We start from the raw sequence: 144,179 nt of genomic DNA, 5'->3' as shown, positions 1-144,179 counted from the left end.
GCACTGATCACCATTTTTGTGTTGAAGTATAACAGGTGCTCTTTGGGATCAGTTTTCCCGTTGTATGTCTCAAGGACAATATTCTTCATGTTATCTGGTATGGAAACCTCCCTTACTGCCGCTGAGAACGGCTCAAATTCAGCCACGGCCTCCGCCTCGCGTTCCCCTTCATCCTGCTGCTCGGAACGATAATACTCGAGTTGTTCTTGCAAGTAATTGTTCCGCTGTCGTATATCATCAACACTACGGATCAAGCGTCTCCAGTCTTGGCAAGAGATCGGTACCTGAGGTGCCTGATTCTCCTCTCCCGAAGCTCCGGGTGAGTGCATTGGTGATCTCTGTTGCTCCGGTGAAGTCGGCGGTGAAGGTAACGGAGGTGTTGGAGAAAGAGGTGGAGGTGGTGGTGGTATCGGAGGAGTTAATTGATCGGCTTCTTCACGGCAAACTTGCTCGCGTCGCGGCTTGCTCCTGATCTTTGTCGCGTCGTCGACGACGTGTTTCCATCGATCTTGATTGGTGAATCGAAGAACTTCAATCGAAAACTGAAAACTGAGGAAAATTCCAGCGGAGAATCGAATTTCTCCAAACCAAATTTCAATCCACGTAGTCTAGGAATCAAAATCTACCGATCCCCACAGACGGCGCCAAATGTTCCATTATGAACATCGAGATGAGGTATAATACCTAAGATGCAAGGAACGTGGTGTGAGATTCCTAGAGAGGAGTTAGAGTGTAACCGCTTAGAGTGAGAAAGTAATTGAATTTCAAGCTTGTTTTTACACAAATGAGCTAAGAGTCCCTTACAATTGGTATCCTTCCCCTATTTATAGCTGGGGAAGTTGGGCCTAGCTAGCGCCTCTAAATCATCCTAATGGGCCAGTTGGGCCTCCGAGACAAAGGCCCAAGTCCCTGATGTGATCCTCGCCTTAGGCCAGCGCCCTTGGGCGAGGGGCCCTGGGGTCTCGCCCAGTCCACCTTCAACCTTCAACTTCTTCTGGTTCTCCTAGCAACCCGCATCAGAACTTGGTTTTCCCTCTTTTCCCAGCAATCGGAGCCTCAAAACCCATAACCCCAACCCATCGCAACCCACACCCCAAAACCCATAACTTGTCGCACAGAACTTGTTGGAGTTGACATGGAAGAGCGCGAGATCTGAGAGCAAGCCAAGCTCGTTGGCAATGTCATCGTGGTTGAGGTCGTTTTAAGCAACTATGCAGATCTTGGGGTGGTCGACGAAGAGAAGAGGGTGATGGTGATGGGTTTTGAGAAAATGGGTTTGTGGGTGGAGAAGAGAAGAAGCAGATCTGTTGGTGGAGAAGAGAAAATGAGTTTTAACGGATTGATTCCTGGGATAACTACTGCTCCCACTTCCAGGTCGTCCTCCACGGCGTCGTTAAAATGCAGCTTCCGAATTAGTGGCTTTGGGATATGGTGGATGAGTTCGTTTACCAGTTTCAGAGCTTCTGTGAGTACTGTGCCAAGATGAAGAAGGAGGAAAGGTTTTTTCTTAGTTTTTTATGATGTTTTTTTGGGTTTTTGTAAATCATTAACACACTTGGCATAAAATAAAATAAAAAAATCCACGTGGAAATTGTGATTGTGTAAAAAATGAGCCACATAAGCATGAAACATGGGTAGGGACTTATTTCGATTAAAAAAAATTTTCACGGATCCGGAATCGGAATTTTTTTTTCAGGGACTTATTTTCGTACGCCACACAATTTCAGGGACCTCCAGAGTATTTAAGCCTTCTTTTTATTGCTTTTCATTGATCATTTTGTCTTTCTTTTATTTGCCTTGCTAGCAATGTGTTCCAAGAAGCTTTAAGCCAAGGTGGTGTAGGCATTTATAAGGAGATTTAAAAACATGAAGGCATTTAACATTACGATAGTGAAAACCAACACAGTATGAATCCTATTGCACAAACTCATTGTTTTTCGACATTTAACAACTGGTCTTTATTAGTTTTTAACTGAGGTTGTATGGTTGGTTGCTGCTAAGGGTGGTAGTATAGTATGATCCTGAATCTTCAAAGCAATACCTTAATGTTTGTCTGAGAACATTTCATCAGTGAGTCTTTGTAGTTAAGATTCTTAGTTCAGAATTGGTGTCTAGAAAACATCAATAGACTAAATACAATTAGCTATTTCTTTTAAATGGTAACTTTGAACTAACACTCTTAACCGCAAAGGTTACTGTTTTGGTTTGGGTTGTGACTTCGTGACACCTTCCTATGCTAGATGCAGTGAACTAATGCTTTGGTGTGGGAGTAAAGGAAAGCATCAAGTTTTCTTAAGTTTGTGAGGATGGTGAAAGGTACTGCATATACTTGTATGAGTTGCTTTTCCCCTGCCATTTCTATCTCATGTCTCTAGATTATCGTTCTTTTTGCTTTCCATGATTCAGTTCACCGCATAAAAATATTGGTGAAGCCTATAATTATAAAGGAATTGCCTATACTTATATTATATGAGTTGCTTTTCCCCTGCCAATTTGTCTTTCAATATTCTGATAACATAATGTTCTGCCTCAGACTATTATTACCATTCTCACTGGCTGGAAAAGCATCGGATTGACTTAGCTCCCTACCATCAGACAACATTACATAGAAGGAATATGCCAAACAATCCATTGTAAGTAATAGAGATCAATTGTTCATTAGTTTGTTTTGGAAGGAATTATTCCGAATATAATGGACTAATTTGAAGATCAGTTTTCATCATATCCTCCGGAGATTGATTGTTAGACCAAAGTCGTTATCGGGTACTTGGAGGCGTATTTGCGGAGTTTTGCTTCTAAGAAACCTAAGAATTTATCTTATTGGGTGTCTTGGGCTGAACTATTGGTACAACACTACACCACTTTTCATGGGTCTACTGGTACCATACCCTTTGAAGTGGTTTATGGGACGAAGTCACCTTCACCTTTTTTAATTTAGTCAGATTTTCTCAAGAAGAGACAAGAGTAGAAGCCATAGCATTTGATTTGGTGGATAAGGATCAGGCCTTGAAACAGTTGAATCATCACCTGCTTCGAGCTCAATAACAAATGAAAAATTATGCAGACAATAAAGGCAAGGACTTAGCATTATTCGAGGTGGGAGAATGGTGTTCATTAAACTGAGACCTCACAAACAGCAAACAGTGGCAAGGCCAATTAATCAAAGTTGGCTCCTAGAATAGAGAAAATAAAAGCTTTTTCCATATTCCCTTCAAACCCCCTTTCGTAAATAAACAATAAGGAACTCTATCCTGGTATGCCTCCCAATAATAAAGCATTACTTGAACTTATATTAAGTAGAGATTACTCTTGAGAACAGCTTATAAAGTAGGTCAGTTATTGAAAAATAGCTTCTTCATATTCATTCTTTAACATGGGGAAGAAAATAACATCATGGTCCACAATTCCCACAAGGTCCCCCAAACTCTATAACATGTTGTAGGTTGTCATCAACATATTTTTCCCATGTCACATTGTAGCATTGGGGGCTGTCAGCATCAAGAGCTAGCATACCTGTAAGGGGTACAACATCTTGTCTCTCTAGATTTCTAAATGCCATTCGTGAAATATATGCTGAATGACGATAATTGCCATCTGGTAAGTGCCCAGAACCCATTGGAGGACTCGGAAGGTCGCCACTAATTGTTTTACCAGTCCAACCACCTTGATCCGCATAAAGAAAGTAACCAGAAAACAATTCTGCGGGAAAGTATCCGATATATGTGTTCTCAGCCCTTAGCCACCAGTTTCTAGTAACTTGATCCTGAAATACAAAAGCATATAATTTTTGTTAGAAGCGTTTATCCTTTACCAGAGACACTCTGTTTGAGCTAGGACTCTCAACGAATATTTTTTTCTATAAACCAGAGTTGAAATTACAATATTCTTAAGAAGAATGAAACATAGAAGGGTTGATCCAATCACATATTAAATGTGTGCCTTCTGACTATGCTTGATATGGACTTTGTCAACTAATAACTAATTTTGGTACGTGATTGATTTAAGTTGTTCCAATTAAAAGCATAGTCTATGGTAAAAAATAAGTACTATGAATAAATTAATAGGGTTGTCAAGGGCCGCTTGTAAAGATAGCATTTGTAACCATGTGAAATAAGATTTGTAGATAGAAAAAATGATAGTAAAATTGTGACAGTAAATTAGCTGCCAAATAACTGTCAATTTGCTACAAATGTAGCTTATTTACAGCTGTTTAGTAGGAGTTAGGAATGACATCCGCGCAGGGCAAGAGCGGGGAGTATCTTTCCGCTCCTCATCCTCACATATTTTCACTACATCCTCATTCCCTATCTTCTCACGAGATCCCAATATGTCATTAAAATTCAAATTGAATATATAAAATACATAAGTTAATTCAATAAATTAAAAAACGACAAGTGATAATGCAGCATATCAAATTCAATATACATGTCAAATAATATTAATTGAAATTCATTAAACAATATGTGAAGTCTACAAAATAAATAATTTGAAATGCAAAGTAGAACATTTAACTCATCCAAAATTTGAAGTCTAACACTTAAAATATTCTCGTGAGCATTCAACTCATCTAAAAGGTGAAGTCTTCTTCGTAAGCAATTTAATATTTAGAAGCGCGTTATTTTATTTTTACTTATATATATAAGGTAGAGACTACACAAGTAGGGAGAGTGATCCTCATCTCCGTCTCCAAATCATTATTAGAGGATTTTTATCCTCATTTCCAACTCCACGGAGAAAATTTCCTCAATGTCGGGGTCCCAAATCGAGCAGGCCTCACAGGGATATATCTCCATCTTCTGGTAAAAAAATCCATACCTAATAGGAGTGTACTAATTGTTCCAGCCAATAACATAGAAAGAAGGTATAGTACCTAGAGTGAGATGATTGCTATGAGAGAATCTAGAGAGAGAGAGCGTGTAACAGCTTAGAGAGAGAGTGTAACTTGATCTCAAGTTTTTTATTCATGAAATGAGCTAAGAGTCACTTACAATGGGTTACCGCCCCTTATTTATATGCGAGGTGTTGGGCCTGACGTATCTAACTGTCCTTAGTGGGCCGGTTGGGCCTCTCGGAGGAGGCTCAGACCTTTGGCTTATGCATCACCTTTGGGCGAGCACCACTGGGCGAGGGCCTCTAGAGTCTCGCCCAGTCCACAAGTACACAAGACACCGAACTCAAAGCATGAAGGCTAAGAGTGTCTTTTAAAACAAAGGCGACAATCATAAGAAAAACTAACTAATGTCAAGGCTAGTGAACAAGATAGATCGCCAATATGGCGTGAAAAATAAAGCTAAAGATAAATTTTGACTCTCTTGACAGACTCCTTCGAGTCCCCAAGTCCACGAGTGGGCTTGTGGCGACACCAATTGACTTGCTCACCCAGCCGTTACCGCGATCACTGTGAATCACGGTGGCTTGGACGCGCGTAGGCCACGTGTAATATGCTGATGAAATGTCAGGTCAGCGAATCCGCAGAATCCCAACCGCTGCCCTCAAAACATCCCCTCAAATCTCAAGAAAGGCTGCCCACCTACATTTGAACCAATCAGCCGTTGTGACTTCCCATTGAATGCGCCGCTCCCACTTCCCCAAAATCCACGTTTGTTTTCCCAAAGTAATCATTTCACCTTGTCATCATGAGGCACGATCTCTCACTATCCTTACACGCGGACACGATCTCGACCACTACTTCCTTATAAGACCCCCTTCTCCCATCATTCGTCACTTTCAGAACCTTTGAGCCCTGATTCCTTATACTTTGCCTCTCCAACTCTTTCAAAGAGTTGATACCTTAACACCACTTCCTTCATCCATGTGCTTGCGCCCCCTTCTGTTTTACCTTTGGTAGAATGACTTCCCAATGTCGTCTCCAGAAATCTTCCCGTTCCCAAAACGCTGTCCCTGCATCTTCACCCCTGGTTGACCCTCTTCCTTCAGGAGGGCTTCCCCTCGGCGGGGAGGCCATCGAGGCCTTTTGGCGTCGGGTGTTCGCCACCCTTCCTGAACCCACAGACAAAAATCCCACTCAAGAGGCTTCTGCCAGCCCTCCGAGCAAGCCTTTGATGAATCCGTCGCCGAAACTACCCGCCAGGTCGGCGGGCTCTGTTACGAAAAGTCCCTCGAGGACATTCTTGTTACTGGGAAGTGCTTAAATAGATACCGCCCTTGGATGCGGCGCACGGTTGATCACGGCGCAAAGAAACCCCATTACTTTTACGTCTATGAGTACTTGTTCCTCGATCTAGGGATCAAACTACCCTTCTCCCCATTCGTCCGCCAAGTAATGAGGGAGATCAACATCACTCCCAGCCAACTGCATCAAAACGCCTAGGCCTTCGCCAGGTGCTTTGAAATACTGTTCGACGCCGTCGGCCTCGAGCCGAGGGTTGCGCACTTCTTTTATTTCTACGCCGTAGAGCCGAAGTCACTGAAGGCCCAAGGATGGCTTTCACTAAAATCCCGCACAGGTCGGCAGCGCCTCCGTCCATACAAAAGCAATGTCAAGATGGGCCCCGGACGCCGATACTTTCGGGTGGTTGTGCATCACACATACCTTGAATTTTTCACCCTATGGGATGGGACTGCTTAGTTTTCCTTTTACTGGACTAAAGCCCCCCGCGTCGTTCCCCCGCCCTCGGACGCGTCGCTGAGCGATGAAGATAAAATCATCCTCAGCTTCTTTGCCAAGCTCCCTATTCTCGAGTGCTCGCAACTGCTGGCGGCCGCTCGCAAAAACACCCATGGTCCACTCCTAGGTTGAATTCCCGCCTACCCCATCTTTGCATCGCACCATCCTGTTTTTTCTACTGTATCTATTGCTAACACTTGTTGCGCATATCTCCTTTTGTTCTCAGGGGAAATGAAGTTCACCAAGGCTGAACTGGAGAGTGCCCTTGCCGCCAAGGCGATTGAATTTCCCCCCATTTTCAACACCGGTAAGAGAAAACGCGCCCCCGGTTCGAGTGTCGACGACGGGACTGCCCCTCTGCGAAAAAGAACACCAAGGAATCCACAAAGACATTTTCTGGTGGGCCAGCGCCGGGTACTGCCGGCGAGACCGGCCCTCCCGAATCTGGCAAGCCAACTCCGAGCGCCGCCGGCGAGACTGTTGGTGAGAGTGTTCTCCCTCCACCGAAGAAAAAACACCGAAAATCCAAAGAAGTTGAATCTGGCTTACCATCATTAGATAGAAAAGATAATATTGTCGCCTCCTTGGTGAAAAAGAGACACAAAAAATCCAAAAAGCCTAAAGTTGGCGAGACCGTCGTTTCTCGCCAAGATCCGGCTGCTGGGGGCGAATCGAATCCAGAAGGCGGGGCGAATGCACCGTCCGCCACTGAGGAGACCATCGTTAGCCAACCTGCGCCCGAGCCAACCTGCGCCCGAGGGCACCACTACCATCACCCTTTAACCAGTCCCTTTATCTGATCATTCAACTTAACAAGTTGAGGTGAGCTCACCTCGGGCCTCCCACGCTCGTTCAATGGGTTGTAATGATGAGGATCAGGTTCCTATCATTATGTCGTCGTCTCCGCCTTGGCCTTGTCACTCTTTCCCGGCCCCCGAACAATTGGACGCCGAGGAAAAAGAAGGTCCCACAGTGGACCGCCAACTTACCCCTGTCGACTTTATGTTGACTGATCCCTTCTTTGGGAATTTGAAGAAGGTAGAAGATCCTGATCTTGATAGCGTGGCTCAAGAAGCCGTCTTGAGCCTTCTCTGCACTGACAGACTGTTTGCTAAGTTCTCCAAAGATTCGACCACCGTCACTGACGTTGAAGAGCTTCGTCAGAAGGCGGAGGGGTACCGCACTGCCACGCTTGAAGCGTATGGCGAGCGTGATAGGCTAGTAGCCCAGCTGGCGGACAAGGTGACCAGGTTGAACAATTTGGGCATCGAAATGTGTGGACGCGAGTTTGACTTGTCCGACTGCGAGGCAAGAATTGAAGAATTGGAAGATGAGCTTGTCGACATGCAGAAGGAATTGGACGCTTGGGCCCAGGCGATCGCTGCAGGTAGGGAAACTTGCATCGCCAAGGATAAAGAGTTTGCGTTCCTGCACGGCGAACTATCTTCGACGAGCGAGGCCCTTGCCACAACGAGAACCTAGATAGAGGCTAAAGACAAAGCTATCGCGGAGGCGGAGACCCAGGCATCCTCTGATGTCAAGGCCTTTGAGACAATGTTGAAGATTGAAGCTTTTGTCGAAGCCATGGAAGAGCATGGTCGTGGCTTCTTCCTTGCGAAGGCCCAAGTCTTGCACCTCTACAAAGAGCTGGATCTTAGCGAGATGGGGTTCTTCAAGAGAGTCACTCCCGAGGGTTTGGTTGGCCCAAATGACCCCCCAGGTTTTAACGCGGAGTACTTCCTGGCTTCTGAAAATGAAAGGGAGAAAGAAGATATCAATTCAGTTTGACTATTTGTATTTATTTTCCTTACCTCTTATTGTAATTATGACCGCCCGGGGCTGCTAATGAAAGTTTGACTCTTTTTGTCTTCTTTTTCTCTTCGTCTCGCCATGTTCAATTTTGTGTTTGTTTTCGATCTAAGTCTGAATTACGTTTAACGACTTGGAGGGTGTGTCGGGTTTAACTATGACTTTTGCTTAGTTTTGAACTGAGGCTTTGTTCACATGCTTTTCCGTAAGATCAGGTGTGGCCTCGCTAGTTTTGCTTGGCGAGGGCTTATGGTGGCTTGGGTCCCAATGGCCATGTGGTTTGCCCAAGGCTTAGCCTAGATAGAAATGCTCGCCCATATTTCAGGGAGTCTTTTGCTCGCCCATATTTCGGGGAGGCTTTTGGGATAAGAAGCTTATCCGCACACATCGCCAAGGGGTAGCAACGGTTGCGTCGGACTTTCCGGAGCGATCCCCTGACATCAAGGTCGTGTTGGGATCGCCACCTTCTGGGAATTTTTCCCACCGAGCAATCATTACAATTCAGTTGTGAGTTAGGAGTATTGCTGAGAATATCCTTTTCTATTTGATTGTAAAAAGATGTTTTTACATTTATTGAGGGATGCCTCATTAAAAAACTCTCGCAATGGAAAAAAAGAATATATCTTTATTTTTTGTCCTAATTTTTGCTCCTTCCCGCCATGCCATTGCTCCTGCCCTCCCAGTAACCATCCCCTCTGATTAGAGTACCACGACGTGCTCGCCACCCATTCCTCACTCCTGTAAGGTCGGTCGCCCACTCGGCCACCCTGTGGTGGAATGGGCTCTTGCCTGGCTTGTTCCCTTGCTTGACGTACCGGGCCGCCTTTGTATGTCTCAAATTCGCGGCCCCCACTGGTTTCCCACACCCCACCTTCCTTTTCCCTTTGTTCCTGCGGCAACGCGCTTGGCACCGTTCCTCCTCGGCCTTCGGCTCGCCCCGTGACTGGTCGACTTTTCCTCATTTGCTTTTCTCGATGCGGCTTCGCTGTAGCTTCAACTGGACCGCACCCTGTAGCACTGCCCCCCTCTCACCACTTTCTTCCTGACACATGCCCAAAAGGGTTGGCTTTTTGAACCTGGGCAACCCCAGAATGCCGCGTCCTTCTGACTCCAATTGAAGAGGTCAAAATTGTCTTCTACCAACTTCTCCAAGCGTCTTTCCTGATCAGTCGTGAGCCTAGGCTCAATCGCCAATAATCCCCTACTGAATTTATACATTTCTAGGTCCCCGATCATGTTTGCTCAGCGCCCCTCAGCATGAGCATCGGTAAATTGCCCATCTTTCCTTGTCCTACCGTCTGGCCTTTCCTGGTTTCGGTTCCTTCTTGGTACCCCGTACCTTTCACTGATCCACCGTCCTTGCCTTCTCGCGTCGTTCTGATCCCGGCCCTAGACGCTCCGCTTGTCCTGATCGCCTTCCAAAATCTCAATCTCGTGACATCTATGCCCGGCGCCAGCTCCCTTCATACCATACAAGCTCAGGCAGTTGTTGTAACATTCCATCGCCCGACGTTGGTCTACCGCGATCTTTCCTACCTTCCCGCAGGTCAACGGGTATTTCACCGCCAGGTGGCTGTCGATATTACCGCACATAGGCGGTTCAGCGTGTTCCGACCAATGTTGACATTATACGACGCGACTACCTGCAAAACCAAATACCTTACTCGCAAGAGCTTCGCGTTCTCATCAACGCCAAAAACTGTGTCCAAATCCAAGTAGCCACATACCTAAACCTGTTCCCCAAAAAAACCTACAAAAGTCCCAGAGTATGGCATCAGGTCTTGATCTGCTAACCCCAATTGATCAAATGCGTCGCCATAGATGATATCTGCAGAACTACCCTGATCTAGAAGCACTCTCCGCACATTGAATTGTTGATCCTCACCATTACCACCACGAGAATATCCTTATGTGTCTTAATTCCTTCAAAGTTTGCCGACGATATCACTATGTCCGGGTGCTGAAAACCAAATGGAATTGAAAACTCTTGTACTGAACTTATCGTCCTAACATGCCTTCGTCTCGCCGCTTGTGTGTGCCGCCTCCGCCGAAGCCCCCTGCAATTGTATTGATCGTCCCAACCGGCAGTTCGAGATCCTTGTTGAAGGTTTTTCTTCGACTCATTTCTTCCTTGTCGCCAATGTCTCTTTCTTGTCCGTTGTTGGTGTCCGACGGCGGTCATCCTGCTGGCGGTTTCCCTTGTAGCGATTTCCCTTGCCGCGATCATTCATTTGAGAGTGTCCTGCCCTGATCAACCTCTCAATCTCATTTTTCAACGTGAAACAATCACCGATGTCGTGGCCCGCCAAGAGATGGTACTCGCACTACTTGGTTTTGTGCATTCAGATTTTTGCCTGACCCCTCGCGCTGGCGAGAATCGGTTTGCCACGGGCGCCGTCGCTCAAAGTTTTCCTTCTTCGGATAAAGTTGTTCCTTGGCTAGCTTCTCCGATGGTTTGATTTTCTTATCCCTTCGCTTGCTACTTTCTCCCTTCTCCCGACCTCGCCTGCCTGCTGGCGATACGTCCCTCTGACCGCCATCTTTTTCCTTCTTGACACGCCTCCTTTTGAACGCGTCGTCTTCCTCATCCAGGATGTAAGTGTTCGCTCGAGCGCGGACTTCCGCCATCGAACGAGCAGGCTTCTGACTTAGCTTGTTGTTCAGCCTCCCCGGCAGCAGTCCATTCTTAAAGGCGCGCACACAGGCTTGCGCCTCCGACTCCTCGATCTTGACACATGCTGCACTCTACCGCTTCACATACTGCTTCAAAGTCTCTCGCTCTAACTGGCGAACATTATACAGATCATCAATCGTGACCTGCTTGATCTTGCTTGCGGAGAACTGAACAAGGTACTTCGACGAGAAATTGCGGAAGTTCGTGATAGATCCGCGAGGCAAAGTCGTGAACCAAGCCATCATCGTGCCTTTGAAAGTTGACGGGAACATTCTGCACTTCACCGCATCAGAAGCTGCACTTATCACCATCTTCGTGTTGAAGTAGAGCAGATAATCATTCGGATCCGTCCTTCCGTTGTACGTCTCCAGAACGAGATTCTTCATGTTATCAGGAATTGCTACCTCCCTTACCGCCACCGAGAAAGGCTCAAACTCCGCTACAACCTCCACCTCCTGTTCTCCCTCGTCCTGTTGCTCAAGGCGATAATAGTCTAACTGCTCTTGCAGGTAATCATTCCGTTGTCGTATGTTGTCAACGTTGCGGACCAAAAGTCTCCAATCTCTGTGAGTGATGGGAGCTTGAGGTAATGGCGATCCGCCTCCTGAGGCTTCCGGCGAGCGTGGCGGAGATCCTTGCTGCGAAGGTGAGGACGGTGGAGTAGGTAATGGAGGCGTCGGAGAACGAGGAGGAGGAGGCGAAGGAGGAGTCAGTAGCTCAGGTTGCTCGTGACGAACCTCCTCACGACGAGGCCTTCCCCTCACACGACACGGTGGTGAAGCGCGCTGCTGCTCCAACGTTTCGCTGCGTCGACAACGGCGAGTCTCCATCGAATTTCAACCGCGAACCAGAAATTCTACCGAAAAACACAAAAATCAGAGGAAATTGTACAAAATTCCGAACTTCTCTCAACCAAAAACAGCAATCCACGTAGTCTGGGAATCGAAATCTACCGATCCCCACAGACGGCGCCAGATGTTCCAGCCAAGAACATAGAAAAAGGTATAGTACCTAGAGTGAGAAGATTGCTATGAGAGAATCTAGAGAGAGAGAGAGCGTGTAACCGCTTAGAGAGAGAGTGTAACTGAATCTCAAGTTTTTTATTCATGAAATGAGCTAAGAGTCCCTCATAATTGGTAACCGCCCCTTATTTATAGGCGAAGGGTTGGGCCTGGCGTATCTAACTGTCCTTAGTGGGCCGGTTGGACCTCTCGGAGGAGACCCAGACCTTTGGCTTATGCATCGCCTTTGGGCGAGCACCACTGGGCGAGGGCCTCTGGGGTCTCGCCCAGTCCACTAATTCACCATCCCAACCGATTGTGTACCCGAGATAACCCCTAATTAGTATGTTTTTCAAATTATATACAATTGAGCTTCTACACCCTAATGAGAGATTTTAGAAACATAAGGGTTTACCTGAGTAAGAGAGACACTCATCTGAAATATTGGCCCACCATAGGTAGATGTACCACTAAATGGTGTACCTAGATAGATTCTTTGGCTAGTTTGCACAAAACCTGCACATAGCAGATTCGTGCATCCTGTTTTCTGCATACCATTTGACTGCATGTTTAAACGAAATAAACTTTCATTAATAAGATCACCATATCACGTAATGTTAAAATGAATATACAAAGTAACAATGCTCTATGAATCACATATCATTGGTAAAAACAATGCATGTTTCCATGACTGTAATTGTAATTTATGCCAAGACACGTGTATTGATATTTCCTTACCCAAGATGTGTAGAAATGAGCTTTGTCATCTCCAGATAATGTTGAATATACCTGACACCAATGTTCAGGACATTATTAAAATAAAAAAGTACTGTTATAATAACTCAAACAAATGTTATACTCCATCAATAGAGCATAAAAGGTACTTCAATTTTTTTAAAGTTTGAACATCACACAAATTTATTTTTCTTTAAGTGAATGATTCACATAAAAAATGAAAAGTGATGTATTAGTCATATTTATATGTAGGTTTCTGATGAATAAGATGAATATTGATGAAGATGATGATGGTGATATAAAAGTTTAATTCTTTTACATCTCCATGTAAGAATTATTTGTGAATAAAATTTTCGTCACTAGAAACTTACATATACCATGTCATATTATCAGTCAAATTGCTCGAGAACCAATACCACACACACCAACAAGCTAAAAGATATGAATGAAGGAGGTCTAACTCAACCCAAAAGCTAGCTCAAGAGTTAAGGATTGTACAACCATATATAAGCAATTGTTTGGCCACATCTCTAGCCAATGTGGGACTCTAACACACCCCCTCACGCTCAGTGTAGAACATCTGGAGCGTGGAATGAAACGGGTGGCCCAAATATGGGAGGTCTCCACAACAAATGGATCTAGGATAGGGGCCCAGGCCCATGGTCAAACAATCATTGGCTCTGATACCATGTCAAATAACCACTTATCCCAAAAGCTTAAGCTATTGGGTAAGGACTACTTTAATGGTTTTATATTATATTCTAACATGTCCCCTCACGCAAGAGCCCTTTGGGCTTGAAGCGTGGATAAATGCACAGGCCCACCTACCATGTGCTTAATTAAATTCCACTTTTTAATCAAAAAGTGAGGGGAGCAAGGATCGAACTCTAGACCTGTCGGTCATAGAGGCTCTGATACCATGTCAAATAACCACTTAATCCCAAAAGCTTAAGCTGTAACACCCCCTTTTTCCCATTGTTTTATTTAAAAACGTTTATCAGAGTTTAAAAACATATCAAGGGAGTATTACACTTCTTCACGAAAACTCATTAAAATTAACACTGATTGTGTTTGAAAATTTATAAGTTCATATGCTTTTCAAAGAATGAATTATTCCTGCCAATGAAATTTCTAAACCAGTCAGATAATCCTAAGATGCATAAAATCACTTATTTAAATAGGTTTATCTTCCATGATATTCCAATAAAATTCATCATACTCAGAACTGAATTTCATAAGCACTTCGGCCGTCAACAGTACGACATCGCCATCATTTAGAAAATTATTCAACAACTTCCATAAGAAGAGATTATAAAATCCTCTCAACATAAATGTAAAAGTAACGTAACATATCTAACCAGTGTTACATTACAGAGCAAGACACTTATTTTATAATAATAATAATAATAACGTAAGCTAAGACTCTCCGAAGCTACTCCTCATGAGCCACATCTCTACCTCCTGTACCTGAGCGATGTCGCATAGAACATCATTCCAACAGAAGGGTAAGAACTTACATTGTATAAAATATAACATAACAAAGAGCAAGTAAACAATTCAGATCCTGCTTTATAAACTCTTCACATTGTCTTTAAAATCTGAGTGATTATAATATTTGCTTTCAAGACAGTTTCATAATTCTTATTGTTGTTTCAGAAAATTATAAGTTTTAAGAAGAATAATAATTCGACTTTACCACAACAGCAAAATAATTCACCAACGATTCACCAAACACATAAAACCACTGAAAACGTGAAACTTAGTGTGTGAGACTCTAATGTATGCATGTGGTACCAATTGTTAACCTTAGCGGTATCACCGCGTCCACTCCAGACAGTTAACCACCAATGAAGTCCACTCCAGACTTCCAGAACCACGCCAGTTCTGGGACAAACCTCAGTTTTCCGATGAAAACCGACACGTTGCCTCTTGACTAAATGAAGTGTATTTCGTGCAAAAACTCATAAATTAAAACATGCAATTTGAGACCACTCCAGCCCCAAATATATAACATATTTTCTCACCAAATTCCATAACGGAAATCACACCAAAATTGCACAAAATAACACTTCAATACAATTATCAAATCATTCACTATTCCACTGACAAAATAGCAACACAAAATCATCAAATGTCTCATATCAATTACTAGAATCAGTTTCAGAATCAATCTCAGAAATAAGCAGAAACATAGCAAACTTGCATATAATCCTGGTACTAAATGAGCAGTCCAAAAATTATGAAAATTTTACCAAACATAGCCTTATACGTTAGCTTTCATATAAAATTGGTTTCACCCAATTTGGAATTCTGTAGAGAGAGTTATGGTCTCTACAGCACAGGCTGTTAGGGTTTCTGCGAGCAGAAACAGAGTGAACTTGCAGATAATTCTGGTATTGAACCAGCAATCTAAAAATTATGATAATATTACCCAATATAGCCCTATGAGTTAGCTTTCATACAAAATTGGTTTCACTCAATTCGGAATTCTGTAGAGAGAGTTATGCTCTCTATAACACAGGCTGCTAGGGTGTCTGCGGGCAGAAACAGAATAAACTTGCAAATGATTCTGGTATTGAACTAGCAATCGAAAAATTATGAAAATATTACCCAACATAGCCCTATGAGTTAGCTTTCATACAAAATTGGTTTCACTCAATTTGGAATTCTGTAGAGAGAGTTATGCTCTCTACAACACAGACTGTTAGGGTATCTGCGGGCAAAACATAACAGAACCAAATTTTCCCCGGAACCTCAATTTCGCTCAAAATCAATTTTTCTCACCACATGTTAACACTCAACACAGTCTCTCAGTTCTGAATTTTCAAAAAAGATGAGGGTTCCTTCATGTTAAACTCAACCTCTGTTATTCTACAATTATACAAGATAAATTCAAACCCTTACCTCTTGAAGATCAAATTCTAGGTTTTTTCTTCTCTTTTCTCCCCTTCTCTCTTTCACGCTTCTTTTCTTCTCCTCTGCTAACTTCTCCAATTCTCAAATTCTGATTTCTCTCTTTCTAATTCACTCATATCCCTTAAATAGTCATACTAATGGGCCCCACTCTCAATTACTCACACAAAAACCTAACAAACTTATTTATCTAAATCTTATTCTATATCACATGAGATTTAAATTATAATCACATAATTCATCAAATTACCATATAGCATAATAATAATTAAGATAAAATAATAAATAACCTAATAACGAAAAGTGGGGTGTTACATCTGCGGGCAGAAACAGAATAAACTTGCAAATGATTCTGGTATTGAACCAGCAATCGAAAAATTATGAAAATATTACCCAACATAGCCCTATGAGTTAGCTTTCATACAAAATTGGTTTCACTCAATTTGGAATTCTGTAGAGAGAGTTATGCTCTCTACAACACAGACTGTTAGGGTATCTGCGGGCAAAACATAACAGAACCAAATTTTCCCCGGAACCTCAATTTCGCTCAAAATCAATTTTTCTCACCACATGTTAACACTCAACACAGTCTCTCAGTTCTGAATTTTCAAAAAAGATGAGGGTTCCTTCATGTTAAACTCAACCTCTGTTATTCTACAATTATACAAGATAAATTCAAACCCTTACCTCTTGAAGATCAAATTCTAGGTTTTTTCTTCTCTTTTCTCCCCTTCTCTCTTTCACGCTTCTTTTCTTCTCCTCTGCTAACTTCTCCAATTCTCAAATTCTGATTTCTCTCTTTCTAATTCACTCATATCCCTTAAATAGTCATACTAATGGGCCCCACTCTCAATTACTCACACAAAAACCTAACAAACTTATTTATCTAAATCTTATTCTATATCACATGAGATTTAAATTATAATCACATAATTCATCAAATTACCATATAGCATAATAATAATTAAGATAAAATAATAAATAACCTAATAACGAAAAGTGGGGTGTTACAACTCTCCCCCACTTAAGAATTTTCGCCCTCGAAAATTACCTTAAATGAACAACTCGGGGTAGGACTTCTTCTATCCTACTGACCAAAACAATATCGATTGTGTCATAGACACATATCGAATACAAAAGGAATTAAACATGTTAATAAACATGCTGATAAACCTAGTCTACTAACCGACCATGCTCTGATACCACTAATGTAACACCCTCTAAACCCCGCATAATAATATATCATAAATCAGAGTAAAATGCATAACACAGAGGGTGTCACACTTATTCTCCAGAAACATAAATCAAAACACCTGTCATGCTCATAATAAATATATAAATTTTCCAACTTTAATGTCGCAACATCATATGCATAGCACAGCGGATTTATTTCAACTCCAAAATTTAACATAAAGAGAGTTCATAGGTAACTCTTAACATCAAGGTACAAAACTAAACGTTTCCCGGTGTTACATAACAGAGCATGACTCCCCTAACTAAACCGTAAATGAAAGACTAGCTCCTCCAACTAACCCTCGCGAGAAGCTCCACTATCTACGGTACCTGAGCGATGTCGCATAGAACATCATTCCAACAGAAGGGTGAGCACTCATATCATATGGATAAGCATAATAATAAATAATGTAAAAGCTTATCTATGCCCCACATAAATTACTCACATTCACTAACAAATAATAAATTATGTAATTTTAACATAATTAATCAAGTTCACAGCTATGGCAAATACTCCATAAATTATAGCTCAATTAGAACATATATAATAGTCTCTAATTACCACCACATCAAATCTCTCCAAAAATATCACCATAACACATATGACTCAAGTGAGACCCGTGCAAATGCCTTTGGTACCAAAGTTGTTATCCTTAGCGGTATCACCGCGTCCACTCCAGACAGATAACCACCAATAAAGCCCTCGCTCTAGGCTTCAAAACCACTCCAGTTTTGGGACAAGTCACTAGCCTCCACGAGAACTAGCAAACATTGCCTCTTGACAACTATGCAGTGTATTGTGCAAAACTCAACTAACATATGCATATTCAGACCATCTCCAAGTCCTAATTATTTTAGAATATTCATCACCAGTTGCACAAAACACATATTACATGTTATCAATTATACAACTTGCAATCACAACAACTTAGCATCTCAAACATAACATCAATTCAGAAACAACATCATATAATGATTATTAAAAATAGATGTAAATTAAATATAATTCATATATAACAGGTTCTGCAACTATTTCCTAAAGACTGGATTTCTCTCTAAATTTTCCCAAAAACTCGCGACATGCTCATGCTCGCCATCTCGCGACATCTCACTGCACAACTCGCCATGTCGCGACATCTCACGACATCTCCCTACGCAACTCGCCATGTCGCTGAATAACTCGCCATGTCGCGACATCTCACGACATCTCCCTACGCAACTCGCCATGTCGCGACATCTTGCGACATCTTCCTGCGCAACTCGCCATGTGCGCGCACCACACATCTTATGAACTATTAAACAGATGTAAATTATCAAATATACTCAGAAAAATCTAATATTTTTATCATGATTCCGTATACACGTTTTGTAAACCTCTATAAATTTTCAAGTCACAATTCAAAGTACAAAAATCAGGAAAAATCGTACACTAACCGCAGTTCGTAAGAAACTGGACAGCTTAACCTATACTCACTAAAATACACATAACTCGAGCTACAGACGTCGGAATGACGTGAAACCAGTGGCAAAAGTTTCGTAACAGAAAAACCTACAACTTTTATGAAGACTACTTCTTCAAATTCGGCCATTAACATAGCACGAAAAAGGGTACAAGAGAACGTAAATTTCTGCGCATCATGCAAGCCTATCATCTACCCCCAAAATCATCTAAAAACCAAACCGTAACTATTTCAATTTGGAAATTTTTGCAACCTAGGGTTCCTAAATCATGCTTTCTATCATTATCCACTATCATACCAATCCATAAAACATGATTTCAAACCCTTACCTCTTGTAGATCAGTTCTAAGTTTTCTCCTCTTTTCTCCTCTCCTTCTCTACCTTCACGTGTTTCTTGTTCTGCTTCTCTTCTAATCCTTATTTTTTTTCTTTTCTTTCTTTCTATTTCACTCCTAACCCTTAAATAGCCATACAATGGGCCCCACTCTCAATTACTCACACTAAACCCTAAAACCTTATTTATCTATATCACATAATCACTTAATTATCTAACAAAATCACTTAATTACCATATACCATAATACTAATTAAAATAAAATAATAAATAACCAAATAACAGAAAATGGGGTGTTACATAAGCTGTTGGGTAAGGGCCACTTTAATGGTTTTATATTATATTCTAACACGCCCCCTCACGCAAGAGCCATTTGGACTTGAAGCGTGGATAAATGCACAGGCTCACCTACCATGTGCTTAATTAAATTCCACTTTTTAATCAGAAAGTGAGGGGAGCAAGGATCGAACTCTAGACCTCTCGGTCATAGAGGCTCTGATACCATGAAGGAGGCCTAACTCAACCCAAAAGCTAGCTCAAGAGTTAAGGTTTGCACAACCATATATAAGCAATTGCTTGGCCACATCTCTAGCCAATGTGGGACTCTAACAATGAATTTTAGTGAAAATTTAATTAAAGGACGAATACCATAATTCGTTATCTCATAGATACAAATATATTTAACCCATATTTTTTATAAACAAGACATCTCTTTATATGTACAAATAAAAAATTAGAAATTTTAATTATCTTAAGTAAGTCAAAGATATTCAATGGGAGAACTTATTTTATATATATATATATATATATATATATATATTTAATGGGAACTAGAGGAATTGAGAAAAAGAAAAAACCTGCCATCCAGCTTGGATATTGTTTTCGTAGTTAGGATCTGTTCCATTTGAAACCCATATATAAGCAGAACTCATTTGGTCCTTCCCAATAGTTGGGGTATATACACTAATAGTTCCATTAATTCCGAAATACACCTTTTGAGTTAAATTTAAACGAGCTCCTGCAAACTGCAAACAAATCATTGTCACAAGTAGCAAACTTCAAATTATACACATTGTAAAATTTTGATTAAGAAAATAAGTTGTGCATTATCTATATGTTTAGTTGTACATTATCTATATGTTTCATTGAGAAATTAACTTAATGAATATAAAAAAAAAAAATCATTTGTTTCATACATACTACAAACAAGATCTAGCACGATGGTTGTTCACCATAAGCATCTAATTCAGATATAACATGCTCCAAATTTGGAGCATGTTATAGAAAAAAAACTTACATGAGTGTCTGGGGTATCCTGAGTTAGGGAACCAATATTATTTGAGAACAAGTTTTCACGTATGAGATCTTCTTTGGTTGCTCTACGAACTGGAACTGTTCCTCTAAGGCACAAATCCTTTCCAAGTGTAGACAATATTTTTTCATTTACCTCCAGTTCGGTTGCTGTTTCTTGAAAGCTAGGTTTTAGCTGAAATTAAAAAATATATATAATGATATTAACAAATAACAAACTTGAGGAAAAAAATGTAGATTTAGGATTTAGGAAATCAAATTCAAAGGTAAGGATAGTCAAAATATTACCTGGATCTTATGATTCCTTAATAAAGGATTGTCAAAGGCTAATTGTTTATTTATGTCAATACAATCAACAATGTGCCCAAACTCTGTCTGCAGAAACCGATCACATATAAAACATAAAGTAAATATTTAAGAAGAATCATCATAGATCATGAAAAGTTAAATATGAGTTTTTTGAAAGGATGAGAGTGTGGTAATACTTGAATATTCTTGATAGGAGGCTTGTTGATGATTTTCAAACGTTCCTCCAACTCCAAATCCGAATATCCATTTTCGGATAAATTTGGGATCCGCTCATCTACTTCGAAGTTTCGGAGAGTGAAACACAAGCAAAACAACAAGATAATGACTATTTCTGCCCTTGTCATGTGAAAATTATATGAACAAATATTGATCAGGTTGCACATGTATAATCTTGTTTATGTGTAAGGATGACTGAATGAGAGAAGAGTAATTCTAATAAATAATTCTTGCTCCTCTTCTTCACAACAGAAACGGTGTTTGTACCAAGTTCTCAGTCATAAACATCTCATTTGTTTGTCTTTCAAATTTGAGGAGATTCAATATTGCATCACATCCTCACTTAGAATTATCTTATATATCGGGTTGTTGAAATGACTCATATGAGTTAATAACCCACACCTTAATGGACCAATAGTATTATGCCATTTATTTTGTAGTTAATTAGTCATTGATTGTAATAATTAATTTGTTATTTAATTGACTTCAACAAAGTTGACTTCAACTAATATGAAAATTTATATTAAAGACAATAATGAAATATTGTAAATAAATAGAATAAAATATTATTTGTGTAAATTTGTCTTGAAAAATATTAAATGGTATATAAACTAACATATAAATATTGTAAAGAAATATCCTTTTTTATACATCGAAAAGATAAAATACACCTGTCAGGAATTGATCCATTGACCTTTAACTCTCCAATTCATATGTCACTCAACTCTTACCACTTGAGCTATCATACGAGGAAGTAAAAAAAATACTAAAATCATGTAAAACTCACTTTTGAGCTTTTTAATTAAATACATTAAATAATAAAATTCTCAGAAATTAGTATTAAATACATAACAAGTTTATTTTTTAAAAACTATGTTAAATAATAAAATAAAAAACTGAAAAAATTGTATTGTCAACTGTTACTCAACTACATATATAGATTAAATTATAAATTTTTGTTAGAAAGAAAAATTATATTGATATAATAATGAGAAAATTGAAAAGATTCACAACCCTCGTCAAAGGGATAAAAAAGGATTAAAAAAAATACTCCTGAAGCCTAAGAGAAACAACCCAAAGATCACTACCAAACCCCTAAAAGCCCACAAGGCAGAACCAGCACCGGCAGAACAACCCAATAATAAAATTTATTTATAGATATAAAAAATTATTTTTGTTTTGGATTTGTGATACATTTTTAAGAGTTAATGCTAATAAATAATAAATAATTTAGATATAATATTTTTTAAATAATAAAAATCGCTATAAGATATTACCTATAGAGTTTGTGTGTATTATCTATATGTTTGTAAAAATTAATAGAGAAAACATTATAGAGGAAAATAATTATGATCAAAATTGAATAAATTTAAATTTACTAAATAATATTTTACGCTATTAAAAGTATAAATTATTATAATCTTGAAAGTTAAAATTACTTTATTGTTCTTAGTTTTGACATGTGTAAACCTGTTGAAAAACTATGGTTTTGTCTTCCAACAAATGTACCGGTAAAAAATATAAAAAAGCTACTTCAAATTATTCAATAATATTAAAACCTTATTCTTTAATTTAAAATATTTCATATTAAATTATTTTTTTCCTATTATTAAATGAATAAGTTATTAAATTGTTAAAATTACTTCAATTCTAATTATTAAATTTGAGTTATATTCATAATATACACAAAGAGAATTGAAATTCAGTTTATTGAAATGTCTTAACACAATTATTCTTATTTTAATAATTAAACTATAATAAATATTACATATTGTAAAAAACATTGTAAATAAACTTGTTCAATGCACGTTATATCTAGTCAATCTATCTATATATATATATATATGTAAAGCACACTTGAGTTTTTGCATTAAATACAAAAGAAAAACTCAAGTGTTGCATTGTATTGAAAGCATCCAAACAAATAAAAAACTTTGTAATAAATATGTTAAACAATAATAAACTTAAAATTGAAAATATATATATTGTAAAAAACTATTCAACTACTTACATTAAATAAAAACATCCATAAACTTAAAATTTACTTGAGTTTTGTATTTCACAAATATTAAAAATTAAATTCAATAAGAAAATAATATTTATTAACAAATAATTTTGGGAAGAAAGAGACAAAAATATTTCAACATTAAACTTCCAGTAGCACACTTTTCATAAAGTTTAAACTGAAAGTACTACTTTTAAGGCTAAAAAATGAAAGAAAGATATAAATACCACTTTATAAAAGTCTCTTTTTTTATAAAATATTTTACACAAACAGAGACTAAATTATTCAACTCTAATTATATATTTTCATACTTTTGCTTATTATTGATAGTGCATTACTATTAAAACATATTATCACCAAATGAACTTAAAATAATTTCTATTAAAGCACAACATAAAACATGCGCTTTAATATACTAAAAAATTAGTGTACATTTCATTACATCTATCATATTCTTAATTATCTACTATTGAATAATTTTTTCTTATATAACATATATTATTGTTACAAATAATAGACACATAACTTAAAACAAACTCGTGCATTACCCGTGCAACGCACGGGTTTAATTTCTAGTATATATGTAAAAGAGACTTAAATTTTTACATTAATTACATACATTTAGTATTACAATTTTTTGTATTAAATGAATTAGATAATACAAATTAAAAGTAAAAAAAAACAACATCCACTTTATTATTCGTTGTATTTTTTTTTGGTACCTAGATACCAGTAGGATTTAAATCCAGGACTTGGAAAATTTTAATCCATCAAGTACCATTTAGTCTATCCATACCAGTATTATTCGTTGTATTAGTTACTAATTTTTTAGTTTTTTCAATTTCTCAGATTTAAAATTATATATTAATAATATTTGAATTTGATTATTAATTAAAAATTGAAGAGAATTAAAAAAATAACTATTAAAATTGACCACTTTATTATATTTATAACTAATTGTAAAACCTTACAATTTCTAATATATTAAAAAAAAAATTGATTTTCAGTAGCAAAACTAAATTCTAAATGGTAGTTCTCGAGTAGGCTACATTCTTCAATTTTCCCGCACTGTAAATATTGCAAATGACATGTAAATCGAATAATTATAGGTTGACACCTCAAAAATGAGGTGGAGAGAGGTGAAGTATGAGAGAGATAAGAAGAAAAAAAAAAGTAAGAGAGAGAAAGTATGAGATGTGATAGATGATAAGATGAGAGAGATAGAAACAAAAATAAGTAGAAATGAAGTGTTTAAAAAATGAGGTGTGTATATATCATTGCTGCATGTAAATCACAAGGGCAATTACAATTGAGGCATGAGGGGTTAATGGTATAAATTAGTAATACAATAAAAACATTACATCCTATTTTCAGTTAAGAGACTGGGGCGCCATTGATAACAAGATTCTAGCTGCAAACTTTTCTTATAGGATACCAATTTTTGTTGTTGCCATCCAAGATAGACACTAATGAATGGCTTGTTTTTGTTTCATCCAAGGTTAGCAACTGTTTCTGGCCCACACAACCGGTCCAAATCTTCCTTATTGTCTTCCTCTGGAGTGGTAATTTAAGAAAGGGCTCTAGACTATAGTCTATGTAGGTATGCATTTTGTCTAGTTGGAGCTACACAGTTCGTGGGATTTTGGGTAGGTTTTGTTAGCAAGGTTTGGGTCTTTATGCTATTGTTAGTGCTATTGGGGTATGCTGAGCTTTCATTGCTCTGGTTATTTGAACCTCTTCTTTATTATGTTTGGTAGAAAAAAGAGAAGTTAAGTAGAGAGAAATAGATGAGCAATAGAGTAGATTTGATAGGTTGTTTGATATGGTAGATAGAAAAGAGAGATAGAAACGGAAGAATGAGGTCGAAGAGAGAGAAAAAAATAACTTTTCTTTAAAAAATCATTTTTAAATGCAAAATGTATTGTAAGTGCATATAGTGGCAGCATTTCTTCTCAAATTGAGAAGAGGAGAAAAAGTGCAAAAAATGCACCCTCTATCTCTCTCTCACCAACAGTAGATGACAACCAAACAATGTGGATCATCAATCTCTCTTCTATCTCTCTCCCTTGCATCTCTCTCTATTCTATCTCTCCACAACCAAACAGTGTTAGTGTGATTTCCAATGCACTTAAGTGTTGTATATAAGTTGGAATACCCCTATACTCCTTTTAATTATTTTGGCTTATAAAAATATAACTCCATTTTTAGTGTAAGATACTAAGATGTGATCATTCTCACCATAATTTGTATGAGGTAGACAATATTATTTATAACAGAAAAAATATAAATATGCTGAGGAATACTCTAAGAAATATTACAGAATATGCTAAGAAATAATAAAGGGATCTTGTCGAATATTATGTCTATTTATCGCTAACACCCTTTGTCAAACAATGTACGAGGCAACGCCTTTGTACAAATATCAGCAAGCAGGAGAGAAATAGGAACATGACGAACAACTAACCGACCAGAGGCGACCAACTCAAGAACGAAGTGACAATCTAAATCAATGTGTTTAGCACGCTTATGAGCGAGATTATTATAAGCCATAAACAAATCACTCTGATTGCCACTGAGAAAAATTAGAGTCGTCGATAACCGAACACGAAGCTCATGAAGAAGATTAAGCAACCAAACTAGCTCAGAAACAATATTAGCTATAACCTTATACTTAGATTCACAATTGAAGCAAGCAACAATAGATCGTTTCTTAGAACTCCGAGATAAGAGATTATCGCTAATAAAAAAACATAGCCATAAGTAGAACAGTGAGTGTTCGTATAGCGAGCTCAATCAACATCACTATAGCCAAGAACAGCGGGGGAAGCAGTACGACGAAACGTAAAACCGAAATATTGTGTACCACATACTTAACGAAGAATATACTTAACAACCTGAAAATGATCAATAGTCGGAGCCTGAAGGAACTGACTCACCTTGTTAACAACATAGGATAATTCATGACGAGTAATAGTCAAATACTTTAATGCCCCAACTAAAGAGCGGTAGATAGTAGGATCTGAGTAAGCCTCACTAGTGTTGACCAGATGAGAATCGGTAGCCAAAGGCGTCGAAACATGATTAGCCTCAAGCATCATAGCACGGGAAAGAAAATCATGAGCATATTTAGCCTGTCCTAAGAACAAGTCATCAACAGTATAAATGATCTCAAAATGAAGATAGTAGTCAATCTTACCCAGATATTTAATGGCGAACTCAGCATTAAGACGAGCAATAATTGAGTTAGAAGAAAGGGATCACTACTAGTAAGAATGATGTCATCCACATACGCTAAAAGATAGAGAGTGATACACCCTTTGTAGAAGAAGAATAAGGATGGATTAGTCTGACTGTACACAAAATAATAGCTCATCTCAAGCGCTAAAACCAAACACGATGCGCCTGTTTGAGGCCGTAGAGGGTCTTGTTCAACCAACGGATATGAGTCGGGAACTCCACCCCACTCCACTAACAAAGTTAACTCACCATTAGACTTAATAAATTGAAGAAAGTAATTGGTTTAATTGATACTATTGCAGCATTTTGGTTTTGTAGAGATTTTAATGTGATAGGCTTAGTTTAGGGGTAATTTTGTGTTTTAGTGAGGGGCTTAATTTTGGGATTTTAATTTTTTGATAAGAAATGATGTATTAAATGATAGAAAAGGGGTGCTAGAACCCGAAAAAAAAAAGGAACATTAAAAGGGCAAAAATATATAAAAATTACAAAAACTTGCTCTGAACAAAGAAAGAACAGAAAACAGAGCAAGGAGAGTGGAAAAAGAACGCCACCCTAGCCGCTCTACACTTTGATACCCATCATAGCATAAAAGCCAAAACATAAGACCATCAAAACCCCCTATCCACCCCATGCTATGGATCATATTTGTGCCAAGAAAGACTGATGAAAGGGATTTTGATAAAAAGAAGGTCTCCTTCACTAACTATTATCAAATCTCTTTCAAGACTCAATGGTAGTATAGTATCGGGTTATGTCGTCTCCACATGGATTGTGTTGCTACATACTCATCTCACTAGCTAGGCATTAGATGAGAAATTCAAAGATGATAATTATTTAAATGAGAAAAAAACAATAAAGATAACATGAAAAGAATATGATATATGGGAAAAAAGAAAGCATACCTAGGAAGTGATTTCACTTGATCCACAACTTGTTCTCAACCATTATACTCATATAAGATAGATTTAACATTCAAGATGTCGATAAGAGCTATTCACCCACTAATTCCTTAGTTAGGTAAACCTACCCGTTGAAATTCTAGCTTTAATTACTTAAGTCCTAGTAATCACAAAAGGAGCGCTACAATCTAAACTTACTCGACGAGACATACCCAAAGCTTTGTTCCTATCCCAAGAAATTCATATTCAGATGGATGAAATCTAAGACCTTCACTCATAAGATCTCTTTAACTCCTAACTAGATAATCATATCTCAATGGTGTGTATCCCGAATGTCACTCGGTTCAGACCTTATTCCCAACTCGTGTTATTATTACCTAAGGGTTAATGTCTCCCATTGTTACCTAGAAAACCTCAACCCTACCCAAATACAAACATTTTCTCTCATTTACTAAACTCACACCAACTTTCCAATTGTCATGTAAGCCATGAAAGTCATCAAAGGGGCAATTGATACATGAAGCACAGCGAGAATTAACAAACCTAAGACATACGTCTCTCTCCCCTTTCTATGAACTAAGCATACAACAATCCGTATCAATCTTTCAATATGTTTATGAATCATTGAAGCTCTTATAACATCAATTGACCAAAAGAAGCATTAAGCATGGAAAGGAACTGCAAACAAAAAAAAATCATAATTATAATTGTATAAAAGTATATTGAACAAGAGTGAATCAAAATACATCACAGCCTACGCAGAAAGAAAGAGAGGAAAGATGAAGCTCAGGGTAGAATGGAGACATGACCTTCAGGAGGAGCTGTCACATTCTTCCATGGTGCTCAAGCACCCACCTCCAAGGGCTCAACCTTGCGGTCCACCAAGAAAGCCTTTCAGCTCTAGAGAACCTCTTGTTTAGGTGTAGAAATGGTTCTAACTTCCTCCCAAGATCTCATATAAGAAATGACAAAATTCCTATTTATAGAGTTTTCAACGACTATCCATACATGTGCGTGGGCTCCTCCACACACATGCGTGGGCAAACCGTCAAATTAAAGCCATCAGGTCAGGTTCACCACGCATGTACGTGGCCTAGTGGCGCACATGCGTGGGCTTCAGCTTTTTCTTTATAGTATTGCCACGTATGTACGCGGCATCCATAGCGCACATATGTGACTCAGCTGATTCTCTAATTTTGTAACTCCCTCTTCTCCTATCATCATAGTTCTTTACTTAGCCTTCAATTATCATCATTAGCCAACAAAAACACCTAAAACGTGCAAAGAATCTCAACAAACCATCATCCCCCAATGTAACTCATGAAAACACTCATTTAATCACAATAATTCTGCAGTCATCCATTCAATTCATCAAATAAAAATCCAAAAAGATAATCAACACTAATGATCTCTTCATATTTTAACTTAAAACTGACCCAAGGAATTATCTCTAACTAAAACTAATAAAAACTGTTAAAAAGATCAAATAAATAAACATAAAAAAAACACCTAAACTAATGCAGATGCAAAGATGCACTAAAATGGACTCAACTTCACTTAAAAATCAATAAAGGACTAAAAAATAAAAAGACAAGAAGGACTTGAAAAAAAATAGAATAAACCCCAGGTCATCAAAGATCGTGGATCAGTCACTCATTCAAACATTGAGCATCGGAAGTCATTCACAATTATAGAGATCCATATCTAAGACCTCCAATTGGCCTTGAGGAATCAGTTTCTTGAGGACTTTTGGAAGGTTGCAAAATTGAATGACTCCTTGCTCTTCCAAAAATCTAGGGAGAGATGGATCAAGGAAGGGGATGCTAACTCCAAATATTTCCATAATGTTGTTAATTGTCGAAGAAGGGTGAACTCTCTCAAGCGGGCTCCTTATCCAAGGAAGATGGGTGGATGATCCAGTGGTCGTGAGGGTTATAGCACCCCCTTAAGTGCTACTATTCTTTATTTCATTCTAGAATTAAAAAAAAATCCAAGACATACATTGAATGAGTTCTAAGGTATCTGCAGAAGTTGGGTCCTTGTTACAGAAAACTACCTTGTTTCAAAGGGTCCAAATTGTCCACGTGACCACGCATTGGATCGCCCATAAGCCTCGCTGCTGCTTCACATTCCAACTACCATGAGAGTGATGCATAAAGTGCATCTTACTGCCATTTGGCTGCACATAAATGAATCCCAACCATCTATAGCAAGAATACCACACAGAGTACTGATACGCAATCCACAAGTATAAGGTATGTCTGATGTAATATATAAGATTGTCGAGCCACATGGATTGGGGAAGTACCAATTCACAAGAGCAAGAGTTGTTCAGAACAAAAGAAAGTAAAAAAAAATAGTAATTTGATTGGTTGGTAGAGAACTTAAATTTCTGAATTGAAGAAGAACTTATGACTAAGAGCTAGCACTTGGGTTAGCTTCACCAAAACAAGTTATGATTTAAAAGAAATGAGAGTATATGCAATGCAAAATGGAATTCATTCTATTGTTGATCTAGCCTAATTCTCTTAGTGTTGATTCCTCAAGTCAAAAAATACTTTCAATTAGATTTCATTAGTCTGATTTCTCACCATCTATGAGTAAGCCAATTGAAGATGAAGTTATTAAGTTCAAGCCATCAACTACTAGATCTCACCCTTATTCCTGAGGTACAAGTGCTCTAATAAGTCCCATCCCAATCCTCTTATTCTAAACAAAACTTCCATTTGTGCAGAGAATAAGTAAAACAACTTGCATGCATACAAGATGAAAACCTTATTCCATATAAACTCAAAAGTTAAAACATAACAAGTTAGGGATCCATATCTCAAATGCTAAAACAAACTTAGCCAAGCATGGCTAAGGAAAACATAATTCCTAACCTGAGAAGAAGCCTTAGAGAAGCTCCAAAGCACCTTACACAAGTAATTTGTTCAAAAAAAAAAAAACTAAGATACAAAACTAAAATGACAAAGTTCTATTTATAGGGAAATACATACTATCAGGCACGCATGTGCGTGCCACAACTGCAGGCACATGTGTGCAGATAAACCAAGCCACTTCGCATCGCTTCCATCCAAACGATCCCCCTTTTGATAAGATTAGCTTTCGTTTGGATTCTATCCCAAAGTAATCTCCATATATACGCTTTAACATTAGAGGGCACCGCAACCTCCCAAAGCTTACTATAAATTGGGTCAAAAACATCATTCGCAAACCCCATAATCCCAGAGTATGCCGATTTAACTGAGTAGCTCTCACTTGTGTAGGGAGACCAGGCCTTTTTATCTTTCCTTCCATTCTTGAGAAAGTTAGAATTCATTTATCACAACAAATCCTCATCCCACTTCTTCTCCCTTTCTCAAAGGGGTCTACGCCAGTTAAGAGTCCACTTCCCGCTACCTTCTGTGCAACATCCCATATCTAGACAAATGGTGCAGCCTACAAAATATAGAAGCAAGAGGTTCATTGCCGAATCAGGAATCTGGCCAGAACTGCATTCTGTTACCCTCCCTCATCCTTCTAAATAACACCTCTCCAAATCAGTTTCCTTTAGGGGCCTCAAAGCAAGTTTTCATAACATCCTACCACCACAATCATATCTTTTTAGGGAGAGACCCTCTTTTCTTGCCATTCTTGATATTATACTTCGAACTAATTATTCGTTCCCAACTACTCTGTTCTTCTAAGGCCAGCCTCTATCTCCACTTACCAATCAACGCCTTATTGAACTCACCTCAATTCCTTATGTCAAGGCCTTCAAGATTCTTAAGCTTGCACACGTTGTCCCATTTAACCTACGCGATTTTCTGTTGATCACCCTCCAGACCCCCTCCCCCCCCAAGGAAATTTATCATTAGGCTATTGCAGGCCCTTAAAATTCCAACAGGCGTTCTATAGAACGATAAATAGAAAAGAGGAATTGAGGACAAAGTACTTTTGATCAAGTAAACTCTACCCCCAAAGGACGGATTTTGGGATTTTGACATGATGGTCTTAGTTTTGGGATCCTTGTTCTGTTTTGTTACTCTAAACTTGTTTTGTTAATTTATTTTCTTATTGATGAATGCTTTCATTTAAGCTTGAATATGCTTTTAAATTGTGGATTCATTTACTGAACTACTATTGCTTGGTTATTGTGCCCGTGTATTAGCAATGGATGTTCCTGAAAATATGAAAGTGAATGGATAATAGATTGGACTGTGATAGGTACATGACATAATAATTTGTTTGGGGAATTCATGAATTTGTCAAGCATGCTTGTGAACAAGATCAGTTTGTTGCCAATGTGGAAAAATTACGTGCCATTGTAACAAATGATAGTGCACAAGATTTGAAGAAACATGGTAAAAGCCCATCTATGTATGCAAGGCTTCATGATGAGTTATTACCATTGGATGAATCATGGAGAACTGATTCCCCAAATGGTTGCTGGTCACTCTTACTACGACAATAGTGGACAAAGAGAAATGTTTAATAGTTATGACCAATTGGTGATGGATGCTACTAGATCAGTAGTTGGCAACTATTTTGAGCAAGAGGACATGATGACTGAAGATCCTAACCCTTAAGTATCTCAATTATTTAATTTTTTGAACACCGCAAATTCTTTTCTATAGGATTATTGTGATAAATATTATATGTTGTCACCTTCTTTAAAAGCCTTAAGTTCAAAGATGGAGTATGGTTTATCAAAGGGGTGTTTTAATGAATGGGTGAAATTTATGGGTAATGCAATGCCTAATGGTAATTCTATGCCTAAATTTTATGCCATACAAAGAAAGAAGTTCCTAAACTTATGAAGATTGAATGTTGTCCAGGGGATTGTATGTTGTGTTATAAAGAAGATGAGATATTGCAAGGTTGTAAGTTTTGTAAGGAGAAGCAATATATAAAGAGGTTAGGGAACAAGGAGGTAAAGTTAGTGCCACTAAAAAATATGGAGAGATTTTCTCAAGGTTCACCTTCATCCACGGTCGATCCACCACTCCAGCCACCTACAGACCAACAGAACAAAGATGAGATGACCTTTCATGAACTTAGATGAATATTTATGTATTTAATGTTTTGTTCGGATTAATGTTTTTAATTGTTTGTGACATTTTAATGACTATGTATGTTGATGAACATGATCCTGAATATGAATGTGAAAAACTTTAACCAATATTAGATTTTCAACTAAATTAGGTAGGATTTGGAAAAAAAAAATAGAATAAAATGGTTATTGTACAGGAAAATAATCTGCTCACAAAAGGAAAAATGGTCAGTTACCTAATGACAAATTAGCGCGGAAAAATCCCTCTCTAGGGATGGTGATTTCAAATAAAAATAATGAAGTAATAATTCCTTCCCTAAATTTGCGCGGAAATTAGCAACGGAATGGTTCAACTTAATTGAATGCGAAAGCGTAACATTGGGTTCAACATTGAAAGTTTTTAAAATTTTTTTTTTCTGATTAAGTTATTGATTTGGAATTAAATTTTTTTATATTTTAAATAAAAAAATATAAAAATCACGTGTGGTCTGATTTAGGCGTACCAATTCATAAGACATTTGGGCTGATCATTTTGTATACTTAATGGGTCGGGCAACCCATGGTTCGTTCGGACCAAAACCCAAGTTATAAATAACAGGCACCACCCAAGCGGTGGGGACCTATCATTTTACGCATTTTTCATTTACTTGTTCATCTCTCGCTTGCTCTTAATTGGTTATACCGGAACATTGGCGCCCACCGTGGGGCCGAAGGATACGTTCTTAGGCTTCATTTTTCACTACAATGGTGACTCGATCCGGGGCGAACGGAGAGAGGAATCATGTCCAACAAGATAATGTTCCTCCCAATGTTCTTCAGCGGATCATGGATGATCTCAACGATCTTCGTCAACACAATCAACAGTTACAAAATCAACTTACTGATCTCAATCAGACTCAGGGGTTACGAGAGGGCGATCGACGAATGGCTGAGACGGTGGTGGATTTCCAACCTTTCACAGAGGAAATAGCAAACACCGCCGTCCCAGATAATTTGAAGACGCTAAAGCTTGATTCTTATTACGGCGACACGGATCCAAAGGACCATTTAGTGTATTTTAACATAAAAATGGTTATTGTAGGCGCATCGGACACGTTGAAGTGCAAAATGCTTCCATCAACTTTCAAGAAGTCAGCAATGATTTGGTTTACAACTTTTCCTTCAAGGTCAATTGTCAATTTCACGGAGTTATCAACAAAGTTCTTGTCTCAATTTTCAACCAGTCGTGCTCAAAAGGTGACTCCAGCGACATTATTCAATGTTTGTCAGGGACCAAATGAGACTTTGCAGTCTTACATGGGGCGATTCAACCAATTATCTGTTCATTTGGAGGATAAGATGCCGGAAATCTGCATTGCAGCTTTTAAATTGGGTTTGAAGCCTGGAGGCTTAAACAACAATTTAAGTAGGAAACCTGTGGAGACAATGGCGCATTTACGTGAAAGAGTGCAAGGGTACATCTGGGAGGAGCAGAGCGAACGGATAAAAAACAACCGCCCAAATGCAGCGGTTACGGGGCAAAAACAGCAGTTTGAGGCGAAGAAGGGAGCGATTACGGATCAACATTCGAAGGGATGGGCTGAATGTGGAGATATAGGATATAATAATCGAAACCGTTATGACAGTCGATTTGATAACCGTTCTCATTTCTAGAATCGTGCTCAGCCGTATGGAGTGCGTGGGCCAGGGCATTCGATGACGTGGACTCGGAATTAAAATGATCGTGTTGCACCTTTGGCGGTTAATTTAACCGATGCTTTGCACACGTTTGGAGGCGAACGTTATCCGTTTTCCTCGGCAACCAAAGCCGTCAATAGGTTATGTGGATAAGACGAAGTGGTGTGAATATCATAGGATTTCGGGACACAATACTGATGATTGTTTTACTTTGAAGAAAGAGATAGACAAATTGGTGAAGGCTGGATGTATGAAACAACTTGAAGGGCGAAACAATTCAGATGAGGCAGGAACTTCAACAAACCGAACATAAGATGGAAAGGACGTGGAGAGTGATGGTCAAAACAGACAATCAGAGGGGAAAGCGAAGGGACGAATTCATTCTATCTTTGGTGGATTCCGAGGTGGTGGAATAACTAATTCAGCTCGAAATAGGTATGTTCATTCAATCAATACTGTTTATTCTAATGATTAGGGAAGTTGGGAAACCAACCAGCCAGATATTACTTTTACTGTGCGAGATTTTGAGGGAGTTCAGCCTCATGAGGATGAACTAATTGTGGTGATGCTGACGATTGCTGAATATGAAATTGAGAGGGTACTGTTGGATCAAGGGAGTTCAGCGGATTTAATTTATGGAGATGCTTTTGAAAAATTGGGCCTGACAGAATCCGATTTGCAACCTTATGATGGATCTTTGGTGGGTTTTTCTGGCGAAAAGGTGTTTGTCAGAGGTTATGTGGAGTTGAGCACTATTTTCGGAGAAGGAAAAAATGTGGAGATATTTGCTATTAAGTTTCTAGTGGTAAAATGTACTTCACCATACAATGTGCTTATTGGGAGGAGTTGGAGTCTTAAAGGCTGACCAAATCATAGCCAGAAAATGTTACTCTGAAAGCTTCAAACAGTATGGTCATATGGGAAAGAAAGCTGTGAAAGAGGGACATCGGGTTTATGAGATTGAAATGAATCAAGCCGAAGCAAGTTTGGATCCTCGTGATGGATTTATAGAAAGCAAGATGACGTCCGAAGAGGAAACCAAAGTAGTGGCAATTGGCGAAAGGAATTTAAAAGTTGGCACGAGTTTATCAGCAAGTCCAGCAAGACAGGTTGGTCAAACTTTTGGCTGAGAACATGGATTTGTTTGCATGGAGTGCGTAAGACCTTCCTGGAATTGATCCGGAATTTATTTGTCATAAGTTAGCCTTAAATCCAGGACCAAAGCCAATTGTTCAGTTTAAAAGAAAGATGGGCGAAGAGAAAGCAGAAGTTGTAAGGGTAGAAACTAACAAGTTATTGGAAGCGGGATTTATCAGAGAAGTAAAGTATCCAACGTGGTTGGTGAATGTCGTTATGGTGAAAAAGGCTAATGGAAAGTGGAGAATGTGTACTGATTATACAAATTTAAACAAACATTGCCCGAAGGATTCTTATCCTTTGCCAAATATTGACAAACTTGTGGATAGGGCGTCTGGATTTAGAATGCTCAGCCTTATGGATGCATATTCTGGATACCATCAAATCAGAATGTATGGACCGGATGAGGAGAAAACAACTTTCATGACGAATCAGGCGAACTACTGCTATCAAACCATGTCATTTGGGCTCAAAAATGCAGGAGCAACTTATCAAAGGTTGATGGACAAAGTTTTTGATAAACAGGTGGGGTGAAACATGGAAATTTATGTTGATGACATGGTGGTAAAATCAGATGAAATGTTAACGCATTGTTCAGATTTGAGAGAGGCTTTTGGGGAGCTCAGAAAGCATAATATGAGACTTAATCCAGAGAAGTGCTCGTTTGGGATTAAGAGTGGAAAGTTTCTGGGTTTTATGATCACAAGAAGGAGAATTGAAGCAAATCCTGATAAATGCAAAGCTATTATTGAAATGCAGAGTCCCACCTCAGTGAAAGATGTGCAAAAGTTGACGGGAAGAATTGCAGCCCTGGCGAGATTCTTACCATGTTCCGGAAATAAATCAGCTCCATTCTTCTAGTGTTTGAGGAAAAACAAGGCGTTCCAATGGACAGAGGAGTGTGAAGTGGCGTTTCAAAGTTTGAAGGAGCACTTATCAAAACCACCAATCTTATCAAAGCCAGTGCCAGATATTTCACTGTCAATATTTATTTCAATATCTGATAGCGTTGTTAGCTCAGTTTTATTGCAAGAACTTAAGGATGATCTGAGGATCATATATTTTGTGAGTCATGCACTCCAAGGGGAAGAATTGAGATACCAAAATATAGAAAAGGCTGCTTTGGCCTTGATTATATCCGCCAGGAAGTTAAGACCTTATTTTCAAGGCTTTCTAGTCGTAGTCAAAACTGACTTGCCTCTTCGCCAAGTGTTACAAAATCTTGACTTAGCAGGAAGGATGGTTTCATGGGCTGTTGAATTGTCTGAGTTTGGAATTTCATTTGAGAAGAAAGGACAGGTTAAAGCACAACCTTTGATTGATTTTGTTAATGAAATGTCTCCAGACGAGAAAAGTGAAGAGTCAGGTGGAGTTTATCAGTTGATGGTTCATCCAATATTAAGGGTAGTGGAGCTGGAGTGATTTTAGAAGGACCAGGAGGCGTAACAATTGAACAGTCATTGAAGTTTGATTATAAATCCAACAATAATCAGGCAGAGTATGAGGCTATAATTGCAGGACTGAGATTGGCGATCGAAATGGGCGTACAAAGCATCAGGATCAAGATAGATTCACAAATAATGTCAAGACAAATTCAGGGAGAATATCAGGCGAAGGATGCACAGTTAGCCAAATACTTGGTGAAGGCTCAAAATTTGATGAAGCAGGTGGCGAAAGTGCAGATCAACCATGTTCCAAGCGGTTAGTTCTATACCGGAACAACGTGTAATTGATGACTAGGATAAAATTGAGCTTTGACTTTAATTGAATTTAAAAAACTTTCTTAGGGACCCAATTTGATGCGAAAATTTTCCAGACCCTGAAACTAATTCCCTTTGCAATTCCAGGTGCCTTATGAGATGTATTAAGCATAAAAAATACATAAAATATTTAAAAAATTAATTTTCGAAACTACCTTTTTTTAAAATTGATTATTCTGTTAAATTTAATTTTTTATATTTTTATAAATGAGCCTATTTTTTAACATTATAATTTTTTTTGTTACTATAATTTTTTATTAATTAGCCTATTTTAATTTTCTATTCTAATTAAAAGTAAAAATAAAAAACCATATATTTGACCAATTGGTTTTAACTTAGTAGTGACAAGTGATAAAAAAAATTAAAAATACTTTTACTTTTTTCTTCAAAAGTACTTTATATTTAAATTGTAAATTATTATGAAAGTAGAGAAATAGCTATGAATAATAGCAACTGATGATATAATTCTATCCTAGCTCTCTTTCAAGATAAAATTTACACATGATCGACATGGTAGAATAAGGGACATATTGTGTTATCTTATCCTGCTAGCGCAACAAACAACTGATAATAGCAGGATGTGATTGCACTATCCTATCATGTCCACCAAACGGACCCTAAATTGTAAATTAAAGGATTCCGAACCATCCCATTTTAAAAAGAGTTAAAAGGTAATTGTTAATCTAACCCCTCACATCTAGTTTCACCTCCCTTAAACATGTAAAAAAAGTTGAATTTTTTTTTTCGCTCGCACTTTAAAGTGCGCCTAAGCGACACACTTAAAAGTGTGTTTAGTTGCAAAAAAAAATGAAAACGATGACTGTAACGGCGACGGCCAACGACATGGCGGCGACGACGATGGACAATTAGGAACGGGTGACGACACAAAAGTTGAGAGAGGGGATAAGATCTAGATTGTGTTTGGAGATGAGTATGAAGATGGGTCGTGTTGGTGAGGAAAGAAAGAAGAAGAGGAGAGAGGATGCAAAGATGGGGGTGGAGAGTTGTTATGTTTTTTTTTTTTGGGTAAATACTCACTTTGGTCCCTGAATGTGTCACTCGCTGTCAACTTCGTCCCTAAACTTTAAAAATCCATCTCGTGGTCCCTAAAAGTGGCAGACGTCGGTCAAGTTACTCTCTCTGTCAATTTTAGCCAACTAACGTAGATGACGTGACAAACGTTAGGAAAATCAGTCACCGGATGGGACAACCGTGTGCAATTTAGTCCCTACTAAAATATCACAAATTTTATAAAAAAAAAAGGGTGTTAGGGTGTTGGAACCCAGAAACTGAGTAACAAAACATTCAGGGACTAAAGTGAATATTTACCCTTTTTTTTCACATTTTTATCTTTTCGCCATTTTAAGAGGAGGTGGAACTAAATTAAAGGTGTGAGAATAACCACTACCTAAAAACCTTTACAAAATACGAGAAATGGCTGGCATCTATTAGAAATTCGGTATGCAACTAGCGAACTAGTAACTTCAAAATTTTTGAAGCCCAAATATTAATTGAAGGTTGAAAAACACAAAATCATCACAATAACCACTAGAGTAGTTGTGATAATTCATGTCCAACATAACATTTCATTACATTGTCAATTTGTCACATTTTATGGACAGTTAATTATTTTTTTAATTTTTCAAAGGAAGAGGCGATTGAAATTGAAAAATTAATATGAAAAAAAGTAAATGGGGATGAGAGGGGACAAAAAGCATGTAATTATGATGAAAGATGAAAAACACGATGCAGTAGGTAGATCTTGGGCATATAGTTTGTGTGTATAATGCATATTCTTTTAATAAGCATCAGTTTGAAGTTGAAAGCATGAACATGATCATATATATAGAAAAGCGTGCAATGCCAAACTTCAAGAAAAAAGTGTATTGATGATAGAAACAAGGAATAGTCAAGAGGAATAGCAGCATGATAAGGCAGAAGGAAAAAGGTAAGAGAAATGGTCAAGTCACAGTCATTGAATTCATTTCATACCCAATGGAATTAACAAAGGCGTTCAGATAGACGAAACAGGTCCATAGTGTTGGCACTGTCTAATAAATGCGAATGGCAATGAGAATTAAACGTAGGGTGAGAAGAGTAGTTTTACACAGGAGCAACTTGAAGGAGCTGCTATAAATGCACTTCTCAGTTCTCAGTTTCACAGCATATATGGTCTAATCATCTTTTTCATGTAGCTAATAGTTCAAATGTGTATTGGAGAGGTATGAGATATGATTAACACCATAAAAACTACATAACCTGTGTATATTCCAAAATCATTTTACAATATCTTTTGAAATTTAGATTAATTCTGAAGAGGAGTTTTTACAAATTAGTAAGTAACTAATGAATGTCAGAATTGATTCTGAAAAACATATATAAAAATTGATCTAAATATGCCATAAACAATTATTATTATGGAGTGTTAACACCGTGTCAAACTATGTGTCAAACTATATATCGACTAACTAAAATGTTTGTTGTAATGATTGTTCATCACTTAATTAATCATGAAATTGAAAATTTAACTATTGCATGACGAAATGAAACATATTTTTTGACCCACCACTTACTGATATGAGGATCAGGTTCACAATGATCAGATTAGTCACTAGTACTAGTGGCAGCAAGCACTGAATACCCTAATTTCAACCAAAAAGTATATATTTGACCAAAACTGTAGCATCATTACTAAATACAATAAACTGTTTACTAGTAATGATAGTAAATATTCAGTCTATCCATTGAGGAACCCTACATCTTATTTCTTGATTCAGTAGAAACAGTAAAAACGCAATGATAAAATATTTGTCAGCTACTCAGCTACTTTATGTTGACGTCACATTTCTGTCCTGATGTTTTTGTAATGATATGAAAAAAGATAAGAAAATGAAAGCAACACTCGAGCTTTGAACAGTAGTCTTGATTCTCCACAAAAAATGAAGATTGTAGCTTCGATTCTTTTCTCCAGCTACTGATGTCAAAATTCCTTGAAACAGAAAGGAATATATATCATGATTAAATTCTTTTATACATATAAAAATACATTCCTAAATCACGTTTGTATTTAACTCATGCATTATGTATACCACACCACCTGTTTGAGTTGTATACTATTACATCACTTTTGTAACTTGTAAATATAAGGTTTGTATGCTTGTCCAAAATTAGTACGAATTTGCTATTTTGCAATAATTTAGCAGTTGTGTATACATTCACCACCCGAATAGATTATGAACACGAAACAAACCCAGTGTGTTAATTGGATTAATTTGAGTTTCCAGATATAGGTAACAAATTATAGGGAACTATTTCCAAATTAAATTAGTGCAGTAGATGAGAAATTACGTAGTACGTACATCATATTTATAGAACTGATGAATCTCCCAACATATATTATGACTGGATACTTCTACAACATAATATTGTGAATGACCAAATAATATGCATTTATGTGATTCAGGATGATCACAAACCAAAAATAAATGAAAAACATTATAGCAGAGGAAGAGATCAGGAATCATTAACTACCTATTGCATTAATTATGTCATGCCACAAAACCCTAGGAGCGGTTGAAGGCACGGCGGTCGTCACCGCCACCGCCGGCAGCACTCTGTTGTTGAAGCTGGTTAAGCTGCCCTAAGCTAGCAGATATGTTCATGGCCAGAAGACTAGCATCATAGTTGTTCCCTGCATCAAAGCTTCTAACCATATTCTGCTGCTGGTAATTATGTTCCCTTGGAAAGAGCTGGTGATGGTTGTGGTGATGATAGTGATGGTCACGGCCGACACCAACACCACCTGCGTTCTGCGCATGGTGGTGATGATAACCTACCGTGACCGCAGATTCACCACCGGCCATTAGACCATGACCGGTGGTGGTGGCGGTGGTCAGGCTCAAGCTTTGATACCGGGAGAGCTCGGATTTGGCGCAATAGAGGTCCATCTGGAGCTGGCGAAGCTGGTGTTGAAGGAGAGAAATGACTCCCACGCAGCCATAGACAGGGTCACGGAGCCTCATCTCCGCTTCATAAGCAAGCGAATTCACCGCGTCCTCACGCTGGTGAGGATGCAAGTCGTTGAGAAGCTTGGTGACGTTGCTCGCGCCGAAGATTCTGTGAACATTTGCGAATTTTTGAGGCTGATCAGGTGGGAAGTAAGGTGCAAATGCGCACTCTGGTTGGCACTTGCGGCGTAGAAACTTGCATGCTGCACATGGTGAATTTGAGGATGCCATAGTACTACTCCACTTCTTTCTCCTCCTCTTACTCTTCTTTCTTTCTTTCTTTCTCACACCACCATTAATTTCTGAGATGCATCCCCTTTGTTTGTTACCACTATGTTGTGAAATAATAATACTAAATGTTGAGAAGAAAAGAAGGAAGCCATCAATTAATGCGTGTTAGATGGCCAAATCCAATATTTTAGGTTTTTTTTGGGTAAATTCATTATTTTAAACCACACACTCTTTTCATTTTCTTCTCTCAGTTTTTATATATAGATAGCCTATAATTAAACACTAAAATAGATATAGCACGCACCAGTTAAAAGTGGTTATTTGAATTCCTAATGTCGAGTATTTAATTCTTAAAAACTGTACTCTTAAACTTTTACTACACCTGAATTAAATAAGTTTGTCTCAATAGATAGATGATACATGTGTTTAATAAAACCACCAAAAAAAAAAATCCTTCTTCAATTCTTTATCAAGTTTATTAGGCTATTGCTTATTCTTTGAAGGAAAAAGGAAAACAAATATCAGGTTTAAAAAATGGAAAATAGTCCGGGGTTTAGTCCACTAGGTTATGTAATAAAAAAGAATACAAGAGAAATATTTGGGCGATCCAAGATTGAAAAGATCAAAATAGCAATGGGATTGAAGAAGATATAGAAGTGACAAAAACAAGGAATAAATCAGCATATAAAACTAATCTCAAAGATTGAGTTACCACTCGGATTTCATATCCTGAGACAAATTCCTTGAACCTTGTGTTGCTGGCAGAGGAATTGGAGACAGAAACCAAGGGCGAGAGTTTGTATATGAGAAAGAAGGTCCTGCCTGGGGAAAATAATAAAAGTTGAATGTTTGAAGGCATAAGACACTCACCTGTGTGAAGTGTGAGACTTGGTATTGTTTAACTAGTACATACATAGAGCCATAGAGGAATATATATTTTATATAATGTAATTAATTCTTACTATGACTATGTTATTTCTTCTCTGAGTTGTGGATATATACTTCCAATTTCTAATGGTGTACTCGAGTATAGGAAGCATTTTATCATTATAACATCCATTTCCCTTGGCTTCTTTCGGCAGATGAGTAGGCCAACATTGATGGAAATTTACTGAAGAAACAATAGAAGAAAAATGTAGGAGAGTATATAGTATACTTTCTTTATGAAAATTCTTCTCATCATCAAACTCCAATTTAAGTGCATGTCTGAAAATTTAGGATGTTCCTCTATCCTTCTTCTTAATTAGAGGTGGAATAAAACACCAACAAAATAATAACATGATTGTAAGCTAACCCATCTTAAGTGCACCCACCTCCACACGTTTAATATTATTGCACTGACCTGTGTTCTAGTTTGTAAAATACATTGACCTGCCCCAATTCATATATCATTTTGAATAATAAAGAAGTGATGAGTGTTATAGTAATCAATGTTAAGGGAGATCAATGCAATAATAATAAACCTCAGGGGAGGTTCGTGCAATGTTCTCAATAAAATAAGAGTGATTAATATCTTGTTAAATAATATAGGAGAGGTTAATGCAATAATGATAAACCTCAATGGAGTTAGTGCAAAATTGTATTTGATATATAATTGTATTTAAATTTCTATTTTTAGTTATTATTATTTCTTAATTTCATAATTATATTTTATCGGATGGTTTGTTTGGATGACGAAAGAAAATAGGAAAAGAAAGGAAATAAGTAGAAAGAGATAATGAATAGAAAAGAAAATATATAAAGGGAAAATTATAAGTAGATTTTGTAGTTGTTTGATTTGATAGAAAAATGAAGAGAAAATTAGAAGCAAAGTGAAATAAAAAAAATCGTTCAATCCTTATTACACATGGTTGTGAAAATCGGACCGGTTCGTTTCATCAGGGCAACTGAGAACCAAGCCAGCAGCTAGTTCGGAACAAACAAAAAACCAGAGGGAAGAAAACCCATATACAAACCGAGCGAGCCAGTAAAAAATCAACACAACCCAGTAAAAACTGGTGGTTCATGCGGTAAGAACAAATCAGGTTCTTTTTAGTCTTTGTTTTTGCATAATGGCTCGGCCCATAGAAACAGGGGCACATGCCAATCAAAGGACAAGGAAGTAGCTCATAACAGGTGTGTAAAGGTCAAATGAGTTCTTTCTCAAGTAGAAGAAATGTTTTCATGAGTTCTTTCTCAAAGAGATTGCTCTCTTTTGAAAAACTAGAAAGACAAGGATCATCTCTTCAGAAATTTGGCATCAGTAATTAACTACTAGAATTCATAGTAGTGGAATCTTCTTTATGATTGGTTTCTACATTGTGGAAGCTAATTCATGAAGTGTTACTTACTTTTTATTTGGTTCTGAATTTGGAATTTGATAGCATGTCTATTCAAAGATAATGCTTTGTGAATTGGTGGGTGGCGGCGTTCTTCCAATCTTTGATGGGTATTGATTCGGTTTGGTGCCTTCGGAGTGCCGATTGTTGTTTAGTCTCCCTTGCCTTTCTGCAACTTTGCTGTCGGCGGCAGATCGAAAGATTCTTCCACCTCTGTTCGTGACATGTTGCAAGGTGGAGTTTTGGCCGAAGGCACAGTGCAGCTGGTGTGACGCCGTTCATTGTCATGAATCTGTTTTGCATCTCGAGGTCGACGATGAAGGTGGTGAAGTTTTGAGCTGACAGTGAGCGGATCGGGTCGTTGGTGTTGTTCCCCTTAGGTTTTATACTTTCGTTTTTCGGTCGATTTCCTGTGATGATTCTCGTCCCCTCCAATAGTGAGATGCATTGTTGTCAATCTCTAGAGATATCTCTTAATCTCTTACGTGATTACGATATCAGGTACCAAAAACGAGATCAGCAGGGGCAAATAACTATTTTTTCATATCTCAGGTGATCTCTAGAGATATCTCTTAATCTCTTGTAATATCGCGAGATTACCACGAGATTTCGAGATTAACTTACTTAGGCTGAAATATCAAAAGATGAGTAGTACATGGGCATTTCAGACATTTAACCCACAAATTTAAGGTTTTTAACAAAATCAATCCTCATTCTTGCATTCACAGCCATTGTTCGTTCCACTCACATAACTTCGAGTGACCTATTTGTTCTTGTCTTACAGTTATAATAATTTGTATTGATGTTTCGTTAATTTGTTCTGACTTACGTACCTTAGATTTAGATATTTCATAATTTTATGCATGATTTTAATTGTCTTTGTTGGATGATTTGGATAATTTTTAGTACTATTAGTGTGACTTCATTATTATTATGGCTTTAAAAGTATTATTTTTGCATGGGGTAATCTCTTACGAGATTACGTTATGATATTACGTTACGAGATTACCCTCCCCTCCACGAGATTAGGTAATCTCTAGAGACTGACAACCTTGGTGAGATGTGCTCTGTTTTGTTTGGGTTATGTGGCTTTTCTTTGCCACATCTCGGTCCCCCACAGATTCCCATTCTCATTGTTCGTTTACTGCTTTATTCGGGTTTGGACCTTGTCAATGTCGCTTGGGTTTTTCCTGCAATTTGTGCAGGTAGGTGTTTTTTAGGTGCTGAATTTCTAAAGTTTATTCTTTGTGCACACCGGATCGAGCAATTTGATTTCTAGGTGTTCATGTGTATTATTGGAGGGGATTATGCTCACTTTGTTGAGTTCTGCTTGTACAATCAACCATTTAAACTAGTAAAACTTTTGCTTTAAAAAAAATAATGACTAGAATTTGATAAGACGACCCATGTTACTGACAACCATGAGCAACAATAATGAGGTGGTATTTTCAAACTACCGACGACCTAGTTCATCTACGATCTAGTTCGTCGGTAATTTGGCGTTAACTTATCCCACCATAAAAATAACTTGTCATAGGTTGAGATTGTAAGTAACATTTCTTTTAAATTTTAGGTTAAAAAGCACTTTTGGCCCCTGATGTTTCAAGTTTGTGCAAATTCTGCCCCTACTATATTTTTGTCGATGTTTTTACCCCTCATGTTTTCAAACAGTGCATCGTCTACCCCTCATGTTTTCAAACAGTGCACGGTCTACCCCTCGTCAGGGGTAGACGGTGCACTGTTTGAAAACATGAGGGGTAGAAACATCGACAAAAATAGATAGGGGCAGAATTTGCACAAACTTGAAACATCAGGGGCCAAAAATGCTTTTTAGCCTAAATTTTAATTTTTAAAAATCGTATATATGCTTAAGAAACTTAATTTATCTACCAGTTGTGCTACTCAACTTATACAAATTATGCAACCCTTGTTAAAATTAAATAGAGTATTTGATTGGACCCACCTTTTTATGTTAAAACTTCATAAGATTAAGATATAACTCAAGTCAATCGGTACTTAGAGCATCTTTAACCATGATATTCACTAAAGTATTTAGGCTTAAATGCACTTTTGGACCCCCAAGTTTATATTTTTTGCAATTGTTGACCCTGATCTTTTTTTTCTACGACTGAAGACCTTAATCTTTCAAAATGTTGCACCGTTTACCCTTCCGTCCAAATCCGTCAAAAACTTGACGGAACCCACTTACCTGGCCTTCCGACGGAAGGGTAAACGGTGCAACGTTTTGAAAGATTAGGGTCTCCATTCAAACTAAAAATAAGATCAGGGCCAATAATCGCAAAAAATGTAAACTTAAAGGTCCAAAAGTGCATTTAAGCCATTTTTTTAAAATCCACCTTTTATCCACGTGGAAGGCCATATCAGCGTGTTCCGTCAAGTTTTTGACGGATTTGGACGGAAGGGTAAACAGTGCAGCGTTTTGAAAGAATAGGGTTCCCATTCGTAGAAAAAAACGATAAGGGTTGACAATCACAAAAAGTTAAAACATGAGGGTCCAAAAAGTCAAGTATTTACATATTATTTTTTACAACTCCCAATAATGCCACATCATCTACATCATTTTGTTAATTTTTACTCCAACCCAGCAACTCTTAAAAGTTTATATCAAAAAAATATTTTATCAATTGCAAGTTTTATTTAAACCTTTTACATTAAGCAATAATAAATGTAAACACGCTTTTCAGGACTAAATTGAGTATCTACTCTCATATACTCTAACTAGCCATGTTGGAATTAAAAATATGCTTCAATGGTAATAGATATTGGTGGGAGTATGTATTTGACAATACATACTCCCATTAGAGATGCTCTTATAATCTAAGTTCGAGTAGTCAAACCCTAGTAATGAGTGCAATATAAAAGAGCACCACAATGCACAACACAAGCTCGTTTGCTCTAAACCACTTAAAACATTGTAAAGCCAAAAGGAATTACAATAGATAATCACTATTGTATTGATAATTCAAATTCAAATTACCAATAAAACACTAGAAATTCAAATTACGCACAAATGACATGCATAGCAGAATGCATCGAACCTCCAGCTTGTTAATCAACTTTTAGAATTCTTTTGCCTTGCTAATATTTTTTTTTGAGCAATAGCAGTTTTGCTAACACGCTTCATGGAAGCTAAACTCTAATCTTGTCATTACTCTATGAACTCCAAAAGGAATCATAGATTAGTCCAACTGAGAGTGGTGGACTGGTACAGTGAGAAGAGGAGATGGGTGGTGGTGGTCACAGGTGTTGGCTGGGAGAAGTAGAGAAAGAAATTTGGGGGAAAAGCAAACAAAGGGAAGATAAAAAATCATACCGTGAAGATAGATGACTCTCAAAAATGAAACCCTCAGAGATGGTGGGGAACTCACTTGAATAATATTATTTTCTCTTCATAGGCCTCCTAAACAAACCCACATTGAGTCCCAAATTGTGTTTTTTTCTTCTTCTTCTTTGTAGTCCAAATTAAAACAAAAACAAAAAAAACTCCAGAACATGAGGCCTAGTCAGCTGGTTAGGACTTATTCTAAGGATTGTTAACACCGCTAAGAGTTACTATATTTTAATCAAAGATCACACATATCGTTTATTTAATGCCTTCCATCATACATCAAATACAAAATTTAATGCCTTCCATCATATATTTTTTTTTGGTTGTTGGGAGGGCCAAGCCCAGAACAAGAAAAGAAACGACACTAGAGTAGTCCTAGGATGAGAAACACCCATTCAATCAAAGAGAATTAAGCTACTACAGCAGGGAGGTGGCACATCCAGATGATGGATACCCTACATCCTTAAACTCCTTGAACATCTAATTAATAATTTAATTTTTAGGCAGTATGTATAAAAAATGATTTGTTAGAAGAGGTTTAGTAACTTAATGTGATTTTTATGTCTTCGAGATTATTAATTTCATGACCGCTGAGATATCAAGTGATAAAAAAATTGAAGTTAGCCGGCTAGATCGAGCTCCACATGGCAGTAATTCCTGTTTTGACGCAAACTATATTATACAAATTTCTTTTGTCTTTTGCAGCACCATGCATCTCTCCTGCACAAGAAACAGAATCTACGAAAGTAGATTAAGGTAGTAGTGTGAGGGTGGAACTGAAGAGGGAGAAGTAACTTAGAGAACATGTCTCGGATGATGAATATGATGCAGGCCAACATCAAAGGGCGCATGAACCAAGAACATGACAGATCAGACGATGATCTCTCCCTTTTCAGGGAACTGAGGAAGCGCCAGAATGATCATGTACCAAGCTTCCTCATCAACGGTGCTGCTTCTGAAGAGTATGAATGTGACACTAATATTGGTGGCAGTGTTGGTATGTACTCATATGACATATATGTATAATCTTTTTATTCCTCTTGGATTGGTCTTAGATTTGGAGTTTCTATGTGTTGCTTGGTATGAATGAAGGATATGAGAATGAGAAGGAAGAAGGTCTTGCATGCGAAATTGTTATATATATGCCTTCTTCTTGGTGTTTGATGTTTTGTCCAATTGAAGATCAAAAACAGGGGAATTGAAAAATGAGAAACTTACCTAGTTTCCCTCAATTCAATTTGTCCATAGTGTAGGAAAACTAGGATATTTTATCACAGTACTCTATAGTTACTGAATTTGCAATTTTTGTTCCATCTTTTATCCTTAAATGGAAAACAATTTGTAGAAATTCATATAGTGTATTTACGAACAGAGCAGACACCCAGATTGAGAAATGAAGATCAGATAAAGAAGTAATGAATATGATATATGATGAATGTGATAAGACTAATAAAGAGGGAAATTCGATGTTTTTCTACATGGTTTGATTGTCTAAGTATCGTTGTTACTGCTTTTCATATTGAACCTAGATTTTTGCATAGGGTTAGTGTTTAACGGAGGAAAAATATTATTGCAGGAAAGTTTTCACTCTATAGAATTCATTCGGGGAAGAAAGAACATGGAGAGTTTATGGAAACAAACAAAAATGACTATGATTGGTAAGTTGTATATATGCATTCTACAAATTGAATGATTATTTGTATGCTTTCTCAAACAAAGAAAAATAAATTCAACACATTGCATGTGAAATAAAGGTTGAAAACACCACCAGCAACTCCTCTGTTTCCATCCCTTGAAATGGAGCCCAATGCTCATCTAGTAACTCAGAAAGAGATACCAATCTCTCAGCCTATCTCAAGAGTACGTCACTGAACTCAATATTAATAACCAAATAATGATGTGAATTTATTTTTAGTTGGACTTTTTTGCTTTCATCATTTGGATTAAGGTATTCAACTCTAAAGATCACTCTTCTTTGACTCCCTGAAATTTGCAAAAGGTATTAAACTTGATTCCTGAACTTAATATGCATTCTGTTTTCCAAATTTTATTTTGCTTTTGCACTAAACTTTTCATTAGCTGTTTCACAACATGTATCCTCCACAAGTTTTTCATTATTTGAAAGAACTATTAAGAGATGCAACAATCTATTTACCATAAATATTCCCAATTCTCACATTTTAGATGGAGTTTTCACCCAGCCCATTTTCCCCCTCCAATGTACTTCATGTCTTTATTTAACATGGGACGAGTCTAGGGTCCCCCGGAAAGTTTCTATTCATCAAGACAAATTGTTTTTTATTTTATGATGATTTTCTCAATTCTGTACTTTCTGGATTTTGTTAGAAAAAAACATACATTAACTTAGTTGGACAACCTTCTGAGTTCTAAAGCCCAAACTGATATCACAAAGGTTCATTTTGACCTCAGCTTGCAAAGAGTGACATGGAAGTACTAAAACCCAAGTCAAGTGATGGAAGAGCAAAACATGCTAACTCAACTAAGGCAAAACTTCCAATGAGATCAATAACACCAAGCCATAACAAACAGAGACCAAGCATCCTTAAGAAAACAAATGCAATAAAATCAGACACTCCCCCAACCACCACTAACCAGAACAGTTATGCCAAAATACATGATGCTGCCTGCAACACTAAATCCACCCCCCAAAAGCAAACCAACAATGCCGATTTCCTTGCTTTGAATCTTAAGAAAAGCATAGAAACAAATGAATCACAGAATAAGCCTAGAACTAGAGGTGTTTCCCCATCAGTGAAGTCAAGGGCTGAAGGTGTTAAGATGGTAGAACTCTCAAATGGGGCACCACCAAATCTAAGGACAGAGCAGAGGCCAAGCTCAACTACACGAGGAAGAAGTACTACTAGAGCATCTACAGTTGGAGGGTTTCAGAAACCGGATCCTACCCCGAAAGCATGTAGACCATCAAGGTCACCATCACCAAGCATGTCTCATGGTGGTTGGAACCAGTTAGACAGGACCCAGAAAAATATGAGGCAGCAAAAGGAAATATTTACCTTAGCATCCGGCAATAATGAAAGTAAATCACATTTTAAGGGAAGTAAAATGGTGGAGAAAATGATGAATGCAAGAAAATCAAGTATCAATCAAGCAGACAAAGAAACAAAAGCAAAGCCTGTCAAATACGGGGTAAGATTAATCCTCATTCTCCTTTCATTTTGCCAAGTCCAGTTACAGGAAACACATACTACTTTGCATCTGCTATAAAGGGGTCAAACAGTTTATTGCATGTTTCAACCAGTTTCTCTTTCATTATAATCAATTTTGAAACTTAGAAGCTATTCGTAAAAGCTTCTCCATATAATTGATTCTGACTTTAGAATCAATTGTAGAATGGTTTCCAAAGATCCTGTTACTCACTTCTATTTCTGTTTAAACCAAACTCTAATTCATTTAATTTATCTGTTGCTTCAAGTGATGGGACAGGAAAATTAAGAGAAGAACACATTACACAAGGATGTTCCAGCAATGTTGAGATTCGTTATGCGGCTTTACATGTCTTGCACACTAAAGAAAAATGACCAAAAAATAAAGCCATGAGAATAGTGCTAAGGGATTTTTGAAAATATGCAGAAGATTGTAGCTTAAAAATGTCTGTTGATGCAACAATGTCAGAGATCAAGAAATAACTTATTTAGACATGTTTCGGAAAACTTGATTTGATTTAGACTAGCTCATATTTTGTAAAAATGTCCGTATGTTATTTTACCACGTTCATCATGGATGAAAAGTTACATCAATCTTAATTAACTGGCATAGTTTCGTAATTATCAAAATTCACAACATAGTTTCTCAGAGTTATCTGAAATTTGTTTGTTTTCTTGTCTAATTTTCCGATGGAACAAAAAAAAAGAGTTATCTGAAATTTAAAAAGATTACTGATACATGTTTAAGGGCTCTGTTTCTTACATCCCTGGTGGCTGGTGCAAAAATTAATGCTCTACATTTGCCTCATACTTGATGCTTTGGATTGTTGTTAAAATTGTCATCTTAGCGAAATCATTGAAGTTACATATATACTTCTGTTCTGGCAAGAATTTCCGGGACAGGACCTTGAAAGGGTTCCATATAATAATAAGATGAAGTGCTCGACCGAGGGATGAAACCTCGAAAGGGTTCCATAGAAATGGTACTCCTAGTTTCGGCCGGGTATGCAGATTTTATCCGGAATTTCCTCGGCATATTATGCCAGGGGCTATTTCCCTTTCCTCAGCTACTTCTACAACGGCTCTAGAGCTAGTTCCTACACTACGACTAGTCTGTCCCTTCGACTATTCGAAGTAGCTGTTACAATTCTCGGATGCCAACAACATGAAATCAAAATACTTCATAATGTCAATCACATTATTATTTCTGCTACAGAGACTACACTACTGCTGCTCAATCGGCTAAAGTAATATTTCTGCTAAAAAGATACGAGGTTTTTCTTATTCATTGTTTGTATAGAAATCTCAGCCACTTTCTTGTTTGGATATTATTTAAAGAATTGCTCCCTAGTTGGTTAATATGCTATGTTGGATGGACTGTTATGTTTTTACTGATGTAAATTCCCTCCCCTCTCAGTTTTTTATTTTCTTTTTCTCTCCTTCCTTCTTTTGTATTAAGGGTTTGGGGCACCCTTGTGTCCCCTTTTTAATACAATTCATTGGTTTATCAAAAAAAAATCCATGAAGAGAGTAACCGATGAAAAAAAATAATGTTTTGGGCGTTAACTGAGTAAAGAACACAGCAATTTGATCATGTCATGCCTTGCAGCAATATTTAGCGTCACTTAATAGATACTATCCAGATATCAAATAATAATCTTCAACAGTTCCACCATAGAAACCACAATCAGAAGAAGAAACCATGTACCTTACAAGCATACAAGTGCAAAAGAATAGCTTCCCTGCCTTCTATGGAATAACTAAGCTGAACAATGGTAGAGCCAAACAGTACAACTTGAGGTCTCAATGTTTTAGTTCCAAATAAGCTTTAATATTAATGGTGAAAGTTTTGGTCCATCTAACCAACTATAATAAACCAGTGTTGTCCAGTCTAAAAATCAAAATCTCTCCAAACCAATCATTCTGCATTGACAAGAACATATTTGGCATAAAGGGGAGTCTGGTGCATAAAAACCAATCATTTAAAACAAAACAAAAATTCCTTGAGTGGAGTATATCTTTAGGGAAAGAAACATTTTGATAATTTGTTTGAAGAGAAAGCAGAGTTTCCTTTCATGAATTGATCAACAAACATGTTAGGATACTGCGGATTAAAGGAATGGTGGTTCTTCACGCGAATGAGTGAGGAGGGAAGAAAATATTTCGTGCAATTGTAAAATTAATCTTCTAGAATCTTCATTTGTGGATATGTGGATGTTTGGATGAAGGAAAAAGCATGAACTGCAGATTCCTTAATGGAGAGAGTGATGATTTGAGAGTATAAGATTGAACTAATTTCCTGCATCATTTATTCCAACCATGCCTTGGCAATGTCGAAGAGTACTACTGCTTGCACATGTGTGTTCAAACTTCAAATATTTACATCTTTATATCTCAAATAACAAGAGTAAACATATATAGTAAGTTACTCAAACAATTTAGGAGCTACATGATTGGATAGAGTCCCTTACACATCTCTGATAATGTTATCCATCACACCACACTTAAATAAATTTGACACATATAAAACATTACTTTATTAAACATAAGAATCTAAAGATCAACTACCTAAAGTACCAAGCAAACACTACACTTGAAAGGAACTTCCGGATGAAAGGCACACCCATGAGAGTCACAGAGGACAACTGCCGAGTCTATGAATCTGAAAGAAAAGAAAACAAATATCGTGACTTAAATTTATGCAATGAAACCTTTAAAAAGTTAAGCAATGACATATGTACGTGGTTGGGGTAAAAAAAGAAACAGATATTGCCTTGTGTAAATTAAAACATGCCAAAAAGAACATATTTTCCTTACTGCATTGCTAAATTTGAACTGAAGGAGTTCACTTCAAGATCATCTTGACATACATTTGGTCTTTAACATCATAAAGTAGGCATGTCTCCATGTTCGATTGAAGAAAAGGGAACCACAAACCACCCAAAAACTGATTGCAAATCCAGTTCCCATGCCCATATACAACCATTCAAGTAACTCATCAGATCCTTTCTCACTATTACCAACCACCTTTGTGTCATGGGATGGTTCATCATGGGTGCAATTCTTTGTAAGTGGAGTTCCACAAAGTTGAGAATTGCCAATATAACAAAGAGCTGTGAATCCCTGAAGTTGGGTCCCTAATGGGATTCTACCTGTGAGATTGTTGAATGAGAGGTTCAAAGCACCCAGGAAAAACAGGGAAGACATGCTCTGAGGAATTTCGCCTGAGAGTTTGTTATTTGAGAAATCAAGGGATTCCAATTGTTTCATTTGACCAATTTCATCTGGTATGGTTCCCATTAATTGATTGTGTGATAAGTTCAGTGATTCTAATGCAGTGAGCCTGAATACCTCTAGAGGTATTTTTCCTGACAATTGGTTGCTGGAAAAGTCAATAACATGCATATAATTTATATAGACTAATTCATTGCCTTTGGTGACCAACTTAACATCGAATACAAATATGTTACCAATACCTCGAACTACAAAACCGATTTTGATATCTGTTGTAGCATTATTGGAAACCATGGCTTTGATATTAAGGAGGCAGTTGGGCATTGTGCCTGTTAATCTATTATTTGCAAGATCTAACACTATGAGAGAAGAAAGTTGGCAAATTCGCAGAGGAACATTACCGCTAAATTCATTTGATCTTAGCTGGAGAGCTCTCATATTCTGTCCGAACCAATTCGGTATGATTCCGGAAAATTTATTTTCAGCCAAATTAAGGATCATAAGCTTTTGACAATTTTGCAAAGATAAAGGTATTGGTCCATGCAAGTTATTATCATCAAGCTGCAACGATAAAAGACTAGACAAGGTGCCCATTGAGTGAGGAATCATGCCTGTTAGATTGTTTCCCTTCAGATCAACGTGAAGCAAAGATTTCCAGTTTTCCCAACAATCAGGGATCCCTTCAGATAAAAAAATTTCATATATGCTCAAGTACTGCAAATTGTTTTCCCTCTTCATCTTGTGACACAATAAAGGAGAAAGAGACCCTGACAAATTGTTTCTTCCTATATTGAAAATTCTAACATTTGGAGTTAACCGAGGGAGGCCACCACTCAAACCATTTGCAACCAACCATATGACTTCAGAGTTCAACAATACATTTGACATGTCCCAAGGCATGGAGTTGTTGAATAAAGAGAGAAATTGAATGTTAGCTGCCCAGCTCCAAAACTTTTCTTGAGGTTCAAGCGTAAACAAGGAGTTTTCCATTTCTAGATAGTCAAGAGATCTTTGTGTGTAAAACCAAGGAAGAAGTTTAAGATTCACATAAGCCAAGGTAAGATCATGAAGTTGAAATGGCGGAGTCCAATGAGGATCAAAATCAAAGACCAAGGAAGGAGAACCCAATGCCAAAATTTGTAAGTTTGAAACGTTGATGAAATTTCTATGAGACACAACCCCAGATAGATAATTTTCCGCAACACTCAACACCTCCAAATTGGAGAGTTGCCCGAAATTTTCAGGAAGGGTTCCGGTCAATTGATTTGAGGTGACTCTAAAGTCTCTCAAAGATGACAGATTCCCCAGAGTCATAGGAATAGAACTGGTAAGTAAATTGTGAGAGAGGATAAGATAGTGTAGGTTTCCAAATTGGCCTAACCAATCTGGAATTTTCCCACTCAACATGTTGTCCCTCAATATCAAGGTATGCAAGTTTCTAATATTCAATAAAGCACTGGGTATTTGGCCTTGGAAACGATTTCCTCCAAGATTCATATAAGAAAGGCCACTTAGATTGAACAACCAATAAGGCAATTTAGAGAATAAATCATTGCCAGAAAGATCAAGATATTCAAGTGAAGTGAAATTGGCATAGTCAAGAGATGGACTAACACTTTCGAGTTGGCAACTGTGCAAGGATAACTCAGAAAGTGAAGGAAGCATGGTCAATATATGAAGCCATTGAGTTTCACTGTGGAGATTAATCCCATCCAAGTAGAGATATTCTAGGGATGGTAGGCGATGAAGCCATCTCAAATCACTTATCACAAGCATCTCATTTTTCGACAAGTCTAGTAACACAAGATTGGAGGAGTTTCCACTCTCATGAGAGCTCTTTACTATTGAAAAGTTTTGACAGCCCAATGACCAATTTATAGATTTGAAGTTATTGTTACTCAAATCCAAGTAGTTCAAAAATTCAAGGTCAAGTAAAGATGGGTGGATTTCGCCTGCTAGACAATGTTCTGTTTTGTAGTCATTGCTGCCATAAACGTAGTCATAATCAGTGGAACAAGGAAGGCTTATATTTGTGACACTGCCATTGATGTCACAGTAAACTCCTCTCCATTCACAACAATCTTCTTCGCTGGACCATGTAGACAGCATGCCTGATGGATCGATGAGTGAATGTTTGAAACAGAGGAGTATTTGCTTGTCCTTTTCATTGCAGGAATTAGCCTTAAACTCGCACAATCCCAAATTGCATATGATTGCAAATTGTAACAATAGTGAAAAGAGTGCATTTTGGTATGGGAACCTCCCCATGATATCTATCACTGGAAACTGTTTCAATATTTTTGTTGTAATTGATATAACTTTATATAGGTGTACATGTAGAAGATCAACACTCGAATACATGATATTATTTAAGAGGGATCACACACATGTGGACCGTATTAAAGGTGTCAAATCTCACTTGACAATTATTTGGCAAAGTAATTGACGGGTTGAGTGATGTGGATCAATCGTGATTGATAAGCCATACATAATGCATGATCATTCTATCTTTGTTAGCAGTAAACAATACGGCAGGAGCAGTTCATGTTTGTTGACTGGATAGTAGGCCAAGTTGTGATTGTCCTTGCATGACCATTTTCCTAATATACATAATAGTTATCTTATTTTTGCTGACCAAGAAAAATATAAGAGTTCTTTTTTGTAAAATTAATTAAGGTATTAATATAAATATTTATCATTTTAAGACATAAGAGAAAAATATAGTGATGACTTGAACTTCAAATAGGTCAGGCCAGTTACGCTTTGCGCGGTTCAAACCTGACCTGCATTCAAATTTTACGGTTCAAGCTTAGCACGTGGCATATTACACGATTTGGACTAGCCTCCGAGCATATTTACGTATGAACCTTTGTAACGTAAAGACCCTCTTTTGTTTGTCAAGAACAACAGGGTCCTCTCATCAGTAAACAAACCAGCATACTAGAAAATAGGAAACACACACCAGTAAACCATAATAGATATGATAATACACACACGATCAAACCAGAAAAAAAGAAAACAGTATTTTTATTCTTATTTTTTATAAGCCCTGGAATTAATTATATTATAATGAAGTACAAGAGGTACTTTAACCCAATACAAGTATAAAGAGTAGGAAAAATCTAAAAAACAAGAACAAAAATTGATTACAGTATCATGAGACCCTTCTACCACTAAAGCTACCCACCACCTACTTGAAGGATAGACATTAGAAAATTACCTCATTAAAATCTTACTAGAAAAAACCCTTGAGAAAACCTAGTGAAGAAAAAAAAAGTAGAGTTTTCTAAACTCTAGAGAAGACCTCCAAGAGGACTAAAAATGAGAACAAGAGGATTAAGATCCAATTCCAACGCTCCAACCCCATAGCACTGAGAGTATGACCCACCAATTATCTCCATCTTGAATATAAAAGGCCTGCCTCATGAAATGGCATAAATCAGCATGAAAATCTCCATAAAGAAACAAACAATTCTCCTCTTCTTTGTCCAGTCGTGGCAGTAACATCACTTCCACCACTATCTAGAAAGAAAACTTAAAGCTTCCATTCCATATTAGTGCATACATCCTCATAAGGAAACGTGACTTCCATTTCATAAGAAAAAAAGAAAACAGTAATATTAGAAATAGATATTTTGTGCATTGAGGTTGAATACACCATATACGTGGAATTTAAAAAACACATTGCAATTCCACCAAAAGATTTTTCTTGAGGCATGTGATCAAAATACATTTTTTTTTCCACTTTCAACTGGACTAAAATCCGCACGTCACACGGGCGGATGCAATTGAGTTAATTACAGAAAAATACATCTTTTTTTTCCACATTCAACTAGACTAAAATCTGCACGTCGCGCGGGCGGATGCAATTGGGGTAATTACAGAAAAGTCATCTACGTACGAATCCAAGTCAATTGCATCTGTTCCAAGTTTTCCAAGGAAAGAGATCAACCAGAATAACAAAAAACATTCAAATGTCAAAACCTGTAACTTAAAGCTTAAAAACCCACCCATCATTCATTTCACTTTCCAAATCATCCAATCAAATATACAAGACAAATTATTTTAATGTACATGAAGAATGAAATAATGAGTAGAAAATTCATGGTAATAAATCAATTTGGTTGAGAGAAAGAGAATGAGTTGCTTGCTTTATCAATGAGGGCCTAGTGATGATGCTGAGATCATGTAGAGAGGTTATTCAACCCAACCCAAAGTAAGTCCTACTCCTCCATCCAGTTTTTGCTTCATGGGTGTAATTCTCACAAGAATGCATATCCAACAACAACTAACTCTGAATAATTTCTCACTCCACATCAGATAAAATGAACCAGAGAATAATTAGACAACTAACTATCAATACAACCCACGTAATAATATGTTCTAATATATCCAAAAACATGATGTGGAGAACTAAACCACTAAGAACTATTAGTTAAAGTCAAGCTGTTAGTTTAGAAACAAATGATCAGCACCATTGAAACATAGCATGTAAATCAATCAAGAAAATGAAATAGAACAATTGCATGCCTAATTGGTGAAGTTCCTGGGATACAGATTGGAGTTCCCCCCTATATGGTAACATAGTTTTTATAAAATAAGATAAATTCTAAGAAGCTAGTCAAACAAACATAACCAAACACCAGTAGAAAAGTGAATGAAAATTAGTGAGATTCTTATTCTGCAGGCTTACCATAAGATGAGAAAATAAGTTATATTTAAATTTGATGTTCACTGTCAAATACAACACCTGTAATAATGTGTTACAATAAATCAAAAAATGTGATGAAGAGAACTAAATATATAACTAAGAACTATAATTGTAAGTCAAGAGGTTAGTTTAGAAACAAATCAGTATCATTGAAATATAGCTTGTAAATCAATGAAGAAAATGAAATATAACAATTAGGAGTTCCCCTAAGCTTTTGTCATAGATTTTATAATATGATAAAATATAAGAATATACTCAAACAAACTTAACCAAAAACCAGTAGGTAGATAAGTGAAGAAAAAATGAGATTTGTATTATGGAGGCTTACCACAAGATGAATTTGTAATGATGAATGACAATATTCAACGATTTCGGCAATGTGAAATCTACAACATGGGGAAAGAAGTTAGATTCAAACGATAACAAATGCCTCCATAGCAAAGCAGCTATTAAAGAATTCCTGAAAGCAAATTAATAACTCCACTGGATTGGGTAAGGCAAAGTTCCAAAACCACCTTTGGTATCGACTCTCAACTCCCACTTTCACTTAATCATTTTAAATCAAGAAAAAAAATGAAGTTGATAAAAGCCTAAAAGATGACACATGCTCTTATAATATAGATTTATAGCTAAATAATTCTTTTTCAGAAATAGAATGTGATAAAAATTACCATAATATTGAAAACTGGACTGGGCGAGATTCCCGGGGCCCTCGCCCAGGGACGCTTGCCTCAAGGCGACGCGCGAGCCAGAGAATTGGGCCTCCCCCGAGAGGCCCAACCGGCCCACTAAAGACAGTTAGGAACGCCAGGCCCAACCCCTAGCCTATAAATAGGGGGTGGTTACCAATTATAAGGATCTCTTGGCTCATTTGATAAATAACTAACTTGAAATTAAGTTACACTCTCTCTCTAAGAGGTTACACGCTCTCTCTCTCTAGATTCTCTCATTGCAACCCTCTCACTCTAGGTACTATACCTTCTTTCTATGTTCTTGGCTGGAACATTTGACGCCGTCTGTGGGGATCGGTAGATTTCGATTCCCAGACTACGTGGATTCACTACGCCATAAATGATATTCTAAAACGCCTCATTTAAAGCGCTTATTAGACAGAACGCTTTAAAATTTTGATGAAAACATTATAAAGCGTTTCTGATAAAAGAGCGCTTTAAGTATAAGGCTAATTATAGCGTTTTTTACGAACAAATGCTTTAAATAATCGGGGAAAAATCCATAGACGGTTTAAATCGTTTTCTTATATAAACGCTTTTAAGTCTTTTTCTCTTAATAGCGTTTATCCTGTAGAAGCGCTTTAGAATTTATAGGTTAGGTTCCGAAAATAAAAAAATCTCTCGAAACCTACTCATCACGACGCACCCCCACTCCCCCCTCACTTCCACCATCATCATAGGAAAAAAAAGACCCTCCCCACTCAATGTCCTCCGGTCCCCGATCCCTCCAATCTTCGAGCCACCCTTGAGATTCGCACTCCTAAATACCTTCTGCCGCCACCATAACCTGCCCTCCAACCGCCGTCAATGTTCTGGGACGACCAGGGAAGGGTGGTACCCGAGTGGGTCCCAATTGGGACGACCAGGCAAGGGTGGTACCCGAGTGGGTCCCAAGCACGAGCGGGACGGCACTCACCTCTAGCCCGAGGACATGGACCCCACCACCTAGGGGTTGACCTAGGCCAACCACCCTACGGAACTAGGGTGGTTGGGTGGTGGGCCCCCTAGGCATTCGGAACCATTGGATCACTGCGAATCGCAGAGGTAGCAGAAGGATCCAACGGTCCTCGACCCACCAGTACGAGCCATGCATGACGTTGCATGGCTCCAACCCTAATACTCCAACTTGTATATAAGGGGGGCAGCTCACTCATTCTAAGGTACGTTACTCTCTCCAATTTCAGCTACCCCTTTACTCGATTCCCTCACTCACTTTGGCATTGGAGTCCCTTGCAGGAGCCCCCCCCCCCCGGGTCCGTTCAACAGCCCAGCACACCAGCTTCGCTTCTTCACTTGGCAGCTCCACCCGCGTGATCCTCCCGATCAATTGGCGCCGTCTGTGGGGATCGAGTAAACTTTTTCTTCACCACGTGCCGTCAGAGACAAGCGCAACAGCAACGAGCAATGGTAGAGACCCGACAGACTTCTCGTCGCTTCAACCGAACCCCCGAAGGCCATGTGGAAACTTTGGACGAATCTGCGAACCACCAACACTCCCCCCGACCCCAAAGGACTACCCCTCCAACTCCACCTCGGGGACGATCCCCGGAACCAGGGATCCTCACCCCCCACGCTGCGCACGAAGCCCTGTGCAGACTTGAGGCCCGAGTTAGGGCGATGGAGGAGGAACATCCTCCGGAAGCAGGGCAGGACCGCAACGTCCAGGCCCGCAACACTCGGGACGAGATTCGCGCCCTCCGAGCGCGCCTCCGCCCACTGGAGGAACTGGAAGAGCACTCTAGACAAGATCCAGCGTTCTCTCAGGAGGGAGAGACGGGAAGGAGGCCACCCCACCCGTCAAACTACTACGACGACCATGGCTTGGAACAAACTACCGAAAGAGCTGTGAATCAACCCTCCCACCACCGCAGGCACCACTCCCCGCGCAGGAGTTACTCCGGGCGGAGGAGCCCCGTTTCCACGAGGGAGCCGCTCAGGGACCCGATCCGCCCACACGGCACTCTGGTTACCCTGCCTCAGACTATCAGCGGCCCCCTCTCTCCAGATATCATGACGACCCCCTTTCCCCCAGGATGGTCAAGACCCAAAATGAAGCTCTATGAGGGTGATTCCGACCCGACGGAGCACATCAACTTCTTCGTAGGAGCCATGCAGTACGCTGGAGCTACTGATCCGATCTACTGCCGTTGCTTCCCGATGAGCTTGGGGAAAGGCCCGATGAACTGGTTCCAAAACCTCCCCAATAAGTCCATTCACAACTGGGAAGGAGTCATGTCCAACTTCTTGGCCCAGTACTCCTCGGTGAGAAATATCCCGAAGTCGGAAGAAACACTGGCCCTAATCAAGCAGGGCGAGAAGGAGTCCCTGAAGGCTTTCCTTAACCGCTTCAACAAAGAAGCGGGAGACATTCCGGATCTCCTCCCTCAGGTCCGCCTGATCTTGGTACGGCAAGCGCTCAAACCGGGCCCCTTTTTGACTTCCTTGGATGGGAAGAAAGCCATGACACTGGAGGAATTCCAGACCCGATCAGAGAAGTATATTAACATGGAAGAAGCTGCGACACTAAGATCAACCAATCAGAATCCAACCCATAAACCCTCTGAGAAAACCCGGGAGCACGGTGAGACTAAGCGCGACCGCGAACCCCGACGGAAGAACCAGGATGACAAAAAGCAAAAACGGAAGAAGTTCGATAGCTACACCCCCCTGAAATCTTCTCTCTCCCGCATTTTGCGGGAAAGAGCCTCAACCGACCTCAGGGATAGGCCCCCCCCACTACTCACACGGGGGGATAAGCTGGATTCCAAAAGGTTTTGCGAATTCCATGACAGCCCTGGTCACAACACGGACGAATGCCTGAATCTTAAAGACAAGGTGGAAGAACTGGTCAGAGTCGGGAGATTGTCAAAGTACGTTGCCCTCTCCTCGGGCGACCTCCCTCGTCCGCGGTCACCGCCTCCCAGAAGGTCTCCCACCCCGCCCAGGGCCCGCGCCCGGACTCCTCCCCGAAACCGCGCACGCACTCCCACCCGAGCGAGAAGCCCCGATCGCCACAGGAGCCCAGATCGTCGCAGAAGTCCCGATCGCCGCAGGAGCCCAGATCGACGTCGTACTCCAGAACGGCGGGATCAAGATGAGGTACGGAGGCGCCACGGGACTAACTTGGTCAGTGTCGGCTCCATTGCGGGAGGATGGGCCGCCGGTGGCCCATCGACCAACAGTCGGAAGAGGAGCACCCGAGTCATCATGTCAGCTTCCGGACGACCTCGACCTAGCTCCCTGCACCCTCCGCGGCAGAAGGTCCCCATCGTCTTCACAGAAGACGACTATGGCACGGACACCGGCGAGGAGGACGACCCGATAGTCGTGGAAGCCCTCATTGCAAACGGTAAGGTACGGCGGGTACTCATTGATACAGGTAGTTCCGCTGATATTATGTTTTACGATGCTTATAAAACACTTGGCTTATCTGTGAAAGACCTGATCCTCTATGACCACGACTTGATCGGGTTCACTGGGGACAGGGTTCTGCCATTAGGATATTTTGATACATACCTCTCCCTAGGAGACCCTGACATTTGCAGGACGGTCAAGGCCCGGTTCTTGGTGGTAAAATGCCCAACAGCCTACAACGCCATCATCGGCAGACCAAGCCTCAATGTCTACCGAGCCATCGTCTCCACCCACCACCTGATGCTGAAGTACCCATGGGCCGGGAAGGCGGTCTCCGTGCGCGGAAACTTAGCCATGACCAGAGGATGTTATAACTCCAGTTGCAGAGTGACGCGGGAAGACCGCAAGAGGAAGGAGCGCGACCACGGGAAAAGGGTCGAGAACTTCCATCTTCGAGCAGGAGCTTGCCTGGCCGACATTGACCCCCGGGTGGACCAATCCAGAGAGGATCAACGTCTCAAGTCGGACGGGGAAGCACGTCCAGTCCAGATCGGCCGTAGCCCCGAGCAAACCACCAAGCTGGCGCGAGACCTCCCTCAAGATCTTTCAAACCGACTGGAGGCCCTTCTGAAGAGTAACGGGCACTTATTTGCCTGGTCATCCGCGAATATGTCGGGCATCGACCCGACATTCTGCAATCACAAGCTATCAGTAGACCGTAAATTCAAACCAGTGGCCCAGAAGAAAAGACAGATGAGCGCGGAAAAGCAGGAAGTGATCAAGGAACAGACGACAGAACTTCTGAAGGCCGGGATCATTCGCGAAGTTAAGTACACTACTTGGCTGTCGAATGTGGTCCTGGTGAAAAAATCCAACGGGAAGTGGCGGATGTGCGTGGATTACACAGATCTTAACAAGGCCTGCCCTAAAGATCCCTTCCCCCTCCCCAGCATCGACGCCTTGGTGGACAATTCCTCTGGGTACGAATACTTGTCCCTCATGGACGCGTATTCTGGGTACAACCAGATTCCGATGAACAGGGACGACGAAGAAAAGACCGCTTTCATAGCCGATCGGGGGACGTATTGTTACACTATGCTCCCTTTCGGCCTGAAAAATGCAGTGGCCACCTACCAACAAATGATGACCAGGATCTTCGGGACGCTGATTGGGAAGTCGGTCGAAGTCTACATTGATGTCATCATCGTGAAAACACCAAAGGGAGGCGACCATGCGGCCGATCTGGCCGTCGTGTTCGATCAGCTAAGGAAGCACAACATGCGTCTCAACCCAGACAAATGTACCTTCGGAGTCAAAAGCGGGAAATTCCTGGGATACATGCTCACTAATCGTGGGATCGAACTAAACCCAGAAAAGTGTCGGGCCATTGTAGAAATGAAAAGCCCGAGGACGGTCAAGGAAGTCCAGCAATTGGTCAGACGAATGGCAGCGATCGGAAGATTCCTCCCCCAGGCCGCCCTAAGAGCCCTACCACTCTATGCTCTGCTAAAGAAGGGAGCGAACTTTACTTGGTCGGAAGAAGCCGAACATGCCTTCTCTCGGCTGAAAGAGGTCCTCACCTCCCCACCAATCCTATCAAGTCCAAGGTCAGGCGAGCCCCTGTACTTATACTTGGCTGTTCGGGACAAGGCGGTGAGCTCCGTACTAGTAAGAGAAGAGGCGGGGGTCCAATTTCCGGTTTACTTCGTCAGCCGCTCGCTCAAAGGGCCTGAACTCAGGTATCAGCTACTCGAGAAAGTGGCACTTGCCCTCCTAACCACTGCCAGACGGCTCAGAAGGTACTTTCAATCTCACAGCATCATTGTCCGCACAGATCAACCGATCAAGCAAGTCCTCCATAAGCCAGATCTAGCAGGACGAATGGTAGGATGGTCGATCGAGCTCTCCGAGCATGACATTCGCTATGAACCCAGACGCGCGATCAAAGCGCAAGTCCTAGCAGACTTCCTGGTGGAACTCACGAGCGATGAGGACCCACCGGCAGAAATCTCCTGGATCGTCCATGTGGATGGCTCGAGCAACAAAGAGGGGGGCGGTGCAGGGATCGTCCTCCAAAGCAACTCAGGAATGGTCGTAGAGCAGTCACTACGCTTCAACTTCCCAGCCACTAACAACCAAGCTGAATACGAAGCTTGCATAGCCGGCCTTGTGACGGTGCGGGACCTGGGGGCAGGACATACTTGTCTGCTGCGACTCCTTACTGGTGGTCTCCCAGGCTAACGGTGAAGCACAGGCCAAGGACCCAATCCTGGAACAATATCTCTCCCACCTAAAGCAGCTGGTCGCGACCTTTCGTAAGGTGGAATTCCGCCACGTCCCAAGAGCTCAAAACGACCGCGCAGATACCCTAGCGAAGCTGGCCAGCACCGGGAAACCCGGCTTGAACAGGACTGTCATTCAGGGCACTTTGGCCCTCCCTTATGTTGCAAACCCTAACCGTCCTGCTGGAATCAACTCCTTGAGCATTGGCGCGGACGAAGATTGGAGGGCCCCCATTGTCGAGAACCTTACCACGGGATGGCTACCACCTGACAAGTTGGAAGCAAAAAAGCTGACTAGAAGCGCTTCCTGGTACACCATCGTAAATGGAGACCTCTTTAAAAGAGGATTTTCCACTCCACTTCTTAAGTGCTTGTCAAAGGAACGCGCAGAGTATGTGCTCGCAGAAATCCATGAAGGCAGCTGTGGCCACCACCCCGGCGGACGTTCCCTGGCAAGAAAGGTTCTCCGGGCAGGCTATTACTGGCCCACCCTGGAGAAAGACGCAGTCGACCACGTCAAGCACTGCGACCCGTGCCAAAGACACGCCGACCATCGCTTAGCCCCACCCGAAAAGCTCTCCACTTTGGTCTCCCCTTGGCCTTTCCACCAATGGGGAATGGACCTCTTGGGACCCTTTGCAACTGCACCGGGACAGCTGAAGCACCTGGTGGTCGCGGTAGACTACTTCACCAAGTGGATCGAAGCAGAACCCCTCGCAACTATCACTTCAGCCCGCATTCAGCGTTTTTTCTACAAGAATATCATCAGCCGATTCGGGGTACCCGGAGTACTAATTACCGACAACGGCACACAATTTGCCTCCCAAGGATTCAAGGAGCTCGTGGACGGGCTTCACATCAAGCACCACTTCACCTCTGTAGAACACCCCCAGACGAACGGGCAGGCTGAAGCGGCGAACCGAGTCATCCTTAGAGGGCTTAAGAAAAGACTAGACGACGCTAAGGGCAACTGGGCCGAGCAGCTCGATCATGTCCTATGGGCACAACTCCGCACACTGGGTTACGACCCGGGGCAGAACGACCAGCTCATCAATGAAGACCTGGACCTTCTCGCAGAAAAGAGAGTCGTTGCCAACTGCAGGGAGTTGATCGCGAAGCAGCATGCTGCCATCCGCTACGCCAAGAAGGTCGTCCACCGTGCGTTTCTACCTGGGGACTTAGTCCTCCGCAACGCCAGCATCGGAGCCCGAGGGACCGAGCGAGGCAAGCTGGCCGCCAACTGGGAAGGCCCATACCGAGTAACGGAAGCGACCGGCACCGGCGCCTACAAGTTAGAGAAACTCACTGGCGAAGAGATCCCCCGCACTTGGAACGCCACCAACTTGAACCGCTATTACAGCTAGCTCTACCGACCAAGTGTTTGAGACCTGGTTTCAGCTTTTTCTTTTATGATCTTTAGTCTAGAATCAAGGAACTACTTCCAGTTCTCCTCTTGTAACCAACAGGCACATTTGCATTATTTTATGAATCAAGAAGGAGCGTTTTGTTTAAGTGATTTTCGCATGAATGCCGATCGAGACCAATTAAAAGACCCACCGGGCACGAAATTACAAGACCCGCCAGGCACGAAATTAAAAAGACCCACCGGGCACGAAATTAAAAAAGACCCACCGGGCACGAAATTAAAAAAGACCCACCGGGCACAAAATTAAAAAGACCCACCGGGCACAAAATTAAAAGACCCATTGGGCACGAGTAAAAGTCCTACCGGGACGATCACAAAAGCCAAACGGGTGCGACAAATAACATAGATCGGAAATAAAACGAACTAAGTAGTGCGTTCATTAACATTGATTGTCATTACAAAACGATTACAATAGCCCCGCACGGCTCAGAACACTTAAGCAAAAAAGGAAAAGAAAAATATACTAGAACGAAATGAAATTACAACCCCCTCAGGGGGCATTTTCCTCCGGGAAGGTTGGGGTAAATTTTCCTTGGGGATCCACAGTCCCGATCCGGCCTCCGGAGACCACCTTTCGATACCCGACCGGACCGGTCTCCAAGCCCGGGTTGACAACTGTAAGCTGGCTCACCGCATTGTTGAAAGAAGCCTTGTTAATCTTGGACACGGTGGCTGTCAGTTTTTTCTTGTCAGCTTCCAGGGAGGCGATCCGGGCCTCAAGTCCTTTCTTTACGGACGAACCCTGTTCTCGCTCTTTCAGCAAGGCAGCTTCTACCTCCTTCACGCGGGCCGCGCCGGTCTCAGCCTTCCCCTCCGCAGACTTCAGCCGCCCCTCCAGATCTTCACGAGCCTTATCGCCGTCCTGAACCTTTTTCTTCAGCTGCTCATTCTCAAGCTTCAGGCTGTCCAGCAACTTGTTTAGCTCTTCGATGGCAGAGCACCCCTCTTCCAGCTCCTTGTTCATGGAGGATATCAGTTGATCATCCTTCTCTGTTTTCTCCCTGAGCTCCTCCAGTTCATGAAGAGTCGACAGCTGGAGATACCTGACAGCAGATGCGGTCTTGAGCGAGGCACGGAGAACATAATTGAGGAGTCCGGCCGGCTCCCGATCGCCCAAGTACTTTTGGTCATTCTCCGTCAGCACGAGATCGTCGATCTGCGCCAGGTGCTCCCGGCAGCTGCCCGCCCTAGGACCCCAAATGGAAAGCCTTTCAGGCGGGGGTACCACGGTGACGGGCACTGCCCGCTCCGGGTTAGAGCCCTGCACTTCACCATCAGCATGATCCTGATGGTCCTCCACTCGGCGCTTCTTCGAGGCCGGGCCCTGGGTACCCTCACCCTCGAAAACCGACCGTCCTTGCTCCTGGACGGGATCGGAGGTCCCCCCAACTACGGCCCCTCCCCCGTCCTCCGGGTCGGGCTGGGGTTGAGTTTCAACATGCCCCTCTTCCCCCTGGGCAACATCATTCCCTTGATCCACCTCTTCATCGGAAGACTGTTCGTCTTCAACCTGTATCGCGTCCAACAAGGTCCTGTCAATGTCCGCCATGCCACCTGCCCAACAATGAAAACAACATTAGCACTCGAAATAGGAAAAAGCAACGGGAAAGAATATCAAAAGTAAGTAGCTTACGCAACAACTTAGCGTTCCTCCGAACGCTGTAAGAACACAAGTCATAGCATCGAAGGGGACGAACCGGGACCTTCTTGTCCCCCTCCATGACATAACGGATAGCGCCCATCAGCAGCCGCTTGAATTTCAAATCGGTCCCCGACAAGGCCCCCTCGTCCGAGAAACTGAATGAGGTCACCTTTTCCCTATAGTGGGCCGCGTTCCAGGCCAGTGGAAAACGCGCCAGCATCCCGCCCGTCGGTCCTGGCTCGAACCACCAGAACGGAGGCGGCGAGGTCGGCGCCACCCGGTAAAATTGGTCCTTGAAATCTTTATACGAATCGGCAAAGGCTTTGAAGATCGGGAACACCGTCCTTAGAGTAACCATGCCGTAACCGCCGTGACCCTGGGTGTGGGCAACCGCGAAAAGATGGAAAAAGAGAGGCAGGGACGGCACCTGCCCAAAGAGCGCGTAAGCGGTCTCATAACCGCGCACGAAACCCCAGCCCCCGGGGTGAAGTTGGGAGGACGCCACCATCATATGGCGCAGCACGGAAACCTGAAAGTCGGTTAATGGCATCCGCACCTTCACCTTCTTCATAGTATAAATGTGCATATAGATGCCGAATGGGGGGTCTGCGGGAGCCTCTCTTTCTTTCCAGGCGCGAAAACATCATGCCCCGGACCGATCTGCGTCTCGGACAGATAATACTGTCGCCGGAAGTGCCCCTCGTCCTCATTGGCGTAACAGGACTCGATCCCCAGTATTTCCCGACACCAATCGTCCAAATGCGCTCGGTCACCCTCCAAATGAGGCCACTTCTCTCGGTCAATCTTTTTCCGTTTCGGAGCATCTTTGCTCATCTTCGACTTGGAACCTCCCCCGGCCGCTTTGCCCCCGACCGCTTTGCCCTTTTTCTTTTCGGCTCCGGCCATATTTAAACCTGCACAAGGGAAAACGTCGTTTCAATATCTCAAGTTATTGACCATGACTCAAAGGGGAAAACCAGTAGGATCCGCCTTTGTCCCCGGCAGGGAGAGCAAACCCAGCGCCGGAGGACCGGCCCGCGGACCGCCCCTCCGCCACACGGGGGGGAGAGCCAACTCTCTCCCGCCCGAAAAGACGCACCCTAAGAACCCCTAGAGGACGGGACGAGGAGAAGAAGAAGAAAATAAAATGCGGGAGAAGTCGAGAAGAACTTACTAAGTAACTGGAAAGGACGACCACCGGTGAATCAGGAACGACCGCCTGCAAAGCTACACCTGACGACGTCGGAATACAGAACTCCAACGGAAGAAAAGATGAGAGTTTGAGGAAAAAACGCAAAATGAATCCCCATTTGCCCTTTTTATAAGGGAAATCCGGAATGAGAAGCGACGCTTCACCAAACCCTACGTCTGTAATGATGACGCTAGGGGAGGCGGGAAAGCTATCACCCAATCAGCTTCCGCCACGTCAGCCAAGGAGATGAAACGACGTAACGCGTGCCATTTCGTGTCAGACGCATTTATGACGCCACCGAAACGTCGCTTCATGCTACTGTTACAAAACGTTTGGATTCGGGGCCACCTCACCGTCCCAAGGCCATGGATGTCGGGTCGTCCCACTAGGGCCTCCCGACCGTCTCATGGGGGGTTTTCGACCGTCCCTTTAAGGAGGACGACGATCGTCCCCCACGACCGTATGTACAGATTCTGAAGCTCACGCCTCACTCATGCAGTGAGGCAGAGCTGGGGGGCAACTGTTCCAGTAAGGGCTGACAGGGGCCGGCCCAAACGGCGTAGGGAAATTCACGAAAACCTGACCGAAAGCTTCTAGCCCACTACCCAAGTGGACTAGAGCTGGGGGGCTACTGTTCTGGGACGATCAGGGAATGGTGGTACCCGAGTGGGTCCCAATTGGGACGACCAGGCAAGGGTGGTACCCGAGTGGGTCCCAAGCACGAGCGGGACGGCACTCACCTCTAGCCCGAGGACATGGACCCCACCACCTAGGGGTTGACCTAGGCCAACCACCCTACGGAACTAGGGTGGTTGGGTGGTGGGCCCCCTAGGCATTCGGAACCATTGGATCACTGCGAATCGCAGAGGTAGCAGAAGGATCCAACGGTCCTCGACCCACCAGTACGAGCCATGCATGACGTTGCATGGCTCCAACCCTAATACTCCAACTTGTATATAAGGGGGGCAGCTCACTCATTCTAAGGTACGTTACTCTCTCCAATTTCAGCTACCCCTTTACTCGATTCCCTCACTCACTTTGGCATTGGAGTCCCTTGCAGGAGCCCCCCCCCCCCCCCGGGTCCGTTCAACAGCCCAGCACACCAGCTTCGCTTCTTCACTTGGCAGCTCCACCCGCGTGATCCTCCCGATCAGTCAACGACCCATGTATTATCAGAGGCGCTGACCCACTTCGCAACATCGCAAGTTCTCCTTCCTTCTCATTCGCCTCTTGCCCCACTCTCCCCTGTTTTCAGATTTGTCTCGTGAGAAGCTCCAAAGTCCAACCGCTCAAATTTGCCTGCTAGTCAGGTTTTCTCCCTCAACACCGACCACCTCTCTTACGGCGCAGAGGTCTCGCGTGCCATTGACAGAAGCACGTGGCGCAGCAGGACGCGGAGAGGTGAATGATTTCAGACGTGAAAAAAGCCACCATCATACACGCTGCGATTGAGAGAGAGTGATGTTGCGAATCTGATTTTAGATGCGATGCTTATGAAGCCTCGCAATGTGGCTTACCTCCGTGGGGGAATCAACTTGCTTATGGCTCTTAATGCTCGGTGTTGATTGGTGTGGGCAATTTAACTCTATACGTTCCAAATTCTCTCAGGTTCGTTCAATTTTGAAAGTTTAATCCACTAAGGAAAGATGTCATATTTACGGCTACAAGATAGTTTATGATTTTGTTTATGCAAGGATTAGGCAAACTATGTCAAAGGTTATGATTCTGGGATTAGAAAGTGTTGGGGGTATTATAATTGAATTATTAGTTGCTATAAGGAGAAGACCAAAGAAGAAGACCTGAAAGCAATGGTAATTCATGTTTATTATTTTATTAAGATACTATAAGTTTCAGGAATTTGATTTAAGCCTAATACTGCTTCATCATTTAGCAAGTGGATGTGACAGTTTTAGGCCTTTCATACATTTCTTCCATGGGAGTGTACAGATTCTAAATGGATATACTTCTTAATCTGTTTTAGGATAGACAATTATTTATGAAACTGTGAGAGATTTTTTTACAGTTAATGAACTGAACTATAAGAAAATAATATGATCCTGCTTCTAGCTAGTCATTTCATTTAGGTGACACTTTCCAATTGCAAATGACTTTGGATTAGGGGACATTCATGCGTTTGTTAAGGAGTTCTAAATGAAGAAATGATTGGAAATGACTTTGGAAAATTCCAATAATGTGATGGTCTGTAAATTTACTCATCGTGCTCATCAATAACATGCTTAAGTGTTCGATATGGAGTTACTTGATTAAACTGTTACTTGTTAGCCTCTTGTGGTTGGAGATTGGGTTAGCTTCTACAAAAACCTTTGAGTAATTGGTTTGTCACATAAGGAAGGTATTCTAAAGTTATGATTTCTCATTTACAAGTCTTCTTGGACATTATTCATAGGTAACATCAATGCTATCTCTAGGACATTGCTATTTAGGATAGGGATTCCCGGAGTATCAGATTTCAGTTGTATTAGCCTTCTTGAGAGCTAATGTTTTTTTTTATAGGCTGGTCAAAATGGGTGAAAGGAGTGGTATTCTTTTCTGCATGAGAGATAGAAAATACTGAACTGGTCTAAGGACAAATAAGGTTGCATGCATGGACAAAGAGATGTACAGGGCAAAGACACTAATTGGAATGAAGAAAACATTGGTCTTTTCCTAATCATTATTTAACCGTGAGTTCTTGTTTGAGTTATCTTTTTCTATGCTAGATTATTATCATATTCATTGTTTGAACTCACTTCATGTCTATTGCTAATGTTTCTATGTTGTGATGTTGTCGAATGCATGCTGCTAGGCTAGCACGCTGCTCTTGTTATTGATGCAAGGGAGCTTCATTTTGAGTATCTTGACAGATTTTTTGTTTTCCCAATTATATGTGAAATATTAATTCAACTCTGTCTTCTGCATTCAGTTTGTGCTCTGACTGAAACTTTTTGAGCTTCTCAACTCTTTCCTAATACTTGTTTTAGTAAATAAGAGATCATTTATAGATTAATCAATAGCAGAAATAATATGTATATACACTTCATGTGATGTGATGCTTTTGGCTATTGTTATGCAGGCTAGTTAGAGCTGCTCATAGAATGGGTGTAAATATCGTTCGTATTCAGGTCCGCATACTAAACTTGGGATGCATCTGGCAGTGCTTTCTACTTATTTTATGTATCAATTATATAACATCTAATGTCTGACAACCTTTGTTAACTTTTTCACTTTCAAGGCAGCATGTTGCATTGGAAGGAAGAATTGTTGCTGGCTTTCTGGTGTTGCTGGTACTATTTCTCTTTTCTTCGAGTAGCATGGTGAACTGATGCGATTGTTGATCCTGTTCTGTTTTGGTTCTCTCTCTGATATGGTACTGGTATGCTTTCTTTGTTCATGACTGGGGCTGTGTATTTTTTCCCATTGGATTCTTGCTGCAAATCTGATTTGCGAATGGGAGGGACCTCTTGTGCTCTTTGACAGCGTCTTTCAAGGCTTCTGGAGTCTCTAGTCCTTGCTGGTTACTCTCTGCCTTTGTTTTTTCTTCCGCTTTATGTCCTAGTTGCCATTGTATTCCTTGCTAGTGTCTTAGCATGTTTGTGTGCTTTTTATTTTTTCTTTGTTGTAATGTCTGCACCTTCCCTTGTATTGTTTGTTGTACAAAACTCTCATGCTCATTTCAATAAATCCTTGCTTTGTCGCAAAAACTTAGGCCAAGGAATAACAATAACAAACCAACCTTATCCATCTATGGATTATAAATATTTTGTTAGTTTTGTTTGGTGAATTGGAACTGTCACATGTGTTTTGACAATTGATATAGTGCTGCTTAATAATATCATCAATCTCTAAATGTTTATACTTGAATTTGGATCTAACTTACCATTTTTTATTGAACTAGGTATAGTTGGCTTACCTGCATTTTTTTTACAGGACACGTTATACTACAGCGCTTCTTTTAAGAAAGCGCTATGAAATGCTAACATGCTACAGCGCTTCTTTTAAAAATGCATACACGCTACAACGTTTTCTTTAAGGAAGCGTTGTAGAACTATACATGCTACAACGCTTCATTAAAGAAAGCATTATGGAATGCATACATACTACCACGCATTTTACTAAAAAGCGTTGTAGGATATCTCATTTTCTACAGCGCTTTCTATAAAAAAGCGTTGGACAGTACTAAAGTGGTACATGCTACAGCGCTTTCATAAGCGCTTTAAAACTGAAAAAATAAGCGCTGTAAAATGTAATTTCTGGCGTAGTGGTCGGTTCGTTTTGGTACGCACTTATAAATTTTACTAAAGAAAAATAAAAATAATAATAATTAATTATGTCATTTTGTATGTAAAATGATATTATAATTTATGTAAATAATGAGATGAGGAGACGCTTATAAAATAAATGAGATGAGTAGAGGGGCGTTGTTCATTTCAATACAATTAAGCTGCTTATTCAATGATTTAAATCATTCATATTCCAAGAAATTAATATCAATGTTGAAATACTTAATCATTAATGTGCCTTACTTTTCCCATAAATAACTATTTAGGAAGTGGTACACCACTTATGTTGTTCTGCATTCCAACCAGAAACAAAATTGAAAAAAAAAATTGGAACTCCACTTTGAAGTACCAATATGTGAATTGAAGAGAACCAATTCACAAATGTACCGCGAACCGGTACACATGAATTGGAACTCGGTTCCTGAGGTTTTGAGCGAATTCGATAACTATGGTGCATACAACCATTTAGATTGAAATACTGAAGGTTGTTGAGAGAGAAAATAGATGGATGTACAGTCTTCAACCGAGAACAAGAAGTAACATCCAGAACCTCAAGATTTATAGCTTTTGAGAAGTCTGGCAGCTCCTCAAGCGAACCGCAAATATTGAGTATAACTTCTTTTAAATTAACCAAATTCTGTGACAATGTGAGAATCCAAACATGAGCATAGCTTGTCAATTTCTTATCCTTCAATTAAGAAATATTGAAAAAGGAGGAAAGACACAAATATATTCACCTTCAGTCCGTTCCAAAGTTTTTGCATCCGGCCTCGTGGCAACTCCAATATAACAAGATTTTCCTTAGAAAAATTCTCTGGCAACGATTTTAGAGGGTAATGCATCCAACGAAGATATTTCAGATTAGTTGGCCAAAATTTAAACCCTTTAAGAAGAAGATCCTCGTTCTTCCCATAACCTCTGCCATGAATTTCCAAAAATTGTACCTTGCTCATCTTTTCAAATACGTAAGGGCTTAACTGCAGATTCCAAAATACTGAACAGTCTATTGTTATGCTTCTAATAGCCTCAGTCCCCTGCCATGACAGTATAAGAAAAAATTAAACACTATTAAAAGCTACATTCTCATAAAAAAGACAACATATATTTTACCTTGTTATTTTTCAATACTTCATTAACGTCATCGGCATCCCATAGTCGACTTCGGAAACCAAGGTCATTAGATTCATGGCGAACAATCTCCCGACCCAATTCTTGTATAATTTCATGCATAGATATAACATTATCTTCAGAAATAGACACAAGAGCTCTATCTTTTAGCCTATCTAACCCAACAACAGTGGAATTATCATTTTCATGCTCTTTCAACAATATGTTTAAGCGGCTTGTCTTCATTTTAAAACCGCTGAAGAAACATGCAATATCTAAAAATATCTTTTGCTCCTGGGAATCAAGATCATCATAACTTAGTTTCATCCCTTCATAAACTTCTTTGATGGGCATTCTTTTAAGTTTGTCTAGCAGACTTTCCCATACTTTCTTATCTTTCAAACGAAGAAGACGGGCTAAAACTTTCAGAACCAATGGGATGCCTTTGGCATAATTGACCACCCTTTGAGATAGATCATAATACTCCACTTCAAGATGACTTTGCTTAAAGGCATTCAAATTGAAAACCTTAAGTGCATCTATAGAACTCAATGCCCCAATTTCGTATATATCATCAACATTGTTAGCAATAAGTACTTGCTTATCTCTAGTTTTTACAATTATTCTACTACCTGGCTGAAGCCAATCAAGAGTTCCAAATATATTTTCTGTTGGGGTTGATTGTCAAGTCTCACATTGCCCAAGTTTCTAAAATAAAGAAGGAGGTTAAAAATTAGCTATTGGAGAAGTCTCACATCGCTTAGTGTGGTGAAGCAAGGGGAAGACCAAGGCTATATATTGGACCTAGGTTCTTTGTTTTTAGATGCACCAGTCAGTAGCTCTTTAAGCTTATATCTGACTTAGTTTAATATTTGCTTTGTGAGAGTGTGGTTGTACTGGGGCATTGGGGTGAGAGTGAGAGAAGTCTATGTGTTGTAACAATTTTCACATAGTGATATTTCTCTGGTTGTCGGTTTAGACAACGGTCGTGGTTTTTTCTCCGGTTTTGGAGTTTCCACGTAATATTCTTGTGTTGTGATTGTGTTTTATTTTTTCTTCAGCTCTGTTGTTTCCCAACAGTGGTATCAAGAGCTTAGGTTCGATGAGATATCACAATTCTTAGTATGCTCTGTGGTTGCAGAATTATCTGATCTTCCACACCAGAAAAGAAGTGTGATATTGTGGAGGTGCTGAAGAAGAAGTTTGCAGCTGCTATGTCTTACTCGAGCGCTATGAAGTTTGACATAGAGAAGTTTGATGGAAGAATCAACTTTGGCTTGTGGAAAGTACAAGTCAAGGATGTGCTGATACAATCAGGATTACACAAGGCGCTGAAAGGAAACACTTCCAACATGGAGGCCGACAAGTGGGAGGAACTAGATTTGAGGGCTGCAAGTGCAATTCGTCTGTGTTTGCAAAAGAATGTTCTTGCAAATGTGCAGAATTTGTCATCAGCCAAGGAGCTCTGGGAGAAGCTTGAAGGGTTATATCAAGCAAAGGGCATCTCAAATCGGTTGTTGCTGAAAGAGCAATTCCACAATCTACGCATGGATGAAGGTACGAAAATATCTGATCATCTGAGTACTTTGAATAATATTATCTCCGAGCTGGAATCTATCAAAGTAGAGATTGATGATGAAGATAAAGCGTTAAGGCTCATTTTGTCCCTTCCATCTTCCTATGTTCATCTGAAACCTGTTTTGATGTATGGGAAGGAAAGTTTGAGTTTTGAAGAAGTTGCAACTAAAATTATTTCGGAAGAAAGGAGAATGAAAAATGATGAAAGCACTTCAACAAGCTCAATATTGCTAACTGGAGGTGGGGCTAATGGGAAGAAGATTCTTGCAAAGAATCTGGTGTGCTGGAAGTGTGGAAAGTCTGGGCATGTGAAGAGAAATTGTCCAGGTGGAGTAGTATCTGAAAAAGACTCTGAGGTAAGTGCTAGCACTGTCTCCCTTGTTTTGGGAGATGATGGTGATGATCTCATCTAGAAGCTAAAGTTTGTCCTTATGGTATTTCCGCTATACCATGGAAAAGGACAAGTTATTGCTAGCGGATTCAGAAACAACACACAGGCATTGGTTGGCATTGATGCAAGGTGTGTGGTGAAAGGTGTCGATGGCTGAAGAACTTCCTGGAAGCCAACATGGGAGTTGCACCATAAAATTTCAGCAAGGTTTCGACATGTGGAAATTCTTGGAATGGTTTAGTTCCAAGTGAAGAAAATTCTTGGGATGGTTTGTTTCCAAGTAAAGTGTACTCTTTTATGGTGGAGTATGATTGTCGGTATAGACAATGCAAGCGGAAGATGTGTAACTCTTACAATCAAGGTGGAGATTGTTGGGGTTGATTGTCAAGTCCCACATTGCCCAAGTTTCTAAAATAAAGAAGGAGGTTAAAAATTAGCTATTGGAGAAGTCCCACATCGCTTAGTGTGGTGAAGCAAGGGGAAGACCAAGGCTATATATTGGACCTAGGTTCTTTGTTTTTAGATGCACCAGTCAGTAGCTCTTTAAGCTTATATCTGACTTAGTTTAATATTTGCTTTGTGAGAGTGTGGTTGTACTGGGGCATTGGGGTGAGAGTGAGAGAAGTCTATGTGTTGTAACAATTTTCACATAGTGATATTTCTCTGGTTGTCGGTTTAGACAACGGTCGTGGTTTTTTCTCCGGTTTTGGAGTTTCCACGTAATATTCTTGTGTTGTGATTGTGTTTTATTTTTTCTTCAGCTCTGTTGTTTCCCAACATTTTCTACCTGATATGTACCATTCACATCATCAAGAACAACAAGAACCTTCATGCGACCAATCCTTCTCTTAATATCATCAGCCATTCCATTAGGGGTGTCTATTTTCACATCTTGTGCTAATAGTGTAGAAAAAAGTTTTTCTCTTAAAGACTGCATTCCATGTTTTTATAATTCATCTTTTACCTTTGACAAAAAACAAATACCTTCATATTGAGAATGTCTTCTGTTAAATATTTCTTCTGCAATGGTTGTCTTGCCAATGCCCCCCATACCCCAAATTCCAATAACACGCACGTCTTTTGACTCTTGACATAACAATGATTCCAAATGTGCAATTGACTTGTCAACTCCAATAAGTTCTTTTGTGTTGGGTACCAGAGTAGCAATATATTTATCCGCAACTAAAATAAGAGATAAGGAAATAGGAAATTGACACACAATATTTACGTGGAAAACCCTCAACAAATAAGGGAAAAACCACGGGCACCGGTAGGAAAATATTTCACTATGTGGAAGAAATTACAACACCTCTCTCTAATATAAGGAGAGAACAAATTAACTCTCTCTTATAATAGGAAAACACTTCACTAGGAGAACCTCACAGGAGAATACAATATATCTCTCTAATTTTTCCTCTCTAGCTAAGCAAGTTTTTGTTGCTATAAGTGGAGATTTTGGGATGATTTGAGAATGGTGGAATTGCCTCTATTTATAGGCAATTTCCACCGGGTGAACAGTGGCTTCCGCGTTGTTTTTTTCATCCTTAAATTAAGGCTTGATGTTTGCCTTAATTTATGCCACACATGTGGCTTTACACAAAAAATTCAAAAAGGGGCCACCGAAAAAATCGTCTTTGTTGACAATCTCCCACATAAAGCCACATTTGTGGGTTTTCAAACTTTTCTCTACCTTGCCAGTTTCATGCTGCTCACGTTTCTAATAGGCCATAGGAGGACCTACACCATACAAACTTATCAGAGTTGATCGGCTTTGTCATCACATCTGCTAGGTTGTCTTTGGTGTGAATTTTCTGCATATCCACACTTCCTTCTTCTACCACCTCTCTGACAAAATGGTACTGAACTCCTATGTGCTTTGTCCTGGAATGAAAAGCTGGATTCCTTGCAATGTGCAAGGCACTCTGACTGTCACAATACATAGTAATCTTCTGTTGCTTGTGCCCGAGCTCTTCCAATAACCTTTGAATCCAAATTGCTTCCTTGCAAGCTTGGGTAGCTGCCATGTATTCTGCTTCAGTAGTAGACAAAGCTACAACAGTCTGCAACTTGGACAACCAGCTTACCGCTCCTCCTGCAAGTGTGAACACACAGCCGGTAGTAGATTTTCTCTTATCAAGATCACCTGCAAAGTCTGAATCAACATAGCCTCTGATAGTGAATTCTGATCCCTCAAAACATAACGCAGCACCTGAGGTTCCTCTGATGTATCTCAAGATCCTCTTCACAGCATTCCAGTGCTCTTTGCCTGGATCTGCCATAAACCGACTGACCGTACCAACTGCTTGAGCAATATCTGGTCTAGTACATATCATAGCATACATAAGGCTTCCCACCGCTGATGCATACGGTACTCGAGACATCTCCATCCTCTCTGCTTCATTGCTAGGAATCATACTTGAGGATAATTTGTAATTAACAGGAAGTGGGGTTGAGATTTGGTTACAGTCTTGCATGTTGAAGCGCCGCAAGACTTTCTGAAGATAATTCTTCTGAGAAAGCCAAATCCTCCTGTCTTTTCTGTCTCGGTGAATTTGCATCCCTAAAATCTTGTTTGCGGGTCCCAAGTCCTTCATATCAAACTCCCTAGCCAATTGTGCCTTTAATTCTTGGACTCGATCTTTGTTGGGGCCTACCACCAACATGTCATCCACGTACAACAGCAAAATGATGAAATCATTATCATCAAACCTCTTGTGATACGTACAATGGTCTGAACTCAGTCTGTTGTACCCAAGGCTCATGATGAAGGAATCAAATCTCTTGTACCAACACCTCGGCGCCTGCTTTAGACCGTATAGAGATTTGGTCAACCTGCAAACCAAGTTTTCTTTTTCTTTTTCTTCAAAACCTTCTGGTTGGAGCATATAGATTTCCTCTTCAAGTTCTCCATGAAGAAACGCTGTCTTTACATCTAACTGCTCAAGATGAAGATCAAATGCAGCACACATTGCCAGGACTACTCTGATAGTAGTAAGTCTCACCACAGGAGAGAATATCTCATTGAAATCAATGCCTTCTTTCTGAGCATATCCTTTGACCACCAGTCTTGCACGGTAGCGTTCCACCTGATCGTTGCCATCTCGCTTAATTTTGAACACCCATTTGTTTCCGATGGCTTTCCGACCTTTGGGAAGTTCAACAAGTTCCCAAGTGTTGTTTCTATGTAAGGCTTCAATCTCTTCCTGCATTGCTGCCATCCACAGAGAAGCATCTGAACTATTTAGCGCCTCATGAAAGGTTGATGGCTCTCCATCTTCTGATAGAAGACAATATGCATCATGACTAGCCATTACATAATCTGAGTGCCATGATGGTTTTCTTATCTGGCGTGTTGTTCTTCTGGGTTCTTCATCATTGACCTCATTTGGTTCTTGTTCTTCGTGCTCTGGTTCTGCTTCAGAAGACTCATCTTCTCCTGACTTTTCCTCTATCTCAACTGTTGTAGTCTCCTTCATTGTGCCATCATTTTCCTGCTCCTTCTGAACTTCATCTTCTACAAAAATTACATCTCTGCTGACAATAATCTTGCGGGCAGCGGGATCCCACAGACGATACCCCTTTACATTGTCAGCGTAACCCAAGAATATGCATCTCCTGGATTTTGGATCCAGCTTTGTTCTTTCTTGAGAGTTGAACATTACATACACAGGACATCCAAACACATGTAGAGAAGAATAATCACATGGTTTTCCCTTCCACATCTCCATTGGTGTCTTTAAATCAATCGCAGTTGATGGCGATCGATTTATCACATAACAGGCAGTTTTGACAGCTTCTGCCCAGAAAGACTTGGCTAATTCCGCTGTATTCAGCATAGCTCTTGTCCTCTCCAGAAGAGTTCTATTCATCCGCTCTGCTACTCCATTCTGCTGAGGGGTATGAGCAACTGTAAATTGCCTCGTAATACCTTCTTGCTTGCAGAATGCCAGGAAATCACCATCTGTATATTCTCCTCCATTATCTGTCCTCAAGCACTTAATTCTTTTCCCAGTTTCAAGTTCTACTTGTGCTTTGAACTCCTTGAATACTGAATACACACCTGACTTCTTCTTGATCGGGTACACCCACAATCTCCTGGAGTAATCATCAATGAATGATACAAAATACTTTGCTCCTCCTATGGACACTTCCGGTGACTCCCACACATCAGAATGAATCAAGTCCAGTATGTGTTTGCTTCTAGCAGTTGACTTAGCAAACTTTAGTCTATGCTACTTACTTATCACACAGTGCTCACAGAAAGGTAAACTTACTGACTTGAGCCCAGGTATGAGATTACGTTCTGCAAGAACATTCAAGCCTCGTTCCGACATATGGCCTAATCTGCGGTGCCACATCATCGTTGTTTCTTCTTGGCTTCCAACTGCAACTGATGCGTCTGCCATTTGCCACGTATCTCCCAAAAGCATGTATAGATTTGCAGCGACCTTCTTTGCTTTCATTACTACTAGTGAACCTTTCACCACTTTCAAGATCCCACCTTGAATATCGTACTTGTATCCGAGGTCATCTAGTTGCCCAACAGACAACAAATTCTTTGTTAACCCTTTCACATGTCGTACCCCTTGAAGTGTGCGAATAGTACCATCATACATTTTTATTTTGACAATACCAACTCCAGCAATTTCCAAAGCATGATCATTTCCCATAAACACATGTCCCTTCGAGACAGGTTCATAAGTGCAAAACCAGTCCCGTCGAGAAGTCATGTGCCACGTAGCTCCTGAATCTACTATCCAACCATCAGTGAGCTGATTTTCGACTTTGGTGCCAACTGCTGCTAAAATTTCGCCATCATCAGAGGTACTAGCAATACATCCTTGAGATGTACTTGCTTCAGAAGACTTCTCACCATTCTTCTTGTTGAACCAACAATCTTTCTTCAAGTGCCCTCTCTTGCCACAATGGTAGCATTTGAGGTTCATCTTTCCTCGAGATTTTGATCTACCATGATTTTGACTCCCAATGGGGCCACGTTCCGTTGATCTGCCTCTCGTCACCGTCAAAGCTTCCATTTGTTTTGAGCTTTCCTGACGATCTTCCTTATTTTTTCGCCTGGACTCTTCTTCAAGAATGGCTCCGGCAACATCATTAAAGGATAGACGGTCAACAATATTATTGTTAGTAATATTGATGACGAGTTGATCATACGAATCTGGTAAACTCTGAAGAAGCAGCTCTGCACGTTCATTTTCCACTATTGTGAAATCTGACGCAGCTAACTAAGCAAATAATGTGTTCAGATTGTTGATGTGATCCGGTATTGAAGTGGATTCACTCATCCGAAGAGTGTAGAGCCTCCTCTTTAAGAAAATTCTGCTGTGAAGTGATTTGACCTCATACAGTTGGATAAGAGTATCCCAGATCTCATTTGCAGTTTTCTTTTCTGCAATACTTGACAGCACCGAGTCCTCTAGGGCCAAGTGCAAGTCGGCAACAGCGCTGTCATCCATCTCTTTCCACTTATCATCGGTGATATTTGCAGGTCTACCTTCAATTGCTTGTAAGCAATTATCCTTCCTCAGGATCGCCTTTATCTTCAATTTCCACAGGGAGAAGTTACTCCCACCGAATTTCTGGATCTCAAATTTTGTTGCCATGGTTTCACACCAAAGAGTAGTTGCAACTGAACCGGCTGGCACAATTTCACCGTGAATAGCACAGTATACGTTAGCAGTATTGTATATTTTACCGCACACTAGAATAGATCTAGTATACGTTAACAATTACTGCAAAAGTATACAACCACACGTGTGAATAGTAACCGTGAACAGTACCGCAGCGGATATATGGAACACCAACAGCTCTGATACCACTGTTGGGTACCAGAGTAGCAATATATTTATCCGCAACTAAAATAAGAGATAAGGAAATAGGAAATTGACACACAATATTTACGTGGAAAACCCTCAACAAATAAGGGAAAAACCACGGGCACCGGTAGGAAAATATTTCACTATGTGGAAGAAATTACAACACCTCTCTCTAATATAAGGAGAGAACAAATGAACTCTCTCTTATAATAGGAGAACACTTCACTAGGAGAACCTCACAGGAGAATACAATATATCTCTCTAATTTTTCCTCTCTAGCTAAGCAAGTTTTTGTTGCTATAAGTGGAGATTTTGGGATGATTTGAGAATGGTGGAATTGCCTCTATTTATAGGCAATTTCCACCGGGTGAACAGTGGCTTCCGCGTTGTTTTTTTTCATCCTTAAATTAAGGCTTGATGTTTGCCTTAATTTAGGCCACACATGTGGCTTTACACAAAAAATTCAAAAAGGGGCCACCGAAAAAACCGTCTTGTTGACATTTTGTACTCACATGATGCTTACTCAACCTCATCAACACACGACTGATGATTTCTTCAAGCAGATCAGCATCGTTCCTAAACAATAAAAAGAGAAAGAGAAAATGTATGAATTTTTAATCACAGCACTACCTCTCTCGTTTGGCTGGATGTTTGTATTGATGAGTTCAACATTAATGATAGAACATTCCTTTTCATCTGCATTCCTTTCTTCCTTAGTAGGAGCAAATTTTAAAAACATGACACAACTATTGTAATCACATCAGGCTGTGATGGCAGACAATATCAACCCACTTTAAACAACGACAAATCATGATGTAACCGCAATTATAATATAAAATTTAATAAGCTCAACTACTATGACAAATAGAGGGCTTAGCTATATATATCAAGTCTTGAGAAAAGTATCATTTTTAGATATCATTTTCTGTTAGGACCCAAGAGGTTCCTCCACTGTTAAGGGTTTATTCTAGAAGGGGGCATAGAGTTGAGGGGGTTTAATTGCGTAGTTAATATTCTATTGTAGAAGAGAATGTTTTATTCTTAGGAGTTATCTTTATTATTAGGGAGAATCTTTTATTATTAGGAGTTATCTTTTATTATTAGGAATTGATATCTTTTATTTTAGGATGGTATCTTTATTGAGTATTATATATAGGAATTGAGTGTAAGGAGGAGAATCATCTGAGAATTATTAAGTTGTACGGGAACCAGCCCTGTTTTTGGAGGAACCAGCCTCTGTTCTTAATAAATTCCAGACTATTTATTCCTGCAAATTGCTCTGCTACCTTACTTACCTGTTAGGGATTTTTACTCTCTAACAAATTGGTCCGACCTGCCCTTGGCCAACACTGTTCCTCCGTGACACTGTTCCTCACGTACTGTTCATTTCGCGCTACTGTTCATCACGCACTGTTCACATTTGCGTACTTTTCGGTTTTGTTTTTCTTTCACAATTTTGTGTTGTCATGGAGGCTTGGCAAACTACTATGGCAACAGAGATTGAGGACGTCCGTGGAAGACTCGATGACCTCCACGGGGCAGTCGATAGTGGCTTATCTCGGCTGGAGGGGATGATCACCGCCTTGGCACAACAGGTGTCGGGGTCGTCCAGTTCTTCGTCCGCTGGCCACAGCACCGCTGATCTGACCGGACCTGCACCTCGCCCTTGGCATAAAAAGGTTGATCTGCCGACATTTGAAGGGGTCGATCCGATGTCTTGGATTGCTCGGGCGGAGAAATTTTTTGTTGTCCAGCGTGTGACCGAGGAAGAAAAGATGCACCTTGCTTTCATTAGCATGGAAGGGGTGGCTGTCCACTGGTTCCGTTATCTCCAGCGTCGCACTCCTGACCTCACATGGGGTTCATTCACTCCACGTTTGCTTCAGCGTTTTGGTGACGGTAGTAAGGGGAACGTCTACGAGCAACTTAAGATTCTCCGTCAATCAGGTTCTGTTGTTGATTTTGTGAACGAGTTTGAAGCGTTGGTGGCTCAGATTCCCGATCCGTCCGACGAGCAGTTGTTGGGGTATTTTGTAGGGGGCCTCAAGCTCGAGATTCTCTATCGAGTGCGTTCTTTTCGTCCTACAGAACTGTCGCGCGCTATTGAGCTTGCTCAAGATGTCGAAGCTGAAGTGTCTCTTGGCCAAGGTCGTTCGGTATCTCAACGCGGTTCTTTTCCTCCGCGCTTTCCAACTCGGGGTGGCATCATGGCTAATTCCCCGGCAGGGTCCTCTTCGGCTACGGTGAGCAGTTCCGCGGCATCCCCAATTCGTTCTGACACACAAGGGTCTCGCAACATGGCTACCGCCCAACGAAGTAGCTCTTCCTTTGGGTCCACCACAACTTTTCCCGGCCGAGAGGGTGCAGCTTCGAGACCTAGACCCGCTCAGAGATTACCTCATGCTGAGTTCGTAAAACACTTGCGCAATGGCACTTGCTTTCGCTGTGGTTTGGCATATACCTCGGATCATATCTGTCCCAACGCGAGCCTACGCGTTACCATTCTAGGTGAGACTGAGGAGATTATCGTGGAGGCGGCGAGTACTGAGGCAGAGGAGCTGGTTGAGAATCTAGAGGACCAGTTGCAGTGCCAGACTATGGAGCTCGCGCATCTTGTCCCTAGCACTATTACCCCTCCCAAAACCATGAGAATTTGGGGCGAGATTGCGGGCGTTGCGGTGCACGTCCTTATTGACTGCGGGGCTAGTCACAACTTTGTAGCTCCGGATTTGGTCTCTCGAATGGGATTGGCAACACATCCTACTCAGCGTTTCGGAGTTCACCTGGGGAATGGACGTTGTGAGAAGTCTCAGGGTTGTTGTAAGAACTTGATGCTGACGATGCAAGGGTACACTTATGTGGGTGATTTTTTCTTATTTGATCTTGGAGGTTTGGATGTGGTCCTCGGCATGACATGGCTGGCTTCTTTGGGAGACGTGCGACATAATTGGAAGGCCCTCACTATGACTTTTCATGCTCAAGGCTCGATCATCCACCTTTGTGGGGATTCCAGTTTGCAGATGTCGGGACAACCGTCGAAGGTCTTCGGTAAAACGTCGGAGTTAAAGGTTGCTGCTATGATGCTGTTTTATTTTGAGTGGCTCCATGAACAGGACGGGGTGAGCGCCGGCGAGGAGCAACGTTTGGACAGTGTTCAAGTGTCCCAGTTGCATAAACTCCTGGAGCAGTTTCGGGATGTCTTTGACAAGCCCACAGGCCTTCCGCCGCGTAGAGATGTAGATCACCGGATTTCTCTTTTGGACGGCACGAGTCCCATTAATGTTTGTCCTTACCGTTATCCGCACTTGCAGAAAGATGAGATTGAAAGGCAGGTTGCTGAAATGTTACGAGAAGGTATCATCCGTCCTAGCAACAATCCTTTCTCCAGCCCGGTGATTCTGGTTAAGAAGAAGGATGACAGTTGGCGATTTTGTGTCGACTATAGAGCTTTGAACAAAGCAACGGTGTCGGACAAATTTCCCATCCTTGTAATTGAGGAGTTGCTGGACGAGTTATTTGGTGCTGCGTACTTCTCTAAAATTGATCTGAAGGCAGGTTATCATCAAATTCGGATGAGTGAAGGGGACATTCCGAAGACGGCTTTTCGCACTCATCAAGGACATTATGAATCCTTAGTTATGCTGTTTGGTCTCACTAACGCCCCGGCTACCTTCCAGCGTGCTATGAATTCTATGCTACAACCTTTCCTACGGAAATTTGTCTTAGTCTTCTTCGATGACATACTGGTGTACATCAGAGATTGGGAGCACCATTTGCGCCATGTGACAAAGGTATTGTTACTGCTTCGTCGTCATAAATTTTTTGCTAACCGGAAAAAGTGCAGTTTTGGGAGAACAACCATTGCTTATTTAGGACATCTAATCTCTCACGAGGGAGTTTCCATGGATCCCACCAAAGTGGAGGCTGTAGTACATTGGCCTACTCCGCGCTCTGTCAAGGCTTTACGGGGTTTTCTTGGTCTCACTGGTTATTATCGGAAGTTTGTATGGAATTATGGGCGAATTGCAAAGCCGCTCACAGATTTATTGAAGAAAAGAGCTTTTGAGTGGAACGGGGCAGCAACTGATGCTTTCAATGCACTCAAGGAAGCACTAACTCAAGCACCGGTGTTGGCCCTTCCGAATTTTTCAGAACCCTTCGTTATCGAGTGTGATGCTTGCGGTTCAGGTTTAGGGGCTGTTTTGATGCAAGATAAGCGACATGTGGCGTACTACAGCAAGGGCCTAGCTGATTCGGTTTTGAGGAAATCTGTGTATGAAAAGGAGTTGATGGCCTTGGTTCTCGCAATTCAGCACTGGCGGCCCTACCTTCTCGGGAGGCGTTTCACTGTCTTCACTGATCAGAGGAGTCTGAAATATTTGTTGGAGCAGTGGATTACCACTCAGAACCAACAGAATTGGTTGGCTAAGTTGTTGGGCTATGATTTCGACATTATATATAAGGTGGGGGCTACGAACAAGGCAGCGGATGCATTGTCCAGAATGTATGAGGAAACAGAGTTGAGGGTTTTATCTAAACCTTTCTGGCTTGATTCCAGTGAACTTGATGACGAGGTTCGTTCGGATCCTACTCTAGGCAAGATTATGGGGGAGGTACAGCAGGATCCGGACTCACACCCTTCCTACACTTTGGAGAATGGGAGGTTGTATTACCAGGGCCGACGGGTGTTGTCGTCTACTTCGAAGTGGATTCCTAAGCTCTTACAGGAGTTTCATACGACTCCTACTGGTGGTCATTCAGGGGTTTTCAAGACTTATCGCTGAGTGGGCCAATCGCTGTACTGGAAGGGAATGAAGAAGTCGGTGGCGGATTTTGTGGCAGCATGCCATACTTGTCAGCGTAGTAAGTATCAGGCCGCTTCCCCTATGGGTTTGCTCCAACCCTTGCCTGTACCAAACGCGGTTTGAGAGGAGGTTAGTATGGATTTCATTATCGGCCTCCCTAAATCTAAGGGGTATGATGCACTATTGGTGGTGATTGACAGGCTAAGTAAGTATGGACACTTCATTTTGATTAAGCACCCCTACTCCGCTCGTTCCATTGCAGAAGTTTTCTCGAAGGAAGTGGTCTGGTTGCATGGCATTCCCATTTCCATCGTGAGTGATCGAGACCCGACCTTTTTGAGTCACTTTTGGCAAGAGCTTTTTAAATTGCAGGGGACTACTCTGAGAATGAGCACAGCGTACCACCTGGAGACAGATGGGTAGACCGAGGTTCTGAATCGCACGGTTGAGACTTACTTGCGTTGTTTTAGCTCCGAGCAGCCCAAGTCTTGGGTTGATTTCATACATTTGGCAGAATATTGGTATAATACCAGTTTTCATTCTGCTGCGCAGAGCACTCCATTTGAGATTGTCTATGGTCGCCCTCCTCCCTCCATTTCACGTTTCATTCCTGGGGAGACGCTGGTGGAAGCTGTGGCCCAGGATCTAATGGATCGAGATGAAGCCTTGAAGCAGCTTAAGTATCACTTGGAGCGAGCTCAGAATCACATGGTGAAATATGCCAACGCTCACCGACGCCCACACGATGTCAAGGTGGGAGATTGGGTTTACCTGAAAATTAGGCCGCATCGTCAGAATTCTATGCCCTCTCGGTTACATCCTAAGCTGGCTGCTCGGTTCTATGGTCCTTACTTGGTGACTAAACAGTTCGGGGCTGTGGCTTTTCAATTACGGCTACCTTCTTCCGCCCGCATTCACCCTGTTTTTCATGTGTCACAGCTGAAGAAGGCCATTGGCGAACGTCAGGTTCAGGCGGAGTTACCCCCGGATTTGGAGCACCAGGCTGAAGTCTTTGTTCCCGATCGTGTGTTGACGGTAAGGGAAGTTCAGCAAGGGGATGTGGTGAAGCGCCAGGTTTTGATTCAGTGGTTTCACAAGGCTGCGGAAGAAGCTACTTGGGAAGACTTCACTGTGATCAACGAGCAGTTTCCAGACTTCAACCTTGAGGACAAGGTTAAATCTTTGGAGGGGAGTATTGTTAGGACCCAAGAGGTTCCTCCACTGTTGAGGGTTTATTCTAGAAGGGGGCATAGAGTTGAGAGGGTTTAATTGCGTAGTTAATATTCTATTGTAGAAGAGAATGTTTTATTCTTAGGAGTTATCTTTATTATTAGGGAGAATCTTTTATTATTAGGAGTTATCTTTTATTATTAGGAATTGATATCTTTTATTTTAGGATGGTATCATTATTGAGTATTATATATAGGAATTGAGTGTAAGGAGGAGAATCATCTGAGAATTATTAAGTTGTACGGAACCAGCCCTGTTTTTGGAGGAACCAGCCTCTGTTCTTAATAAATTCCAGACTATTTATTCCTGCAAATTGCTCTGCTACCTTACTTACCTGTTAGGGATTTTTACTCTCTAACATTTTCAAAAGTGGAATGTATAATAGGTCCAATTTAACCACATAATTCAATAAACCAACGAAAAATGGCTTGTATATTCTAATCCATTTGGGTTAATGAGTTGCAAAATTGACTAATACAACATACATTCAAGAGAAATCTAGATTAACCAACCAGCTTGTGATCATATGCATGTATAACAAGTAAATACTAGATAGTAAGGAAATATTGAAATTTAGAAGGAGAAAACTTACCGAAAATCTGATGACTTGATTCCCGCTAAATTAGAACATTTGTTCAAAGCTTGTCTCCATATCTGCACCCTTTGCAAATTATGCTTCTTTTCATGTTGAGTAAGTGCATTTTCAAAACTCTTCTTTTGATGCCTTACATCTGAAGGGTCTACCTTGTAGAAAACAAGTATGACAATCTGTCCATATTTCTTTTTGCACTCAAGTATGTTCACTAGTTCTTCCAAACACCAATGTGAAGAGGCATAGCTTTCTGAGAATATGATCAATGAAATGAATGATCCTTCGATTGCTTCAAGAAGTGATGGCGATATATCATCTCCTCTCTTAAGTTTATCGTCTACAAAGGCGTTTATTTGCTTTCGAGGAAATTCCTTAGTCAAGAAACTAAGAAAACTGTGACGGATATCCTCACCTCTGAAGCTTACAAAAACATCATATACTTTATTTGAGGAGTATTGATTGACAATAGCTCTGCTGCTATACCCTTCAATTTGTCAAAAAGTATTATATTCTTCATAAAACCTAAGACGTGATATCATGACATAAATGAAGTACAACAACACTTGAAAATATTACTAAATTATCAAAAAGTGTAGTTAATTTAAAAGCTACACACCTTAACGAGGGTCATATTAGGACCAAATCATAAAAAAATAACAATTGAATATATCTTTGGCTACATTTAAAATATTGCTAATTTATTTGTCGTAACATTTAAAGATGTTATAGTTTACTTTTTTCATAGTATTTGAAAAATGCCACTACTAGTTAATTTTTTTACATGCAAAATAATTTTTATAATATTTCAGAAATAATACTAATTGATATATATTATATATAACCAAATTTGAAAAACAAAAATCAAGTTCTTCAGCTATGCAGCAGGTGTGTGATAAAAAAATGATGAGTCAATGCTGAGAAATGTCATCAACACAATCAGTCAACATACATATGAGCTTTAGATCAAAGTGAAGTGATATAAGGGGGAACAACAATCACTTTGAAACAATTTTATTGATAATCTCTTTCTTCTTCACTCCTACTGCAGTAGGAAGCAAGTTCAATGGGTGCTTTGAAATTCGCTGAAGCAAAAGGAATTGCAAAAAATAAGGCTCTAAAAGAAATTGAAGGAGAAATTAAAGCATATATAGAAAATAAATTAGTAAGTGTTAGTCAGCACTCAGCAGCCTATTAAACTAGCAGATTGCAATATATGTTAATGCTCCTTTGATTCATGTAGTGAATTTTGCTTTCACAAACAAGAATAATATTTTCTAACTCTACACATCAGTTTCTTGGTTCAAACTTAAACTCCAATGAACAACCTTTAAGTAGAAACAAAAATATTTCAGAGGAAGGATAGATTATGCAGTTAATTAGCAAGACTTTACTGAGTGAAACTTAAGACTAACATTATGAGAGTCTGAACTGAATCTTCTATAGGATAAATGAACAACTAGAGCACATTCCACATACCTTATTTATGCCAGAGTCCCATAAGGGTCGCAATTCCAAGTTTGATGCTCTAGCAACAACTCCCTGAGGCATTGTCTCACATCCAGAAGGCCAGTTTTTCCTCTAGGTAAATGCAAGTTAACTAGAATTAGAGGCAATTCTAAGTTGGGGCAATTTAATCATAGTGAGTCATATAAAAAAACATTTAATTCCTGTCTACCAGATTAACCAAACGTGCAAGCTTTGGGTTTTGTATCCACCTCTACAGATCCAAATAACGCCCAAAAGCAATTTCAAGTAATCAAAGCTCAATTTTAGAACTATCTGTTTTATAAAATATTGCAGGAAAATGTAAGATTATTTAAATTTAGTACACATTAATTTAAAAATATCAAATCCTCAAACAAAACCAAGAACTATTTGTTCACACAAAAGACATGCAACTAGAAGCAATCAAATTTCAAGACCAGAAAGCATGATGGAAAAAAAAAAAAAAAGACCCCAAAAAATTATGTAGGAGGGGCTGGGGATTTTCTAAGTCCAATTCTGGACCTTGATCTCCAAGTCATCATACACCTAATATCTAAATATACAATGCTTTCTGCAGAAAAAGTTAACTAAGGTGTGCAGGACATAGAATCTTCAGTGAAGAGCTAGACAAAAAGAAACTCACTATTTTATTTTTCAGTCTTTACATCCTCACATGATACCTAATATTATAGGATTCCCAAAAGACATTACAACACATTGAAGATAAGTAATTCCCAATATCTCTTATTTTAAAGAATCAGTGTGTATATTTGCCATTTATAGAATAAACGTATATAGTAACTAAAAATTTCAGAATCAAATTTTGAACAGAATTTGGACATAAGCAGAGAGAGAGAGAAAGAGAAATACAGCATGTATAATTTGAGAAGCTCCGGAAGAATATGCCATTGAATTGGAGCAAGTGATGATCTTTGTTCGTCTCTACAACCTTAAATTTCACAATAAGGGAAACACAAGGTTAGGGGAAAGAATAGGAAAGTAAACAAATATAAATGAAAAAAAATTACCTGAAATTGAATATATTTTAACCTGGTCTGTCTGACTATTAGAAAAAAAATTCAAGTCTTGCTCATGATGTATGTTCTTGTTGCAGCTAGCAAGCAATAGCATCATCATCCTCCTAAATTACCTGCAGCGCAGTTAAATAGACGGAAGAAGCAATTCTCATTTGACTTGACTGTGTCTAAATTCTAAAAGTATCAACTCACTCACACGTTAACACTTTCCCATAGGACATTGGATTATTTGTATTAAAGAAATACTATGAATGTCAACACTATCTATTCAAGTGTATGAGTTGTGCTGCTTCATATTTCCCCTTTGTTTCGTCTATTTTATCAAGGGATGGGTGTGTTTGCTTTGCACTGTTTTTTGTTGGAGGGAAGTCGAGTAGATTTTTTAAACTGTCGTTTGAAGTTCTAGACTTTGTACCAGGAATCAAATTGAGTTCCTTCAAAAAATCTTCTAAATGTTATCTGAAAAAAATTAATCAAATTAAGTCCTTACATCTAATTAATTTTGACCAGCCAACCGTCCACGTAGCGAGCCTAACCAGCTGAGGTGACTATGTAGACTTTTTCGTATCCATTTTAGTCCTTTAAGTTTTTTTAAAATCACATTAGAATCCCGTGCTTCTTCTTCCACTTCACTTGACTCTAAGTCCCATTGAACTATGGTATGCAGAGTTTATAAAACCCAAGACTCGTCTTAAAGGTGGAAAGTTGATAGAAACCAGAAAATTAGCAGTAGTTTATTGATAGAACCCTAATTCCCAATTGGGGATTAGGGGAAAGATACATGAGAGAGATACCAAACACCCTCTCTAACCCTAGAAAGAGAACCACTTCTCTCTCTAAACCCAATTCCTAACTGAATACAAAGATACCCCTAATGTTCACTCACCTCTCTTATTTATAGGCAACATGCCTTATACCTGTCTAACTAACTTCCTAACAACTAAAAATTCCTAACTAACCCTGCATTCCTATCAAAAGTACATACTACCCATCTGCAGCTATTTCTAATACAATATACAAAGATATTCATTCATACTCAATTCTCCAATACATGCACATTTTCGAAAGATACAAAAAGCGAAAAAATGGATTTATGTGACTGCAAGCAAGACATCAAATAGAAAAAGTTGTCCATTTTCAACTCAGCACTTGTACCGGTGAGAATTCAACAAGTAAAGCCATATTGTAAATTTATTTTGCTGTTGATCCTCTAGAAGGGATAGACTCTAACAACCAGAAGAGGGATTCACAGCCTCCAGTTGGTAGAGTTCTATGCACATTGTCCTTTGATCACCAGGAAAATAATCCTTTTCACCTAAACAGATAATGTGGTATGTAACTTCTGAATCAATGAGTTTAAATGCATCAAAACAGTTCCTGCCCCATCATTACACCATGGTCCACTCTAACTGCCAACCTTAAAAAAAGAGTAACAAGATTAACAACTCAATCAAAAATTTGCCAAGAGAATTTTACTTCTATTCATAAAAATTGTCTGATACAGTCCATTTTCTCCCATGCCAGCAAGAGAGAAGAAATATAAAGAATAAAAGAAAAGAGTGACTGCAATATCATGCCAAATTAGACTAGTGAATGTTTCATCAGAAATGCGAGTATGTGGAAAATGATATTGGGATAAATTCTAGGAAAACAAAACAATAGACAACTAGTGCAGAAAGTTACATATGTAGTCCTTGTCTATCATCATACTTTTCGTGATAAAGTTTTCTGACAGCTTAAAGAAGAAAGAAACATATTGCTATGCTTTTGGATAGTGTAATTCTATGTTTGGAGTTTATAAAACCCTGTGACAACTTCTGTTGTAAATTACTCCTTGATCAGAGTGTGTTCTATCAAGCACCATTTGGAGGATTTTTTGTATGGAAAAATATTAGTGGACACCAGAAGCCTATAAAGTGTATACAGTTTAAATAGAAGAAGACAGATAGGAAAAAAGAGAGAAAAGTGAAAAATGTAATGGATTGTGCTGAGAAATAAATAGAAAAGTTAGGTGGATAACATATGAACTTAACACTGGGTGTCTAAAAATCATCACCGTGGTTCTGATATATCAAGTTAACCTGCAAAACCCAAGAGCCAAGATCTAGATTCCACCATGAGTTCTGAGTGTGACCCCTCTGAATAATCAAGGCCAGGGTTAGGTACCTAGCTTCCAACAGTGGCTACTGTCTGTGAAATCTGAGTCAGCAGCTGCCCATGCAACCAACTTGAATACAAAGGATGTTGAGTGAAAACAATTCCTGATATGACATGGATAATGGCTAACCGCGCAAAGGAGTGATACTTGATGCAACTCTTGTTCCGCAAACACCAAAGACTCCACAAATCTAAGAAGAGAGTTGAAATAAGCATCAGATTCAAAATTTAGCATCATAAATATCAAAGAAATGCAGATAAAGGGGGAGGGGACCCAAAGCCCTGTTAAACATGACTTAAAATACTTAACATGTCTATATTTAAAGTGCAATTATGAGAACTTAAGTTCATAATTTAATGTTAACCATGTCTACTTACATTGAAATATAGACTTCTGAGATTAAATCAAATTCTTCATCTTCAACCGTACGAAGGAAACACAGAGGATGGTGCTAACCACAATTTGCTTCCATTTGCTAAAATAATCAAACAATTCCATTTGCTGAATGAAATTATGATACCTCAACGTGTTAACAGGGCTGACTCCAAACCCTCTTAACTTCTGCTCTCGACCCTCTCCATATTTTTCTGCCCATGCTGCAACCTTGATTTTAAACCTTGTCTGATTTTTGGCTGCACTAGATACGTAGCGGGAACATTTTTTGTTGTATATCAGGCACACATGATCTGAATAAATAAATGAAGCCTTTGAATAGCTGCCCTCTGTCAAGTTGATATTGAAACTGCCCTTTTTACCATCACACCCACCATCAATTATAGTGATTTCAAATTTAACTGAAGTAAGATGGTCTTTTGAGTCCTTAGGAAGAATGAAGCAAAAAATGAAACCTAAAGGAGAGAGTTGATCTAGAGAGAGATCAATAATCATGTCATCCTTTGTTGACTCATACTCCAACCACTTTGGAACACTGCATCCTGGATACACATACACTGATTGAAAGTCATATTCAGCTATGTCATGTCTATAGTTTTCAATGTAATCATCGTGTTCTCGAATAGAAGAATGTTGATGTATAAGTTTCATCAAGTTTATTTGTGCATTCAACCCAATATCCCTGAGTGAACGTTCATCCAAGTTCAAGCAATTCAAGAACTGAACCATTTTCTTGTTTTCCTTGAATTGTTCAGCAGCCGTTGAAGGGAAGAATACTGTCTTCAGTGATTTGCATGCGATGGCTGATAGGGTTTCAAGGGACAGCGGAAGCTCTGGAATTGACAGAAGGAAAGAGCTTCTACTTAACTCTAGACTTCGCAATCTTGTAAGATTCTTGATGCTTGAAGGTAAGCTCTCATATTGGCTGCCGAATAAACTCAGGGTTTCTAGCTTGCTTTGACATGCAAAAGATGAAAGCAATGCATTGGCAGGAATACCCGACAAATGCAGTTCTGTTATATTCTCTGATGTCACAGACAACTTCCTTAGACTCTTGCAACTTGTAAGGTCGAGATGATATAGGGAGCTTAAACGGGTATCACTTGTAAATTCGAAAATGGACATGCACCCTAGTAGTTTGAGTTTATGAAGCTTGTTGCGAGAGTAAATAGATGGATGGATAGTCTTTAACTTAAGACAAAGACTAACATCTATAACCTCGAGATTTATAGCTTTTGAGAAGTCTGGCAATTCCTCAAGCCAAATGCAAGCAGTGAGTTCAACTTCTTTTAAATTAACCAAGTTCTGTTACAAAATGAAGAAATCAAACATAAGCATAAGTCGTCAACTTCTTATTCCTTGAATTAAAAAAATAATTTAATCAGAAGAAGACACATATATTCACCTTCACTCCATGCCAAAGATTTTGCATACGGCCAGATGGTAACTTCAATATAACCAGATTTTCAGCAGAAAAATTTTCTGGCAAGGATGGTAAAGGGTAATGCACCCAACGAAGATATTTTAGATTAGTTGGCAGCAATTTTAACCCATCAGGAAAAAGATCTGGCCACACTCCACCCTGTCCTCCAAGGTCCAGAAATTGTAGTTTGCTCGTCTTAGCAAATAAGTAAGGGTTTAACTTCAGATTCCCAATTAGAGAATAGTCTGTCTTTATGCTTCTAATAGCCTCAGTCCCCTGCCTGCCATGAATAGAGAACAAAATTTAAACACCAACAAAAGCCACACTTCTCATATAAAATACAGTCAGATATGAACTAAAGATGACATATATTCAATTAGGAGTCTTACCTTGTTATTTTTCAATACTTCATATATGTCATCAGGATCGCACAGTCGACTGCGGCATTCCGGGTCCTCAGATTCTAGGCGAACAATCTGCCGACCCATTTCTTGAATAATGTCATGCATAGACACAATATTATCTTCAGAAATAGTCATAAGAGCTCTATCGTTTAGCCTTTCTAACCCAACAGCCACAGAATTATCACTTTCATGACCTTTCAATAGCATTTTTAAGTGGCTCACTTTCATTTTCAAACCATTGAAGAAACATGCAATATCTAAAAGAAGTTGTTGCTCTTTGCAATCAAGATCATCATAGCTTAGTTTCATTAAATCATGAACTTTTTTCATTGGCATTTTTGTAAGCTTGTCTAGCTGACTTTCCCATACTTCCTTATCTTTTCCACAAAGAAGACGACCCAAAACTTTAAGAACTAATGGAATGCCTTTGGCATAATTGACCACCCTTTGTGATAGATCATAATACTCCATTTCAAGATGACTTTGGTTAAAGGCATTCAAATTGAAAAGCTTAAGTGCTTCACTAGAACTCAATGCCCCAACCTGGTATATATCATCAACTTTGTTAGAAATAAGTACTTGCTTATCTCTAGTTGTTATAATTATTCTACTTCCTGGCCGAAGCCAATCAAGAGTTCCAAATATATTTTCAACTTGATCTGTATCATTCACATCGTCAAGAACAATAAGAATCTTCATACGACCAATCCTTCTTTTCATAGAATTGGACAACCCATTTGGAGTGTCAATTTTCACCTCTTCTCCTAATAGTGTAGAAAAAAGTTTTTTTTCAAAGACTTCATTCCATCTTTTTGTAATTCCTCCTTTACCTTTTCTAAAAAACAAGAACCTTCATACTCATAACATTTTCTGTTAAATATTTCTTCTGCAATAGTTGTCTTGCCGATGCCGCCCATACCCCAAATTCCAATAACACGCACATCTTTCGACTCTTGATATAACAATGATACCAACTGTGTAATTGGTTTTTCAATTCCAATAAGTCCTTTTGTGTTAACTGGATGCTTACTCAACCTCATCAACACAAGGTTGATAATTTCTTCAAGCAGATCAGCATCATTCCTAAACAACAAACAGAGAGAGAGAAAAAAATGTATGAATTTAAAAGCATTACTATCACTCTCGTAAGGTTGAAAGTTCATTTCAAAAAACAAAAAAAAGGTTGAAAGTTTTTATTGAGGAGTTCAACATCAATAATAAATCATTTGTGGCTACTATAAGTTAATGACATCAGGTTGTCATGGAAGACGGTATCAACCCGTGTTAAAAACCATATTCATGTCAGACTTTTAATATGATGAACTACCATAGAGAGTATAAGGCTTATGATTTGAAAATTTGAATGTATTTAACTGTTTTTCTTAGCTCTGATTTAACCACTAAATTCAATAAACCAACAAAGCATGGCTAGTCTGATCTAATCGTAGTCTGAATGAATGAGTTTCAGCATTAACTAATACTTGAAGAAGTAATTATATAATAACTAGTAAGTGTACATTAAAGTTTTAAAACCAAACTAGAAAGTAGATACTAGCTTTTGATAATATGCCTATGTAACAACTAACGAGTAGATAGCTAGGAAATATTGAAAATTTATGGTGAGAAAACTTACCGAAAATCTAATGACTTAATTCCTGATAAATTAGCAGATTTATTTAAAGATTGTCTCCAGATCTGTACCCTGGGCAAATTATACTTCTTTTCGTGTTCAGTGAGTGCGGTTTCATAAGTCTTCCTTTGATTTCGCACATCTGATGGGTCTACCTTGTAGAAAATAGGTATTACAATCTGTCCATGTTTCTCTTTGCAGTCAAGTATTGTCACAAGTTCTTCCAAACACCAATGTGAAGAAGCATAGTTTTCTGAGAATATGATCAATGAAATGAATGATCCTTCAATTGCTTCAAGAAGTGATGGTGATATATCATCTCCTCTCTTAAGTTTATCATCTACGAAGGCATTTATTTGCTTTTGAGGAAAAGCCTTAGTCAAATGACTAAGAAAACTATGATGGATGTCCTCTCCTCTAAAGCTTACAAAAACATCATACTTTATTTGAGGGGTGTTGTTTGACTTTAGTTGTGCTGCTACACCCTTCAATTTGTCAAAAAGTATTATTATATTCAATATAAAAACTAGGATGTGATTAGTATAACCAAAATGAATGAAAACGGAAATGCCATCAGCGATGAGGCAGCAGTTATATGAGCTTTAGATCAAAGTCAGATCCTATAAGGGAAACAGTAATCACCTTTGCGACCATTTTATTGATAATTTCTTTCTTCTCAACTCCTACTGCAGTAGGCAACAAGTTAAGTGGGCGGTTTGAAATTCGCTGAAGAGAAGGAATTGCAAAAAATAACATTAAAACAAATTGAAGGAGAAAGTGAAGCATAGAAGATAAATTAACAAAGCAAATGTTAGTCACCAGCTATGAAGTTAGCAGGATTTGATAATATATATATATATATATGTTCCTTTGGTTTCATCTGCTACTTTTGCTTTCATCAACAAGATAATTGAATCTTGAGTACATTCCACATACCTTATTTATACCAGAGTCCCATAAGGGCCGCATTTCCAAGTTAGATGCTCTAGCAACAATTCCTTCCGCCAATGCCTCATTTCCAGAAGTCCAACATTGTCTCTGGGTAAATGGATATTAATAGGAATAGAAGAATTAGAGGCAATTCTAAGTAGGTACAACTTAATTATACTAGCCATATAAAAAAGATTTCTTTCCCTTCTCCCAAATTGGCCAAACTTGAAAAATTAAAACCAATTTTCGAACAGAATATGGAAATAAAGCAGAGACAGAGAAATACAGCATGTGTTATTTGAGAAGCTCCGGAAGAATATGCCATTGGATTGGAACAAGTGATGATCCTTCTTGGTTTCTACAACCTTCAATCTCACAATAAGAGAAATCTGATTCATTCAACTCTAGCTACTCATACATGTTGCTTGGAGCATTGGATTTGTGTATTGAATTATTGATTTGTATTAAACAAATGATAATGTCAACTCTATTTAAACATAAAATAATTCAAGCAAATATCATATTTGTTGGGATCATATGTATATGTATGAGCCATGTGAGATCACATGCAATTTGTAATGGTGAAGAAGAGGAACTTGAAAAATGGGCACAAATTGGGTGTTAGTGAAAAGTAAAAGTAGTTTTGTTTCTTACCAAGTGCAGTTCCCACTCGCACTCTTCGCCCAATTTTTCCCGTTCGAAGCTCCATCTATCTAGCCTTTACTCTCTTTGGAGGAACAAGCAACAACCTCATTGTCTCCCTCCCACTCCTCATTGTTTCTTTTATTTTATCAAAAGACCAATATGTACTCCACACGGTGTATTATGGAAAATTATTTAGAGATCTGAATCCAATGCAGACATCCAATCAAACAAGATCAAAATCCTTTGTCATACTCATCCAAATAATTGGATTTGGTTTTTCATAAAAAAATTCGTAAGTTTTAGTAACCAACATTAATGTAATAGATGAAGTTCGCATATAACTTGCATTTTGTGAAAATTAAAACCAATACTTATGGATTTTGTTTAGGTTAAAAACCACCACTAATACACAAAACCGTCACAAAATAAACAATGGAAGTTAATTTCATATATTTCACTAATGGTTGAGAGCCGAGACAAAAAACTATGTAACTTTTTAGTGGGATCAAATCCAATTCACCTTTATTTTAAAAACATATTTAATCTTAGATTCTTACTTTCAAAATATAATTCAAGAATTTTTTAAATCACTTTAAAGAAATGCATAGAACAAAGCACTCCCCACACCTCCTCCTTAGAAACAGGCAAAGAGAGACAAGTTTGCGCCTCAACACTAAGCTTTTTTTTTTGTGCCTCGGAAAACAAAACAAAGAAACAAGAAACTAAGACACAGCCAATTTATCCCTCAATAGAATGATAGCCAATTATGGAGGAGGATAATTTAGCTCTATAACACCAGGAATGAGAGACAAAGCTCCATGTCTAGCTAACCAATCAGCAGCAGTGTTGCAATCCCTTTGAGTCCATGCCAGAGTGATCCTCCAATTCCTCTCCCATCATCTCTTTAATTTCCTTCAAAACTGCAGCATGTTCATGACGGTTAACGCGACTCATATCAACCAACACCTCATTCAGATCTTGACAATCCGTTTCACACACTATCTTTCTAATTCCATGCCCCCACGCCAAACGGAGACCATCTCGCAAGGCCAAAGCCTCCGCAAGAAACAGAGAGCCCTCAGATTGAGAGCTAGTAAAACCAGCAATCCAATTTCCTTGGTTATCTCTTAGGATTCCGCCACCACCCATGTTATTCACGTCTTCCTTGTAGCTTCCATCAGAGTTTAGCTTTATGAAGTCTTGTGAAGGAAGAGACCAATGCAACTGGAGAAGCTGACCATCCCCTTTATTGTCATATCGAACCAGCTCATCATGCTCATGGCTAAGCTTCTGCCAAGCTAGTTGGAACGGCCAAGGTTGAGGATCAAGAATCATGTTATTTCTCCACTTCCAGCAACCCCAAACTCCTGCTAAGAACTCCCTTGAATGGCTACCTTGTGCCTGAGTTTTGATCCAATCCTGCAAGTTATTCGACCTGAAACTTCTCCATCTCCAAGCTCCCAATTTCGCCCATAGTTCACTCGAATGGGGGCAGTCCCTTAAACAGTGTAGGCAGTTTTCCACACCCAAGGAGCAGCGAGAACACGATTCTGTGTCAACTAGATGGCAACGAAACCTGTTAGCGTTAACCGGGAGGCCTCAACACTAAGCTTTGAACAAAAGAGATCCTTCAAACTAAGAGGAGTCACTCCACTAGAAGTGCGAAAATATATTATTTAAGAAAATAAGGCCTTCTGAGTGAAGGATCTCGTCATCAGTGCACTCTTCTCCATCAGGAAGAATGAGGACATAAATCGTATTGCTTATGTGTCTAGCCATAGCTTGCAAATGGAATAATTTATTATTCTAATTGCCTAGTCAAATATGATTCTTCTAGTTCTCTTGAAACGACACCTTGCTTCAAAGTTGGATCAAGTTCTTTGTTCTCTTATATGGTGGGTTCAATGTTCTTATTGAATTTACACCTATAGGATCTCACCTGAGGATCCTCAACATTTTGAGTGGATGTATGATGCTACTCGAAAGTCGCTCATTCATTAATCACAAAAGATGTGCATCAGTACAATATGGTAAATATTGATTATGCAAGTGGAGTGACTCTCCATACTAAAGAGGTCGCATACGTTTGGAATACATGCCTATATGTGTTCTTTTCTATTCTAAGAAGAATTAATAACTTATCAATTTAATTTTTTAAAATAAATTTATTTAACTACATCCCTAAAATTTGCAATGCACAATATTTTGATTCCTATCAATTTATAATTAATGATATTAATTTATTGTGCTGGAAAAAAACTAATTGTTTGGCAAAAAATTAGTCTTAGGTAGAGCTGGATAAGCGGGTCGAAGTCCGCGGGCCGACCTGCGTGACCGTAGACTATAGCCTAGAAAATAGAGGACCGCTAAAATGCGGGCTTATGCGGGGCGGGCTAACCCAGCTCTCATGGCCTCTAATTGTGGATACTTTGGTCAAGAAAAAAACTTGAAAAGATTTAATTCAAAAATTTATTTTAAAAATCAAATTAATAAAAATAGTTTTAATGTATGGTTTTTTAACATGAAAATCACTCATGTACCAAGAAAACCCAAACATTACTCAACGTAAAAAAAAAAACATAAACATTACTCGGCAAATAATCTGAACCGCTGAATATGAATCCGTAAAACAACAGAAACCGTTGGATCAGCATCCCCCACTACATATGAATACCCCTGATTCTCATTTCTCTGCGCCTCAACTAAAATTAGGGTTTAGAGTGAGTCCAGTATCTCAGATCTCGCGCCTCTTCTCTCTCCACCTTCCTTCTCATTCGCGACAATGGCAACCCAAATCAGCAAGAAGCGAAAGGTAAATTCAACTTCCCCTTCGTCAATTTCCTTCTCCATTCCAATCCACGGTTTCCGACTCTGATCGTGTGTTTGCACTTTGCATTGTTCAGTTTGTCGCTGACGGCGTCTTCTTCGCTGAATTGAACGAGGTTCTGACACGAGAGCTCGCTGAGGATGGATACTCTGGTGTGGAGGTTAGGGTTACCCCGATGAAAACCGAGATCATCATCAGAGCCACTCGAACTCAAGCCGTTCTCGGTGCGTTTCGATTTTTGAACTCTAGATTGTGGTGGTTATTGAATCTGATTTTGGGGTTTTGGTTTTTTGTGATTAGGTGAGAAGGGAAGGAGGATTAGGGAGCTTACCTCTGTGGTGCAGAAGAGGTTTAAGTTTCCTGAGAACAGTGTTGAGCTCTATGCTGAGAAGGTTAATAACAGGGGGCTTTGTGCTATTGCCCAGGCTGAGTCTCTTCGCTACAAGCTTCTTGGTGGCCTTGCTGTACGGAGGTATGTGCATACATGCATTAGCAAAATTAATCTTATTGGTTTATGGTGGCTGTTTCAAATGTTGTATCTATCTATTTGATTAGGAACTACTATCATTGTAGAATTTCTGTGTCTGTTATATTGATTTAAGTTTTGCTAAACATGATTTTATCTGTGGTAGAAAGAATTTTGCTTGTTATTGTAGCATCAGGGTTATCAGTTTTGACTTGGTTAGGGAATGTATCAATGGAACACTCATTGAACTAGTGAGTCGCGAGTAACTGGTGTATGTTGAAAAATTATAAGAAGTTTATAGTGAGCGCTAGTATTGTTTAACAAGTTAATACTTGAAATTGAAACCCATTTCCATCACAGTTACCTATCTAAACAACCTACAAAGAAGATTTTACAAACAAAAGGTCACAAATAAGTTGAAAACATCATCAATACAACCTTTTTCAATTCTAATTATCAGCTCGGACTGGCTATTTGACAGGGTTTCTGGCCTTACTGGTTCGACCAGCTTGTTTAAGCTGAGTTTGAAAATGCTGTATTGTAGTATGTATATTGTTTGTGTGTCACTGTTTTTTCCTTGTAATGGGTTTCTGCTGTATTTGTTTATATTTCACCATGTTGGCTGGTAGTTTTTAAATTTTCTGTATTTTCACGACCTCTTTGTATTGTGGACTGGTAGTTTTTAAGATTTTCCCATTTTTATTTGCATCAATAGTTCAATACAATTTTTATGTGTTTTGTGGGAACATTAAGAATTCTTCCATGTCTCAAACCATTTGTTGCAGGGCTTGCTATGGTGTTCTGAGATTTGTTATGGAGAGTGGCGCGAAGGGATGTGAGGTTCGTTCTGTTGCAGCAGCTCTGAACTACTGCTATTATTTGCTTTCTTTAATGAGTTGGTGGTAATGGTCGTTTGATTTGAGCAGGTCATAGTCAGTGGAAAGTTGAGAGCCCAGAGAGCTAAATCCATGAAGTTCAAGGATGGATACATGATTTCTTCTGGGCAGCCAGTCAAGGATTACATTGACTCTGCAGTGAGACACGTGCTACTCAGACAGGTTTGCTTCTTTTTTGTAGATGTCTGATAGAGTTTTTTTTTTGTTGCCAACATTCATCAATTGTATTATCATGTGTTGCGATGGCATTGATGAAATTTCCTTTACCATCTTATAGGGTGTACTTGGTATTAAGGTGAAGATCATGCTTGACTGGGATCCTAAAGGGAAACAGGGTCCTAAAACTCCACTTCCTGATATTGTCACAATCCACACTCCAAAAGAGGAGGACGAATACATCCGACCTGCTGCTGTTTCGGCGGAGGAAGTTGAGGTCCCAGTCGCAGTTGCTTAAAAGGTTTTTATTTCTCCGGAGTAGTAATTCACAGTAGCTGAGTGGCTGGATTTTGTTTATGCTATGTTTCAAAACCTCATCAAAATTTTGTAGTTTCTCAACTGTTGTAAAAGTCGTTATACTTGGGGTTGGTTACAAGGATTGCATTGATTGTTTTTTTTTCATTACCTTAAGCAGTTAGAATTTTCAGTGCGTTTCATGGCGTTGATTTGTGAAATTCGTTCCTTGATGTGTTTGGATACTAGTTCAGTGAACGCAAATATAATTTAATATGATTCTATCAGAGACTTGTTCATTTTTTTGTCTCTACGCGAGTGTTAACTTCCGTTCACTTTAGATGGTATTCAAAACTGTATGTAAATTTACATCTAAACAAAAGCTTAATGAACCATGGATCTTCTTTCCAAAAGTTCATTCTTTGACAGTGTTTTGGTTTCTCATCCTGCACTCTAGAATTGCATAAATGAGCTAGACACTCTTACTGGCAACAGCTTAAAATACCCAGCTTAGTTTGAGTGATTAAAGTCAATATTTCACTATTTTAAGAAATAATTTTTTTTATGTTAACCCAACAATAAATTTTTAATAAATGACATTTACTTTTAGAAATGAAGTCCATTTGTTATTATTTGAATGAAGAAATTGATGCAAAAGATACAGGGTGATTGATCTATCTAAGTATTTTCAAAAGTCATTTAACCCTTATTTATTTCAAATCAAAACTGAAAATTTGTGCTATCGAAACATTCTTGTTCTAATTTCCTTGATCTACATTTTCACGTATGGCTCAATTTTTGTTAAACTCGAACTTCATCGAGCTCTAACTCATCCTTTTATGGCTTAATTTTCGTTAAAATTGTACCTCATCAAGTTTCTTCGAGCTTATAAACAAAGTCGAGTTTAAAAATAGGTTCAGTCAAGTGAATGACTAACACAATCTATATCCCAACTCGTAATACAAACACCTATACTCTAGTTAGTAGTTACCTCACAATACATTAATTATATAATTCCTTTAATAAAATATATTTGAAAAAAAAGTGGGATATAAAATGAGAAACGGCTTGTCGTTCATGTGCCATGCTTCTTCACCACCACTCATCAATTCTCCAGCGGTTGATGCTGGCCTCTAGTTTGAGATTCAGGCGCTTCAAGTATCAGTATCACTACCAGTGCTATTGTTCATGCACCAACCCTTCTCAAGCTCCGGTAGCATTCACTGCCAAAACCGTATGCAACGAGTCTCTGCTCTTCCGCTATCTAACCAAAGGGTGGCATCACGAAGCACGGAACCTCCTTCTTCAGAGCTTTTCAGCCGGAGACCTCCACGCCCGTGTTGTTCGATGGACCTCGCTGCTCACCAACTACACCCGAAAGGGTCATGTATTCGAAGCTCGGATGCTGTTCGACGTAATGCCTCACAGAAACATAGTCACCTGCAATGCCATGTTGTCCGGGTACTTGCAGTCCGGGATGCTCGACGAGGCTCGCTGGTTTTTCGAGAGCATGCCGGAGAGGAATGTGGTTTCTTGGACCGCGATGCTTGGTGGGTATGCGGATGCGGGGAGGGTTGAGGATGCGAGGAGGGTGTTTGATGTAATGCCGGAGAGGAATGTCGTGTCCTGGAACGCGATGGTTGGTGGGTTGGTTAGGAATGGGGATTTGGAGGGAGCGAGAATGGTTTTTGAACAGACCCCTTGTAGAAATGTGGTGTCGTGGAATGTTATGATCGCGGGTTATGCTGAAAATGGTGCAATGGATGAGGCGAGGGCATTGTTTGACCAGATGGAGTTTAGGAATGTGATTACTTGGACTAGTATGATATCTGGGTATTGTCGTGCAGGGAATGTGGAAGCGGCTTATGGTTTGTTTCGGACTATGCCGGAGAAGAATGTTGTTTCTTGGACAGCCATGATTGGTGGGTTTGCTTGGAATGGCTTTTATGAAGAGGCATTGTTGCTTTTTCTTCAGATGTCACTTTCTGATTCCAAACCCAATGGGGAGGAGACCTTTATTTCTCTTGCCTATGCTTGTGCTGGTCTTAGTTTCCCTTACCTCGGCAGACAGTTGCATGCTCAGCTGATTGTTAATGGCTGGAAGCTTGATGATTATGATGGTAGGTTACGGAGGAGTCTTGTTAGGATGTACTCAGTGTTTGGTCTTATGGACTATGCAAGCAATGTGTTGGAAGGTAATCTGAATAACTTTGATGATCAATCTTTAAATTCTATGATAAATGGTTATGTACAAGCCGGTCAGTTAGAAAAGGCTCAAGAGTTGTTTGACACAGTACCTATCCGAAACAAAATTGCATGGACTTGCATGATTTCCGGCTATCTTAGTGCAGGGCAAGTATTCAAGGCATGCGATCTCTTTGACAGCATGCCTGATAGGGATTCCATTGCATGGACTTCAATGATTTCTGGGTATGTCCAAAATGAGCTGATCGCCGAAGCCATCAGCTTGTTTGGTGAAATGATGGCTCATGGATTTTCTCCTTTAAATGGCACGTTTGCTGTTCTTTTTGGTGCCATGGGTTCGGTTGCATATCTTGATCAAGGGCGGCAATTGCATGGTATGCAGGTGAAGACAATATATGAATATGATTTGATTCTTGAGAACTCTCTGGTTTCAATGTATGCAAAATGTGGGGAGATAGATGATTCTTATAGGATATTCTCAAACATGGCTTATCGGGACAAAATTTCATGGAACTCCATGATCATGGGCCTCTCAGATCACGGGAGGGCCAGTGAAGCTTTAACGGTGTACGAAACTATGCTTGAATTTGGACTTTACCCTGACACTGTTACTTTCCTAGGTGTCCTAACAGCATGTGCTCATGCGGGTCTTGTTAATAAAGGGTGGGAGTTATTTAATTCTATGGTCAATTCTTATGGACTTCAACCTGGCTTTGACCATTATATTAGTATCATCAATCTTCTGGGCAGGGCTGGGAAGGTGAAGGATGCAGAGGAGTTTGTGTTGAGGCTACCTGTTGAACCAAATCATGCGATATGGGGGGCATTGGTTGGGGTGTGTGGGTTGAGTAAAACTGATGCAGATGTTGCTAGTCGTGCAACTAAACGACTGCTTGAGTTGGATCCTTTGAACGCACCAGGTCATGTTGCCCTTTGTAACATATATGCTGCAAATGATAGACATATTGAGGTGACAAGTTTAAGAAAAGAAATGAGGATAAAAGGTGTGAGGAAGGCACCTGGGTGTAGTTGGATATTAGTTAAGGGTAGAGTTCATGTATTCTCGTCAGGAGACAGATTAGAACCACACGTAGAAGATATATTACTACAAATTTGAGATAGAAATTGTTTTTTGGGATTCTTAATCCGCCCCTCAATTATCATGCCTTCATTGTTTTTAAAAAATCAGATCAAAATTTGAATTAAATTTGACATTTGGGGAAAACTTTTTACACTCTCGGTGCACATAAATTAAATTAAATTTATAATTTTATCTATTAAGAATAAAAGTGATAAATGACGGTATATATTTGGAGAACGATAGTAGCATGGTGAATGCGTAGATTATGGAGGCGTTGAAGGCGAAGTCGATGGTGCTACTTCAATGTGGCTTTCTCGATTTTAATGTCTCGTATTTTTTTCTTCTTCTGTTTCTTTGTATTTTTGTTCTTTTTCCTAGCTTTCGATCGTTGTGTCGTTCTTACGGGTTATCATTGTTGGGAAGGGTCTCCGTTTTTTGTTTACTTTGGTGCAGCTTGTATAATCCAGTTTTGGTTGAACTTATCATCGACTTTTGTTAACGAATGAATGTCTTCTCCTAGTGGTTGGCGGAAAATCGTTTTGGGTTTTGACTGTATATTTTACTTGGCTTGAATCATGCATTCATGCTAGTAGGATTTTTGTTGGCTGGGGTCTTACTTTATGACTCATCCATTTTTTTAGGGTTTTTTTTTTCTTTGGGTGTTTTTAGCATTCGTAGTATGTATTTTTGTTTGATCTACGTAACTTGTTGGGACTTTGTATTTTAAAATCTTTTTCAAGTGTATGTTTTTATCAATATATTTCATTTTGCTTTTGAAAAAGATTTGAAGAACTAAAATATGAGTTGACAGTGTTGGTAGATATGTGAATCCCTTAAGACATACAAGTAAGAGTTAGAACTTTCGTCATGTGTACCCAATCCGCTCTCGTTCGCCGCTACTAACGGGTCTCGGTTGATTTCCCTTCCTTTAGCTACTAAGGTGTTTCCGTTCACTAAGTTTGAAAAGTCCAAAGAGCGCAGACTAGCCGCGAAGCTTTGATACAGTTTTCCGATCGAAGATCTATGGAACACAAACGGTAACTCCCCATGGCCTTTCGCCTCTGAAAGCGTCCGTCCTTCTCAATGCCCAAGCATCCAGATGACTTGCTTAAGGGGGGATCGAGAACTCACCATCCGCTTGTATCGAAATTACCATTTTGTATTTGTGAGAAATATTACAAAATAAGGAGAGAAATTATGCAAAATATAGAAGTAAATGATTTGAAAGGATTCTCCAATGTTTTCACTGCAATTAAAACTAAGATCCGAGAATGTCAAAAATTAATGAAAAAATATTAATTTCCATAACGTTTTGACCTTGCGTTAAAAATAAAAACGCAAATTAAGACAAAGGCCACATTATGAGCGAGTGAATGAAAAGAGGACACTACTTGACTCTGGGAGTTGGGTTTGGGGCCCCCCCTATGGGGCTCCCCGCCCCACTTAAAGTGGGGAAATTACTGGAACGCCTCCCTTTAATAGAATACGGAAGACACATTTCCGTATTGAATACGGAAGTCTCATATCCGTATTATATTAGTATGTAAACCGGCAAGGGTTTATTCAAACCCATTTCAAACCCATTTCCGTATTTTGCCAAGCTCTTCTCCCCTCTTCAACCTTCGATCTCTGTCGCTCCCCTTGCTTGAACCGTGTACTTGAAAGGTTCCATCATCTCCATCAAAGCTCTTCACAACCCCATTCTCAGAATTGAAACCTAGAGGTAAGGATTTTTGGATTTTCCCCATTTAACTTGAAATTATGTTAATCATTGAACCCTAGGGTAGTCGATTGTTGCTTGTGTAGAGGTATTGTTGGCTGAAATGTCTTGAATGTGGTTTGGGTTTAGGGCCGATAGCTCATTGTCGTTAATGGCGTTTCTGGGTGAATACGGATCACTGGTTTCCGTATTGAATATGGAAAATGGTATTCCGTATTTAGTATGGAACCTGGTTTTCCGTATTGAATACGGAAAAACGTTTTCCGTATTCATCTCAGAACCAAACCCAACCCTTATAATTGATTCTGAACCCAGAATCAATTATAGAAGGTTTCCAAAGCATTTGTGAGTAGTTTCTAGATGCCATAATTGATTATTAGGAAAATAAAAGTTGATCCAAGCATGCATAATCCACAGAAGATCCGATTATCATCTATGTACTTAAAAAATTCTAGGAATTTTCCATTTGCTTGCATCATGTTTCTGTCTATGGCTGAAATGGTATATATATTGAATGTTTGCTCTGAATATATAGTGAGAATGAAGAACAGAAAGAGGTCTCATGCTTCTAGTGAGGATGTCGGGGCTACTGAGGATAGACACCTGCGGTTACATGCTTCTAGCCGGCGCGGCGATCATGCTGCAACCTCTCAGGCGGTGGAGGCTTCAGCTCCTCCAGTTGTTTCTCCGCCGTCTCCCATGATTGAGTTGCCTCTGGTTGATTATCCGCCGTCTCCCACGGTTGAGATACCTATAGTTGATTCTCCGCCGTCTCCCACGGTTGAGTTACCTCGCCAGGAGTCATCAGGCGGGGAGTCCTCAGGCGAGGAGTCCTTAGGCGAGGAGTCTTCCGGCGAGGAGTCCTCAGGCGAGGAGTCTTCCGGCGAGGAGTCATCCGGCATGGGAGGATCTGACGAGGATAGTATTCCTCCGTCTACTGTTGATGCTGATGTCCTGCCGCCAGAGCAGGGGGAGCAGGGGGCACAGGGTGGCGAGGAGGACCTGATCCAGAGGTTGCCGCCGTTTCCGGGGAGGCCTGTTGAGCTGTCGCTCCTCACCCATTATGCTGATCACAAGGCTCCCTGGGCGTGGCATGCACTCCTACGCACAGACGAGCGGTATGTGGACCGTCGACAGTTGAAGATGGCCACAGCTGGGGGGAAGGTTTGGAACCTTGCTTGTGATGGTGATTCAGACAGTCACAGGCGGGTTCGAGAGTTGATTGAGCAGACGGGTCTTCATCAGCTACCCTATTGCAGCTACCCAGACGGGTCTCTCAACAAGCAATCGCATCCGCCGTAGGACTTCATTCTTATATGTTCAGCGTCAATGAGCTGCAGGCATTTGTTTGACACAAATCCTCTAATATTTGTGTAAAATGGGAACATGAAAATGTGATCAATTCTGTGAATACTGCGCTCAAACGATGCTAATATTTTAGTATGTCGATTACATGTCAAACTATGCGACGCATCCCATGAAGTGGCCAGGTCACCCTTGCAATCCCATAACATCTTCTTCAAACTGGCATGTGCACCCTCAGCCCTGCAAACAACAAATAGATATCTTATTAACAACAATCTATCAAATGAACAAACAACGCATAAATTAAGCTCATATAATTTTTTTACCTGTTACTTGTTGTTGTTCCAAAGTGCATCACATGATTTGTCCATGCCTTGGCGAATTTCTCCTTGTGGACCAACCATGTAGTAGAACAATATGAGGTAAAGTTGCTGTATTTTGCCTTGCACATATTAAACAATTGCATCCATTTCACTTCAAATTCTTCAACTGTTGCAGCATCCACCACCTCTGCCCACTTCATCATAACCAATTCAGCAAAATCATCTGTGCCAACATAGAGTTTGCACTTTGCCAAAACACACTTGTTGATGTGCCACAAGCATAATAAATGTGTAGTGTTAGGAAGGCTTTGCTTAGCAGCACTCAATAAGGCAAGATCCCTGTCAGTAACAATCACCTTAGGCATCATGGCTTGATCAGCTAATAGAGACTTCATACACTCCAGTGCCCAAACGTAGTCATCTGTGCCCTCATTAACAATGTAGCAAAAGGCTATGGAGTATGTCTTATCTGTGGAAGTCAGTCCAACAATCTCAAGCAAGGGAATTGCATATTTGTTTGTCTTGTATGTGCAATCCATAATCACTACATACGGGAATGTGTTGAACAGTTTGATAGCATTTGGATGAGCCCAAAATACATCTCTAATGACTTCCGATCCAGGCTCATGTCTTTCAAAGTGGACATACTTGTCACCGTCCAACTTCTTCAACAAGTGTTGCATTTCTGTCAATCCCCCGCGGAGGGATTTTCTTAACCTCTTGCAAACACCATAAATCTGAGATATGGTAGTCAAGTTTGAAGGATTGTTTTCCTTCAAAGTCAACAACATCTTTCTCGGTTGAACCCAACTCCTTGTCATTTTTCCCACTTGCTCCTTCTCTCCGGGTTTTAGACGACCAACAAAATTGTGCCCAAGTAGTGACCTAGCTGGTTCATGGTTGTGTATACCTTCCATCACCTTTAGCCGCCAATCTCTATCTATGCCATTTTTCCTAGGTCGTCCTTTTAGTCTAAAAGGACAACCTGTCTTTTGTGATCTCGTCCCTTCAACAAGGTCAGGGTCTCTATAAGGAACATATTTACCATGCTTCTCGCACCCCAACATGACATAAGCTTTTCTGCTTCCATTCCCACCATAATCTGACTTTGTGATCAACGTAACATATCCATTTTCAATCGCAATTCCATGAACCTAATTGATAAGATCATCACGGGTAGGGAAAATCTGTTATAATAATAAGAATTGATTACAAGGGTGATCAAGACATAATAAGAATTGATATATTACACTCTCAAAACAATGCAAAAATATGTTCAAAGAATACCTGATCAGTTGCAAATAAATGCGAGACATCTATACTTATACACGGGGGCACAAATGCTGGTGGTGACACCTCTGTAGTGGCCTCTTCAGGTTGACCATTGTGAAATCCAGCTTCAATCAATTGTGACTCACGAAAGAAAAATGAATCTGTCATCCCTGGAAGAGAATACGGAAAGTTACATTCCATACTAAATACGGAAAGCTACTTTCCATACTGAATACGGATTGTTACTTTCCATACTGAATACGGAAATTACTTTTCCATATTCAATACGGAAGATAACAATCCGTATTATATCACGACTCAGAATTCAAAAAACCATCCTTCTAACTACTTAAACTACTTAATCTAACTACTTAAACTACTTAATCTAACTACTTCCACTACTTAAACCTACAAAACAACAACAAATAAACACATAGACTTACTTCTACTACAACACTTGTTGATAGTGGTGGAGAGCTTGGGAAATGAAGGAGTGGATGGTGGTGGAGAGCTTGGGAATGAAAGTGAGGTAGAAGAGGGTGAGAGAGAGGGTGGTCTGGAGGCATTGAGGAGGTTCAGGGGGGTTGGTGAGGGGTTGGTGACGGAGGAGTAATGGTGAAGGGGTTGGTGGAGGGAGGAGTAATGGTGGAAAAGGGGGAATCCTGTCAGAGTTAAATACGGAAAATACCTTTCCGTAGTCATCAAAATAGAATACAGTTAAATTGAATACGGAAAGGTACTTTCCGTAGGGCACTTTTAGGTTTAAAAAAAAAGGGTGGGGCGCGCAGCCCCATATGGGAGGCCCCAAACCCAGGAGAGTTGGGTTTGGGGCCCCCCCTATGGGGCTCCGCGCCCCACCTCTTTTTTTTTAACCCATAAATGCCCTACGGAACTTAAACTTCCGTATTCTATAAAATAGAATACGGAAGTTAAAATTCCGTATTATAACTCTGACAGTCATCACCTTTTCCACCATTACTCCTCCCTCCACCAACCCCTCCACCATTACTCCTCCGTCACCAACCCCTCACCAGCCCCCTTAACCCCCTCAATGCCTCCAGACCACCCTCTCTCTCACCCTCTCCTACCTCACTTTCATCCTCACTTCCATTCTTCCTACCACCACCACCAACTCCTTCATTGGCAAGCTCTCCACCATTGGATGCAAAAAGATAGCATTTGAGGTAAGTGTTGTTAGTTGTTTGTTGTATGTTGTTAGTTTAAGTAGTTGAAGTTGTTAGATTAAGTAGTTAGATTAAGTAGATTAAGTAGTTAGAATGATGATTTTCTGAATTCTGAGATGTGTTAAAATACGGAATATAAAGTTTCGGAGTCTATACGGAAATTCATATACCGTATTCAATACGAATTATAAATTTCCGTATTAAATACGAATTATAAAGTTCCGTATTCAATATGGATAATAAAGTTCCGTATTCTCTTCCAGGGATGACAGAATCATTTTTATTTCATGAATCCCAATTGATTGAAGTTGGATTGAACAATGGTCAACCTGAAGAGGTGCCACCACCAGCATTTGTACCCCCGTGTATAAGTATAGATGTCTCGCATTTATTTACAACTGATCAGGTATTCTTTGAACAGATTTTTGCATTGTTTTGAAAGTGTAATATATCAATTCTTATTATGTCTTGATCACCCTTGTTTATGCCTTGTTTGTGTGTTGGGTATGCATCATTGAACAGATTTTCCCTACCCGTGATGATCTTATCAATTGGGTTCATGGAATTGCGATTGAAAATGGATATGTTGTGTTGATCACAAAGTCAGATAGCGGTGGGAATGGAAGCAGAAAAGCTTATGTCATGTTGGGGTGCGAGAAGCATGGTAAGTATGTTCCCTACAGAGACCCTGACCTTGTTGAAGGAACGAGAACACAAAAGACAGAATGTCCTTTTAGACTAAAAGGACGACCTATGAAAAATGGCATAGATAGAGATTGGCGGCTAAAGGTGATGGAAGGTACACACAACCATGAACCAGCTAGGTCACTACTTGGCCACAATTTTGTTGGTCGTCTAAATTCCGAAGAGAAGGAGCAAGTGGAAAAAATGTCAAAGAGTTGGGTTCCACCGAGAAAGATGCTGTTGACTTTGAAGGAAAACAATCCTTTAAACTTGACTACCATATCTCAGATTTATGGTGCTTGCAAGAGGTTAAGAAAATCCCTCCGCGGGTCATTGACAGAAATGCAACACTTGTTGAAGAAGTTGGACGGTGACAAGTACGTCCACTTTGAAAGACATGAGCCTGGATCGGAAGTCATTAGGGATGTATTTTGGGCTCATCCAAATGCTATCAAATTGTTCAACACATTTCCATATGTAGTGATTATGGATTGCACATACAAGACAAACAAATATAAAATTCCATTGCTTGAGATTGTTGGACTGACTTCCACAGATAAGACATACTCCATAGCCTTTTGCTACATTGTTAATGAGGGCACAGATGACTACGTTTGGGCACTGGAGTGTATGAAGTCTCTATTAGCTGATCAAGCCATGTTGCCTAAGGTGATTGTTACTGACAGGGATCTTGCCTTATTGAGTGCTGCTAAGCAAAGCCTTCCCAACACCAGCCATTTATTATGCTTGTGGCACATCAACAAGTGTGTTTTGGCAAAGTGCAAACTCTATGTTGGTACAGATGATTTTGCTGAATTGGTTATGGGGAAGTGGGGAGAGGTGGTGGATGCTGCAACAGTTGAAGAATTTGAAGTTCAATGGATGCAATTGTTTAATATGTGCAAGGACAAATACAGCAACTTTACCTCCTATTGTTCTACAACATGGTTGGTCCACAAGGAAAAATTTGCCAAGGCATGGACAAATCATGTGATGCACTTTGGAACAACAACAAGTAACAGGTACAAAAATTATATGAGCTTAATTTATGCCTTGTTATATGTTTTTCATTTGATAGATTGTTTACATTGGAGAGTTAATAAGATATCTGTTTGTTGTTTGCAGGGCTGAGGGTGCACATGCCAGTTTGAAGAAGATGTTGCGGGATTGCAAGGGTGACCTAGCCACTTCTTGGGATGCGTCGCATAGTTTGACATGTAATCGACATACTGAAATATTAGCATCGTTTGAGCGCAGTATTCACAGAATTGATCACATTTTCATGTTCCCATTTTACACAAATATTAGAGGATTTGTGTCAAACAAATGCCTGCAGCTCATCGACGATGAACATATAAGAATGAAGTCCTACGGCGGATGCGATTGCTTGTTGAGAGAGACTCATGGACTACCTTGCGGTTGTGAACTTGCAGGTCACCGGTCAACCACTCTCTTGTCAATTAATTCTATTTGTTATTGAAAGTGACACTTTTGTGAACTTGCAGGTTATGAAAGAATTCCATATGAGTCAATTCATCCATTCTGGAAGAGACTGAGTTGGGAGCATGTACCTGAACCTGTTGCAGATACTATCAGCAACCATATTTGCGGCATGAACCATGGAGATATGCAACCAGAAGTTGAGGCATTGACACATTATTTCAGTTCTTTGGATACTGGAGGGCAGAGTATGGTAAGGAGGAAGCTTCAAGCTATCTATTGTCCTGAAAGCAGTTCACTTTGTACTCCTGAGGTTCAGATAAGGTCCAAGCGCACTCTACACTCGAACGAAAGAAAACCACCCAAGGTTAAAGCAATAGGATCCTTGACTCGTGATCCTTCAGGTTTTGAGCATGTTGATAGGGAGATCAAAGAGGCAAAGAAGGCTTCGCAACCACCAAAGAAGAAGAAGCGTGTGAAGAAGTCTGATACAAGTTATTTCATGGGTCATTTTCCATCCTTTTTCCACCCATATATACACACAGTTCAGAATGTTGAGGACGATGGTAACTGTGGCTATAGAGCCATTGCTGCATTACTGGGACTACCATCAGGTGAGGAAGGTTGGCCATGTGTTAGGGAAGCGTTGATAGACGAACTTGAACGACACAGAGGATTGTATGATGAAATGTGGTCCAGACATGTGGTTAATGCCTTACATTCTCGACTCACTCTTCTTCCTGGTCATCCGACTACCGAGGATAAATGGATGCAACTGCCAGAGATGGGATACCTTGTAGCAACCAGGTTCCAAGTGGTTTTCATATCCATCTCTTCTCAGGGTTGTTGGTCATACCTTCCACTAAGAGGAGAAGGTCCACCTCCTGTACATCGTGTTATAGCTGTTGGTCATGTGATAAATCACTTTGTACAGGTATTTTTTTATTGCGTACACTAATATCCAGTTTGTGAATTAATTTGTTGTATTTGTAAGTTATCTAATTTTATTGTTATTCTCTATAATGTAGCTCCATCTAACTCCTGGACATTCTATGCCGCCAATTGCTCTCCAGTGGGAACGGTATGTTGATCCTATATCAGTAAGCTGGTGCGTCCCATATGTTACACGTTTACACAGGTTTACATCAGAATTAGAAGCTTGGTTTGTTACTTTTGGTGTTCCTCTTAGTCACCAAAGCTATGTAGACATCACCACAGACTGACGCCACACTTTGTGTAATATTCATTTGTAAACGCTCTGTAATATTAATCTGATGGGCCTTGCCCTTATGTTGTTCATTGCTGCTTTTAATAATAGTAATTTGATGGTCATTGGTATATTGATGGGCCTTATGTTACTTATCTTGCCTTTCATTATTCACGGTGTAGTTATACAGGTTATTTTTCATTATAAGAGTCCAAACATAATAGGTGGAAATAGAAAGCGTGGTTAATATAAAAAGAGTCCATACAATGTCGTCACATGTCATAATATAAAAGTACACAAAAAAATATATACAAATATACAGTCACTCGCCCCGACCCCTACCGCCACCCCTCCGACCTCTAGGTCCACGAGCTCTGCCTCCACGAGCGCCCTCTGCAGGTGCACCCTCTCCACGGGCTCTGCCTCCACGGGCTCTGCCTCCACGGGCTCTAATAAGATCCAGCGCCCTCTCAGTGAGGGATCGGGCATGCGTGCCAACTGCAAGAGCATCTGGCACCTCCAGTGACTGCTCCAACAAGTCCACGACCCGACGCACAACCGTCTGCAAAAATAATGTACATAAATGTGAGTGTACAAATAAAATATCATGAACAAAAAATCACAATTGCATGAAAAATAAAATTCAAACTTACCACAGCACTGAACTCCTCCCTCCTATCATCAGGGATGATGAACCGATGGGACACACCGCCATACCACCTCATGTACTCCTCCACAGCCTCTCCCGAATGAGTAACAGGGATCCCCTGAGGGCGCAGGTGCGGCACAAAATCAGCATAGGCAGCATCTGCGGTCTCAGCAAGGGACCCAGTCGTCTGGATCTCGGAGGGGTGTCGAGGGACATCCTGGATGTAGCCAAACTGGCGCAGAACCCTCTCTGGTAGATGTCGTCGAACAACACGGCCAAATGGCGTCCGGATGTAGCCAGAATACATGGCCCTCTGATCCCGTGGTCGATGAGCCCGATGGTCCTCAAATGGGGTCCATATAATGTCATCCACCGTCAGCTCATCGAGCATGACTCGCCTCTCATCGAGGCCTGCATGCCCGACCCGGGACATAACCCACCGCCGCGCCCTAGGCTGGTCCTGTGAGTACTCCGGATCCGCCCTCCGGATAATGACGCGATCAGAAAGGTACTCGTAGGCCCATCCTAGCAAGAGTGAGCTGAAACCTCCCATCTGGGCCGTCCCCCTCCTGGACGCTCGATCAAGCTGGTCGTACAACGTAGCGAGCGCAATTGCGCCCCACGCGTACTCGGACACTCGACCGAGATCCTGCAACATACCTATCCAGTAGACGGTCGTGTGGTATCCACCGCTCTTGCTAGCAAAGAGCGTCGCGCCTAGCTGGTTCACCAGCCAAATCCGTGCAGCGTCCTCATATCGGTGCTCTACAATGAAATGAATTCAGTTAACAGTTAATAACAATACAATAATAATAGATACTATTTAATCAAGTAATAATTAAGACATACCCTCCAACGCAGCATCATACAGGGTCTGCAAGACCCCAAAGCGAATAGTCTGGCTCCTGTTCTTATCAAACTCAGCATGATAACGAGCAACAGATCCTCCCATCAACTCAGCACATAGCGCTGCACACTCGTCCCTCTCCCCCCTCCCAGGCGTATAGAACCTCGACCCCATTGGGAGATGGAGAAGAGCCGACACGTCGTCCAGGGTGATGGTCATCTCCCCAAACGGCATGTGGAAGCTACTAGTCTCCTCATGCCATCGCTCCACAAGGGCCAAAATGAGGCCTGCATCTGTCTCCGAGTAGCTGCACCAGGGTAGCTGATGAAGACCCGTCTGCTCAATCAACTCTCGAACCCTCCTGTGACTGTCTGAATCACCATCACAAGCAAGGTTCCAAACCTTCCCCCCAGCTGTGGCCACCCTCAAGTGTCGACGGTCCACATACCGCTCGTCTGTGCGTAGGAGTGCATGCCACGTCCAGGGAGCCTTGTGATCAGCATAATGCGTGAGAAGCGACAGATCAACAGGCCCCCCCGGAAACGGCGGCAACCTCTGGATCAGGTCCTCCTCGCCACCCTGTGCCTCTGGCACGACATCAGCATCAACATCAGGAGGAGGAATACTATCCTCGTCATATGACCCCTCCTCGCCGGATGACTCCTCGTCGGATGACTCATCGCCGGATGACTCATCGCCGGATGACGACTCGCCTGATGACTCCTCGCCTGCTGACTCATGGCGAGGTACCTCAACCATGGGAGACGGCGGAGTAGGAACTCGATCAGTAGGCTCAACTGGAGCTGGAGCTGAAGCCTCTACCATGGGCGACTGCATAGAATCAACTGGAGCTGGAGCTGAAGCCTCAACCGCGTGAGAGGTCGCAGCTTGATCGCCGCGCCGGCTAGAAGCATGTAATCGCCGGTGTCTATCCTCTGTAGGCCCCGCATCCTCACTAGCTCGAGACCTCTTTCTGTTCTTCATTCTCACTATATATTCAGAGCAAACATTTTCTAAATAAATTCACTGAATAAATTATACTCGCTCAATTACTAAATTTCTCAATTAAATCTCTAAATAAAATCACTAAATAATTCACGATGTTTATAACTAAATTAAAAACATTTTATAAATTAACTAAGCTAATTAGATTAGGTTTTATAAATAAACTAAGCTAATTATATTAAGTTTTATAAAAACATTTTATAAATTAAGTTTATAACTCTAAACAGACACCAAATACGGAACATTAAGTTTCATATCCAATACGGAACATTAAGTTTCGTATCCAATACGGAACATTAAGTTTCATATTGAATACGGAACATTATATTCCGTATCGAACCAGAGATCCATTAACGACATTGCATGAATGGAACTCGCCCCAAAGGCCAATTTATACACAATTTCAGCCAACATAACATCTACTTAAGCATAAATCGACTACCCTAGGGTTGCAAGATTCCATAATTCCAAGTTAAATGGTGAATTCAAGTTGAAATCCAAACTTACTTACCTCTAGGTTCAATGCAATGAATGGGGAGAATGGGTTTGATGATGGAGACGATGGTACACTTTCCAGATGATGATTGAGGCAAGGAGATCGTCGGTCTCGAAGATTGGAGAGCAAGGGTTTGAAATGTTTTGGAGCGCTGAAATGGGTTTTGGAAAAACCCCTGTCATTTACATAGTAATATAATACGGAACTTTATATTCCGTATTGAATACGAAATTTAATATTCCGTATTCTTGTAAAGGGGGTTTTTCCGTAATTTCCCCACTTTAAGTGGGGCGCGGAGCCCCATAGGGGGGCCCCAAACCCAACTCCCCAAACCCAGGGGAGGCCCCAAACCCAGTTCCCCTTGACTCTGCTCATATCCTCTCTTCGTAACCGTAACCCTCCTCCGTTAGCGCCGCCACCTTCATTCCATTTTCGCGGCGTCTCCTCCTCTTCCAGATCTCCGGCCACCGCCATGCCTGGACCAGACGCTCTCGATTTGGAGTGGCCGGCGAAGCGCGTCAGAGACACCTTCGTCAACTTCTTCAAGGAAAGCAAGAACCATGTGTACTGGCAGTCTAGCCCTGTCGTTCCCTTCAACGACCCCACCCTCCTCTTTGCCAACGCTGGTACTCTTCTTCTCTTCACTCTGTTATTGCATCACTCTGTGTGTGTGACTGAATGAAATGAATTAACTATGTCGATTTTCAGAATTCTATTTGTTTTTCCAAAGTCTGTGTCAATCGTGTAACGTACCCTGAATTGGTATATGATAATCTATTAGCTTCTTAGTAATCATGCCTTGTGTTCTGTGTAAATTGTGGCATGTTTGGAAATACTTCAGTTCTACTATTGATTATGGGAAGAAGCTTATCAAAATCAATTTTGGGATGAGGATTTCTTTTTGTATTGATCTGTTGTGGATAGCTTGCATTGGTGATTGTGTATTGTTAATTTTTTAAAACTATATACAGTATTGGTTATTATGGATTCATTGTGGCATGACAGGTATGAACCAGTTCAAGCCAATATTTCTGGGAACTGCTGATCCAAACACTGACTTGAGCAAGCTGTCTCGTGCTTGCAATACCCAGAAATGCATACGAGCGGGTGGTAAACACAATGATCTTGACGATGTGATACCTACCATCACACCTTCTTTGAGATGCTTGGCAATTGGTCGTTTGGGGATTACTTTAAAACAGAAGCCATTGGCTGGGCGTGGGAACTTCTAACCAAAGTATGCTTTATCAATTAGTTTTTTTTTGGTATTTAAATCTTGCTTTCTTGAATTATGATCCCTTTCGCGACACAAGGTGTTCTGTGCTTGTGAATGATTTCTAAGGAACCTAGGTAGTAACTGAAGCTACCCATAGTGGGCTATGTAGGTTGATTCTTCTATGTTACCAGGCTTTTGTTCTGCTTAAATGCCTTTTGGTGTTCAGATCTCATTAGTAGTAATGTTCTTCAATTGGTAATTGCATCATTATGTAACTAACCTCTACTTCCATTGTATCAATTGTACCATGCCTACCAGTACTGCGCTGGGTTTCACTTGAGGAAGAATGGCATTTGTGACTTATATATGATATGGGAGCTTTTAGCGTTCAATCATCAATATCAGTTGTGAAATTGTAAATCCTGATTGGATTTTATGTTCACTTGGATAAATTAGTAATCTCATCCAAAGAAAATGTATGTTAGAGTGTTCAATTCAATTTGATATGCTCGCTAGTCGATGTTGTTTTTGGTGACCTTGTTTTTTGTGGTAGTGTGCAATATAACCAAATGGAGAAGTTGATAGCTATTTAATTCCTCAATTCATGAAATGTATGATTATATCTTTTACTTGTTTTTCAGGTTTATAAATTACCATCAGATCGGATTTATGCAACCTATTTTGGTGGTGATGAGAAGGCTGGTCTTGCCCCTGATACCGAGGCTAGAGATATATGGTTACAGTTTTTGCCTCCTGGACGTGTGCTTCCTTTTGGCTGTAAAGTATGCTTTTGTTAATCACTATGTTTTCTCTTAAGTATGTAGAATAGAATATGTTGATAACACATGCAAGTTATATTTATTATTATGGTTAACATTTTTATAATGTAATATTTTATAAAATACTTGTAATTTCTTTATTTGAAAAGATTGTTGTAAACTGCAACTTGTAAGCGTTGTTATCAAAATTGGATCGGACTTTCTGGTTTGACATGTTGAACTAGGAACTTATTAGGTAATTGATCCATTTAATTCAAAACGCCAGTTGATTCAGATTCAGTAAGAACTGGTCCAAAATATGTGGAAACTGGTGGTTCAGTGCTGGTTTGAACCAATCAGTTCACCTTTTAATTTAACTTAAAATGTTTTGCCGTCAAATAAATGTCCAATGCAATGCCAAGATAGACAACATGATTATTGATTTTTATCTTGCAAGACATGCAATATGCTCATTTTATCATCTATTAATAAATAACTTCCATGCTTAATGAGTGTTGTAGCTGCCTTAGAAATGGCGGTCTTAATTTAGAAACTATTTAAGCTGTCCTTATCTCAAGTACTGGCATCATTTTTTAAGAGGGGGAAATCACTAAAAAATGCATATGGATTTTTTAGTAGTTATAAGAGACGTAAAACATGCAAAATCTATTTAACTTTATACTAAAAGTTGTGTCTTGAGTGGATCCTTATATCTAACTAGGTTTGTATGTTTGGATAGGACAATTTCTGGGAGATGGGTGATACTGGTCCTTGTGGACCTTGTACTGAAATACATTTTGACAGAATCGGTAACCGTGACGCTGCATCATTGGTTAATAATGATGATCCTACCTGCATTGAGATATGGAACCTTGTCTTTATTCAGGTATTATAATGAATTATAGAGGGACTAACCCCCCCCCCCCAAATGTACTTTATCAGTTGGTATTACTAGAATCCATTTTATAATGCATCCAATTTATTTCTCTCTGTATGTCTCTTACAGTTCAATAGGGAGGCTGATGGCTCTCTTAAATCTCTGCCTGCAAAGCATGTTGATACAGGCATGGGTTTTGAACGATTGACCTCTATACTACAGAACAAAATGAGCAATTATGACACCGACGTCTTTTTGCCCATCTTTGATGCTATTCAGCTGGTATGTTGATATAGGGATTAAAACTTATTGTATTTCCTTACATTTTTGGATCAGTAATATTGTTTAGCCTTTAACTGTATGATATCTGAATTTGGATTGTAATTCTTGTAATGGAGTGTTACTTATTGCCCTTGATAAGGCAATGTGTTTAGTATATACATGGTAGAGAGAAGAGAGAGGATTTCCAGATTTGTCAGGACCAACATTCCTTTTCTGAAATAAGTTTTAGTGAAACTTTCAAATATAATATTCTTGCAAGTTTATTTGAAGTGATATAAACGAGTAATTACATGTTGAGTGTTGAGCTCATACTCCTTGTAATCTTCATTTGTCACCATGATTTTTCCCCTATTTTGCAGCTTTTTGTCTTGGACATAAACACGTAGTTCCCTGTAGGTCTAACCACGATAAGTTCCACTTCCATGCCTGATTCTCTCATTGTTTTCTGTTTGTGGACCTTGTTACAACTTACAAGTTACAACACTATCTGGGTCTATATTTATTTTTACTTTCACTCTTGGTGCCTCTTGTGATATTTCTACATCTTTGTACAGCTTCGTAACTTGAAGTTTACCTTAAAAGAGAATCTATAAAGCAAATTGTAAATTCTACTTGCTATTGTCAAATGCTCCTTATTCTTTCATTGTTATTAGCTGCCTATATATGTAGTTGACCGATTGTTTTGACAAGTCGTGGCTTATAATTAAATGTACTTTTTCAAATTCCATTAATGGTTGTATAATTTTTTGTTTGATTTTTCTTTGTGTAAAACTTTTAAAGGCAACTGGTGCTCGGCCATATTCTGGGAAAGTTGGACCAGATGATGCAGATAAAGTTGACATGGCATACAGAGTTGTTGCCGATCACATCAGAACTCTGTCATTTGCTATTGCTGATGGGTCTCGCCCTGGTAGGTTATTGTAGACCTGCTATCTTTGCTGACAATTTTTTCCTTCACAGTTCATAGATTTTGACTTTCTAGCTTCATCAATTTGCTGCCCCTCCCCCGCTCGGTCTTGAGCGAGCCCTGTTCTTCAAAGATAGGATTGTGACCTGTAAAGGGGTGCACTAATATGATATATTCCCCTTAACCCATTTATTTAGGCTTTTGACTTCTTTATTTTTAGTTGTCTATGTTACAAGCTGCTGACCAGTTTGTCTGTTTGAACGTTATTTAACTCTCTTTTTTTTGAAGATTAGCATCTCTACCTTTTATGTTTTTTTTTAATGATAGAGGGACCTCCCCCATCTTAAATATGTTATTTATTTATTTTTCTTTTGAAGGTAATGAGGGCCGTGAGTATGTTCTGAGGCGTATACTCCGTCGTGCTGTTCGGTATGGACGTGAAGTGTGATAGCATGAACAGTGTGCATGAACAGTGCTCGTGAACAGTAGCAGTTAGAAAGTTATTATTTGATTATTTGTTGGGGTAGTTATTGGGTTAGTTATTTACATCAGTTTATGTTAGTTATGTTCTATCAAAACTGCCTAGGGGTGGTTATTAAATTTCTAGTTATAAATAGGAGTTGTGGCTGTTAGTTTAGACATTCAGAAATTGGGTGGTTGTCATAAGGAGAGACTGGACTCTCAAAATTCCAGAATTTGTAGGAGAGAACTGGCTCTCGAACACCAGTACTTCCATAAATATTCTGTAATAAATTCGGTTCCTATCAATTTGGTATCAGAGCACCATCCAGGTGCTGTGGTGCAATTGAATCGTGAAGAAATGGAGAAGAAGACAACAATTAAGAAAAGGGAAGGTAAGGCGTTTCCAACCTTTGATGGTAAAGAGGCTTACTGGTGGTTGATCAAAGTGGAGCAGCACTGTGAGGCCATGGAAATGGCTGAAGAGAAGAAGTTCTCGGAGGCTGAGATGGCTTTGACGGGAGATGCTTTCTTCTGGTGGTATTTCTGGAAAAGAAGAAACCAGAATGCAAAATGGTGGGATTTTGTGAAGGCTTTACTGAAGAAATTCCAACCAGAAATGGATCCTGACATACCAGTATATGTTAAAGATTCTAGAGAGGAAGAAAGCCCAAGGATAAATGAAGTCTTGGAGAATGCAAGAGAAGGCCATTTAGTAGAATCAAAATCAGAGATGATAGAGACCACAGTAGAGGCGGAGAAATCCTTAACCTTTGAGATGCAAAGACCCAATCTTGAAGCAGAGGTTGTAAGAAGAGGTGATGGAGTGAGTCTTGGACCCCGGTGGAGAAAGCATCGAAAGATCCATCAACAACCGAAGACGATGAAGAGACGCAAGTCTCTGAATAAAGAAGGGGAGCCAAGACAGAGGAATGGTATGTGGGTCAAATGTCTTTCAAGGATCAAGCATCTTCCACCACAGGCATTGAACAGACTGCAACACTTGGCATCTGCAGAGATGATCTTGTTGAAAGAGGGGAAGACAGGAACAAAATGGGCTGCGTTAAGTGGTTTGACCAACTTCAAACAGTGGGATCCAGGAGGAGGTATTTTTCAGAGTCAAACTCCAGAAGTACTGATTAAAACTGCAGAACATTTGGAGCAGCCAACCTACATTGAAGGAGCATTGCCTACTTCCCACCTTGAGGACAAGGTGGATCTTTTAGGGCGGGGTATTGATAGGATGAACAGTGCGCATGAACAGTGCTCGTGAACAGTAGCAGTTAGAAAGTTATTATTTGATTATTTGTTGGGGTAGTTATTGGGTTAGTTATTTACATCAGTTTATGTTAGTTATGTTCTATCAAAACTGCCTAGGGGTGGTTATTAAATTTCTAGTTATAAATAGGAGTTGTGGCTGTTAGTTTAGACATTCAGAAATTGGGTGGTTGTCATAAGGAGAGACTGGACTCTCAAAATTCCAGAATTTGTAGGAGAGAACTGGCTCTCGAACACCAGTACTTCCATAAATATTCTGTAATAAATTCGGTTCCTATCAAAGTGCTAAAAGCTAAAGAGGGATTTTTCAATGGGTATGTATAAAGGTTAATCACTTCAAGCTGTTGTCAGAATCTAGATCTAGGCCCCGTTTGGAAGAGCTTGTTTGAGCTTATCTGATAGCATAAGCTCTTATGCCAGTGTTTGGGAGAGCTATGATAAAGAGCTTATGCTTATATATAGCTTATTTTCAATTTATTTCAATAAATATTTCAAAATAGTTTATAAATAAGCGCTTATGTCATAAGCACTTATGACCATAAGCGCTTAATTAAGCTGTGTTTCCAAACGGGGCCCTAAAGCGTTCTTGCCCGATCCTTCATCCGTGTGATATATGAATAGTGAAAACTTATATTATCTGTTATTATAAATTTGGTCTATTTGTTTAAAATATTATGGGGATCTGATCAGAGATTCCAGGCGTGTATAAAATTATTAACATACATTCTGTTTGTAAAATGCTTTTCTGTCCTCAATTTTGCTGTTTCTAGGCTTGTAAGCGTTGTGGTGAATGTGATGGGCGATGTTTTTACTGAGCTAAAACAACAGGAAGCGCACATTAGGGACATAATTAAAGAGGAGGAGGAAAGTTTTGGCAGAACATTAATTAAGGTGAGGGGCATATACATCAAGATGTTTATATGGGCAATCACTTGTCAATATCCTTGACAATCATCACTCAGATTAGTTTAGTTTCTTGAAAACTTGATGTTTTACCCTTTGTCAGTGGGTTGTTTTCTGATTTTTCCTCTACTCATTATACGTTTACAAAGTAAAAATAAAGCAAAACCTAACTGTTTTTACTTCTCCAGGGGATTGAAAAATTTGAGTCATCTGTTCGACATGTTCAGGGAAAGCTGCTGAGTGGGGAGGCAAGTAGAATCTGTATTTTCAGTGCTACTTAGTTGTCATATTTGCTTATTTTCTTACATTTTTTACTTTTCCTAGTTACGTATTTTTCTCGGGTTTTTGCAAGTATATGCAGAAAACATTTAATATTTAACCTTTAATCAAACATTTAATTTTTCTTGGGTTTTTGCTTATTTGCTCTACTATTTTATAGTGTATTAATATTTTGTCTTCGGAAAGTCAATTAAATGAAATTCTAATTTTTGTAGGGATCAGTACTGCTTTTTGGCATACTGCAGTTAGGTGTTGATGATTTGATGCTTATAACTTGTTAAGATCCTACATTGACTAGGGCTATTGCCAAAGAAGTCCTAATAAAGGGCAAGAGAATTCTCACCCCTAAGCTAGCTTTTAGTATAGAGCTTAACCTAGCTCAAATTCTTAAGTTAACTTCTCAGTTCTCTCCAGGTCTGTGTTAACGAGTTCATTTTTTGGGTAGTATAAGACTGTTGTAATGAAAGAGCAAGGAAAGTACAATTAAGATGTCAAGATATCCCCCCATAATAAAATCAAAATATAACGTTGTGTTGTTTACATATTGTCGAAACAGACATTTCTCTAACTGTTGCAAATTTTTGGCTAGTGTCTTCCTATAATTTTCCCATATGTTGGTCCTGAATATAACAAAATTTTAACGTTTGGTGTTTTATCCAAAACATACGACTGCACATATTTTATCTTATTGGTGACGGAGTTGCAGTTGAATCTTATACCTGATAATTCATGATTACACAAATGTTTGATTCCATTTGCATAATTGTCATATAACTTAATATATTAATTCCTTAGTTTTTTGTGAATAGGCCCACCCATGGGCTATTTCTCAGGCAGCTGTCTCTTGATTACAGGAAGCATTTGTCTTGTGGGATACATTTGGGTTCCCGTTAGATCTGACTCAGGTAGGTGGTTTGTTTCACTGTAATAATGTATGGAATTGGAATTGTAGATCTACTATGCTGTATTATTTTTCCTTAACAATTTTCTATTTGTCAGTTGATGGCTGAAGAAAAGGGATTACTTGTTGATGTGGAAGGTTTTAATAGTGCCATGGAAGCTGCAAGAGAGAGATCAAGAAATGCTCAAACAAAGGTATCTTGGTTTTTCGAATTTATCTTTGAAGTTTCTTCTGAATTTTTAAGACACTAATCAAATCTCAAACATAGACAAAAATAATGACTAAAAATTAAACTAATTCAATCTTTTCCCCTGCTCTCTTTCAAACTTTCTTGTGTTATTTTCAGCAAGCTGGTGGTGCCATTGTCATGGATGCTGATGCTACCTCTGCATTGCACAAAAAGGGCATTCTCCCAACAGATGACAGCTTCAAATATGTTTGGTTCAAGGTAAGAATTTTGTTATTTTTTTGGGGGAGGGGGATTTAAGACAATTTAATAGTGAAGGAGGCCACCAAGGGATAAGAACAGTTTTTTTCCCTTTATAACCATACCATAAAATTTAAGAGTGAAGTCATACATAAGAGGCTTCCTGTATTCACGAAATGTGAACATCACTAGAACAAATTTAACTTAGTTTTGTTCTGAATGCCTAACTTATACAACTACAAGCACTCCATTTCAGCCACTGACACCAAAGTCAATTATGAGTGCTGTGTTTACATGAACTGAAGTTTTTATGCCACTTGTTCTAGCCAAAATCCTTTTCTTTGTTGGACTTAAAACTAGCCTCCCAATTTACTTAATGTTGCTCTTAGTATTCCCAAATCCCAGCCCCTTACAGAAGTCAGTTGCTTTTGATCTTCTCTATTATATATCAGCTATTGAAGATAGAAAAGTGTGAAGGTATACTAGATGTAGAAGGTTTTGATCTTCTCTATGTATTGACTTGTGGTTATAAGTTGAGCCGTTGCATTAGACTCCACACTATAATGCTATATGTTTATCCACTTGATATTCTTTTTAAACCGACTACCATGCCTTCCATTGATTTATAGTCTTCTCCATTTCTTTTCTCAGGACCATCAGAGTGTGGTAAAAGCAATATATACTGTTTCTGAGTTTGTGGATTCTGTTAATACTGATGGTGACATTGGTGTTATTCTGGAATCTACAAGCTTCTATGCTGAGCAAGGTGGTCAGGTATTAAGCCTTGTAAATAGTTTATATTTATTTTGCATGTTCGTTTGATTTGCTTTAATTAAAAGTTATGTTTGTTATTCATTTCTTCACTTATAAACTTACTTTTGGCAAGTAAATATGATGAAGTTTCTGGAACATTTTTGTTTTATTTTTTAATTTTTGTTTTATTCTGCAATTTATTTTTTAATCCATCTGGTTTTCAAATTTATCTAACTTCCTCCTCTCCATGAAGTCAGTCAACAGATTTTACTAACAGCTGCATAATATATTATATGGGAATCATATTGAATGGCCGACAAATTCTTTGAATGGTATATGTGTTGCTGTCAGCCATCTTAGTGTGTAGCATTTTGCTTTCTTGTTTATGAAATAGTGTAGATGCATGAGTATGATTCTTAGGAAGGACAATGGCTGGCCTGCTGTGGTTATTCGTATCCATTACCTTGCTTGTATGATGAGTTAAAGAGTATTTATAAAAATCTAAGCTTAGAGGAAAATTAGTAAGTATGACATCATTTATGATAAAAGAAAGTAATAATTGGATACTTGGTGTAGAAGTTATTTCACCAAGATTTCAAACTGAAATTATATGGTTAAAGGCCTGTTCGTTTAAGCTAAAAAAGGATTTTATGATTATGGTATATAAAGTGATTTATTTCTTTGAGATTTATGTAAACCAAAAGCTATTTTAGTTTTTGTTATAATTATATTAAATATGGTTTCCCCTTAACATTGTCTCTCATATATTGTAACAGCTTTTTCTGAAATCTACTCAAAGTATGTTATCGAAATAAAGCTTATCCAGACACCTTGAAAATTTTCAAAACTAATTTTTTAATATTTTTTTCGAGAAAAGGGCTTAAACAAACACATTTTAAGTTTAACATAGCAAACTTCAAGCAATAGAAATCATTGTAATATAATAGAAGAGTATTTTGGCAATGCTAGACTTCAGTATAAGTAAAATATTGGTAATGCAAAACTTAAATTTAACTAAAACATTGGTAATATAAGTCTATAAGACGTTTTGAATTATGATAAAACAGGATACTATTGATTTTGCTAAAAGAAATTATCAAGCAAATTGGCTATATTCTTCAATGTGGACAAATTGACAAAGGACCACTACTTGAAAAATAAAGACCTTAAAGAAAACATTCCACTACCAAATTTTATCAATATTATATATGTGATGCATTTCCCCTTTTCTTTTACTCAGATTTTTGATACTGGATCACTTGAGTGTCAACATGCTTCATTTCAAGTTCGTAATGTTCAAGTTTTTGGAGGCTTTGTCCTTCACATTGGTAATGGAACTGGTATCTCTGTTGGTGACAAAGTAGTATGTAAGGTATTTTTTTCTTTTCCCCTTTTGCTTCAAATTCCTCTTTCTTTTGTTATTTTTATTACTTTTTGATTGTTTGTAGTTGTCTGTATTTATGTATGATCTTTCATTGCTGTTTCAGGTTGACTATGGAAGACGTGCCCTTATTGCCCCAAACCATACCTGCACACACATTTTAAATTTTGCTCTTCGGGTATGTTGAAAGTGTCCTTCAATGAAGCCTTACTAATACTTTCACTGATCTGTGTGGTAATTGTTGAAATTTCAAATGATGAATGCAGGAAGTACTAGGTGATCATGTTGACCAGAAAGGATCTATTGTTCTTCCTGAAAAATTGAGATATGATTTTTCTCATGGTAAGGTTTATTCAGTAGGAGTTAGAATAATGTGAATGTAAGGAGTTATTATTTACTATGCTGCAATAATAGGCAAGCCTGTTGATGCTGATAACTTGAGGAGAATCGAGTCAATTGTTAATGAGCAAATAAAAGCTGAATTGGATGTAAATGCAAAGGAGGTTACTCTTGCTGATGCCAAGCGCATCAATGGTTTGCGAGCTGTTTTTGGAGAAGTAAGTAATGTAATTTCACTGAATGTTCTTGCTCATCCAGGATCTTGTTCTTCAATATTCTGCTCTGATGTAGGTCTATCCTGATCCGGTTCGAGTTGTATCAGTTGGAGAAAAAGTTGAGGATCTCCTTGCTGACCCCGGGAATGATAAATGGTTATCAATATCATCAGAATTATGTGGCGGTAAATATGATAGCTAATACTTTGAAACTTCCTTTCTGAGTTTCTGTTTGAGATTTCATTTTTACTTGATCTAGGTACCCATATTTCAAATACACGTGAGGCTAAAGCCTTTGCACTTTTGTCTGAGGAGGGAATTGCAAAAGGAATCCGCAGAATAACAGCTGTTACAACTGAGCGTGCTTATGATGCAATGAAAACGGCCGACGAATTTGAGCAGGAAGTAGATCATGCAGCTAAATTAGAAGGAAGTTTGCTGGAAGAGGTTGGTGTCTTGTGTGTGGTTTCTTTTTGTTCTATTGCATTAGGCTTGTGTTTTTTCCCATTCTAGTTGGTTTGGCCCGTTCAACCAATTGGACCTTGAATTCTCTGGCTTGGTTCATCGCTAGTGATTGAAGATGGTTGAAACCAATGTCCAACTGGCTGAACCAGCACCAGCCAAAGTGAGCATTTGAATTGTTAAATATAAAGATTATGTGTCAAATCAAACGGACTCATAAAATGACAACTCTGAACCTAAGATGAAGGTCTATTGAAGCCTCTTCAATATACTGGAAAGCATTGAAATACTCACGAGAATGAAACCTCATCGTTTTGCATTCCTGAGACACTAATAGTTGCTCCCTTATACATTTCTTTGATTGCTCTAATGCAACCAATCCAAACATTTTGCTTTTCAAGAGCCTTCTACAAAACCTTTAAACAATTCTAGTTAGATTATCATGTATTCTAATAAACTCAACATTTTTTTCCCAACTCCTTTTACTCTATTCGAACATGTGTGTTGATTGATTTGTCTGTGCTGGGCTTTGGGAGTATGATGACTGAAGCTAGTAACACCTAAACACACTCACATGATTCTCTCTTGCTCTTTTTCTCTTTCTTTGCATTATTGACACTGATTTTCCTAGCAGGCAGATATGCAGAGTATGCTTCTTTTCCAAAATTGTAATTAGTGGACTTACTATTTTCCCTTTTGTCACAGAAAGTTTCATATCTGAAAAGCAATGTGGAAACATTATCAATTCCAGCAGCCAAGAAAGCTGACATCAAGACCAAGATAGCCCGGCTTCAGGTATAATATATAATGGAATAAATTTGTGGTCTTTATGCCTTCTCCCCTGTTGCACTATTGTATCTTTTTTAATTGATGTGCTTTCATTTGCTCATGAATGAAGTCTTGTATTATAGTAATATCATAATTCATGTAGGATCAAGTGAGAAAAGCACAAAAGCAGGTTGCCGAAGAGAACAAGCGTAAAGCTGTAACAATCACAGTTGAGAAGACTGAACTCGCTGCTTCAGACGGGAAAAAATTCTGCATATCTCATGTTGATGTTGGTCTGGATGTAGCTGCAGTTCGTGAGGCCGTTACGAAAGTCATGGACCAGAAGGTAACTTATTTTTAATGTATTTAGAAACTATCTTTGTCTTCAGCATTGTATTATGTTGGTCTTGTTTTTGAACTCCATGAAGTCACCTTGTGTCCCCAGCAATTATATTTCCTCTTAACTTCAAATAGTAACTTGTAGCAATGCCGGCTTATGAACAGGGGTTATCCGTGATGGTTTTTAGCACTGATAAATCTACCAACAAGGCTGTTATTTGTGCTGGGGTTCCGGAGAAAGGAGATAAAGGTAAGCTAGATGTATCAGAGTGGCTGAGTAATGCTTTGGAGCCACTAAAAGGGAGATGTGGTAAAGGAAAAGGTGGTCTTGCAACAGGACAGGTAAGTATTTGTGTGATTACAAATTGTCACTTTTTTAGTAAATATACTAATTGCTATTATGGTATGGGAATATTTAATTCTTGCATATATCCTTTGATATTCAATAATTTATACCACTTTAAGCATGAGAAGTAGTGGTTTGAGGATTGTGCTCAGGATCTGCTTGTAGGGGGGGAACTTCAAAAAAATGGGTTGGGGGCTTTCCCTAAAATAAGGTTCTCTACGTATATCAGCATCAAATCTTTAACTAGGTTCTTAAACAACTTTCATTTCGATTATATATATGATTTTTGGGATCTAATCCTCCAATTCCGCCATGGACTGGGTTAACCTTTCTTGCTTATGATATGAAGAATATGGTCATTATATTGCTGTGATTGTATTTTAGACTTGATTTCAACAATCATAGGAGCAATTTGGTTGCTTACTTAGTAGGTTCAGAAATGTTAAATTGAAATTGGTATAATTTACCATGAATTTCGCATGTGGCGTGTTGTATTGGATATCATACTGATTTTGCTTACGCTCTATCGTTTTCAGGGTACAGATGCTTCACACGTAAATGAGGCTATGGATCTTGCTACAAAATTTGCATCCATGAAATTAACTTAATGGTATATGTGGTGAATGCATTATACTTTCATAATCATTCAGAAGGGAAGGACGCTTTGTGGTAACTATTAGATCGAGATCACAGATTTCTAATTTTTGTGCCTGATATTTTCTTGGGTTATTGCCTTAGAGTTTTTTTATTATTATAGAAGCATATATTATTTCACAATACATTAGAAATTGCTTTGATGTTAGCAGGCAATATATTTTCAGATATTCTGAAAATTTAAACCTTTAGCTTTGTTGTTATTTGATTTGAACATGTTGATTTTACTGTACATCAACGATTGTGTTCATTGCAATTTTTCCATTAGAAACTTTGTATTTAATATGGTATTTGATATTCATTTTTTAAACTAAAAATGAAACGAGTAGGTAGATGCTTGAGTTTTGTACAAGAATAAGTTTGATACAATAAAATTATAGACCCAAAAGCAAAAGTTTGATACAATATGGTATTTGATATTCGATTGCGCATTTTCTGCCTGGAATTGTTTACGTCTTTTATTTCTATTAATGATTCGGTTTTCACGGAATTGAATTTGAACTTTCACGTAGACAGGTAAAACATAATCAACATTTTTATATTTTAATCCAAACGAAATTGACAAGGTTATTTGTATTTAAGTTTTATTTGGGTTTGATTTATGCAAATCTTCTTATGAAATAGGATACCAACAACTGCACACTCGACCTTTTATATATGATTGTATAAAAGAGATACCAACAACTACTGCACAAACATGTTGATAAGAGGTCGATTTCAGATTTTGTAAATGGGAAAATTTGTATTAGTATTCAGTATATCTCGAAAAGAATTGATTCAGTTGGGAAAAACTTTGGAGATAAAAAAAGAGCAAGATTAGAAAAAAACAATGTAATGATAGAAACGGTGAGAATATAAGAAAGCAATGGAATGGTAGATGTAGTGTGTTTGAAAAACTTTTGCAGATCCACGTTTGACCCTGATCCACGTTTGCAGAAGCAAGAAATAGTTGTTTTTGGATTTCTGTATCCACGTTTGGCCTCTCCAGATTTGAAACCAAACACACGTAATTAGCTATTTCAATCATCCGAACTCCAAAGCTATGAAATCTTCATCAGGATTACATACCAAATGCTTAAAAATGGTGGTGAATTGAAACTAGAAATTGTAGGACACTCTTGTTTATTCACGATGGCCAATTGACATAAACGGTGCTGTCCCAATAAAGATCTTACTATTCCATGGACCAGTTCTCCAATACAGGTGAGTTCCATTAAACAACACAACACTTCCATGCATCCAAGTGTTCAAGAGAAGCAGAGAAACACCCACAATTTGCGTGGCAAAAAATTGATATTAGAATTCTCCGCTGTATGTTGAGGAAATGATTCTTTGTTATATCTTTATTAGTTTGGATCAATATGCAAATGAAATATTCAACAAAGGGATACTGTGAAATAAAAAATAAGAACACATGTAATATATTAAAAAGGGTGTCAAAATATTATTGGGTCACATCATACCGAAAATTGGTTAGTGATTTAGACAACCCCATATGCAATATATAACGAAATTATACTGCAGAGACAGGGAGAGAATACGTATTAAACCAAGTAAAGGCACATATTTGATTTAATTCCTTATAGTCAAAACCAAGTCCAAATCAATTTTGGTCCTTTAGCCAATAGAAAAAAAACAAAAAAACAAAAAGAGAAGTACATGTCCATTTTACAGTACTCAAATGACATGCAGTTTGATTTCCAAAGACAACAAGCAAAAATGATACCTGTTACATGGCCTTTCTATATAGAAAGAAGGTGGTACATAAGAACAAAACTCCAATTCATGCAACTTATAGAATCACTGATCAAACTCACTGGGCTACTTTACAAATGTCCTCATATTCCACAGCTTTAAGGACCCTACCATCATAGGGACCTTTCTCTATCTGCACCTTAGCGCAAAAATGATCTGTATCCACCCCCAGAAGCCTAGCAAGTGATCCGCGATATGCCCCATTGACTATTTTTACACGGCCACCAACTTGTGGAATCACAGTTTCGAGTTCAACCTGATCAACCCTGAGCACATGCTTGCTTTCAAGCATTTCTATTTCCCCAACATACTTGTCAATCACCTTCCGCACTACGCCTTTTTGCTTGTAGTACCCCTTCTCTGCCAAGGCTTTGCTCATAACCTTAACAACAATTCCCTCATGCAACCAATAATCCTTCCTGTTCATTTTCTCCTTTTTCTTCTCTTCATCCCTCATCATTTCATCCAAAGCCGATTTTCCACCACCAATTTCTTTCCTCTTCAAATTGTTTCCATTATTCCTTTCCTCATTTTTCTCTTCACCAACCTCATCAAATGCCACCCTCGATTCTTCACGTTTTTCCTTGGTCCCAGGTCTAGCTGATGTCCCAAGAGAAAATCCTATCTTAACTCCATCCTCTACATTAAATTCCCTTGGAGGCTCAGCCTGTGAAGTCTGATCAGAATCGGAATTGGGTGGCTGCATCAATTGCTCAGCCTTTTCAATCTGTTTCATGATCTCCCTCTCTTGCTTTTCTTCATCTGCCATATCTGCCTTGATTCTCTTATTCTTCATCTTCTCCTTGAAAAGGGTTTCTGAATCTCTATCTATGTATGTAATGAACCATCCCTTGGGTGTTTCATCAACCTTGCACTTGCCAGTTCGACCCAAGTACTTTACAAAATCAGTAAGCGTAGCCCACTCAGTGGAGTTCATATGAACGTGGTGTCTATCGTTTATGTATTCATTATACACGACAGTGGCAGCTATGCGGCTGAATCGGTGGCTGCGCTTCATGTGCTCAAGGAATGTTTTCTCAAACTCTTCAGAATAGCCATCAATTATCCGAGTTGGGTTTTGCCCAAAAACTTGCATTTGACGTTGGTGCCCTTCACTCATGCAGTGGCATTTAAACCCATTCTCATCTCGGCATTGCTTCTGGCACATCTGGCAATACCACCGAAGCTTCTGCAGTCCTTTTGCTTTGATTCGATTGGCAATTGCCTTAGGTGTGAGAAAATCATTTTTCCCCATTGAGAATCTGGATGAAATGTCAAAATGCTATAAATAACCCCACCTAGTGCTTACTTCCTCCTATACAAACTGACACTATGTTAGAAAAAATATAAAACATAAAACACAAAAACAGAAATATCATCAGCAACAAAATCAGCATCAGAACAACAGATAATATTCTTAAAACACTAGAACAAGAAATAGTAGAGTTTTTTAGCAAGCATCTGAACTACAGCTATAATCAGCAAATATCCGATAACTATGACAAGTACACTGATAAATGAATACATTTGCTTTGCACTAGAACCTATCTGTTTTACCTTCTGTGATTGACATATAGAAATATGTAAGTGACTTCAGTTTCGAATAACAAGCAAGGTGGACGCAATGAATGAAGAAAACGAGCAAAACTTGATAAAGCTGCCACATGTATAGACAATCTCTCGAATATTCATTTAAACTCAGAAAATGAGGTTCTCTCGCTTAACAGCTTTTCCTCTTTAACTACATAATTTACAACTAAAAATTCATTGGATATACCATTAAACTTAATCTCCAGTCGAAGTCATCAAATTCCTCACTAGCATTGAATTACTTGTTTCTAACCACCGCAATGAAATAGACCAAATTCATTCAACACTATAAATAACATTTCAAATGCAAGAGTTGGGGAAATGCTGAACCAGGCTTAACAGAACAGTTGTGACAACTCAAATATAAACAGTGAGACACAGAACGAAAAATTCCCTAAAAATCTTAAACAGAATTGAATTCCCAAATTTACAGAAACCCTAAACAACGCGTGTCAATCAAATCAAATCAATATGTGCGCTTTCTTCGATCACAATCACAATTACAAGGTCCCATGAATTTGAAGTTCATGTAAAGTTATGAATATACAGAAAGGCTCTATGATTCCATAGAATTAGTTCAATTTCAGCTTCAAATTAGAGGAAAATCCTATGAAGCACGGACTCGGACACGGACACAGGACACGGACACGGGCGGGAACGCCGACACGGCTAAACTCTAAAAAGTAGGATACGGGGACACGGCTTATATATATATATTAAAAAAAAACATGATAATATGTTCACAAAATTAAGAGAACATTGTACTATAATATGTTGATCAATTCAATACAATAACACACACAATTAAGTCAGTAACAATGCTTCTTAATAGAAGCAAAAGAAGCTTGAAAATTGTACTATTTATCAATATCAGGCTACATTTTACCAAAGATTAGGAGAGTTTGAACTAAAACATCATTCAACCATTAGTCTGACTGTATGGTAATAAAAAATTTCAGAAAGTCTTACATATTTATGGTAGTGTATATGTACATATAATATAATCGATTAGGAGAAACCTTAAGAAACTAATTTAGGATAGTATATCTGTATATTTGTAATTAACACTATTGGTACCTAATCAGACTGATCTTACAATTCTGAAGTACAATGATGTGCAGTAAAATGAGATTGAATAAATGAATTGCACTTAAGGGGTGCAAACCCTATTACAAACAGGAAAAACAGAGAACCAATAAAAGCAAGGGAAGAAAGCCTTCACAGTACATCAAAGAAGGAAGCAAAAACCAGAATATCAATATCCAATACTCATAAACACAAATAATCTAACCATGCTCACTCTCGCTATCAAGTAAAAACTGCAAAATCAGAGTGAAAACAAAATAAAGGTCTTACCTATTTCAAGTAACAGAGAAGGGAAGCAAGAGAGAAGACCAAGAGGTAGGAGGAAACGTCACCGCTGGTGGAGAAGGAGGAGCGCCGCCGCTGGCGGAGGCAGGAGATGAAACACGCAAGAGAAGAGGAGAGGAGAAGAGTCGTGTTTGTGCGTTATGAGCCCACTGAATCATTGTTTTTTATTACCTTTGTTTGATGTTTAATTAGATAAGGTTGTTTATTTTTAATTTATCTTTTTTTTTAAGTCAGAAAATAATAAAAAAATAGTACAAAGTGTCCCATATGTGTGTCCAGCCACAAAGGTGTGTCGGCTCAATATACAAGCCGTGTCCACGCCGTGTCCAAGCCGTGTCCGAGCCAAGAAATAATGTTTTTTTATTCAGACACGCCTCAGACGTGTCCGACACGTGTCGGTCACGTGTCGGTGGCGTGTCCGTGTCGTCCGCGTGTCAGACACGCGGACACGCCTCTGTTTTGAAGTGTCCGTGCTTCCCAGGGAAGAACAAACTAGGGATTTTGAATAGAAAACAGATAATTGAATCGAATCAAATCGAATAGTAGAAGATGAGCAAGGTACCTAGCTGTTGAGCGAGTGAATGGAAAACGCGATGGTTGGCTGTGGAAACCGCCACCGGAGGAAACTACCCTAACTGCCTTGTGAATTGGGTGGAATCGAATCCAAAAGAAAATTTGATGTGGTCATGTTATTAATATATTTTTACTTTTGGTCCTAAATTGTGCAATATGCCAAAATGACCCTGAGTATTTTGAGTTATTCACTTAGGTCCTTTGTTGTTTTGTTAACAACAAAGGACCTAAGTGAATAACTCAAAATACTCAGGGTCATTTTGGCATATTGCACAATTTAGGACCAAAAGTAAAAATATATTAATAACATGACCACATCAAATTTTCTTTTGGATTCGATTCCACCCAATTCACAAGGCGGTTAGGGTAGTTTCCTCCGGTGGCGGTTTCCACAGCCAACCATCGCGTTTTCCATTCACTCGCTCAACAGCTAGGTACCTTGCTCATCTTCTACTATTCGATTTGATTCGATTCAATTATCTGTTTTCTATTCAAAATCCCTAGTTTGTTCTTCCTCTAATTTGAAGTTGAAATTGAACTAATTCTATGGAATCATAGAGCCTTTCTGTATATTCATAACTTTACATGAACTTCAAATTCATGGGACCTTGTAATTGTGATTGTGATCGAAGAAAGCGCACATATTGATTTGATTTGATTGACACGCGTTGTTTAGGGTTTCTGTAAATTTGGGAATTCAATTCTGTTTAAGATTTTTAGGGAATTTTTCGTTCTGTGTCTCACTGTTTATATTTGAGTTGTCACAACTGTTCTGTTAAGCCTGGTTCAGCATTTCCCCAACTCTTGCATTTGAAATGTTATTTATAGTGTTGAATGAATTTGGTCTATTTCATTGCGGTGGTTGGAAACAAGTAATTCAATGCTAGTGAGGAATTTGATGACTTCGACTAGAGATTAAGTTTAATGGTATATCCAATGAATTTTTAGTTGTAAATTATGTAGTTAAAGAGGAAAAGCTGTTAATATCAATGGCAAAAGAATTTCAGTTGCTTTGGATAATATCAAAACAAAATTCAGCATGTATGATTCTAGAACGGCTTAAGCATGATTTCTTAAGGTATCCATGATAAGATTAAGACTAGTAAGCATGATTTCTCAAGGTATCCAAGACTTAAATTAAGACCAGTAAGCATGATTTGTCAAGGTATCCATGACTTAAATTAAGACCAGTAAAGCATGATTTCTCAAGGTATCCATGAAACTTTTCAAGCATATACTCAGTCTTTCCATGTTCAGAGGATACGAAAGCTCATGTGCATATACAAAATCAACTGGATAGTAAAAAAAGCAAAAGACACAGTTCAGAAACCACTCATGATACACAGTTCCAACTGATACTAAAATGACTTTGCTCACTAAGCACAATCACACTGTTTTGGGTTATCATACGTTTGTCTAAAGTGATTCAGAAGAAATTGATGAATATTTCTGATTCTGATTAACCACATAACTCAATATGAAAAGCAAAATGGCTAAATCAAGCATGTAACACGTAAAAGAAGAGATGCAGAACCCTAAATCTCTTACCTGATTCGATTTTCACTGGAAGATTTGCACACAGAAAGCAATGAAAAGGGAATCGCGATCCAAATCTGGTGGAGAAGAAAAGGGAATCGCGATCCAAATCGTAGAAGAAGAAGGGCGAGGCGAACCTGGTGGAGAAGAAAGGCAAATCGCGATTCAGATCTGGTGGAGAAGAAAAGGGAATCGCGATCCAAATCTGGCTGAAGAAACAATGAAGGAGGTTCCATCCATGCCTCTTCCTTTCAATCCATGACAAATCGCAATCCAAATCTGGCTGAGAAGCAATGAAGGAGGTTCAACGTGAAGTGAGAAAGGACGTGGGTGAAATCGCGATCTGAGATAAGAAACATGGAAAGGGAAAAAAGAGGTGAGGTGGGTTTAACGTAACTTAGGGTTTTGAGTTTTAATCATTCTGCGGCGCTTCCCCCAACCGCCTCTGGTTAAACCGCTACAAAATACTTAGTAACCGCTAGAAATTGAAAGTAGACCGCCGCTAATTGACTCAAACTGCGGCGCTTGACTAAACCATCTCCATAACTGCCGCAATGTTACACTTTGCGGCGGTTTTCTTGGAACCGCCGCAGAATAGCCGCCGCAAAGTACCCGTTTTCTTGTAGTGGTATAAAAAAAAGGTAAGATAGGATGGTAGGAAATTAAATTTTTGTCGCTTTTAAAAGTAGATATTCTATTTCACTACATAGAAATTGATTAAAATTAAAAGTCAACATAAGAAATAAGGTTGAATGATGTGATGAATCATATATATCTTAATTAACTTATTTTTTTCACTACATATATGTCTTAATTAACTTAGGAATAAAAGAGCATAACGGGAAATTTTATCACTTTTAGAAGTGTGATTATTCCACTTCGTCACATTGGCCGATGATTAAGTAATATAGATGAAATTCTGAGCAAAATATATATTCCATAACTTTCTAGTATAAGCAATTAAATTAGTCAACATTGTTCCACGTCTCATTATATTCTAGCAATGTAATTGATCAGTCAATATATACTATATTCTCATTATAATATGCATAAATTACCTTGATTGATGCTTCGGCCTCTCTTTTCATTCTCTTCATTCATGCATGAAACTTTCCTTAATTATTTGCATTGTTATCATACAATATAGCCGTTAGCTAGGATCATCTCCAATACAAATATCCCTCCTATATATAAAAGATTCCCTAAGCTAAGAGCAAAATATAGAAAAGATTCAGAAATCTTTGTCTTTGGATTTGATTTGTTTTTTGAGAGGACCAGATTTAATTTTGATATCATGATTTCTGGTGGTAGGTGTGCAGCTTGTAGAAGTCAGAGAAGAAGGTGTCCTTCAGATTGCATTTTCTCTCCATACTTCCCTCCCCAATATCCTGAAAGATTTGCTTGTGTTCACAGAATATATGGTTGCAGCAATGTTGGGAAAATGCTTAAGGTAAGTACTTTTAATATCTACCATATCTGATTTCATTTTTGGTGAAAATGCTATAGAATCACTTCTGGTTAATGTATAAGTCATAGCTTCTAAGTAAACCTGTTTAAATTTTGTTCAATCCTGAAAATGTGTTACTACTATATATTTCATTATAACATGGAAAGAATTTGTCAATTTCAAATTATATTAAGATGGAAAATGTTATACTGAAATTTTAGAAATCATTTTATAGTTGATTTTTAAATCAGAATCAGTTTGTATTGCATGTAGGAAATACCTCATTATCTACGAGAACAAGCAGCAAATAGTTTGTATTTTGAAGCAAAATGTAGGATTGAAGACCCTATTTATGGATGTGTGGGGATTCTTTCTAAATTGTATCAACAAATCCACGATGCAGAAATTGAGCTAGCCAAAATTCAAACTCAGATTGCTCATCATAAACACCTCCAAAACTCAGAGGTTGAAGCTGAACAAACTTGTAAGCAGCACAAATCAGCTGCATGGGACAGTTTCCTTGGTTAAATTTAAAACCTTGTTTTGCAAAAGATACAAAGCAATTGTTTGCTCGATCTTATCTTAATGGTTTTTCTGGTTAAGGTTTTAATGAGGCTCATTCTCAAGTGTTCTTCTCTTAATCTCTACCATGAGAGGGGTGTTCTCATGGATCAATTCATTTTCAATAAATCTGTTTTGTTGGTAAAAAAAATTCTGAAACTCAATTGATTTGGAGTTTTTTTTGTTGCTGTTTTGGGAAACCTTTGAAATAAGGTGATGATTGTAACGACCGAAATTTTTCCTCCATTAGAAATAATAGGATTAGTATTTTTAGTATTTTTTAGCATTTATTTAGTATTTTTAGTATTTTAGTATTATTATTATTATTATGAAAAAAAAAAGGGGATAAGGATGAAAGGCAAGTTCTAGAGAATTCAAAGGAAAAAGGTGAGAATAAAAAATTATTTCAGCAAGGACTAAACTGGGAACTGACTTAACTCTGAGGGACCTAACTATGATTTCAGAAATAGTTTTAATTCAAACTTTGGTTCCTGGTTTTGCCTATAAATACCACAGCCAAGCTCAAGCTCAATTCAGCTCAAATTCGAGCAACCCAAGCCTTGCTACTTTGCCTAAACCTTGTTCTCAACCCCCTGAAGCCTCAGCCACCACCATTAGCCACCAACAACCGCCACAAACACGGTGGTTAACGGCCAAAATTGTTCAACACGGCCAAACTTTGAGAATTTGCTTTCTAGACCGATTCATCCCTCCATTCTTGTTCCATTAGCTTCCTTGAGTCCATTAGAGTGTGAACCAACCCAGACTAGAGCTCAATTGTCCCTGAAATAGCCCAACCGAGCTCACAAAGCTCTGGAACTTTGAGCTCTTCGTTCTCCCTCAATTCTTCATATTTTTTGTCGATTCAAGTGTCCATATTGCTTAGAATTTCACAAGGAAGCTATCTGTGCAAGAATTTTGAATCTTGGAGGTCTATTTTTCAATCTGCCATTGTTGACTGGAGCAAAGCTTCGTGAGCTCGTCGTTTTGGCCAATCTAGAGACCTTCTGAGCTACCCACTTGCACCATTGAGTTCCTGGGAGTGAGAGGATCCTTTTCCAACTGGTTTCCACCCTCAACTCTACCTTTCCACCGGAGACCGCCACGCCTCACCGGAAACCGCCACCTTCTCCGGCGGGCTACCTCCCAAACAGTGCCAAACTTGAAAAAATCATATTTCCTGAATCCTTGCATTATAAGGAGTCCATACACGCAATCGGTTTTGAATTTCACTGAGATTTGATATAGTTTCGGAACAAGAGACGGTACGTAACTTTGCGGATTTTTAACTCATTATCCGTGATGAGTTAATATGAAATATGACTTGATTATGATTCATGAGACTAAAATGAACAATTAGAAAGAAACAGAATGGATTTTGGAGATCTAGAACGAAAGTTATGAATTTTTCAAGTTTAAGCTAAATAATTAATAATTAATTAATTTTTTGGATATTATGGTCGGCTCTGCCGCCTTATCCACCAATGGTCGGCTCTGCCGCCTATCAAAAATATATGGTCGGCTATGCCGCCTTACAGGTTATATAATGATGGTCGGCTAAGCCGCCTGATTTTAAAAGCTATATAACGATGGACGGCCATGCCGCCTAATTATTTAATAAAAACGGATGATAAAGAATAACATGAAATTTGATAACCTTAAGGTGAAAAGTGACTAAAGTGATGTACGACATTATTATTGCAGATAATCGATTGGAGGATTTTCGAAGAAAAGGTAAGGAGGGGAGAATGCTCAACTCATGAGGGAGTATAGTGTGAATAAATAGGTGTTGGACCTCCCTTGGGTCCTATTTGTTTTCAAAAATGATTATTTCAAACGGGATTTATTCCTGAGAATTGACTCGAAGAAGGAGCCTCCGAATTTTTCTTAAACATTTTTTTTGAGGCATCCCGATTTTTAAAAGAAAATATTATTTGATCAATTCTCAGAATAATTCCAAGAGATTTCTATTGGCTTGTGGATACTCTATGAGCAGGAAAGGTCAGTGGCCCCAACTGGACAGTCAAGGCCAGGCTGTGCCATTGGGTAACGCTGTGAGATCTAGGGGATACCGTAAGGGTTGCGGTCCTTGGGGTGTGGTTAGGTGGGACCTACCAACAGGTGATGATGAGGTTTGTCCCATCCGGAACCTAATTCACACTGCAGGCCCTCCGAGGATCATCTTGCCGAGCGGCTTCTCGGTGACTTTCCTGGAGAATGTTGGGCCCACATCCTCGTCTAGAGTGTGTTGAAACTTGGATGATTTTATTGGTTGCACTATTGTTTTTACTGGACTTACTTGCTTATTTATTTTACACTGTTTCTCCTGCTTGAATGTGTTGGATTGCTTCTCACCCCTCTGGTTTTCTTGTTTTGATTGGTTGTTCTAATTGAACAACTTAGGGACGGAGTTCGAGGAGAAAGAACTCGAGTGAAAAGTGGTCGAGGCAGGAAGAGTTGTAGATAGTTGTAAATATACGGGAGTGTTCGAGTAGAATAAAGACCAGCTGCTGGAAGAGGACGTGTACGACTGGACTCGTGCTCTATCAGGCTGTAAAATGAGTGTGGAAGCTGTGGTTTTGTTGTAATCAAGTTTGTCAAGTAGTCGGGAAAGATTCAGAAGAGTTCATGCGAGACTTTGGGACGTCTTGTCTAAGGAAAGGAATTGCTTTTAATGACGCTTAGCGCGGCTAACTTTCCTGGAGACGCTCTCAGACTATCAATTGGACAACGATGAATTCTGACCCAAAGGTCTTGCAAATTATTGAGGTTCATCAATAAAAGTGTTGGTTTTCCAGAAGGTATTCTTATTTTATAGTTTTGGTAGGGTGTGGGTTTGGTCGTCACAATGATTAATTTGTTGCTTGGTTTATACCTGTCATACTATCAATGTTAGTCATTAGGTGCTCTTTCAGTTTCTACTTGGCTTAGATATGTTTTTTCACAAAATTTTAAAGGAGAATTTAAATAAAAAAAAATCAAAATTGATTCCTTGAAAAAAAAAATTATGTGTTTTGACCAATGAAAAAACCAATGAACCTTTCGCATATATATAAGAAAAAAGTTAATGCACAGTGAGTGTAATGTTTTTTTACAAATGCATCTAACTGACCACATCAAAAAACTATATTTATTTTAATTAAAATTAAAAAATAATATAGCCGTTTCGTTTGTGATATTGTTTAATTGAGTGTAAAACTGTTTCATGGTGATCATAGGCTAATTTGCATACAAATCTGCCAACTGGAGGCTGTGGAACTCTCTTCTGGTTGTTAGAGTCTATCCTTTAGGATCAACAGGTAAATAATTTTACTCGTTAAATCTCAATGGTACAAATGCTGTTAGATTGCATGTGGTTCTCATCTACCAAATTCATTCACCTACTACTTGTTTGAGTTTGGTTCCACCACCAACCAAGCCTCACCAACCAAGACTCCACCAACCAAGCCTCACCAACCAAGCCTCACCAACTTCTGTGATTCATGCCTATATATATGGGCAGCTTGGTACATGGAGAAAGAGAACAAGTGAGCAACACACACAATTACACAAAGGCTTTGTATTCATTCATTAGACTAAGTATTAGTTGTGAGTGAGTACTTTTTGAGTGAGTCTTTAATTTGGTGAGAATTCTTTTGTTCCATTTGAGAGAGTTACTTTGTGTGAGAAAAATATTTCTCTTTGTCCTCATTTCTATAAGAGGATTTCTTGTACTCTCTCCAATTTCATAGTGGAACTTTGCTCTTTGCCCGTGGTTTTTTTACCTCTCACATTGAGAGGGTTTT

General features: G+C 39.4%; 11 protein-coding genes and 3 pseudogenes across 16 annotated transcripts; 6 read left to right on the top strand and 8 right to left on the bottom strand.

The window, feature by feature from the left end:
• Window positions 1–3,391: 3,391 nt before the first annotated feature.
• Window positions 3,392–5,965, bottom strand: LOC130744550 (uncharacterized). Its single transcript, XM_057596724.1, has 2 exons — window positions 5,840–5,965; window positions 3,392–3,763 (listed from the first exon to the last, which is right to left on the bottom strand). Exons 1-2 carry the CDS (start codon window positions 5,963–5,965, stop codon window positions 3,392–3,394), a joined length of 498 nt encoding a protein of 165 aa, XP_057452707.1.
• A 13,652-nt stretch (window positions 5,966–19,617) lies between these two features.
• LOC130744549 (uncharacterized) lies at window positions 19,618–20,751 on the bottom strand. Its single transcript, XM_057596723.1, has 4 exons — window positions 20,584–20,751; window positions 20,387–20,473; window positions 20,085–20,273; window positions 19,618–19,812 (listed from the first exon to the last, which is right to left on the bottom strand). The coding sequence occupies exons 1-4, from the start codon at window positions 20,749–20,751 to the stop codon at window positions 19,618–19,620; spliced, it is 639 nt and encodes a 212-aa protein (XP_057452706.1).
• Window positions 20,752–39,059: 18,308 nt separating this feature from the next.
• On the bottom strand, window positions 39,060–40,699 carry LOC130709504 (protein ASYMMETRIC LEAVES 2). The gene is made up of 2 exons (XM_057558874.1): window positions 39,908–40,699; window positions 39,060–39,365 (listed from the first exon to the last, which is right to left on the bottom strand). Exon 1 carries the CDS (start codon window positions 40,612–40,614, stop codon window positions 39,940–39,942), a length of 675 nt encoding a protein of 224 aa, XP_057414857.1. The 5' UTR covers window positions 40,615–40,699; the 3' UTR covers window positions 39,060–39,365; window positions 39,908–39,939.
• A 6,303-nt stretch (window positions 40,700–47,002) lies between these two features.
• On the top strand, window positions 47,003–50,113 carry LOC130745380 (uncharacterized). Its single transcript, XM_057597581.1, has 5 exons — window positions 47,003–47,278; window positions 47,858–47,939; window positions 48,036–48,141; window positions 48,712–49,449; window positions 49,736–50,113. The coding sequence occupies exons 1-5, from the start codon at window positions 47,086–47,088 to the stop codon at window positions 49,736–49,738; spliced, it is 1,122 nt and encodes a 373-aa protein (XP_057453564.1). The 5' UTR covers window positions 47,003–47,085; the 3' UTR covers window positions 49,739–50,113.
• A 1,716-nt stretch (window positions 50,114–51,829) lies between these two features.
• LOC130745379 (receptor-like protein EIX2) lies at window positions 51,830–55,019 on the bottom strand. The gene is made up of 2 exons (XM_057597580.1): window positions 52,284–55,019; window positions 51,830–52,128 (listed from the first exon to the last, which is right to left on the bottom strand). The coding sequence occupies exon 1, from the start codon at window positions 54,966–54,968 to the stop codon at window positions 52,323–52,325; it is 2,646 nt and encodes an 881-aa protein (XP_057453563.1). The 5' UTR covers window positions 54,969–55,019; the 3' UTR covers window positions 51,830–52,128; window positions 52,284–52,322.
• Window positions 55,020–72,379: 17,360 nt separating this feature from the next.
• Window positions 72,380–90,950, bottom strand: LOC130745377 (disease resistance protein Roq1-like; annotated as a pseudogene).
• Window positions 90,951–91,088: 138 nt separating this feature from the next.
• LOC130745376 (disease resistance protein RPV1-like) lies at window positions 91,089–97,787 on the bottom strand (annotated as a pseudogene).
• Window positions 97,788–100,616: 2,829 nt separating this feature from the next.
• Window positions 100,617–102,898, top strand: LOC130745375 (40S ribosomal protein S3-3). Its single transcript, XM_057597579.1, has 6 exons — window positions 100,617–100,772; window positions 100,864–101,011; window positions 101,088–101,259; window positions 102,039–102,093; window positions 102,180–102,311; window positions 102,427–102,898. The coding sequence occupies exons 1-6, from the start codon at window positions 100,743–100,745 to the stop codon at window positions 102,601–102,603; spliced, it is 714 nt and encodes a 237-aa protein (XP_057453562.1). The 5' UTR covers window positions 100,617–100,742; the 3' UTR covers window positions 102,604–102,898.
• Window positions 102,899–103,622: 724 nt separating this feature from the next.
• LOC130745374 (pentatricopeptide repeat-containing protein At1g32415, mitochondrial-like) lies at window positions 103,623–106,023 on the top strand. Its single transcript, XM_057597578.1, has one exon. It carries the CDS (start codon window positions 103,684–103,686, stop codon window positions 105,919–105,921), a length of 2,238 nt encoding a protein of 745 aa, XP_057453561.1. The 5' UTR covers window positions 103,623–103,683; the 3' UTR covers window positions 105,922–106,023.
• A 6,002-nt stretch (window positions 106,024–112,025) lies between these two features.
• LOC130744548 (protein FAR-RED IMPAIRED RESPONSE 1-like) lies at window positions 112,026–114,463 on the top strand. Its single transcript, XM_057596722.1, has 5 exons — window positions 112,026–112,095; window positions 112,212–113,395; window positions 113,499–113,806; window positions 113,879–114,286; window positions 114,396–114,463. Exons 2-5 carry the CDS (start codon window positions 112,332–112,334, stop codon window positions 114,461–114,463), a joined length of 1,848 nt encoding a protein of 615 aa, XP_057452705.1. The 5' UTR covers window positions 112,026–112,095; window positions 112,212–112,331.
• A 110-nt stretch (window positions 114,464–114,573) lies between these two features.
• On the top strand, window positions 114,574–115,153 carry LOC130745372 (uncharacterized). Its single transcript, XM_057597577.1, has 2 exons — window positions 114,574–114,747; window positions 114,842–115,153. The coding sequence occupies exons 1-2, from the start codon at window positions 114,583–114,585 to the stop codon at window positions 115,034–115,036; spliced, it is 360 nt and encodes a 119-aa protein (XP_057453560.1). The 5' UTR covers window positions 114,574–114,582; the 3' UTR covers window positions 115,037–115,153.
• LOC130744546 (protein MAINTENANCE OF MERISTEMS-like) lies at window positions 115,110–117,635 on the bottom strand. Its single transcript, XM_057596719.1, has 4 exons — window positions 116,519–117,635; window positions 115,674–116,434; window positions 115,469–115,582; window positions 115,110–115,115 (listed from the first exon to the last, which is right to left on the bottom strand). The coding sequence occupies exons 1-4, from the start codon at window positions 117,498–117,500 to the stop codon at window positions 115,110–115,112; spliced, it is 1,863 nt and encodes a 620-aa protein (XP_057452702.1). The 5' UTR covers window positions 117,501–117,635.
• Window positions 117,636–118,335: 700 nt separating this feature from the next.
• LOC130745373 (alanine--tRNA ligase-like) lies at window positions 118,336–131,844 on the top strand (annotated as a pseudogene).
• A 1,259-nt stretch (window positions 131,845–133,103) lies between these two features.
• LOC130745371 (KIN17-like protein) lies at window positions 133,104–138,795 on the bottom strand. Of its 6 annotated transcripts, none has more exons than XM_057597571.1 (2): window positions 138,399–138,795; window positions 133,104–134,640 (listed from the first exon to the last, which is right to left on the bottom strand). In XM_057597571.1, the coding sequence occupies exon 2, from the start codon at window positions 134,569–134,571 to the stop codon at window positions 133,375–133,377; it is 1,197 nt and encodes a 398-aa protein (XP_057453554.1). In that variant the 5' UTR covers window positions 134,572–134,640; window positions 138,399–138,795; the 3' UTR covers window positions 133,104–133,374. The 6 variants fall into 6 exon arrangements, with proteins under 6 accessions (XP_057453554.1, XP_057453558.1, XP_057453556.1 ...); XM_057597575.1 differs by having other exon boundaries at window positions 138,524–138,795; XM_057597573.1 differs by having other exon boundaries at window positions 133,104–134,631; window positions 138,524–138,795.
• Between the last annotated feature and the right edge of the window lie 5,384 nt (window positions 138,796–144,179).

Source organism: Lotus japonicus, chromosome 3 (genome assembly GCF_012489685.1).
Source record: "Lotus japonicus ecotype B-129 chromosome 3, LjGifu_v1.2".
NCBI classification, from domain to species: domain Eukaryota; kingdom Viridiplantae; phylum Streptophyta; class Magnoliopsida; order Fabales; family Fabaceae; genus Lotus; species Lotus japonicus.
Note: the sequence above shows the minus strand (reverse complement) of the source record. Positions and strands in the feature narration are given on the sequence as shown.

Bases quoted from the DNA above. Each gene is read 5' to 3' on its own strand.
- LOC130744550 (XM_057596724.1), bottom strand. From the start codon at position 5,965: ATGGCCTCCCCGCCGAGGGGAAGCCCTCCTGAAGGAAGAGGGTCAACC. The intron at 3,764-5,839 runs GTAAAACAGAAG...TTTGTATTTCAG, and splicing joins GGGAAGTCATTCTACCAAAG to GATCAAGTTACTAGAAACTG.
- LOC130744549 (XM_057596723.1), bottom strand. From the start codon at position 20,751: ATGACAAGGGCAGAAATAGTCATTATCTTGTTGTTTTGCTTGTGTTTC. The intron at 20,274-20,386 runs GTAATATTTTGA...TTTTAATTTCAG, and splicing joins TAAGGAATCATAAGATCCAG to CTAAAACCTAGCTTTCAAGA. The intron at 19,813-20,084 runs GTAAGTTTTTTT...ATTTGTTTGCAG, and splicing joins AGGATACCCCAGACACTCAT to TTTGCAGGAGCTCGTTTAAA.
- LOC130709504 (XM_057558874.1), bottom strand. From the start codon at position 40,614: ATGGCATCCTCAAATTCACCATGTGCAGCATGCAAGTTTCTACGCCGC.
- LOC130745380 (XM_057597581.1), top strand. From the start codon at position 47,086: ATGTCTCGGATGATGAATATGATGCAGGCCAACATCAAAGGGCGCATG. The intron at 47,940-48,035 runs GTAAGTTGTATA...TGTGAAATAAAG, and splicing joins AACAAAAATGACTATGATTG to GTTGAAAACACCACCAGCAA. The intron at 48,142-48,711 runs GTACGTCACTGA...TTTTGACCTCAG, and splicing joins TCTCTCAGCCTATCTCAAGA to CTTGCAAAGAGTGACATGGA.
- LOC130745379 (XM_057597580.1), bottom strand. From the start codon at position 54,968: ATGGGGAGGTTCCCATACCAAAATGCACTCTTTTCACTATTGTTACAA.
- LOC130745375 (XM_057597579.1), top strand. From the start codon at position 100,743: ATGGCAACCCAAATCAGCAAGAAGCGAAAG. The intron at 102,094-102,179 runs GTTCGTTCTGTT...TGATTTGAGCAG, and splicing joins GTGGCGCGAAGGGATGTGAG to GTCATAGTCAGTGGAAAGTT. The intron at 102,312-102,426 runs GTTTGCTTCTTT...ACCATCTTATAG, and splicing joins GACACGTGCTACTCAGACAG to GGTGTACTTGGTATTAAGGT.
- LOC130745374 (XM_057597578.1), top strand. From the start codon at position 103,684: ATGCTTCTTCACCACCACTCATCAATTCTCCAGCGGTTGATGCTGGCC.
- LOC130744548 (XM_057596722.1), top strand. From the start codon at position 112,332: ATGTTGGGGTGCGAGAAGCATGGTAAGTATGTTCCCTACAGAGACCCT. The intron at 113,807-113,878 runs GTCACCGGTCAA...GTGAACTTGCAG, and splicing joins TTGCGGTTGTGAACTTGCAG to GTTATGAAAGAATTCCATAT. The intron at 114,287-114,395 runs GTGTGAAGAAGT...CTGTGGCTATAG, and splicing joins ACCACCAAAGAAGAAGAAGC to AGCCATTGCTGCATTACTGG.
- LOC130745372 (XM_057597577.1), top strand. From the start codon at position 114,583: ATGCAACTGCCAGAGATGGGATACCTTGTAGCAACCAGGTTCCAAGTG. The intron at 114,748-114,841 runs GTATTTTTTTAT...TCTATAATGTAG, and splicing joins TGATAAATCACTTTGTACAG to CTCCATCTAACTCCTGGACA.
- LOC130744546 (XM_057596719.1), bottom strand. From the start codon at position 117,500: ATGAAGAACAGAAAGAGGTCTCGAGCTAGTGAGGATGCGGGGCCTACA. The intron at 116,435-116,518 runs GTATGTCTTAAT...ATTTCATTGTAG, and splicing joins GTATGATGCTGCGTTGGAGG to AGCACCGATATGAGGACGCT. The intron at 115,583-115,673 runs GTAAGTTTGAAT...TTATTTTTGCAG, and splicing joins GGGAGGAGTTCAGTGCTGTG to ACGGTTGTGCGTCGGGTCGT.
- LOC130745371 (XM_057597571.1), bottom strand. From the start codon at position 134,571: ATGGGGAAAAATGATTTTCTCACACCTAAGGCAATTGCCAATCGAATC.